The following is a 135,246-nucleotide window of genomic DNA, read 5'->3' on the forward strand; positions in this document are numbered from 1 at the left end:
ATAATGCAGCAGATCAGGGATATAGACATATGACCTATTCAAAAGCAGTGTCGCTGTTTAATTGCCTTTGAAGCCATGGAGGCACTGCTATTACATAATGCTAAGCAGGTCACGTAATTTCTTTTTCTGCCATCTTTCAGCAAAGACAAACAGGGAATCTGTCTGTTTTTTTTCAGCCAAATGGAAGAGATTTGAGGTGGCATGTTGCAGTGATAAGACTCTGAAAAAGGTGAGATTCAGACTTCAGCAGAGCCAGTGTTCTGCCACACACTCCTCAAAAACAACCCACAAGGCGATCATATCCTTAGCTGCTCAAAGATCAAAATTAGAACCCTGTTATTAGCACAAGCCCAAGATAGTGAATATTAGCCCACTTGGTGCTTAACATTAGTGTGTAAGTCCAGGAAGTCCCTTAACTCAATAAAAAAAAAAGTTAATGAAAACAATTAAAGCATAATCCAGTACTGCAAATTTGCTGTGAGCCTAAACATGCCTGATTTCCAGTTGAACTTCTGCTGTAGCTCCCCTTTAAATAATTTGTCACTGCACATACTATTCAAGGCTACATGCAATAACACTTGACATTACAATTTGTCAATCCAGGTATATCAAAATATTCATATACAGCAAGGAAAACCGTTTCTTAGTGACAGAGGAAAAACAAGTTTTTGGGGTTTCTTTACGTTTTTTCATGTTGTCATATGTCGTCTACCTTCTTGTATGCCTCCAGACTTGGATGAGTGCAATGCCCTGTGTCATGTAGAGTCTCAATTTCGCCACGTTTCAACAGCAGCAGACCACCGATTGTCAAGTACATTGTATAAATTACTGTCCATAACCTTTTTTTTTTTTCAAGATATTTGTTTCTTTCTCAATATTGCAGCTACACAAGGTTTGTTTGTTGATCAATGGAAGTGAAAATTGTAAATATATTTAAAATAAAAAGTAATAAACCTAGAGTGTGGTAGTGAACATGCATTTAACCAATAAAATTACTTTGTATTCACAAGGGTTTTTCTAGAAAAAAATTAGCATGAGCATCATGTTTTTACTTTGTGATTCACATTTCAAATAAAAGAATATCAGAGCCCAGAAATCATGAGCTATGATGCCACGAATCTTTATAAATCAATCTGGTCTATTGTCACTATCGTCATAGGCCAATTGATACCAGGGAATGAGAGAGGCAGAAGGTGTAACATGGATGAGTTGAGCTTTCTCCATATACCCACAGTGGGCTCAGTCTGTATGGTTTAAGTTACAGTTCTTATTCCTATTAATTTGTCACATTTAAAGATGAAAATAAACGCACCAATTGAAAATTTCACACAGGAAAGTCTACCGGTTTTCATTGTACAGGAGATGGAGATCATTTCCTTGTCTCCTTGTGATTTCAATGAAGATCAAGATGTCAAGACTTTCGAGCTGAACATTCGTTGCTGCTTTAAAATTCTCAAGTACAATTTTCTGGGCATAGCATATGTGCAGGTTTCAAGTGACTTTACACATAGCGGTCCCTTTCCCACTGAGCAGCTCTTCAGTCTATATGTTGTTCAGTGATAGCTCCCTGCAGGCCTCTCCTCCTTTAAACACTAATTGCCAAAGAAGTGCAGTATCAGTAGCAAAACAAAAATAAAATCAGTCTTTTGAACGAGCCTGAAGAAGTCTCTCACACTTGCAAAGATATCAAAGTGCACAACGAGTGAAAACAATACTGGGCCTGCTGCCAACTCAGGACGGGTGTTTTAACTAATCATTATGAGAGTGCAGTTTTGCTCGTAATCATCCTTTAATCTAAAGGGATTTGCCAGTACAGAGCCAGGAGGTCTTGTTACCATAATCTAGTGAGAAAAGACCCCTGCCAGACTTTCCCTCTTTTTTTTTTATCAGGCCTGTAATTTACTCTGAACTCTTGGTACTTGAGAGCCCTGGTCACTACACTCTAAAAAAATTGAAGACGAAATCAAGGAAACTGGAATAAGAGTTTTTCAGATTGCCATTAGAAAGTGGCTCCAGAATGATGTTTGGAGAGCCTGCTTGGAAAGTGAACTGTCTTCAAATAAATCTATACCATATATGTTTGTTATAAAATTCATTGTTCTTACTGGTTCTTTTTGAAGTAGCCTCACTGAATCATTCATTTTTAGAGTGTAGGTTGCCCACTGACAACAGTGAAAAAGGGAGGGTATGGAAGTAATTATTGAGCCCTTTCTCATTTCAAAGTACCCCATCACACTATCACAATACTTACTGAAAGGCTTTATCATCAAGAGGTCATGGGGTTTAAGATTGTTATTGCACTTATGTTTTACTCAGTCCATTTCTTATTAGGCTTATTCATCAGCAGATGGCTGAGAATATTTGCTCTTTTTCAGCATTGCCCTGCTTCAACTACACCCTGTTACATATTCACACATAGGATTTTGTTACAGAGGTTTTTTTTGGTGTGTTTTTAGGAAGTATTTACTTTTCAAGAGAGAATCTCATTTTTTACTATTTAAAATGGACTGTGTGCGTTATTGTATCCTAAATTAAGATTCAGATGTTTCTTTTCTGGGTTAATTCAGTCAGCTCCAACCTTTAAACTGTAGTTCTGTTTGTTTTTTCCAGTTGGTTCTGACATGATTTGTCTTTCTTCTAATGAATTTTGGGGTTTTCCGTTTGGTCTTGCCAACCAAAATATACCCTTGTGTTGGAAATTCGGCGCTCTTTCATTCTGCAATCATATTGTTAGGTATGACAAGTGAATCAGTAGGCACACAAGAAATCAGGATATCAGACAGCAGACTGAAAAAAAATGGAGTAAAGTTTAGTGTCTGCTGACAAATTTTGCAAGCCCAATGGACTCATTTAGATCCAAACATATTACAGAGCAATATTCACGCCCTTGCAAATGACCCTGGAATATGACCTAGACATAATGCTGTAATATACGAAATTTGTACCTGTTGGAAGTGATCACATTGCTCCTCGGTGCAGCGTATGGGAGGCATCCTGATCAGATGCCTGAAACACTTTAACTCGCTTCTTCAGTGTGAGGGAAAAGAGGTTGTACTGCCTGATATCTTAGCCTCTCATCCTATCCATATGGCTGAGCCCAGACACCCTGTGAAAGAAGCATTGGTATATGCATTGTATGTCACTCTTAGCTTTTGGTTATGAGCACTTTGCTTTCAGGCTCAGCTTCCTCTTCACCACAACAGCCCACGTCAGGAGGATGCCCCGAACAATCAATTACTTGGGGCTACAACCCGCTTCCAACACAAAGTGAGTAGTCTACCATTTTACGGTGTACTATGGCCTCAGACTGAGGTGGTGAACTTCATCTCAACTGATTCACCCATGACTGTAAACCCCTGTACACATCACAGACTGATGAAACTTCGAGCATCTTGGGGTGTCTCTCATCTAGCCCTGTGACTTTGCCACTGCAATTCTCTTAGTTACTCACTTAGTCCAAGGGACACAGAGTGTATAAACCATGTTCAGGAATTCCTCAAAGTGTTTCGTTCCACTACGAAACACCCTCAGTTGAGGTCAGCAGTTCTCCTACCCTGCTAAGAAGCTTCTAGGCAAGGCCAGCCTTTTCTAAGTAGTCTAACAGTTTTCCAGAACCTCTTTGGGACCAACCAAAAAACCTCTCCCACACACTCCCACGACCACATTCTGGCTGACCGATACCTCTGCTGATTCAGGAGTTCCATGGGCTAGCAGAGAACCAAAGCCCTCTTCCCTGGGTTTACCAGGTCTGTCTCCCCACATCCAACTCAGGTGGTGATCAGTTGGCAACTCAGTGTCCAAGATATGCAGCTGCAGATCCTACGAACTACAAAGTAGATTATCGATCTTTTGTCAGGTTCTGATCGGGCCCAATCACCCACTACCTGAGTAATAAAACTGTTAACTATGGAGTTCTCTTGAGGATCACACCCACAAGTCCCAAAACAGCAGCAGCAAAGGAAAATATGCTGTATTCATTTACCTTCATGCCCGCATAATCCATGATTTATAACCAAAAAAGCACTGCTCCATTAATGTTTGAAGATTTGTGCACACGGGTATTTCAAAGACATTATCTCTACAACTGCTTTTTCTCCTCCTTAACTCATGGCCCCTAAAAGCCTCCTTGAGTTGGGCCATGAAAATTGGCATCATATGAATTATTATTTCTCAAATTCCATGGCAAAGGGGATCTGGAATATTAAGAATACATGCAATTGATGTAGTATTGTGAAAGGGGCCAATGATCCTGAAATAAACGTGACATTACACGTCATTACATCAGTCACCTTCCCACATCTGACTTGTTTACCCTGATGGCAAAGGTTTAGTTTGGGTAAATCAGTTTCCTAGTGAAGCAACAGGCTTACCTGTATTTCATAATAATTTGATTAGACACTATATATATCAGCTGTCACAGCTGTTTACAATATCCATCGTACAAATATATGTCTGTTATGTCTGTCCTTCCATAGTTGGCAGATAACATGTTCATTGGCATTTACAGAAATCGGATTTTAAAGAAAATCCATTAATAACAGTTTAATTTCTTATGTCCCGCCTTTCTCGGGACATAACCCCTTTTGCCCACATTCACTTTTAGATATAAATGCTATCCATATACAGAGGCAGATAAGGAATTTAAGACTATTTAATCACTGATTGTTTAAATTATAAATTATGTGACTTATTTTCATTTTTAAACATACTTTATGGCCACACAATCTGGTGTGAAGAAAACACTTTTTTATTTAATAAAAAAACAATTTTATTACTTTCCATGCTTTAAAAGATACATTTGAATAGCTTTTAATGATTGCAACTTTTAATGGTTACCAACTCAGGGTGACCCCAATATATCACTTGTCACTGTCAAGGGGGATTTTATTAGGTCGAGACAATAAGATTTCCTTTCACTTACCTGTATGTAGACGTAAAAGCAGTGCTAACCTTAACAAGCTGTTTTGGAGCCCAAAACAGTTTCAGCAAACTTCAATTTGCTTAAATTTAAGTTTAAATCGCAACTGACATTTTGCATTTTGATTACAGTCTCCACTGATTAATTTGGGTACAAAAGCTGTTTTGGTTTTTGTTTTTTTTTACAGTAATACAAGTGGTAATGTCTACAACTGTTCCTCTAATTTGTAAGTTTAATACAGCAGAGTTAGAAAGTAGCTTTGCAGTAATCAAATGCCTTGCTAATAATGTAGCAGGTGCTTACAGTATATTGTAATGCAGCCAACAGGATGGCTGGTTAAACTTTAAAACTGCGGCGATCACTCTGACTCCCTTTTAGATACAGCTGAGGTCAATCTCATCAAATGCCAAATGTCCTAACAGTTTTAGGGCTTGGTTTACTAGCCATCATGCATACGACTGAATAAGCTGTGATAAAGTCTTCCTCAACCACACACACATATACTTCCCCCTCTAATGATTGTGGGTGACTGAAGGATGTGGCCTTTAGTATCAAGCTCCACTCAGGCTTTAAGTAAAAAAATAGCATTTTAACCTTTCCTCTGGTTTTGTAGGGAAGGAAACAGGCAGTGTTAACCTAAGGGCAAGCACAGAGACTGTCGTCATGGGAGTATGAGCAGGGAATTTGTGTCACCATTCCCTTCCTGTTGGCTGGGCCAGCATCAGACCTTAAACACCACGATAAGAACTCCAAGAAGCCCCAGCATGAATTCATTGCTGCAGCCTAATGCAAAAACCAAGGCATTTTGTAAGCTGGACCATTGCTTACTTGTGGTGCCCAGGCAGCTGGCCATTATGTCCTCTACCCATCGCATCAACAACAAGTGAAAGGAAAGCAAGCTTCGAGGGAAACTCCTGGAGGGTTAACCAGGGGAGAAACTTGGTCTGCTTTACATTATGGACACCTACAGCCAAGGGAAGATGAGACAAATAATGATTTGGGATTCCAAAACAAAGAGGGTGTACCCAAAGCCATAACTCCGCTGGTTCGCTGATGAGCTGGACGTTTGATTATCTCATAGGTTTACACTTGCTGTAGAAGTATACTACATCTGGAGAAAAAAATTTGATCCATGTATTCCTATAGCTCTCAGTAGTGATGATTTCATGAGCTCCTTTAATGATAATATTCTAACTATTAGAGACAAAATTCACTACTTCCTGCCCTCAGTCTACTATTGATCCAGATGTTTTTGTCAACTATAGACCTATATCCAATCTTCCCTTTCTCTCTAAGAACCTTTAGAAAGCTTTCGCCAACCGGTTTTGTGACTTTTTACATAATAGTTTATTTGAGGATTTTCACTTTGGATTTAGAGTGCATCATAGCACAGCGACAGCACTGGTGAAAGCTACAAATCTTCCTCTAATTGCATCGGACAAAGGACTTGTCTCCAAACTTGTCTTGTTAGATTTTTGTGCTGCATTTGACACTGTTGACCATCACATCTTATTACAGAGATTGGAACATTTAATTGGCATTAAAGGAATCAGTCTAATCTGGTTTAAGTTCTATTTATCAGATTGATTTCAGTTTGTGCATGTTAACGATAAATCCTCCATATACTCAAAAGATAGTCACGCAGTTCCACAGTGCTCTGTGATTGGATACATTATAATCATCTTATATGCGATTCCTTCAGGGAATATTATTAGGAAACACTCCATAAACTTCCATTTTTATGCAGGCGATACCCAGTTGCAATTGTCAGAGAAGCCCGATGAAAGCAATCAGTTAGCTAAACTTCAAGCATGCCTTAAGGACATAAAGACCTCGATGACGAGGTACTTTTTTGATGTTAAACTCAGACAAAACTGAATTTATGTACTTGGCCCGTAACACCTCAGAAACACATTATCTAACGATATACTCTCCACCGTTAGGAATCTTGCAGTTCTCTTTGATCACGATATGTCCTTTTACTCCCCCATAAAACAAACTTCAAGGACTTCCTTTTGTCACATATGTAAGATTGTAAAAATCTGGAACATCCTGTCTCAAAAAGACGCAGAAAAACTAATGCATGCTTTTGTTACTTGTAGGCCAAATTATTGCAATTCTTTATTATCAGGCAGTCCCAACAAATCTTTAAATACGCTCCAGCTGATCCAGAGTGCTGCAGCGTGAGTACTGAAAGAAACTGGGAAAAGAGATCCTATTTCTCCCGTGTTAGGTTCTCTGCATTGGCTCCCTGTAAAATCCAGAATAGAATTTAAAATTCCTCCTCCGCACCTACAAAGCCCTTAATGGTCAGGCACCATCATATCTTAAATAGCTCATAGCTACCCTATTACCCCAGCAGAACACTGCACTCCCAGAACACAGGCTTACTTGTGGTTCCTAGATTTTCCAGGAGTGGAACGGGAGGCAGAGTTTTCAGCTGTCAGGCTCCTGTTGAACCATCTTCCAGCTTGAGTCCAGGATGCAGACAACCTCTCCACGTTTAAAAGTAGGATTAAAACCTTCCTTTTTGATAGCGTTTATAGTTAGGGCTGGCTCAGGCTTGGCTTGAACCAACCCCTAGTTATGCTGCTATAGGCCTAGACTGCTGGGGGACTTCCCATGATGCACCGAGCGCCACTCTCCTCCTCTCCCTCTATCCCATTAATGTTCGTTACTAACTTGACTTCTCTCTTCCGTAGTTTTGTGCTTTCTCGTCTTTCTCGTCTCTCCTCCTTTCGCTTTCTGCAGGTATTTCTGTCCCTGGTGCTGCAGTGTCTGGATTTATGACTGCAAACCACCTACTGCCCCCTGATCCTGCTCAACACCCACTGCTTCAACTTGTTATCATTATCATTATTATTGTTATATTTGGTCTTAGTATTATTATTAGCCCAGTTATTTTAATCACTATTTTTATTATTAGTCTTACTTAGCCATTCTTGTTTGCATTGAACAGTGGCAATGACAACACTGGAAAAATATTTTGAGACATATTGTACCCTTAAAGAAAGCTGCCACACATTGTAGCTATTTAAACCCTCAACATGGAAAAAGGCAATACACTGCAACATTGCAAAGCATTTGAGCCATCCAAATATGTAAAATAAAGTTGCTGGATACACTGCTATTCTCTTTTTAAAAATATATAATTCTGTCAACATTACCCAGGTTTTACACATTTAAAGGGGATTAATATATCCAATAAATTTATAAGCTTGCGTTAGGACAAGATATATGTCAAAGAGATGATTGATTCACTGACTAAAGATATAATACATCTTAGTTTGCCTTTTATGTACTCACTGCTTACTGTTCTGCTTGGAATCTACAGTATAGGAATGACTTCCCTTGTCAGACCGCTACCTTTGGCTCATTTGCAGTGGAGCACATTACATCAACAGGCAGGGCAAATATTGATTTTGAGTGACCAAGGTTAATGCCAATTAACTTCCCCAATGTAAAACTGAAATCTGGATTTGAGATTACAAAGGGAGTGTCCATTGACAAGAAAAGGTCTGTGTCAAAGTGTCCAACTCAAGAGGACAAATGTCTAGGGCCGAAGCACATGCCTTCCAAAAGGGAAAATCTGATCAGACCCTCAACTTTGATTGGTTGCATAATAAGCATTAAAACATGCGTGGAGTTTTTATTTATATATTTACTTGCTGTAGCATAATAAAATCGCACCGACATACCTTCATGTACATATTGAACATATTTTGCTTTATTGTAAAAATATATACAATGTATTGCTCTTATCAACTTTTTTAGCCACGTACAGAACTAAAAACACTCAGCTGAGTTCACCTGTCCAAAGAAAGAAACCAATAGTAAGTAATACATGGGCCAGAGTCTCAACACTCAAATTAATATTAATGAATGGTATGGTAACAGGTGCAAAAGAGATGTAGTAAGCTAATATAACAGAGACAAAATTTTAAAAGGCAGAGAAGTAAATAATGCATGTTGATAAGATAAATCAAAAACACATAAGGGTTAAATTTAAGATAATTTTTCAGATGTATTAAAGGTAACAACTATAAAACAGCAACAACAACCAACAACAATCAGTGCAGTTTAGTTTTAACTACATAAACAGCAGACTGATGTGAGATATTCCCTCTGAATACAATCAGAAGAGGGAAAACCAAAAAGCTGTCACAGTCTGAGTTAAGTTTTAAGTGGCTAGTGAATGTTGCCCATTGCGGTCTGCCGCATGTGTTTTAATATGGAGCTCTGAGGTCGAGAACAGCACACCTGGGACACAGCACACACACGCTGCAAGAGGAAGTGTTCCTTTGCCAAAGACAACAATAGAAATTTCCAGCTAATTCACCAGTCTGTCAAGACCCCCCTCCAACCCCCCCTTTTTAAAAACTCTTTCAATTTATACAGTACATGCTTTTATCACAGTTTAAAGTTACTGATATAGGCCTAGTGCTAAACAAGACGTCTATGACTATATTCAGACAGGCAAGTTCGTTTGCATCCTTTGCTATGACATGGATATAAGAAGGCCTCTTGTGTGTAGCTTTGGATCTTAGAACCTGCTAGTAACTGCTGCTTAAAACACATTTGTTGCAATTAACAAATATACGCAATAGCAGTCTGACATTTTGAGGCATAAAACCATTTTATTTTTCTAGTCCAGTATTCGCATCCGCTCTCTTTTTCATGTTTGTTGATCTGCTCTTCTGGTCACAGATTATCAAATAAGCCTCATGGTACTCTGACAAAGAAAAACCCTTTCGGTTGTCACACTGCATTGCATTTGCTTTTTTAAAGTGTTTTTTGACGACATCTTAAAACACATACGACTGTGGTTGAAGTTGGATCACTTGCAATTTTTTGCTATATTTGATGTCCAAAATAAGCAGCGTCACATACAACTTGTAATAGCATGCAGGATGTCATGAAGCATACATTACATCAGTTGTTATATAACTAGTATGAATATTGTTTAAGTGACTAAGTCCATTAAATAAGTCGAGTAATATGTTAAACATACAGTACAAGATTACAATTGTGTAATGCAATGTTTAAAGGCAGAAAAAAACTATGCAGCATCTGCAACTTAGATTGAATAATGACCATTATGATGTGATTTGCAAACCCTCCATTTCATTGCTTTTCCAATATTCAGTGTCAAGCCGCAGAAGTAGAATGGACTCCAAGTGAATACTGGCTATTATGCTGCATTCATAGGAAGGGGAGGAAAAACATTATGTCTCCTTGGCTTATCTCATGGGGTCAAAAATCACCACAGGCAGGTTAGTTAGAGCTGCACTCCCTCGGATTTCATTAAAATATCTCATCTCTTAGACAGTTTCTATCTTGAATTGTCCAGTTCACTATTCCAAAGCCTGTACCCATTTCCACGTGCAGCAACTGGAAGAGTATTATTATTCAGATTTTTATAGATTATATCTGTGCAGGCCGTTGCTTTTAATGAAAAGTGCTTTGTTTTTATGGTTTGGTTTCATTTTAAAGCCTATAGAACTTCTGTTATGTCCTATAATAATGTTTTATACCCAGGATATGCACTTTTTTCGCCCCAAGGTTTCGCCAATTTAAAGGCATTGAGCTTCATTTCTCCTTACAAAATTCTATAATGGAGAAAGTGTTGATAAGGATTTTATTTCCTCTCAAATGTGGTTTGTGTGCATGACATTTTGTAAAACTTTTTCAGTGGTTTGACATGTAAATATGCGAACAAGCCCAAAAATGAAACAATATGTATACTGCACATGGGTGGTGGTTGTTTTGAGACAATTAAACCCTCATCTGGAATGACTGGACCAGTCATACTTACAATGCTGCAGGTGGTGTAGAAGTCAGAGCACTCTGAAAAGTTTATTTTGATAGGATCAAATTGACTCTGAATGCAGACCCCAACCCTACAAGGCCACCAGGGAAAATGTGAAGCAGAGGTTGTCACTGTTACAGATTCTCGTGGTTCTTGTTACTAATTGCAAGCTGAGCTTCGTGGATTTTGGTTTCCTTTGTAGTCTTGTATGTTTTTCATTTTTCCTTGTAAAACTTGATGCAAACATTTATAAGATGTGTTGGAATTTCAGACCAGATAGGTTTAGCAAATTGGAAAAGTAACCTAGCTCTTTGTTGACACATTTCTACACATTGTTCTTGTCTTAATTAAAATGTTCACACAAGACAGAAGAAAATGTACTTTTGGGTTGCCAGTGGGCCAAAGAAAGACTCTTTTTAGTGATGAACCAAAAGTAACTGCAAGCTATTTGACAGATATCAACAGCGCTAGTTAATCTCTTATCTTAGGAGGTAAAAACGTAAGAAAAACAAGGTGGGACAGGGTGAGCAAAAGGGCTATTCTTTTGGGTGGGAGTTATCAAAGAGGTCCAGGGTTGTCCACCTCCTCAGCATTGTTAAGGTTCCTGATGTGTAAGGATTTGGTGGAGTTTTTCCTGTCCTATATCTTTTAAGAAGGGAAACCATGCTGGTTTCCTCTTCCTCAGGCATTACTCAGCAGGCTGTGATCAAGGGCCTCTAAGTGGGATCCCAGAAACAGCCTTAATAATTGCAATGCCCAAAAATATCAGAAGGCCTTGGTATCTTGGCAAGCTCAATTCTAAATTAGGGGTAGAAACTAACATCAACATTGTTTGCTGCTTCTAAGACAATAACTGGGACTGGTATTTATAAAGTCTGAAGCTAACTGGAAATCACATTTAACTTAGAATATATGACCTTAACAGATAAGAGGCAGCAATGATTTTTGTTTCCTCTGAAACAAAACAATCAAATCCTTGAACCAAATGAGTATGATAAAATATTTAGCTATAGGGTTCATACAGACATTTCCCTTCACTCATGCTTCATTTAGGATTTAACAGTAACACATGTCATGTCATGTCCTTTGATTCTGGAATCAAATCCTTACCACTCCCTGTGAGAAAGTACCCACTTATCTTTGAGTCACTGTGCTGAAACACCAATATGTAATTTCCACACAACCTTTTACAATGTGATTCAATCTAAGACAAGTAGTGTGAATCATTATTTGCATCTGCATATTGTTTCTAAAACTGCTAAATACTCAGCAAATAATAATTAGAATTTTAGAATTTAATTTTCAGATTTAGGAATTTAGGATAAGAGTGAGTTGTTGCTGATGCCACAGCTTGGCTAGAGGTAGAAGTGCTCTTTCTATAAGAGCTTAACCAGCTTTCTATATATTTCCAATGTGTACATTTAATCATTTGTATGTCTAACTGGTGCATTTCTTTGTGGAAATGTCTGCTTGTCTGATTGTAAAAAGTAATTTAAAAAAAGAACAGCACACTCATGTGACTCATTGTTACAGATGTCAATATCATTTTAGTGTCGCTTGAAAATTAGTCCAACTCATGTTGCCAAGACCTTAATTAAACTGAGACAAATGATTTTTAGCATAAAATTTGATTTTACAACAATCATAGGTAGTTATTATCTTTAATCCAACACTGTTCTGGTTTATTGACTGACAATTGTTATTGACTGGGTATTCAGAGATTATTTCAATTGTTAATTAAAAACATATTTCATGCTTAAAAGCTTTTTCTAGGCAAAAATAAATTAGCAGAAAATACTCCAGAGACGTACAATGTAGTTTATAAGCTGGAAAGGAAGAAAATGCTATCTCCAATGTCAAGAATTACCTTTCATGCTCAACATACAGTAGTGTATACTTCTAAATAACTCAAAATGTAACACATTTCTTATAAGCTAAAGTATTTAAAACAAAAATTGACCTATACTGTGCTTAACACCATGCAATCATTTTAATGCCAGCAATCATTATGTAAGTTAGATGGCAATTTTTCAAGTGACAATACTAAATAAGATAGAAAGATATCTCTATCTATTCTAAGGCATCAAGTGAAATAAACCCCTTCAAATGTATGAGTATAAACAGGGCAAAAAAGTAACATTAAATTAAGATTAAACTTATGATTTTGCAGTTCTAATTACTAACTGAAAGATCACTAATCAAGGTCAACAAAATGCCCATAAATACTCGTCACTGCTTGCAATTTCTGCACAGAATTTACCAACAGATTGACTAATGAGTTCTCAAAAGACAGTTTGTACAGGAATAATGTTTCTCAACACACTCATACAAATACACCCTCCATGCTGCCTACCAACCATCACCCACCATCACTACCACCTCTGTATGTGTGTGTGTGTGTGTGTCTCTGTGTGTTTGTATTTAGGGGGGTTGCACACAAGCATAATTGGAGTTGAGTACAGTCCTCTGAAGCACATTAGCACAGAGCCCACAGTGTACCAGGTTCCATAGAGGGCAACACAGCTGCACAAAAACAGGTATATGGAAAACCAAGCTGACAGAAAACAGAAATGTCTGAACAAAACAACATGGAAAGGCGTCACGCGGGAGGGGTGTCTCCATCCATGAGCGGGGACCACCACAAAACGGACCCAGAGAATCTAGCGGGAAGAAAGCTGATCTTCAGCCAGTATGCTATGGGATTTCTGTGTTACCCTACACTGACGGACAGTTATCGCATGCTAGTAGGAAAACAAAAGATCTTGACTTAGCAGTTTTGATGAGACATGAGAAATGGTGATTGATGGATCTTTAAGTTTTCTATGCCTGAAGGGTGTGCGGAGTGTCACCATGTATATCAGCTTGGTTTGACCCTTGGTGTAAGGAAAATGAATATGCTTTGATAATGATAATATAATGATAATAGCACTTTGAAAGAAAAAAAGAAACATTCGTCATTTAGACTTCATCTTTCAGACGTGTGGCATTGTAAGCAATTAAGGATGAGTATCAGTATCAATGACCTCCACTATGATTACCAAAGAAGACCACGCTTCCAGGACTGCTTTGTCAGTTTTAAGTCAGCCTTCAGTCTTCAGACTTTCCATGGGTAGCCCAAGAAATGTGTGAACACACATGTCTGCAGACAACTGATGTAGTATGAACAGGACCAAATGAACAGTCACTGTTTGTGTGAAATTTGGACACAAGCTCTTAAGAATGGGGACATCATTCCCCTGCGCAAGAGACAGAAACCCGGCAACAGAAAAAATTGACACAAACATGACAAACTTGGATGAGATCAATGCAGGTATATGGGTCGTTGTTTGACACACGACGACTTACAGAAATAACTCTTGAATCAGGATATTTCTTTGGTTGACAAAAAAAGTGAACTGCTCCTAGCAACTGCCAACGTAGCCTCTGTGATGATTGAAAATTATCTCAGTGGGATGGATATATCACTAGATACTTAGTAGTTGGGGTAAAATAACAATCCCTTCAAAACAGGTAATGACTAACATTAACACAATTTCAGACTCGATAATAGGTCCCCTAACAGCTGGATGACATCATTTGATGTGCTTTTTAAAACCATCTAATTGACCCATCTGAAAATTCAATGGTTAAGGTTGGGTTAGGTTTAGGCACAAAAATGACTTGGTTAGATTTAGGGAAAGATCATGGTTAGGGTTAAAATAAGTACTTAGTTAAGGTTAGCCAAAACCTTGTCTGTACGTGGACTTTGTGGCTCTGCAATAAAATCACTCAAATTCTTTGCTCCAGACAGACAAGAATCTTAATTCCTAATGCCTCTAGAGGCTCTACATCACTTGAACATAAATAAATGTCATTTTTGGGCATTTGCTGAAATGACCTTCAGTCAGCATTTTTTGCGTTCAATCTTGAACACTGGAGGCCTCTACAATAGTATAGGGGTGGCCTAGAACCTTAATCTACATAAATTTCCATTTGGCTACTCTGTTTCCATTTGATATAGTACCATATAGCGATTCAGCCAGGGTCATTAAAGCTTTTTGATTTGTTGTTCTTAAAAATCAGTGTCTTGTAGGTGTTTAAAGACAAACCATGTGGTGCATTGGAAGTTATGTTCATGTTTCTGGCAGCAGTGGATTCTTTCAAATAAACAGAAAATTATAGATAAATAAAAGACCTGCAGTTCTACAGATCAGTAGCCACCTACAGAAGCTACACTGGCATCAACAGTGAATCCAAGGAAAAGACAACGCAGCACAAGCCCCATTATGTGATTGACAAGTGGACTCTGGGAAGTACAGCATAGAAACACCACAGCAATGAACGCTTCACACCAAAGATGCTGCCAGAATGACAAAATAAGGATCTTGTGGATTACCACTTGAACTTTTAACCAGATGAGCACAAACAGACACAAAAACCAAATGAGGTGCATTTCTTTCAGCATGTTATATCATCATCGTTCCCTTAACTATATGGTCATGAAACCAGAGTGCAGCTATACAATTTGTGATTACACACATATGGTAGCGATTAAGCTCATGCCAGTCGGGCTAGCCTCATGTGGCTAGAACTCGTGGTAGTCACACCAGTTTCACTGAAGTCATAGTGCCAAGTATGGTTAGTGTCACAGCAGATGATTTGAACCTGACACAGCCATGTCTTCACAGAACAAATCCTGAAACTGTCTGGTAAACTGTATGGTTACGTGCCGGATGACGGTGAAGTCAGATTAGTCTAATATCATTGTCTGAGTAACAGTTTCCAAAGATGTTGAGAGCAGCTTGATGGGCTTTTTCCTGCTGTCCGTTTTCCTGTCTAAAGGTTGTGGTTCACCAAGGAGGGCGGGACCAGAGAGTTTGATTTCTTTGCGACAGGCACTGAGTCAAGTGAAGTGATGCAGGCCGGCATATTCATCCAAGAGTGCGGTGGCTGGATACGTGCTGATTTGCAGAGGCACACTAACATTTCCTCTCCTAAAATAGCCTCTTTCTTGAATAAGAATTCTTTCTTTCCTGATCAATTTTAGTGTGGGCCAGTAAAGGGATGACCAGCAAACATTTTGATATTGAATAACTGCACCACCATAGAAGACGCATGTAAATACATAAATCAAAGGTAACTACATCTAAGGAAACATCTTCAGTTGACCATTGCTGCTGCCTACAGTTTTTGTGAAGTTGAGACTGAAGTTGAGGGAAAGTTCGACCAAAATTTAAACTCCTATTTTATTTCTCACGACAATGACAGTCAAAACACCACAGAAGTTTGCAGATCCACCACATATGCAAAGCAAGTTAACCCCCACAGATCCAGCTCAGCTATCTCACAAAACTATTGGATTTACTGTAATATCCATAGATTAGTGATTCCCAGCCTGGGTTCAGGATGCCCTAAAGAGTCGCTGGATAAATCTTAAGGGTTGCGATGATTAACAAGGTAGGGTAAGAAATGAGAAAAACACATATTTCTGCTGATAAAACAACAGTTTTGCTTCTTCAGGCCTCTATAATCAATTCAAATGAAACAATTCAAGAACGGAACATTGGCTTTGGTTAAACTGCTTGTAATGCATAGACATATGCAACCTGTGACAAGGGGTCTCAAGTAGACAGCTTTGCTTTCATGGGTCACCTGCCATAAAAGGTTGGGAACTGCAGAAAAAGAATTACATCACATCTGTGACATCACGCAGGGACTTTTGATGACAGGATTTGAGTTTACAGTTTGTCAACATCATGGCTACTTAACTGGAAAGAAAATCCAAAATTGTGCAATAAGCATTGAGCCCGGATGAATGCAAGTTGTTTGGTATAGCAACAATTATTGAAAGACTGATTTCATATCATTTTTACTTTTGTTGCTTTTCATTCAGTATCTTCGCATGTGTTTCTTATTTTGGTCAAATTTGGTAAAATTAATTGTTTGTTGGGTTAGAATTAGTATTTGTTGAGTTAGTGAGGTTGAAATTCATTAATTTCAACTCCACTGTTAACTAATCTCAGTGATTGTTGACTATCATCATCTATCATGATTTGATTATTAAATGTTTGATACTATATGTTGTTTGGTAAAGGAGGTAATGTCTCTTGACATAAAACAACAATAGCTGTGACTAGCATCCCTGTGCATTATAATATTGTTTGATAATAGCCCCGGTTTATGCAGTGACAGCTTAGACATTTTTCAGCCTCCAAAAGCTGTTGCTGTTTCTCCTCACTCAAATGAGTGTGGAAAATTACCAAATTACCTTAAAATGAAGACAAAAGAAGAGTGTACCTTACAAATAGGAAAATGTGTCATGCTCATCAAAGACAACTGGATTTGTAGTGACTCATTTGAAAACAGCAGGAGCTGAGTGCCAAACTGCATAACTAAAGGCCACATCAACAGCTCAGGTATATTACATTAACTGACTCCTGGCAGTTTTGTTAGGCAATTTTCAGTAGAACACACTTCACGTATTCTCCTCTTTAAGAAAAAAAAAAAGGAATGGAAAGGGCAAGGAAAAATTAAGGGTAATTAAACTTAGAAACTCACTATGATAAAAAAACAAACAAAAAAAAAAAAAACTGTTGAGTGGCAGGTTGCCTGGGTATTGCTTGGAGTGGTGGCATGTTTCCTGTATCCAGACCTATCTTTCAGCTCCCTGCAACAAACTTCTAGTGTCAACTAGTAAAACAAAAAGTTTTCTTTGATGATCTGTTTTGTTAATTGCTCTTGTTGACTCATGCTCTGAATCCTCAGCTACAAAAAATAACACCATACCATCAGACTCCCCCTCCATAGCTTATTTGTTTGATTTTGTGGAAAGTGACTGATCGAATTTCTTTCGCATTTAAATTACAAATTAGAACATTTGTTCCAAAATTGGATAAGCACCAGCTGAACTCTTTTACTGACAACTTCTGATCAATTTCACTTACTCTTAACTGAAAATTAAAAAGTTGTATATGCTTTAAAGGATAGCTGCTTAAGTCTTTGGTTGATAACACATTGACTGACAGTACTCTCCATTTTGGAGCTGAACTTTAGAAATTGATTTTTCCCTTCAAAGATCTGTACATATCCTCCTTTTGCTCCTAGGTGACATTTTACACTTGTTTTTTCGGTTTTCTTTTTGGGGTGACATTATTTTCAAAGCCTTTTAGTTTTCGTTGTTTGATTTGTCTCATCTTTTTTTCACTTTTTTTTGCATTTGCAAATAAACTGATCCATTCTGTTCTATACAAATGGCCTGGCATTATGGCTGCTAATCTGCATGTCTTTCAACAGATGTAACAAGTGAAATTTCTGTGGCAAGTTGATGCATCATACAATGCATCTATTCATCTATTATAGGATACCACAAAAGACACTAAGCGTGCAGCAAACTCCTTCAACTGCTATGTACTGATATCAATCCAAACTCTGGCAGAAATAATTTCCTCTTTAACAATGCCTGATTGATGTTTATGCAGAGCAGTCCAGAATTACATTATCTAAACTAATAGTCTTGCTTTTAATGACATCAAGCCTTTTATTCTGTGCCAAATTGCACTAGTCAGACGCCTTTCGGGTGTTTCTTCCCAACTCGAGGCACCACTATTGGGATTTAAGCCCTTTATTTAGTTCGAATCAACATCCCCACCCAGAACAAATGGTCTACCTCAGATGACTCTCAAAACAGATCACACAGGATGAGCGCAGGTCTCCAACCGTGTTTCCTATAACCTTTGATAGCACTCCGAGGAGCCTCTCCTTGTCAAGTGTTTCAGCAGATCAAAGGCAGATCAAAAGTTTTCATGTTTTTCTTTGCTGTATGTTTCCTGTCCAGTCAGTTGACCATATAACTTCAACTCAAAATAACTGAAAATGGTAAATGAAATAACAGTACTTTAGTTGCCACCAGAAAATGGGAAGTTAAGTGAATACATGGACAATTTCTCCCCTAAAGTATTATTCATCATCATTAGTAGTAGTAATAATACAAGTAGCATTATATCTTAGCTTGTTTATGGGAACTCAGTATCAGTCATTTTGATCTGTTTAATTAGAGGTGATGCTGTCATTGAAGGGAAGAAGGCAGGTGGGATTTAGTTATACAAACATTTCTCTGAAGCAAAACTGGAGCCTGAGATAATCTCACTGGTTTAATTTAACCCCAAAACTACAGCAGGCAGACAAAAAGCTCCACAGTCAGCTAGTGTATTAACTATATGAATGAAAGTGACCTCTTTTAATCACACATTATTGAAAAACTTATGGGCTAACTAGGTAACCTACTATAGACTGTATTTTTTTAAATTGCAGCCTCAGGCATTTTGTGTCGTCCATCTTCTCCTGCCTCGTACATTTCTCCCTGGACACCAGTCTGACATTACCTAGCCAGAACATTTGAGGTTCTTCGGCTTGCCCACTGAGGTTTGATTCAGCCAATAGAATTATGTAAAAATTTTTGTATCGTATGGCTACAAATTGTATCTGAAGAAGGGTGATTGTGCAGAAATGTGCAGCCTCAAGGGTCAGCCTGTCAGACGCAGAGAGAGAGAAGAAGGAATGGGGAGGAGGCAGGAGAATCTCCCTCAGGGAGGATACGGCAGGGCAGGAGACAACATGGCAAAGGCGGCAGGAACACTCGAAGCACGTGGCCAACTGCCAAGAGAAGTTTGGCGGACCTCGGCTGACACAGCACTTCACTTCAGCGGCCACACAAGCTCTCTTTGGTTAAGGCTTACAGGGCTTTGCACTGAAAAAAATCTCCTCCTGTGTATGTAAATAGTGCACACACATCAAGATCGGATACATTCAGACATGACAATACTCTTATAAAACCATTTTGTGCACACTTGAGGGCTCTATATTCAGCTTTTAAAGCATGCTGTCATACTGTATAATATAAGCAGAACAGACAGTACTAGACAGACCACACAAAAACACAGTGTACACCCAAACTTGTGATCTTGTCAGGACTTTTATGGACCAAGTTCAACCCCCAACCTCTGACCTTTCTCTGCCGTTTAATACACCTAACCACAACCTGTACCTTCAAAAAAGAAGTGAGAACACAAAAAGTTTCACTCATATTACTGAAACAATGCATACATAGAGTGGTAAGGAAGTACACAAATACTATAGTGCGCATACAAACCATTGAAATAATCACATTAGTGAACCGCACACGCACAATGACATGCAACTTTCCTTGTGCTTCAGAATTTAGTCAAATATAAAAGTCATATATGATTGTGTGCAAACGAAGACAGCTGTGGACGTGGACAGCTACAGACTTGCATGTGCTTCTGTATATATTACATTCGGGGTATGTGCACTTAAACATGTTCCCCACATGCACAATATAAAACTTCATGAGGGTGTTCTCCTGAAAGCAAGAAGAAGGGCTCCTTTGTTTGTTAAATTTGGCTGAACAATGTGAAAAAGTACAGTACACACGTACAGTGCATGAAATGAGCATGCAGTTTACTTTTGTAGTGCATGTCCCTACTACAAGCACACTTGTAGGACAGACAGTCCACTGCACACAGATGTCCACACAGTTGTCAACACGGGCCCTCGTGGACTTGGGTAGATGATAAAATTTATGTCATATGGACCTTCACGGCTACGTGGATGCAAAAACCATGAATTGGCCTTAAGATGGTTCAATATACAACATCCTTTCCCCGCATGTCCTGGGTCTGTTTCTCCTCCTAGTTGGACATGCCAGGAATACTTTGAACAGGTAGGTATCAGGGATGTACCCAGATTTCAATGGTCAAACCACCTCAACTGGTTGCAGCAGTTTTACTTAAAGCTACTTCAAGATTCCAGCCTATCAATGAAACTCGTTGCTGCAGGTTGTGCTGGTACTTGTTTTTACCTGAGGGATCTGGTAAGCTGCACTTGGTAAGGCAGATGATTGGATGATTTGGATACAGCGTGTTTTGTATAAGTGACTTTGTTTGTGTGTTTATAAGTTTCTTAATAAATTATTATATGCCTTTGTGCATATGTGTGTGCTTCATAACTGTATGCAAGACAAGTGTTAATTTTGGCCTACACAGGTTCTCGGAAAGACTCAGTACAGTATGCACACACACACACAACACACACGTACTACAATTAGTACATGTACAGTGTAGCCTCAACTAGAAAAAACTGTTGCCATTGCAGGTAGATTTCTTCAATGAGCATGACAAGACATGGCAGTTTGTTTATATACAGTAAGTTGAGTCTTAATCTCCTGGCGTCTGGAAAACCAAGTTTGAAGCCTGACAGTTTGATGCAGTCAGTGTTTGTGAATTGGGTTAAGTAATAGGGAATATTTGTGATGACAGTAATAATTCCTCTGCTTCAAGTAGTTAGCAACAGGTACATTTACAAGGAATCCAGTGACTAATTGTCGTGTTACTTCTGATAACCACCTAAAAATGCATTTCGTGTTCATGATTATATTATACATAAAAAAAACCCCAACAAAATAAACTACTCTTTATGTTATGCATGGCCTGAATTGACCTTAGCTGTGCACATGGTGATAAACATAGCAGAGATGAGTTCTCAAACTTTCCAAATATATACCTTGAAATTGTTAAACACGCTTGACTGATTCAACCCCTGAGTTTTAGGGAAACTACTGTAAATACTAGAGTTTAAGATAATTTTTCACCGAGGTGACATTGCGGACAAGAGTTTTATATGAGCCATTAACAACACATCCAATGTCTCCAAATAAGTCTCCATTGGCCGTATTTGTTTTTTGTTGGAGTTTTTTCACGTCATAATTGTAACAATAATATTTTCAGGGCGGAAGCGATGGCTTCTCTGCAGATTTTTTGGAGGTTGGGTTATTGTACAACGGCCAAGCTTATCCCTTCTCAGGTTTTGAAAGTTTAGCAGCAGTGACTATAAGGCTTTGAAAAAGACAGACTTTACAATGGAACAACAAAAGAGGTAGAATATATTGTCCACAGCAGTGAGTGAGAAGGTGGCGGATTAGTGTTCTACTACTAGGATAACATCACAGGGCACATAGTCGATGGTGGCCACAGACTAGCTTTATGTTAACGTGAAAAGGTGACATGGTCAGTTTGCCAGTGAGGTAAGGTAAGGTAATATTAGCTCACAGTGAAAAAGGAGCAGTGCTGTCACCAAACTGCTTCATGGCTAATTACATGCCAAAGGAACCTGACCGCTGGTTTGACACAACCATCCGTTGCTGTACTGTTTTAGGAAACAAAAGTCCACTTCCAATGTTCACTGCCAGCTGGTAATGCAGCGACAAATGATGGCAATAATTTAGGAAAAAGCTCCTCCCAGACGTGAGGGAAGCTTCAGGTCTTATAAAATGAATAAGTCTTGCTTTTACAGCCACCCACTCAACGTCCGCCAAAAGATTTCCCTTCCGTTCCACAAGTATATTGCTTATTTGGAGAACCTAATAACGATTATTCAGGGTGGCAGAGTGGCCTTGTGGTTACAGTGACCATCCCATCATGTAAAGGACAAGGGTTCAATTGCAGTAACAGCCGTAAGTCCTGGCAAAAAGCCCCTCTGCAAGATACTGAAACCACTCATTCAGTCACTGAAAGCCACTCTGGATACGACTGCTTGCCACATGTTAACATGCTCTGAATTAAGTGTTTTCATATTAAATCTAAAATGGCAGGCCCTAAATAAACATTGAGACTCATGGAGCAGATAAACATGCAAAAGGAATTTATCACAATGCGCGCAGTCAGCAAATATTAATACCACATCTCATTGATGAGAAAGACACACTTTGTGGAATTGGAGTTGAGCTGTGAACTAAGTGAAGGAACAAGAAAAATAATGTAGGCATGAGTTTGGATGGAATAAGATAATGTCTTTATAATATGTCGCATAGCTCAATGTCATAGTGCAACAAAAATAAAGAAAGCAGACATGGTCTTGACTTGCAATTAATTGAAATGCTCCTAGTATATGACAGAAAGAGAGCTCAGGGTACAACCATTTTACACAATATTGACAATTTTTCTTGACAATGGATGTCATGCCTTATTGCAATCACAATACTCATTTCAGTGTAATGTTATTTTATATGTACTGTAGGTTATGATGTATGTACAGAACTGAAGCACCCTTTACGTAAAGAATCAAATATTTTTTTACCATCTCTTTGTAACTTAGGATTTGCTATGTATAATATTGAATGATGGTGGAAAGGAAGGTATACTCATATTGCTTTTATCTGACTGGGCAATGTCTACAGGACATACATACTGTCTATTACTGGTCAAAATGAAATAACACAAAGCACTAGGAGGAAACCCATACACAAACATTTTGTTTACAAGCTATCAGACAACACCCCTAGTAACTAGTCTTTATTAACAAGCAAGGTTCCTATCAAGTAAAATGATTCAACCATTCCCTTGTGTATGAATCCCTTATCGTGCGTGATGTAAGTATAATGTCCTGAGAGAATCTGGAAGAATGAATGTTTGATTGCAGCATAAGAGTTGGCACTTTGCTGCCGCTGGAATGCCTTTAGGAAGGCATGTAAACTGAGCAATCAGAGCAGAGATACTGACTCAGCTGCTGTAGCAAAATAAACAGAGATCATATCTGCTTTTATTTCCAAGGGAATTTTGCAAGTCAGAATATGTGAGAACCTAAACTAGACTGACAGGTGTTGAGCAACAAAGTAATCATTACGGTGCTGATCTTACACATCAGAAGCCAAGCAAAGGATTGTGGAGTACATTGTGCCAGCTAAATGCCACAATATAATTTCAAAGCCTGGGGGTCCTGCAGAAACGAAAAAAAAAGTAATGATAACAAGAGCGCTTCCAATATTTCATAAGTAGGAGTCTGGAAACATTTCAAAATTGGTTGTTGGCTTTTTTTTAATAATTGATATTTAAAGCAAACAATAATTCAGTGTTCACATGCCCAGGTGAGAGGGTATGTGAGGATAAAACTAACCAAACAACAGCCACAGACAACAGCTGGTAATTAGTTATTGTATGGTGGCTACTGTTTATGTATTTAAGTAGTTTCAAATATTCCCTCATGGCGATACAGATCATCTGTAAAGTGCCTGCGGTTGTTAGACAGGAAAATGAATGCATATGTTTTGGTATTTCGGTTACTTATACTCTGAAGTGCATAAAGGATGTGTGATTCCCCTATCTCCTGAAAAAAAAAAAACAGAAAAACACACCAATTATGGACATTTGTGTTTTTTTTAATGTGCTTGTTGTTTTAGTTACGAATCCTCCAGATTAGTCGGTAATGCAAAAAAGCTGACAAAGCTGCTCAAAAAGGGGGACAAAATGAAATGCGGATTGGAAATGTGAGGTGGGCCCACGCCCTTGAATATAATGCCTCAGACATGGACTTTATGGCCATTACCAGTCCCCAATTTGATTCGACCTATTGATCTGGAACAATCAGGACCAGGCTTGTCTAAGTAGGACTGGTAAAAACCCAGCCAACGGAAAAGTAAGTCTGCATAGCAACATGGAGACGATGAAAAAAACAAGCTTGCTCAGACCCCTTAAAGGTCAGCTGAGACAGACCTGACAATGACCACACACCTGTAGCCACTAGATTTGAAAAGGGCAGTAGAAAATGCAGACAAAACCTCCAACTGCCCACTAAAAACCCACTACGTCATAATTAAGAGGACTATCTTACAGTATAGAAGTCTATATGGCAATGTAATATGTGAATCTCTTTGTAGCTAGCTGGAACATGATGGAAACTTGTTACTCATCCTCACTACCGTGGCAAGTTTAACAGCTTTTCCATGGGAACGCTCCCCGGTATACCCCAGCTGCCGGAAGGGAGCCAAGAGATGCAGGGTTTGAATGTGGGCTAGGGCGAGCCTCCATTAAACTGGTGATCCCAGCATGGTGGTAAACCTCGGTGTGCTTCACTCCTTCCTACTGTAAAAGCCTGGTTAAGGCATCAGGCCTGGCTAGGAAAACAGTCCCCTGCCCCTCCCTGGCCAAATACTGCACCTCTAACCTGATGCTAAAGCTGGAGCAAACGCTTTACTTTAACCCCAGTGCTAATGCGAGAACCATAAAGGATCCTCAAGTAATTGTAATGTCTCAACAGTACTTCATATTTTTGATTCAGCTTTCTCAGTAAGAATAAAAATGGATGTACTTGTACTATACCCTATCTGGGTAGACAAATTATTCTGACAGCAAAGTAAAAAAGTGGTGATTACCTTTCACTTGCTGCCATTAGCTTAGTTACAGTGCTATTGGTTCAACTGCTAGCCCTACTGGTGACTTCAGCAGTTTGAATGTCAATCCGTGTTTCAGTCACACAGTGTTGTCAAAGCCAACCTTAGAAAAAATATTATATATAATCAGACATTTTTTTTAACTAAGGTACATGTTTAAACGTATTTTTGATGTCCATGCTCTATCCAAAATGATGAAATGTTTGCAAGAGGCAAAACTGATGCAAGAAATGCATTTACAGAGTTGAGTTTAACTCAAACATCACTGCATATGTGGGTATGTAATTTCCTTCATCAGAGTTTGTACTGTGAAGAAAATATTTTTTTTAATTAATTTTAAATTCTCCTCACGCTTTGTGTCAGGAATGTAATTTAACATTGTAATGATGCTGCAACTATTGCTTTGAAAAAATAATACATACATTTTTTTTCTATTTCTCAAAAATTAATAATGACATATTTGTGGTAACAGCAACTAAACTTCAGGCTTTTCGCATAACAGCAGTTTACTGACATCTGAAGGCCACCTTTTTTCAACAAGCCGACATAGCCCGCACTGGTTATGTACTGTTCGCATTTTACAACGTCTGCCCCCTTATAACACGCAACATTTGGGAGGACCTATTGTGCTAACTGTTTCTTCCATTTGGAAAGTGGAACCAACCAAGCTAGGATAACTAGATTCCACTCAGTTGGTGGAAGCTGTTCAACTTAAAAGCTGGTATTTAAATAAAGGGTGTCACATGTGATTAAGGTTTACAGTAATGTTATTCCTTTATTTTCAAAGAAAAGAATAATGTAAGCAACATCTAATTATCTAACATTTGGTGAAGTACATAGCTTGCTTGCTCTCTTACCAGGAGCTTTGTCTCAGTGCAGTCAGCGGAGACATCTGTCCAGGATTTCTTAGCTTCATGTGTTGTGCTCTCAAACTGGGAGAATAGTGAGGGGAGAGGGATGAAGAAATTAAACTACCTTTTTTAATCAGTGTATAAGATAACTTGCATCTTGCATATGAAATATGTTTTTATTATTTTACTTGTCTATTTTAGTTGACACATGATTGGACTTCTTACACTGATGAAATAAACAGATATAAGTTTAATGGCTTGACGGAACTGTGGTAGCTAGCTAAACAGCTGACCGCGTTAGCCAAAAAACTCTTAAACAGAATGAAAGTACAAAACACCCCCCCCAAAAAAAAATTCATACTGAGCAACCATGAATTGGTTAAAATTATATATAGAGACATTTATTTACAAGTTGAGACTGTTTTGTGCACAGTGAGCAGTAGAAGAATAAACACCTTGACTCAACAGCAGGACCAAGAGTTGTCCAGTATCCAGCTAAAATGCTGACTAGGTTAGCCAGAAACAGCATAACAGTACAAAACATGTTTTTCTCATACTGAGCAATGCAAAAATTACTGAAAAAACATTTGCTTACAAGTTTAGAGTGTCATGTTTATAGTAATTACCTTGAACAGTATAAGTAATGATAGAACAATGAAGAAACCAACACACAGCTCTCGCCTTCGTGAGTAAATCAGCCTTTTTAACAACAGACATTTTGACTTGTTATAGTAGGAACAGCACAGGTGTTACTAATAACATCAACGAGGGCTCAGTTGTATTCAGGTGCCCTAGTGAGCCATGGCAGTGTGACAACTAGCATGCACACTAGCAGGACCCTGAAACTGAAGCAACTAAATGGAATTCCGCCATCATTAACTTCATTATTGACACCTGTGCTTTCCTAATGTAACAAGTCAAAATGTTTGAAAACAAATTAAAAAAAAAAAAAAGCTTATATTGAGTGAATCAACAAGCAATGATGACTGGTTACTCTTCAGTACCGCTGCTAACAATACTCTGTCGGCCTATGACTTGTTAGCTACAGGACAAGTTTGTTTTCTTTGAATGTTGTTACTCTGCTGAGGTTCAGCCTACCAGCTGCTGTCAATCAAACACAGAATTTACTGCATAGATTTCACTGAGCCATTCATATTCACAGCCCCATCCCAGTTTGCCATAAATGTAATCCTGGATGACCTCACTTGTCAGACAAAATAATGTCTGTGAAAGAATACTGACCACTCTGTATGTAACTGTCTTTGACCCATGAATTATAATACAGATGAAGAGGTCACCTGGAGGTTATGGTGCAGTTCATTCACAGCCAGTATATAGTATTTGACAGGAGTTTATGAAAGCAGTGCTTAACGCTGCTTGACGGCAGCCTGAGTTTTCCTTTAATGTAGCAAATCTGACACCTTTTCACAGCACTTGGGTTACTGTCTCCTATCCTCTCTCATTTTAGGCTCGGCTGTAGAGGCGTACTGAGTAAAAAAAAGATCTTTATTGAATTAGCTCCTGACTGTAAAACTAACTGCCATGAAGCTAGAAATCTTTTCTCAGGTCTTGGGCCAACAGGTTTTCTCCTGATGTGTAAGGATCCCAGACCCTCTTCCAGCCACACAAAGGTAAATGAGGCATTCACTTGGGTAAATCATCAATTAAATCAAATACACAACATTAAACAATATTACATCTGCAAGATCATACAAGATTAAATCCATGCATATTAAATGAAACCTGAGGCAAATGAGTTTATGAGCCAAATCCAGACTCCTAAACACTTTGAATGTGTTGTATTCACCCACACAAACACTCGCTCCCTAAAGTACCCAAAAATTACAGAATATGCAAATCACGCACATAATGTAAATATAAAGAGTCTGTATTTTGCTCTGTGCTAACTTGCACATTATAGATCTGTGTGGCCTTTGCGCAGGTCTACCTAACTTGACGTCAGAAATCACCCACTAAATAGGAGGCACATGGAAGGTAGGAGTGAGGGTTATTTTGAAAACCCTAGCACCAGACTGGCTTGGTTTGTCTTACTTGGGTTAGACCTCACATGGTCACCATGCCGCTGGTTTGAAAGTTGCTCTGGTGTGCAGGTGGCTATCACAGCTCCAAGTGGCAGCTAGACAGCTCGGAAATGCAGGTTTCTGTGAAAGGCAAAGACGTAAAGGCACCTCATTTCCAGTCAGCCAGAACATTCCCTCACTTTTCCAACAGAGTTTTTGCACCAAGAGAATTTGGTAATCTGGCATCTGACAATGTAGGTTATGGTGACATGAAGAAAAATCTTTCAGTGCTACTTTCAGCGAAAAAAAATCCACTGTTCTCACTGACTGATTATACTGGGTGACTTTAACATGACTGTGCAGTGAATGTATTCTCAGAAATTGAGAACATAACGATGAACGTTTTGTGCACACTGAAATTTACAGCATATATAACTAAAAACATTTGATAGTGGTGTTCCTCATTGGAGGTCCGCATCGCTTAAAACTGCTTTAATCATTCTTGGCAACTCATGATATACAGCTGCTTTTCAGGGTAAAGCTGAGATCAGCTTTGCTCATGAGCACCTTATCTGCCGTCCTTGAGGAGGGAAAGTGTTTTTCAATCAATTTCCAGACACTGATTTATTTCTGTCCTCCCAGGTTATAAATCCGCAATCCACATTCAAAGGCCAACACTTGCTACACTCCAGCCTACGGCTTTTTTTTCTAACTCAAATACACGGTATGAATGTATATTAGCTGAGAGGTCCAATTGTAGCTTTCCAGGAGCAGGTACAAAGCTCAGTGTCTACCATCAGGCTACTTCAGTTGGGATTGACACTGTTAGGTTATTAAACCTGCAGGCTCTTGGTTACACAACAGCTCTTGGACCATGTCAAATTTAAGAAAACACATGCTCAGATAAGGGTTTTCAGTGACCGAGTGACATGTTAAATCACTTTATGTTTTCATTTCCAGTTAAAGACATATGGAAAAGGTGTTGCACTTGCAACTACAGCTGAAAGGATAAGTTGATTATCGGGAAGTCGATTAATAAAAAAATAATTGTCAACTAATTGACAATAAATTCATAATTTCAATAAGTTTTCAAGCAAAATGCCAAAGATTCTTCACCTTCTAAAATGTGAGGAAACTTAATAGTTTGGGGTTTCGCACTGATAGTGGGATAAAACAAGGAATTTTTACACCCAATCTTAGACTCTAGGAAAATGTAAATAATCACACAGTTAAAGGAGAAAATAATCCTCAAATTAATCGCCTCAACCAATATAGCCCCTTGTTTTACACAAATTCCTTGTTGTTTTTCAAGTGGAGTAAAGTTGTTGCCTCACGTGAAGCATCTGCAGCTCTGGAGTTTAAGGTAGGCTGATGCTAGGTTACATCACACCCTGCATGCAGTTTGTCCTCAGACGGTATGACAGGAATGATTTATAAGTCTTTCGTCACACAAGAAGTTGTTTTTTAGTCGTAGGTCAAGTAGTTGTATCACACCTCTGTGTCTTGGCTGGTTCCATTTGTTTTCTCCTGTAATGATGCCGTGTTGAGTGGGACTATGTTTCATTGGTGCTCGATTAGTAAATGGACCCACTTGCGTACCACAAAATTTGGGGTCTTCGTGTATTATATTGTCTTTATTTTAGACATCTCTGTCAGCACGCAACAATTGTTAAAAGTAACACCAATTAAATGATGCTCCACATGAACTGTTAGACAGCCTGTAACACGTAGTAGTTTAGGAGTAGGGGTATACTTGGAGTATACTTGTATCTACCTTGCACTATACCCTTAATGAAACGATTGTGTTCAGTGGTGTGCAATTGAGTACAGCAGCAAATAGGATTCTGTTGAGCACAGATAAAATGGCTTTTAATACTTCCAAAACCATAATTGATATATTTTAAATCCTCATGACTCACTGCAAGTTTTAAAAGCAATTACTCATAAATTAGATATTGGGTAAATACTGTTCTCAACTAAAAATATAATTAGGGAAACTGTGTGTTATAGTGTGTTTGTGCAGCAGCATTTGTCTAGCAAAAGGAACACTTCATTTACAGTCAAGCAAATTATTTGGAGCCTTGATCCAATATTATATATCTGCGATGAAATGTCCTGTTTCCATGTGGTTTTGTCACAGCTTGTGCCACCCAAACCGCAAACACGCGTTTTTCCACTTGGTTTGAAAAATACAAGTGACACACCACTGTTAGAGTGGCTTAGAAAAACATTTCTGCCACCAAGTATGTGTGGCAATGCTGTGAACACTGACATAAACGCCCTTAAAACAGTCTGTGTATTATTCACTTTTATGATTTTAATAGTAATGGTGACATTGGCAGTAACATCAACAACAATGGGGGCAATTTTAAAATCCGAATAATTATTATGGTGATTGTAGCTATTTATAAAAATGATGCCATTAGGAGAAACCTGTTGCCACACCGATATCATTGGCTCAGTATTTGGCGATGTTAGCAATTTGTGCATGTGCCGTTACAGACATTTAGACTGCTAAACACAAACCCAGTAAAATATGAGCCAGACAGCATCTCTTGTGGTCCAGAAAACAAAATACATACAAGAATAGCTTCTGACCTAAGAACGACTTTCATATGTTCTTTCCTCATGCCTCCAGATTGAGAGCAAAAAATTATACATGGGAAACAATCTGTGGAGTGTTTTTGGCAAATGACTTAAATATATGAACAGTAGGCTAAGTAGTCAGCAGTGTCATACCATTACACGCATTGCAGCATTTTCTAAATTAAAATCTTCACAGGGAATAGGCATTATTGTTCACTTAACCTTTTTAGATAGCTCCTGGCGTGCTTGGAATTTGGCGGTGGTTTTCACCTGCATTTCCATGGCTGTTTTGTGATATCATGATTAAATCTCATTAAATCTCACGCACAATTGGAACTTTTTGTAGATGATGGAACTTTTTCCGCTCCTCAGTCATCTCAGCGTCTGCTCAAAAATCATCAGTATATTTTGGTTATGGAATTACAATAAAGTAAAAACAAATGTTCATGTTCTGGAATGTGCAATAAAACTCTATTGTTCATATGACTATATTCCACTTGTGGCCTCTTCATCCTTTGTATTTGGCTTCATGCATGACCGGTACTGAACAATATTTTGGAGGGGTTCCACTGTTGCGAGGAAAAGTAATCTGCCAGACTTTTGCACCCGCATTACTGGGTCTATGACATATAACTGACTGTCAGTCTTAAGATCCATCAAAAGACATACTGTATGTGGTATTGTGGTTTTATAACAGGGATTCATCTGTTATTCAAAGTGCAGTAATTCCTAACGTAGGGTCTGAAGATCTCCAGCCATCGTTGTTTGATTGGTGGGGGTCTCTAGCCATCGCATTTGTGCTGTGATAGTGACTTTTATTAGAGCTCCTTCAAATTTATTATCCTGGTTGAGAAGAAAAGTGATTTTGACGTAAAATCAATTGAACTGATATGTTTTTGCAACAGAAAATGTTGACATCATACGGCCAGCAGTTTAAAAAAATGTACCCCACAAAGACCACCGCCTTAACAAAATGTAATATAACCAATAATAAAGACTCAGTAGCTGAGGGGAAGATGGTCTGGATTGCTGTAGAGAGAGGACAATGGCATCAAACAATTCTGTGAGGCCGACTGTCCACCGGAAGAAGGGTGGGTTGGGGTTCTTTCGTAGCATAACATAAATCAAAACACCAGTTACTGAAACTGAAAGTGAAAACAGAAAGAAATTTGTCAATATGTAAAGTATAAAAGCAAAAATAGTGCATGCGTTTTATATGATTTACAAATGTAAAACTAAAGTCACATAATCTATGTTCAAATTCACATTTCAAGTACATAACTAGCTCTTGTTTGCATTGAACAGTCGAAGGTCAAATGTCAGTCCTCGCTGAATGGCTATAGGAACTGCAATTAAATTGGTGGATGCGCATGTGGATTTTTTTTCACCCCTCCCAATAATAAAGTTTTGCAAAAAAAGATTTCTGTGTGTAAGGGTTTGTATCCATCCACTGACAAATACACAAACCAAGATCTGTGACGCACAGCTCAGGTCTTGTGTGAAACACAGTAGTGTTCATTTGAGAATTAAATTTTATTCAAATTTTCACCAGTTTCCGAGGCAAAATTGTGCAAAGAAGTATTTGTATCTGTATGTGGGTCTGAATATACAGAATGATAAAAACAAATGTAGAAATTAATGATCATAATATGCACAAATGAAGATTGTGCTTTACTCACAGCCCCAGTTTTTCACATAAGAGATCCAGCCGAATTTTTTTTTTAAATTCATTAAACCTCATTTACATTCGTAAATCTTATATGTAAATATAATTTGTGCTCTATTTTCACTCCACAGTAGAACAAATGTAACATTTCTTTGGTCATAAAATCCGCCACCTAAAAATGGGCCACAAAACATCAAATCAAGACGGCGAAACCTACTTCTGGTAAAGTTAATTGATGACCCCTGGTATGTGTGCATACATGGGTCTTAAGAAACCGTCTCTCGCCACTGAAGGAAAGCCTGTTGTTGGCACATGTGTAAGCCTCAGAGTACTTGTGTAAAAAGCATTAAAATTCCCCATGCAATAAAACCGTTATTTATAGGACCATAACAGCCTTGTAGTTTGTCTTACACAAACCCCAGAAGAGGAACCAAGACACTCAATCCTCCCATAGACACTCACTGCAAAGGCTACTGCAACACATGGCTCCTCCGCTGGTTTGTATGGCTTCCTGATGCAAACCAGTCAAGTTGCCTCATTTTTTTTTTTTTCAGCCACAAGAAAGCAAAAAAATTCATTGAAAATTAAGCGGATAAGACGTTGTGGCAAAGGCAGAGCGAGCGGGGGAGGGAACAAAAGGACAGAGCAAAATAGTTGCTCTCAGTAACCCGCGTGATGTCATGGGGAAAAGTGTGTAACATTGTTAAACTATACAAAAAAAAGACAAACTTGTGACACAACACTTGCGGCATTAAGGAAAAATGTGTCACTCACTTATTAAAATTCAAAATAAAGGATTTTGCAATCAGAGAAAAATGTTCGGCAAAAACCAGAGGAGCCGTCACAGACACAAGGTCAGCAGAGTTCAGCGGCTTCACGTTGTCGTGGTGAAAGCGAAGTTGACTGCGGATTAGTTGAGTTATGGAGTGGCTCTCCCATGAGACCCAGCATCCTCTACTCCCTCCACTTACAGGTACCTCAGAGTGTGAGTGGGATTTTCCAGTTGCAGCTGGTGAATGGGGCAAACCCTCAATTAGTCCATAGAAAGAGCTCAATGAGGCTTCCTTTCGTCCTAAGTATGGGAAACAAAAGCATCTCTCCGGATGATAGCTGGCATTGCGGCACCACACTGCCACAAAAAGCTGCAAAAGAGTGTTCAGTCTGTCATTTTTGGACAAAATCCTGATGACGGGGCAAGCCCAGGTCTGGAAACTTTCACTTGAACATATCAGAATTTTTCGTGGGCCTTTGCATCTAAATTGAGTGTCAGTAAGTACATTTAATGTGCAGGCGTATAACGTGGTGACTGATATACTGTCTATCTTCACAGCCTCCTGTGTGATTGGTTGAATAGTTCATGAAGAAGATACTAAACTCCCCTATGTGCAAAACAATTTCAAATAAAACTGAATAACTGAATGAGAATCAGATGGAGCCAAAATGTTTCATGCACTGTTTGTGTCACCGTATCTGTGACAACAAACAGGTGAGTCAGTGAAAGTAGCACCAGAGCGGTGATGCAACAGAGCGTGTCACAGAAGCAAGGGTGCACTGTATGACTCAAGTCAGACAACTGTCTGTTGTTGATGATTGTCTTTTAATAACATTGTGCACATTTATTCATAAAGCAGAGCACCAGTTCTGGGTATAGGGATGTTTAATATGAACACAAAAATTTACAAAGACTGTCCCACACCTTCTTCACCGACAGAGCAACTCTGATAGAAAGTGTCAGTGAATGACCACAAATGCTTCTTTGAGAAAGTTTCATCAAAGTACCTCATTCGTTGTTTCGCTATCTTCGACCTGGCCTTGCTGACCATTAAGAAGTGTCGATCGTTCCCACATTTCAAGCTGCCCCTCTCATTTTACTTTGCACCAGCAGCATTCGTGTGATTTCAGCTTGTTCTGTCAGAAAATAATAGCCGTAAAAGTCTTCACGGCAACTGCTGAATCAAAATAAGGATCGCTTAGATCAATACGCAAAAAATAGCCTCTAGTTAAAATCACGGATCATTTTCTGAAAATCTGGGCAGGGAATGAATGAAAATATCCATCGCTGACTGTCAATGTGCCCTTAAGCAAAAGTACATCACCCTTAAAATTCCCCAGTGGAGCAGCTTAAAGGTAAAGGACTGCTTACACTGAGCAGGCAAATGTGTCAAGCTCTGCCTCTGTGCTGTGTTAAAGAGGGCAAAGCGTAGGGTAAAAAAGCATGCATGCTCAGTAAACATTCTCTGAATTAATAAATTCACCTCTCATCTGCTCTTTGACACGAACTCTTTTGTGCTCACAGACCCAGTTAGTGAACAAACAAATATATGCAGATTTGGAAGTTGAATTTTCCTTACACAATCATTTAGAGTAAAACTACAATATTTTCATATCAGCCTGGTTTGCTACATCCTGCTGCTGATCGATAAAACACAATGGCGCTCCCCGAGAGGTTTTTGAGTCTGTTGTTGTAGAGACTGGTTGCTCTCTCCTGGGACAATTATGCCCAGCAATTCTTCTATTTATTCCTGGGCAAACAGGAATGAATAGAGGGGCCGGGTAATGATAATCTCCATGGCTGAGCAGAAGCAGAAGAAAAGAGCGCCAGACACAAAAACTCAAATTTAATCAATTAATTACAAGCAGGACGACACGCTGTTTCGTTCAGAAATTATTTCTTAGAAGTGCAGCGCAGAAACCCCAACAGCAGAAAAACAATGATGTTGAGTATGGGTTAGAGAGAGACAAAATGACATGATTTGGTCCATTCCAATAAAAATAAAAAAAAATACACTTTTGCAGATATATGGTTTTTCCCCGTAAAACAGACGGAAGAATGTGCCACTTTTGTCACAAACCACAGCTGGCAGTTTGAATCCATCGTATTTTCTTTAATAAGACAGACTTTTTAAGCCCTTCTGGATGTAGCTGTTTTCTTCTTTTTCTTTCTTGGACCTACAAGACACCAAAAAAAAAAAAAAAAATACTATTGCATTGATTAAACATTTGTCAGACGTGAACATAACTCCTTACATCACACCACGAATCATGTAATGTTTGTCTCCTTTCCCATTGTGCCATGTAACTAGGAGCAGCTCCCACAGCACAAGGGGATAAAGGACGGGATGCAGGCTTTGCTTTAAGTGTGTGTTTGTGTGTGTCATGAGTGACATGTTGGAGGGATGTTGATATCGGATATTGGCCAGTCATGTTGTTCGTCTTTGTAGGTTCCGTCCGGAGAAACTGAGCAGAAAAAAAAAAAATTTAATACCAAATGCCCGTTCATATTCTTTTCTGCATTGATTCAAGTAAGATTGTAAGAAGATGCACTAAATGGGCTTTTTTTACGGGAATGCTTACCCCTCTTTGGCACATTTCACCATGTGTAGTCGTAACAATAATTGATGGGGTTTTTTGTCATGAGAAATTCAACAAGATCAAAGACATGTATTGTGAAATTTAACAAAATTTTAATTTAACTTATCAGTCATGCCCTGGTGTGGAACCAAAGAAGGAGAGCAGGGTATGTTGTGAGAGCTGACGCGAATATGATGGCCTGGGCAAATGAATGTCAAGGGCAATGTCACTGCTGCTGTCTACCATAGAAAACATCACCTTTGTTAGACAGTAAGAATTCAACAAACACGCAGCACACTGTCTAGATTCAAGTTTTCAAGGCTGCCAGAACCCTAGTAGTAAGATCAACTAAACAGAAAATTAGGGATTTATTGATTTTCTTTCATCACATTGCATATGCCTGATCTGCTCCACAAAACCATATTGGGATTTTCATATACTCGCGATTTTCTGTGAACAATGACGTATTTTCAAAGGACGGTATTGATCTAGTAAACATGCGACTGTGAGGGGTTTTCACTTTTCGGCACAGCAAATACTGCCACTCTGTGTTCCAAAACGGATGGTGCTGCCTGAGATTGCAGCTCTGCTCTGCGGGACCCACATTGCTCCCGCATCAGAGTGTAAACTGTAAAACAAAAATTCGTCTCATAGTGTGTACATCCTTTTCTTAAAGCAAGGGAATCAGTCTCTCAGTGGGGGTGAGATGGTTTCACTTCAAGGGTCTTCAATAAGATGTCGATCTTGTGACACCAGTTAATTAATGTGCCAATTGCAACTTATTTTAACACATTTCTAGTACATTCCTCCTCTAGGTGAAGCTCTGAACGTTGCATTTAAGTGGAATTATCCCCTTTTAATAGATATGTCCATATATTATATTATATTATATTATATTATATTATATTATATTATATTATATTATATTATGTCTCCTAACATTAGATGAGACTATATGATATTGTATTAATGCCTCAGATGAACACATTCCTGTCACCAGTTATTAAGTATCAATGTCAGGGTCAACACTGTATCAGAAGATGGGTCTTTAGGATTGTACCTTCTTGCTTCCACTGTGGTAAAAACCATCTACTAAGTTTAACTTCTTCTTTACTGGACCTCTTTGGCTACAAAGGGTTTTTCTGTAAAGCTTTACTGTTCCCTGAGATGGAAAACGGCGGCATGAGCCCCAAGCTAGAGATCAGTTGTTAAATCTCTTCAGGTTTTCAGCCTTTTGCAATAAAATAATCTTTTTCAGATAGTTATCTTAGCACCAAATTATTTATAGAAATATTTTTATACCGCCAGGCTTCGAAAGGTTCTTTTCAGACCTTTATGGTGCAGTAAAGACAGTAGGAATTGATGCTTCATATATTCTAGACTGACGCTGTAGGAATAGTTTTTTATTAATATAGGGTTGAAGTGTTTGTTTCTGTATAGGGCTATACCTCTATAACCTAATATAACTAGGTTATCAACCAAAGGAGTCTCAATCAACCCTCAGGTGGCAGGTGGCTGCCTGGACAGGGGCACACACACATCCGAGGCGACCACAGTCACAATGCTCATCACTGTTGAGGCTGTGCCTCAGGACGGCTTCAACTCTAGCATGTGTCTGCTGTGGTTACTGCGCGCAATGCGACGGGTCTCACTGCAATAAAAAAACAAAAACAAAACTACAAGGTATCTCCGAGATCCACAAAACCAGAAAATTCCCACATGAACTAATGTCATCCCCGTCAAGACGCTTTGATGTTTCCTTAATGAAGAGGCTCCTTGCTTAATGTGAATTATGTTTGTCGTATTAAGCACCAGATCCAGTTCACTATGAATGTACCAAGTCAGTTTTCCAGTTATCTCTTCGGGGCACAGGTACTTAAGTCCGATACTGGATATGCTGCAACACAAACCTCAACCCTATTTCGAACCCTACATCGAACCGCAAAAAAAAAAAAAAAGAAAAAAAAGAAAATCGTATTCTTTGACTAGTCATTCAGTTTCATGATGAGAGTTCAAATCTCACTTCTCTTTAATGTTGGGGCTATAATGAGATAAAGACATATCCGTTTAATTTCACTTGTTTCAGAGGTATCCAAGGAAGTGTTTAGATTAAGAAAGCCACACTTGATCATGGTGAATTCCTGGAACCTCTCTGAAAACAAGTTACATCATTTACTTCCAGTGGCACGGCTTGGGTTTTAACTAGTTCCATCAAGGAAATATGTTATTCTCCGTCGCTCAGTAGAATATATGACTTGTTAAGATGTTTCGCAGGGCAGGCGGCTGGCATCTCAAGTCGTTTCTCTGCCAAAGTCGCTCTTCGGCTCTTAACGCGCAGCCTTTGAAACCACCTTCGATTTCAGCTGCCGCGTCTCAGCCAGAGGTCTAAAAGTTAAAGAAGTGTGCAGTCTGATAGCCCATAGCTCGTATCTCGTTTCCTCCAAAGCCCCGATGACCGGACCTTGTATCATTTAATGAATCCCTGGCATGACGTGCGCAGAGGCAGGTAGAGAAAACAAGAAGTTGGCGAGGAAGGAGGACCATTACGCAGGTTGTCATGACATCACCATGGGCTGGCTATAAAGCGGTGGGGACTAATACAAAGAGTTAGAAGAGCACTTGAGGAGCTTTGGAGTAAAGGACGGACTGAAGCCTCTTACGTGAAACAGCTGACTGGCTGCGGTTGCCGACCCTCTTTCTGAACCCCAGCGCAGAGGAATCTCTTAAAGAACACACAACTTGTCAAAAAATGAACTTGTCGTACTTGGTAGCTTGTGGACTTATGGTCACCCTGCTTTCAGTGAGGATGGGGGCAAAACCTTTATCCCAGGCGCAGCAGAAGGTAAGAAGAAGTTACTTACACTCTTAATGCCTAAGAACTGAGGCTTCGCACTATTCCTTGATTGGAGCTGAATGCTGCTTCAGGGGTGAACAGCTGTTCTGTTCTCAGGCGCCCAAGACTGTTTGTTTTACGCATCGTATTTCATCACTTCAGTCGTGCCTAGCAATTCAGCGAAGGCAGTTTTTTCCACTCTCTGAATCTAAAACTTCCAAGCAATTTTTTTTTTTTTTTTCCCCTAGCACTTTACTTCTAAGGAGACGGCGTGTTTCATGATGGCTCACCCCGACAGACATCATCACCACCGTATTTTTGCGCCCCAGCATCATTTGTCAGTTTTCGCATTTACGCGCACATCGCAGTAATGTAAAAAACGCACTCCGAAGAAAAAAAAAGAGATTAAGGCCTTTAGGCGGAAGCCATTAAAACCAAAGAGGTTTTTAAAGCAATGAAAGGCAGGACTTTCCATAATGACGCTATTCAGGTACAACTTGGAATAAGTCTTTTCCGATTGTTTGCCAAAATTTTACTACAGCGAGCTGAACGTTTTGTGCGTAATTTGCCCCTAGAATCGACTGCACAACACCGACAGTTCAGAAATAAGTATTTGAGATGAGAATTTTAGTTATTAGCCTGCACGGCTAGAATTTAGGAAGACTGCGAGTTGATGCCTCAGCGTTCGGACCAGTGGAGCGCGCTACAGGCACCTGCCTTACATGACTCTCCACTTAGGGCAACAGCGATGTCTGAAGAGTCAGAGCGTGGATTTCCTCCGAGGTTTGAATCGAATAACTGCAGCATCGTGTCGAAATTTCGTTCTGGGTCAGACAGAACCACTATCAATCTCAGTTGGTCCTATAGTGCCGTGCGTAAATATGGCAAAAAAAAAAAAAAAAAAACATTAATTTTTTTTACCTCTTGGCCAATGCACATGGTGTTTGGAAGTATTTAAATATGAGGTTTTCCTCAATTCAAAATCAAACGCTATGCAAACGGCTGCTCTGCTCAAACAAGCACCAAGCCTGTATTTCAGTTTTATCACAAGCATATCTCTTTGCACAATGTATTTGCCTAAGGGAGATTTATTATTTATTTTCTCAATCTTTGTTCCAGTCTCTTAGAAGTTTGCTGGGCGAGGAGCTGGCGGAGTTTCTGGAGTCGGAGGAGAGGGAGAGGCGGCTAGATGCTGAGCGCTCGCGGATACGGTTACTGCGGGATTTACGCATGGACACCCGTGCCAGAGGGATGTGGGCTCGTCTCCTTAACGACCAACCCGCAACGAGGAAACACAAGTCGGGAAACAAGAAAGGGGGCTCCACGTCGCGGAGCGGCTGCTTCGGACACAAGATGGACAGGATAGGAACCATCAGCGGCATGGGTTGCTAGGGTTGGAGCAGGGCGGCGATGGTGAGTGGTCTTTCATATCACAGTCCCAATTCAGGCCTAGATAGATTCTCTGTAACCTGACATACTGATATATAAAGAGAGCCAGGATGGCAAAAAAGGAAGAGAAAATGGGAAGACAGAAGTAATTGGACGAATGAATGGTGGGAAAATGGGAAGGAGGAGAAAAGAAACAATCAGGGGAGCAATGAGTAGGAGGGATGGTGCAAAAGCATGGTAGGGCAGAAGAAACAATGATTGGATGATATAAGTAAAGAAAGAAGGAAAACTAAGTAGATGAATGCATTAAATTTAGGTTTTCAGTTTGTCAATGGTCATCTAAAGATTCCTTTTAGCCTGAAGATACAGATGGTGAAAGTGAGAGGGGAAAAAAAGCTGAAGCCATTGTCTGTGTTATCACAGGTCTGTAATGGGTCGAGTGTATAGATGCAGAAAAGGGACCAAGGGAAGGAAGGAACGGGGGGGGGGCTAGAAAGGAAGAAAAACAAAGAAAAGATGTTCAAGTTTGTCTTGATGTCATCTCAGCACACTATGTGCTTTGCATCCATTGTTTAGCCAGTTTAGGAAAAAAAAAATCAGGGCCTTAGTGGCATCAGTGTACAGTTTAGCAAGTGGAGAGTGATGACCATGCTTGGCTGTATTCTGTCATGTGAATAATTCACAGTCTGCGTCAAAAGTTGATTTGATGGAAGAAGTCACATTAAGCACAATACATTCAACCAAATGTCATTAACCTCAGCTGTCCGACTGACTCTGCAGTATCAGAAGAGTTGATACTCGAGTTTCTGTTAAGCTGCATAACGGGGGGGGGGAGCAGCAATGTTCCCCTCCTCGGACAGGAATCCCTGAAAAAAAGCTGGGAAAGCCCACTCAGACTGATGCACTCTGATGTGTGGGAAACAGTCCACTCGGTATTTAGGAAGTCCGCTCTTGTATTTATGCACATCATCGTGAATGGTCCCATCTGCCTCATATAGAAAACAAGAAGGATATATCAAGTTTAAGAAAAAAAGAGGACCGGAAGAGATGGAGGAAGGAACACACATTTATACTCACACTTGAAAACACAGCACCCTGTGGTGGCCGGGACCTTTCCGGGAACCCCATTCATTTTACCCAAGTTTTTTTTGACAAAAACAACACAGGGGCTGTGGTAGTGAAGAAAGTAATGAAGGAGCTAGGTGACACACAACTAGTCCTAACATTTGAAGACTTTTCCTGGTTGTGTCAAACTGGGAAATCCTGATGGGGGAGTGTGATTTTTATGACTAACTTTTATGAGTGTGCGTGTTTTCATCAGTTGACACCCAGTTTCCTCCCCATGGGCTGCAGCTTATCAAAAATGTGAAAGCCTGTGTTAGACGCGGGTTTGTCAGAGGTGGAGTGGTTAGGTCCGGAGTCATGAGGAGCATTAGAACTGAGGATGAGACTCACAAGTAAATTTGGAGATTCCTAGAATGATAACAGGCTAATGAGTAGGCATTAGATCAAAACTGCAAAATCACAGAATAAACAAACGCGTTTATTATATTTTTCTGAACGCTCAGTCTGACCTTACTTCTCCTTTTTACTCTCTTTCTCTAGATCTCTGGACGATGGGTTTGGACAACAAACGGTTCAGTTTGTTCTCAACTGAAGGGGGAAAAAAAAAAAGAGAAAAACTCACCAAGTGACAGATTTTCGGTACGAAAGTCACCATGACCAGCATAAACAAAGACTGAAATGACAATGCTACAAAACCCTCATATAAATATATATATATATAATAAATATACAGGTATATATACATATATACATATATGTATACCATACAAAATGGTCAACAGATACAAACACAGATGTATACGACAAGATGGCGGGAAAAGGTGTAAAAACTACAAACTGCAAAGCTGTATATTGTTGCTGCTGCTGTACATTCATGTACTTCATCTTCCCCTGCATAAATGTATTTATGTTTAAAAAAAAAACTATTTATATGTTTATAAAAAAAGAGATATTTATAAATATGAGTTCTATTTATGTAACATTTTGAAAATGGACGCAAACTGCAGGTCAATTCTGTTTGTAACTTTTTTCTTTTGTCTCAAATAGCTGTAAATGTTTTAAAAAATGATAAAAAGAACATTCCATGTGCACTTACCTGTCATTTCTCAGGGTTTTATGTTTCAATGACAGCGGCAAATTCTGGTAACTGAATCTGCACGGTTTTCGGGTGAAGAGATGGTATCCGGATTAGCTTGTCATGCGCTAAGGAAAAAGCTGCCTTGTTTTCAGCTTGACCAGCATTCATTTCTATGCAGTTCAGATTTTGAAAAGATTTCGTCAGGGAGAGTGAATAAAAGTCTCTGCACCAAGAGGGGTACACCTAACAGTAAAACTGCCAACCTGAGGAATGGCATCTACTGTATGGAATAGGCGTGTTCATATGCCATAATCAGAGTTCATTTTTCTGGATAAGGCTAAGTTGGAGAATTCAGATATTTTTTTCTGCCTTTGACCCGGACCTCAGAGAGTTGGAGCTGCACAGTTGTTGCAGAGCAACGGTTTAAGCTTCTTTAATCAACATAAGGTACCATACACACAAGGTTTCAAGCCACTTTGGAAATAAATTACTCAGCCTACTGAGCTATTCACGGACTAACAATACAAAGAAACTGGAGATATAAAGGTTTGCCATTACATTTTATAGTCACACGGTGACATCGAGTGAACTAGACCGAGAGCAACAGTATAATAAAGCTTGACTTCCAAATTACCAATCATCTAGTAGTAAGGAACTCAGTAGGCCAGAGTCTCAAAAGCCGACATGCTCATGAAGTTCTTTTGATCCAGAAGAAGAAGCGGAAGAGACGAGGAGATTCTGTAGGCAGTGAGTTTTCAGGTTTTGTTGCAGTGGCTCTTGGAACTTGGGTCCAAGTCAAGCCGTTTAACTTCCACGGCTTTTAATTTTATGACAATGGTATAATAATGCACACTTTTATTAATATGGAATTTATCTAAATGCCAAGTTTCCAAAGTGAAAGGCATAAAATGAAACACCATCTAGAAACTAATAAAAAAATATTACATTTGTAAAGGTTGGTAATAATAATCAGTTGGTGACTATTTCCAAAACTAATTAATTTTGTCCCTTGTGCTGAGGAACACAAAGGAAAATCTTCATAATATTGCAGCAGTGATTCTTTATCCACAGGGTTTTATATATGAAACTGCAATTTATTATGATTAGCACGTCTCTCTCTTGTTAGGGGTCACTGACAAACAAGACACGAGAAGCCATTTTATGTAATGTGGGAGTCTCAAATTTATCGAACTTAAACACACACACCACATACAAGCACGTGATGTTGTATTAATCGAAAAGAACAAAAATAGAGCTGAAATTGCTCAGTACAGACTGGTTATCTGACTGTGACAATCGAAGCTAAGTGCTACATTTATATTGAAAAACACGAAGGCAACACACACACACACACACACACACACAACACACACACACACACAGCTCATCTAGTCAGTCAAAAAAAACAGAGAAAAGAAAGGAAGCAATGTGGGCAATCATGACAAGACCTGTCAAACATGGATACAAGCATTTCACAAGCTGAAGCCCACCGACAGAGAAGGGCATACACTGAACAGGATAGTTGCTAAAAATATACCCAACAGCACTAACTCAGCACCACTGCTCCACGTTCTGAGCTTTGTTAAACGGATAACTGTTGAATTCATAAAAGGTTTGCACCAAAAGCCAGTGTACACAGTTAAATAACCTTGTCAGGGAGTCTCTTAGGAGCTATAAAGTCTCTAATGTCTCTTAGGAGCTAGGAAGTCTGACGGTTGCTCTGAATGGTTACATAACGGAAGGTATATGGGCAAAATGTTATAGGACTGGTTTCTCCCAATGTTTCCTCGGCCACTGAAGCCACAACAAAACCCTCTTTGGTGAGATTTTTAAGACCCTTCTTTCAATGCTGAAGCATCTTTAGCCATAAATTTTTTAATTTTGCCATCAAAAATCACTTTTAAAACAAACTTCTTCAGTTTTCCAAAACTATGATTCTCTTTCTATCATTGCCTTTTTAAAAATACCCCAGATTATTCTGAACCATGTTTTTAAAGAAATTAGGGCTGCATTGTTTTATAAAATGTACCTTAAACAAATTTGATGTTGTCAGTTTATTATGTCTGAACCCTAATAGCAAGTTCGTGGGCTGAGCGTGCAGATAGTTCAAATTCCTTTATAACTCGCAGAACTAAAGATATTCCTTCTTGAAAAAGAAAATTTCCCTGTATCGCGAAGTCTAGGAGAGAGAATGAAAGTGCTCTAAAGACAATAGGTTGATCTACTCCTCATTGCCTACTTTGAGATGTTTATGTGTTTCTGTTATCTTGGCCACCCCACCTGCCAGCCGGAAATGAAGATACGTTGACTGGCTGCTGTTCTTTTTGGAATTTCTAGAACTACTGCAGTAAATAAACACATAACGGCAGATTTGTTTCAAGTATTTGGCTCTATTAGTAAGGTTGCGGACACTGGCACAAAATATCGACATTTTAAGAAACATTCCCAAGGATTTACCTGTGTATCTATATCTTACCCAGAAATAAATGTGTATTTTCCTGTGATAAAGGAAATCCCTTCTGACCTAAAATCCCTCGATGCCTCTATTTCCCTCTATGTGCTTTCTATTCATTGGATTCGCTCAATTTAATCCATCCCTGAAAACAGCAGTGAATAGCAGGTGCAGACAGGGTGGGTAGAAGGGAATTTGAGGAGGAGAATTGCGTTGTTCGTCTTGGAAATTCAGCATTGTTCATTTGAGAGACAGCAAGAACACAGTAATTAAACGCATGAAGGCGACGGGACTCCGAGAACAGATGCTGTGTCGCATAGCCAGGAGGAATACAACTCACATACCGAAAACGGGGATTAATTTTCATATCAAGTAAAAACACTGAAATGTAAGGGAATTGAAATGCTGGAACACACTGCTGCTGTTGCTGTAACTCTGTAAATATGTGACTTTCCAATACTGCTTGCTGCAACAACCAATCAAATTTCCCCATAAGGATCATAGTTTCTTCTAATCACCCAATCTACGATGAGATTGTTTTACTCAGGTATTTCTCTTAGAAAAATACCATACCCTGTGTGTGTGTGTGTGTGTGTGTCATTATGTAAAGAAAGGTTCAATCCACAGCTTATTGTAAATAGTTACTTATTTAATAATTTGCATTGAAACAGCGGACAAAAGACGAGGAAATTAAGTAGCGATAAGGACTAAAATGTTGTGAAGACATTGTGAGGAATGCATGTTCTCGTATGCATGAGCATAGGAGAGTAGATGCATGTAGTGCTGAGAAGCATCTTCGCCAGAAGGTTGGACAGACCTTTTTCACAGCAGATGTTTTGACTTGTCATTGAACACAGATGTAAGTAATAACATCGATGATGGCTCTGCTCTGTTTGTATGTCCCAGCAAACCACGTCAGCGAGCAAGAAGGCACAACATCAGGGTCCCAAAAAGTGAAAGCATAAACGTTTTATGGTATTCATTTTGCCTGTGCTTATCATCCTATCACAGAGTGAAAAATCATTACAAAGAGACAATGATATTATATTTTTAACATAATTGAGTTAAACTAATTCTACACATGCTTTAATGGTGAATTAGTACACACCTGTTCTCTTTTGGAGGAACTCCCATACCATCAGTTCATGACCAGTAATTTCAACTTGTTTTCATGGCACAAAACTCTATATATATACGAACTTTATTATCATCATTGTCCTACATTATAAATTGGTGGCAGGCTTATCTCGCTGTGGGACTCCAGTAATATATACAATTAAAGAGATGTGTTGGTGGGGATGGAAGGGTTTTCTCTACCCAGTGCTTTGTGAAATAAGTGAGGGATGTAAAATGCAATGCTGCCTCTGTGTGGTGTTGAGGATTAATTACTCAAATAAGCTGCTTATGTCCCCTGGGAATCAACTGGCTGACTGGAGTACTTCATACCTTGTACACATAAACACACACATAGATAGATAGATAAATAGATAGATAGATAGATAGATAGATAGACAGCCAGATAGATAGATAGATAGATAGATAGATAAATAGATAGATAGATAGATAGATAGATAAATAGATGGCCAAATAAAATATGAAATGGTCTGATGATCATGATTCAACCAGTCAGTTGTCTGTCAGTGAGCCCAGACATATGACACAAAACCCATTACCTTATCTTTGTGCACTTTGTTTAATCAATGATGGAAGAATATCTCATAATATTTTGCTGGAGTAAAAGTACTGATACTATAAAGTTAAAGTCCTGCATTTGAATTTTACTAAAGCACAAGTATAGAAGTATTATTAGCAAAATTGACTTAAAAGTAAAAATACTCATTATGAGCAAAGGCCTTTGACAGTATTATGTTCTTATATTATTTCAGAATGTGTTACTGGTGCCTTAATGTAAATGTGTATTTTATTGTTGTAGGTGGAAGTATATTTTATCTAGTTTATACTGTTTAGTAGTTTCGACTAAACATGAACAATGTGATATATTTTATGACGATATGGAACATATGTATTTGCAAAATAACTGGTAACTTTATGGCAAATGAATGTTGAAAAAAACAGCAAATAGTTCAGTGTCTTCCTCATAGAATTATAAGTATACAGCAGCACAAAATGGAAGTACTGGAATAAAATAGCACCTCAAATTCGTTAAGTACTTGATTAAGTGTACTTAGCGACGTTATACCACTGCTGTATCCTGTTTATCGTGGTATTTCCGCTAATATTGCATCTGGTAGCGCAGCGCTCCGCATGGTAGGCAACACGTGCGGTAGATGGTTGCTGGCAGCTGGCCCCGACCACGTGGTTCATATAAACAGCTGCATGGGACATAAAGACGCTACGTACTACAAATGCGAGTGTAACGTCTATGAAAATGTCTTTATTTAAGGTTAAACGTCGATCATTATCACATTAATTTAGACTATTTCTTGTTCAATTCTTTTTTTTTTAAGGAGTAAAACGATATTTCACAGGAGCATCGGCAATAATACAGTACCTTATGTATTCCATGTACGCGTCCATAAGCGTAGTTAACAATTAATCGGTTGTCTATTGGGCAGTAATAAGCCCACGTCGCTCGACTGAGGAGGCGAGGCACGGGCACGATGCAAATACCCAAACTTGTGATTGGTCGGCGCAGTCATGTGGGCGGGTCGGCGTGAGCGCGCAGAGCCGGAGAGTAAGGAGCGCGTCTTAGACTCGTCTGTCTTTCCTGTCCAATGTCCCACCGAGTCGGCCGAGCCACGTGCATGCGTTAGCCGTTTCGTTACTTGTCTCCAAACGTCCAGTTCATCGTGTTTCGCCGAAACACACGACAACACCATGGTGAAGTTAGCAAAGGTAAGACATAAAACGACGTCCGTTTTACCGTGAGAGCGCGTGCGTTCGTGGTAGAAATTAAGCTGTGTTTCTGCGTGAGGCCTTCGCGGAGAAAGTTACTGCGTTTGTGGGAAGAGCGGAGAAACTGACACCGGCGGAAAATGTCGCCTCACGTCCTGCGACTCGTGCTTGCTGTTATTTAATTGCACCGTTTCTGTAAGAGTCTGCTTGGTCGAATCTGTATGGGGAAACTGCACTCTCACTAAACCTTTTCTTCTCGGTCGAGATCAGCCATGTTTGTGCTTTCCTGATGGTTTTCTGGCCTGCTAAGGCTAATCGACCACTCAAGATGGCAATCATGCGCGTTCTCGATTTTTAAGCACGGAATTTGGAGATCCATAGAAAAGAGGGTTAATTAAACGAATTAATTTTAACAATTTGTAGATAACTGCTGGAAGGCCGGGAGGGTTTATATTATACTAAGTAACATTTAGTTGGTTTACTGTTAGCATTAGCACGGTGGTTAGCAGTATAAATGCAGAGCTGAGTCTTATTTCCTTCGAGATGTTAGCTTACTAATTATGGTTGCCCGTGTTTTTAACGGGCGTCAGTGGTTTGAATCAGAACCCATTGACCTTCTTTCTGATGTCGTCGTGTGTTTTATAAGGTCGTCTGCAAACGGTAAAATTAGCCAACATGCTAGCTTCCCCACCTCCCGAGCTCCACGTGGGGTGTGCGCCTGATCTGAGTGACACACGAGGTGAAAAATCAAACTCGGATAACCATCGGGACACCGATCTCACTAAACCTGGCTCATGAGTAACCCGTGTAAATGTTTGGCAGAATGATTACAATTTTAATTTTTGTGGAGGGTTTTGGTGTTCTTCCCTTTTAAAGTACCACATGGTGTGACCCCCCCCCCCCCAAAAGCAAACAATCTGAAGCAGAATGCCTGGAGTACCATATCTCTAGATTTTGTAGCTAAACTTGTGCTTTGACAAGTGCAAGCATAATTTTATGAAATTAACTCTGAATAATTTATCCCTCTTCTTGCAGGCAGCAAATAAGCAAGCAACTCAGAAGAAAAAGGCCCCCCCACCCCCTAAAGAAGTGGAGGAGGAATCTAGTGAAGAAGAAAGCAGTGATGAGGAAGAAGAGGTACAAAATATTTGAGTTTATCATAGTTATTAAGATTTTGTGGGTATTTCTGCACATCTGAAGTAACTTAAAAAGTCAATAATGTGTTGTTTTTTTAATATTAATTTATTACAGACTCCTCCACCTAAAGTGGTGAAGAAAGCCACGCCAGCTAAAGCCACCCCAGTTGTTAAAAATGGCACTGCTGCCAAAAAAGCAGAAAGTGAAGATGATGATGATGACGAGGATGAGGATTCTGGTAAGCAGTGAAATTGGAGACACATACTTTGATTTGGATGCAATAGCGAAAAATGTGGGTTTTTTTTTTTTTTTTTTTTAAATCTTTTTCAAATGTCACATGATCATCAAATGAGTTTCATATCACGTAAGTGAAACTATAGGATTTGTGCTCAGTGCTGCCATATCTGCTGGTGTGATTCTGAGAATCTGAGTCAGCTGAAATGTAGCATTGCATTCATGAGGCTACCTCTGAATATGAAAGCTTTATCCACTCTAAATAATTAAATATACACTCCGTTGGTCCACTTCCTCAGATATTTCAAATAAACTGTCATTATTTCATTGTAAAAATGCAATATTAATTCCTGTAGAAAAATATATAGATTGCACAAGTATAAAGAATGTTGATGTATTAGCATCACTTATATTTAATGTTGACTGCTCGTTACAACATCATGTTAAAGTGCACAAGGAAGAATGACTGAGTTCCACACAGTGGGATGTACATTAAAGTCCTGAATTTGACATTTGGTCTTTATCTAGAAAACAAGTGGGGTCAGTGCATCTCTTGCGGGAAACTCGGCAACTGGGTTTACAGGATTTATACCTGATTGTTGCCCTTAATGTTAGACACTGGTCTGCAGCTGTAGTTTTGTACACAGTTGCTAAACCTGAGATAATCACAATCTAAACCTCCATCTTATTGTATATTTTCTAAACCTTTAATACTATAAAGGCACATTCCCACCCTTTCACACTTAAATCGAGTAGCCTAAGACCGATATTCAATGAAAGTATGCAGAAGGGACACAGTGAGGTCAGACAACATATTTTGCATATTCTCGCTGACCACAAATGTGTATTTATCCTACATCTTCAATTGAATATAAAAGTTTGTAATTGAGTGCTCTATCACTCAATCTACAGAGGAGGAGTCTGAAGAGGAGGCCCCCCCACCAAAGAAGACCCCTGCAAAAGCAACAGCAGCTAAATCCACACCAGCCAAGGCAGCCCCTGCAAAGGCTGAGGAGTCAGATGATGATGAGGATGATGATGATGGTAAGATGTTGTAAAACTGGTTAATATTTACTTTAACAACTTGAAAGATTTTAGTATTAACCTAGTCTTTGTGTTGTATAGTAGAAATAGATTAAATCATTTCAACTCAAATTTTTGCATCCTAAGTTAAAATGACCGCATACCCTCCATTTCTTGGCATACTTGTGGTGGTGAAGTACACATGTGTGTTATGTACGGAGGAAAAGTGAATGCAGTGCTATGTCTTCGGTACCGGTGTGTTGCATCGTCTGCCGGTTCTATCCTCAATCGCTGTGACATTCATGCCTTTAATGGCATTTGGTGGAGTCTAAAGAGGTTTTACTTCTGCTGATTTTTCTCAATGATGAAATACCATGCGGTTTTTGCTAAAACTCATGTTGTTAATGTGCGTATTGTGTCCAGATGAGTCCGAAGAAGAGGCCCCACCACCCAAAAAAGCAGCCAAGCCTGCTGCCAAGCTTGCTGCCAAGCCCCCAGTGAAGGCCCAACCTGCAAAGGAGTCCTCTGATGATGACGACGAAGATTCAGAAGAAGAGGCCCCAGCTCCCAAGAAGGCTACCCCAGCTAAGCCAGCTGCCAAACAAGCTGCAAAGGCCCAGCCTGCTAAAGAGGCATCTGACGATGACGATGATGAAGATGGTTAGACTGAGCCTTTGATTTTTTTTTTTAAATTTGTGATAAGTCAGTGTGGAGTTGCTGGCTTTGAAACCACAGTAATAGCTGTATGATGATCAACAAGGGACTTAATACTGATCATGTATGATGTCACCTTTTTATATGTCTGATGCAGGTCGTCATAGGTTTGAATTAGGTCACAATGACCATCTTGAGAGAATTCTTGACAATGTGTCTGCTTTTCAGACTCTGAAGAGGAGATGGACACCACTCCTGCTCCACCAGCCACAAAGGCAAAGAAAGCAGGCATGGTCAAGGCTAAGGAGGAGTCAGAGGAGGAGGACGACGATGAAGATGATGACGATCAAGAGGGTGAGTTTTGATGATAGAAAAATTGAATATGGGTCACTTGCAAAACTTGCTAAGTCAAGCTAACAGTTAAATATTTTTCAGACGTGCCATACGTCAGTGTCAAGTAGATTTCAAATCATTTGTTTAAAGGCGCATTTTAAATACTCATCCGTGTTCCATTTTTGAATTTAAAAAAATTAGAAAGTCCATATGTGAGAAGCAGAAATTGCATTTAAAATGTGACTGACGTAGGATCTGTTGATGGCAAATGGAAACAGGTTTTTAGAATAAAAAAAAATTAATATATTTATGCTACTTCTACATTGGTGTGTCACTGCCCCCCATCCCACCGCTGAATGACTCCTGAGTGAAGAATATTGAAAAACAATATAAAGGGCAAATGACAAATGCTACATGAATAGATGCATTCAATCAATCAGTGCACATATTTTAGGCACTTTACACTGTGTGTTCTAAAATGAGACCAACATAGATGCATGACACATGAAGCATAGTTATGGTAAAAGCCTTCATTCCCAAAGTGTCAACACAATTTGTTTGTTCCAGACATTCTTTTGCTGGATGGCTATCTTTGAATGAAATTATGCAAAACTCTTGTCTCAGCAGAAGCGCCAGTGACCCCTGGAAAGAGGAAGGCAGAGAGCAAGAAGGACACACCTCCGGCAAAAAAGGCAAAGTCAGAAGGCGAAGGTAAGAATAACTGCACTGGCCCCATCAATCAAATGTCAGTGTTTTATTATGATGATAAACAAGGGACTTAATACTGATGTGTGATGTCACCTTATTATTCTGAATCTGTATGATACCATTGATACAATTGATAGAATTTGACACACACAATAAAACTCAGTGGATCTTTACTCTCCCATTTGCCAGGGTTCTGTCTGTTCGTTGGAAACTTGAACTCCAACAAAGACTTTGAAGAAATCAAATCATCCCTGAGGAAATTCTTCACAAAGAACAGCCTTGAGGTTGCTGATGTCCGGTTAGGAGGATCCAAGTAAGCAATTATTTTAAAAAACTACATAAATACCCTCCATTTCTTGGCATACATGTGGTTGTTAAGTACTCATGTGTGTTATGTACGGAGGAAAAGCGAATATAGCGCTATGTCTTCGGTACCGGTGTGTGGCATCGTCTGCTGGTTCTATCCTCAATCGCTATGACACTCATGCCTTTCAATGATATTTTCTGGAGTCAAGAGGTTTTGCCTCTGCGCATTTTCTCAGAAATGACAGTCCATGCAGTTTTTTGTTGAAACTCATGTTTTTAATGTGTGAGCATAGATACTCGAGCTTCCTTGTACAGACCAAGGGTATGGGTAGGGTATGGACAGAAATGGCATTGGAAAACTATTTAGGGTGTATCAGTCAAACTTTGTCTCTCCCGGTATCAATTCCAATACCTAAACCCAAGATTTTGTCAAATACAGGTACAGATCCAGTGCCATTGTTAGTAAGTGTGGATCTGTTACTTTTTATTGCTGTTCTTTTAAAGTAGGTCAGTATCTGCATTGTCTGCCGTAGGCTCTGAAGTCATCCAGGAAATTTAGATGCAGATACGGTTCATTTACATAAAAAATAAGTTTTAATACTTCAAATACATTCAAAGTAAAAAAAAATTGGCTGGTACATTCTGATATTTTCTGTCAATTCATGTTGAAGACTAAATGAAACCAACCAAAATGGAGAAAAGCTCTGCAGATGATGCCCAAGTCAGTGCTTTTGAAACTCTTCTTTAAGCAGGTTCTTGGGGTTTTTTTTCTCTTTTTAAGCCAAATGTCTAATTGTTCCTCCCTGATGTGCCTCGGCAGGAAATTTGGCTATGTGGACTTTGCATCTGAGGAGGACATGCAAAAGGCACTGGAGCTCAATGGCAAAAAGGTCATGGGTCAGGAGCTGAAGTTGGACAAGGCCCGTAGCAAAGACAGCTCACAGGAGGGCAAGAAAGGTAAATGACTCCATCAAACTTCCTGTGCACATCTGGAATTTAAAAAAATAAAATAAAATAATAATAGAGCTGGTGCTTTTCCAACCCGTCAGCTTTGGCCTTTATAAAAATGTCCCAGAATATTGAAAAGTTAGTCCCAATACCCACGCTGACATTGACATTTGTCCCACAGAGAGGGATGCCCGGACACTGTTTGTAAAAAACCTTCCCTTCTCTGCGACGGCTGATGACCTGAGGGAAGTCTTTGAAGATGCGGTTGATGTCAGGTTACCTCCAGGCCAGAATGGTTCTAACAGGGGGTAAGGACAAGCCAGCATGTGTAACTTTTTACTTTTTGTAGTCCAGATGACACCACTAAGGGGAAGTATGACAAAACACAAGAAAGCTCCATGTGAGTCCTACAAGCTAACCTTATGAGAATCCTAGACTGTGTAGGAAACTGATTTATCTTGAGGCTATAGGTTGTGGGAAATCAGTTGTCCACCAGTGTGTTGTTCTAGACAAGTAATCTTCCCTTCTCCGTTGACAGCATTGCCTACATAGAGTTTAAAACTGAGGCTGAAGCAGAGAAAATGCTGGAAGAGGCCCAGGGAGCTGACGTACAGGGGAGGTCCATCATGATTGATTATGTTGGAGAAAAGAGTCAGAAAGGCGCAAGGGTGGCAGGTAAAGATCTTCAAGACGGTCAAATATTAATCTGGTCCAGGATAAGAGAGGATATAAAATGGTCAGTCATCTTCATAATTGTCTCACTAGTCTCCTTCCTTCTCTGCCTGTAGCGACAGGAGGAGCCAGTAAAACACTGGTGGTGAATAATCTCGCTTTCAGTGCCACAGAGGAAGTCTTACAATCCACATTCGAGAAGGCTGTGTCCATAAGGATTCCACAGAAAGATGGCAGAGCCAAAGGGTAAGTATCTGCGTGGCATATAGCAACTGTATTGAGTGGTAAAGCATTCTAAGTCCAAGGATGACTTTCTATCCTCTTGTGGATATTTAAAGACAATTGGATTTTCATCTGTTAAACTGAACATTAAATCTCAAACTGCTACACCTTCTCATGAGCTCCTCTTAATCTCACCCATGATTCTGTATGGATTCGCACGAGAAGCAGAGCCAATACACAGGTAGTACAAGCTTGGCGAACTCTCATACGGGTGTCGCCGATGTCTGCTGTGAAACAACTAGAAAGGTCTAATTTAGGAGTCATTTGACAATGGCATTAGATCAGTAAGGGATATTGTACTTGCGTGTTTTTGAGCAGGAAAGGAATATCATCTGCTTTGGTAAACAAATTAAGACAAAGTTCTACTGTGGTTAAACTTTTTTCCAAGCAATTTTTTTTTTTCTTTCAGATGACTGTGTTCACCCTTTCCTAATGTTATGCATCTTTCCTTTAGTTTTGCTTTTGTAGAGTTTGAGAGCACAGATGATGCTAAGGAAGCCCTGGAGAACCTCAACAACACAGACATCGAAGGCCGCTCGGTCCGACTGGAGTACAGCCAGAACAGCGGTGGCAGAGATGGGGGAAGAGGAAACTCAGGTAGGTCTTCAAATTGGACCGATGTGAAACTGAACAGTGGTCTGTTTGAATAATATCTCAAATTCACTTGGCCAGATTTGATGAAAACTTGACCTCCTGAAATTCAGTGATGATTCAAAGATAGTCAAGTCCTGATCTGGTCTGTTTATGAGACTTAAGCTTATTGAAGTATTTGTCTGAATACAATTTCTGTTGGATAAGATCAAATTGAGCCATGAAAGTTGTAGATTTTAATGATAGCTTCTCTTCGCCCAGGTCCAACAAAAACCCTCTTTGTCAAGGGTCTCTCTGAGGACACGACAGATCACACCCTTAAAGATGCGTTTGATGGCGCCGTAGCAGCCAGGATAGTCACAGACAGAGACACAGGCTCATCAAAAGGGTAAGTCTGGAGAGTTGGAAATCTTCCCCCTGGCTGCTCATGCTTCTCGTGAGCACCGCTCTGTCCACTAGCGACAGTGTACGTATTCGCATGAGAAGTAGAGCAAACTCAGTTAAACGAGCAGCTATCTTAGTGGCAGTTGCCCATGTCTGATGTGAAACAAAGCAACACAATATGACTGATGTGGAACTTAAAGTATTGTGACAGGCAATCTTATTTTCTTATGTCAAGGGTTTAATCAGTTTTCCAATTTGATCTGATTATTTAAACCAATCAGTTTTTAAATGTTATTTTTAGCTGCAGGACACAGCACTATTATAGTAGGAATGGCTGTTTTTGGTGACTGAAATCAAAAGTTTCCACATTACTTTTGATGAAAGATAAGTAAGCCCTCTTTTGCCCTGCAGCTTTGGCTTCGTGGACTTCGACAATGAGGAGGACTGCAAGGCAGCCAAGGAGGCCATGGAGGACGGTGAGATCGATGGTAGCAAGGTGACCCTGGACTATGCCAAGCCCAAGGGTGAAGGTGGCTTCCGTGGAGGACGAGGCGGTGGCGGATTTGGCGGCCGTGGTGGGGGCAGAGGAGGTCGTGGCGGATTTGGCGGTCGCGGCGGTGGTGGTAGAGGAGGAGGAAGGGGAGGCCCTCGTGGAGGTGGACGTGGAGGCGGACGTGGTGGCTTTGGAGGTAAAGGAGATTGTTGTTGTATTTTAGGATGCAAATGCATTAGAAGTTAGCAAATTTTCACCACAAAGCAGTGGCTAAAGTGGTGAAATAAAAGGTTAGATCTGTAAGCAGGAAGTGTTTTTTAGAACAAAATGATCAAAACACAGCTGTCAATACCAATGCAAAAGTTAAGAGGCTAATAGCAGCTAACTTTACTGCATGTTCATGACATCAGACTTGGATATAATTTTGCACAGAAAAGCAAATCTTGCCCTTCTGGGATAAAGCATAACTGAGTTGCCTTTGTTTTCATTTTAGGTGGAAGAGGTGGCGGTGGATTTGGAGCCAAACCCCAGGGGAAGAAAATCAAGTTTGATGACTAAATCCTTAGTCTGTTTTACTTTTTGAATGGACTCTGGTTTCATCAATCTTCAGAGCTTTTGGACATTCCAGAAAGCGTCACTGATATATATTTAACTGTTAACGGGCATTTTAGCCCTTTATTTAGATCCCTCAACCTTCCCGTTCCTTGTGTGCCAGAATGGTACTTTTGACCTTCTCAGCTCAAGTACTACATGTGAGTACTGAATGTCCCAAATGCAAACCTGCACCCCTTGCCCTCATTAGCTTACTTGCTTTTCCGAAGGAGTAAAATGGAATGGGTCTGGCAAACAAGTTTGCTGTGAAAAATATGCGCGTCTTTGTCAGATACATTGTGTAAATTTAAACAGTTTGTATGATTTCATTTTACCTTTTGTAAAAAAAAGCAAAAAAAAATAATACACTTGTATCCATAAATGTTTTTTTTTGTTTTTATTTTGTTTGTCATTTAGTTTGCTTTAGATGCCAAGTTTTACTGTAATGTGCAAAGCATATTTTGATAGATTTGAGAGTTGGATGTGAAGAATATGGCAAAGATGTTCATGTTTGTTTGGTGGGGCACAGTCAGTGTCTGAGTCACAGCGGATGAATGACCTTATCAATGTAACATAAAATATTTGTAGTGCATTGACTAATTTTTTTTTTCCCATCTGAGAATCTCAAGATTTTCATGTGATTGAATAAAACCTTGTCGGTGGTGATTTTTAAACTTCTGTCCTCATTGCACTCATCAATCTGAAGCATTGAATTTTGAGCAGGGGCCCACAGGTTTGAAATATTCTTGAATATAAAAGTTTCAGTCACTGTTGAACAGTTTACAAGTCTGGTACATTGACTCTCAGTTGCTACTTTAACACTTCTCAGTGCATACAATGCAATAAAGCATCCTTGCAAAAAATTCTTCCTTTGTGAAGCTTGTCAGTTGAGTCAGCTCTAGTCATTATGGAGGCTTTCATGTTGAAAGTTGTGTCTATAATAATGGCCAACCCAGGTGACATAAATGGGAATTGACAGATTATAAAAAAGATGAACACATAAGCAAATGATGGGGTCTACAAGTAGCAGTGACGATTGAAATGTGCCTGATCTATCTTTTGGTGGGATTTATAGAATTTCTGCATCACTTAGATCAACTGAAAATAGCTGATGGGTGGCAAACTGTTTTTCCACTAGGTGGCAGTCTCCATCAGGTAGCCTTTTTGTCGGACACCTCAGACAATGGCCACGATGGGGAACTGCATACTTAGTATTTGCTGCGCAGACGATGCTACATGAGGTAAGATAAGCGTAGTGCCAGGTGCTCTGACTGCTATAGAGTCTTGCATATCATGCTTCCATTACAAAGCAAAACTGCACATCTCCAACGGCTGCTTCGGGCTGTTCACAAAACTCAGTCTTTAAAGGTTTGAAAATGTTCTCATTGAGCTGTGTCACTGGAAATTCTCTTTCACAAACCTTTTGAGCCCTTTATTCACATCCTATACATGCTGAGGGTGAGTAGCTTGTATGTGCTAACAGCAGATGTAAAGAGGATGACATTGTAGACATTGTGGGAATTTGAACCTCCTACTAAATGTAAATTTAGAGCACTATAAACTTAACTCTATATATATATAGAGTTATGTAGGTATATATATATATATATATATTTTGCCATAGTGTTTGACACATGCAGTACTGCCAGTGCTGCAGTGATGCCTCGCAGACCTCGCAGGGCTATGACACTGCAGTAGGTAGACAGGGGAAACGTAGTCGAAAGGAAAATCACATCTCATGTAAATGACGATTAAGGCTTTGCTACTGGGCAACAACCCAATCAGCACCTCAAAAGTCGGATTCAGAATCATCCTGATTGTAAAAGTACACTGAGGCATACAAGCAATCCGACTGCGGTTTCCAGTAGCTCTCAATATTCTTACTCGCAATAAACTTACACTACTAGTTCTTTCCGATTTCTCACTGGTGAGAGGGCTGACCCTGAACTGCTGGGTGGGTGTCTCTTGTCAGTGACACTACCAGACAGGGGACAGCAGTATGCTGTCATCCCGTGGCTCCGCTAGCTGAACAGGGACCTTTGTTCCTGAAGGTGCCTGGGCGGGAGGCACTGATGATGGCACCACTGAATACCTCTATTTAGAGATTTGTTGCCCCCCGCCTTGAACAGTGACAGAGGTCATGCTAGCCTTTCTCCGTGGCGTTATGTCAGCCGTCTCGAATGACCTCTGTGCTTTTTCTTTTCTCTCTCTGAGTTCATCTATTAGTGCTGCATTCAGTTCAGTTGAATTTCATATTGCTGTATCATTTCTCTTCTACTCTCCTGTTTTGTTTTGTTTTTTTTATTTTTCTTATTAAACAAACTCATCCACAGGGACATACAGTAGAGATGTGATATCCACATGCAACCAGTAATAAATAACAGGACTTGTAATTCAGAATTCAGAATTATATAAGCAAGAAGCTCTATGATTTTTTTTTTTTCAGCATAATATAGGAAGCTATAGTATTTAATATGATTGAGGAAGGCGAGGGCGGTAACACTTGACCCTCTAGTTTACCCTCTAGTTTCCTAGAGTCAATAGGCCATTGTGAAAAGTAGAGAGGACAGAGATTGATACGTTATCTCATTTGTTTCGTGGCTGGTCTAAAAAGGGCCTTCTTTAAATGGGAGTATACTGAATTCTCTTCACAATGGATCTTTGTCAAGTACATGGTGTATTATAGCACGGATGTACTACGAAAGTCACATTGCCTTGGCCTGTTTTCCAGTGGGATTTGAGGGAGTCGGTGGCTGCATTATCTTTATCTGCCTAGTGGGCAAACAAATAATAATTCATTTTCCTTTACATTTCCTGGACGTACGTAATAAAGGACATACCGTGGTTGGTTTGATCAGTTCTGGAGAACAACGCCTGTGTAATTCTTATAGAAGAATTACGCATTCAGGGGAAGAAATGTAGTGGAAGAAATTCCACTGAATTTCTTCTCAAAGGGTCAGTTCAGTTAAGTCAAATCATAAAAACAGCATATTACCCCCTGTAATACCACAACATGTCGTTTTTACATTTTTGTTTTTTGTAGGGATTAAACACACTAGTCATAACGAGTTAATTATCCAGCCCTTGGTTCGCGCAGCTTAGCGCAAAGACTGGAAAAAAACAGATAGCCTGTTTCTGTCTCTAGGTAACACAATCCACCTATCCGCACATCTAAGGTTTACAAATTAAATTGCCATATCCTGCTTAATCGGTACAAAAATAAAGTCTAAATACATGTTGTGGTTTTACAAGGGCGTTGTGTGATTATTCCTTGGCTGGGCAAAGTCAAAATACCAAAATATAACATGTTAATTACAGCACTTTAGATGTGCAGATAGGTGGATTTGTTACCTTCAGACAGACCCGGGCTATCTGTTTCCCTGTTTGTGCTAAGCTAACCAGCTGCTGGCAATAGCTTCATGTTTAGCATACAAACATGAGAGTGGCATCGATCTTTTCATCAAACCCTCGGCAAGAAAGTGCATTAGTGCATTTCCCAAAATGTCAAACTATTCCTTTAAACTGCAGCAGTAATATTAAGTTTGTTTTCTAGCATTATTCTGTATATTGGACAGAACCTTATTATTCATTGGTAATGAACGGTCTCAGTTTCTGCTTATTCCCCCATTTGTCATTGACATTTCCTTCACTGATGTTTATGGTGATTTTTTCGTTCCTCCGTCTAGGTTGTTTTTTTTTTTCAAACGATTTCTAGTGATTTTACATGCTTGAGTGCTTTTTTTTTTTAGAAAATATTGAGATATCCTCCAGGCAGCCATTTGTTGTCATTCTGTAGAGGACCAAGGTCGACTTGAAACTTGCTTGAATTTTTTGCAAAAGCCATCCATTAAAATTATACTATTTTTATTGGACGTAAAATCACATTCAGTGATCTGGAACAATACGTTTTTATTTAAAGTATGTTAGCAGTATATTAATCTACAGTATACGTGATTTGTAATGACTGGCACCGCGTGCTGTGTGAGATGTTCTGTTATGCCTGAGCTGACAGAAAGGCTGTAGTCAGCAGCCTGTAGGTTGAGGAATGTTCTTTTTTAATTTTAGCCCAGGCAACAACCCTCCCATCTTTAGCCACGTCAATGATGGTGCTCTAAAGTCCTTTGAAGAAAATCGAGGGCTAGTGTGAAAGCTTGCAGCCCCTTCCATCTGACCCACTGACCATGCCGACATCAAAAGCTTCCTCCAATTAGTGTCAACAAATACGCAACTCCTTTTCTATATGCAGGCTGGAAGGCTGAGTGTGTACTCACATACAGTCAAATATCAACACCGAAGTGGGACATTTACAATAGATGATGCTAAATTTTGGCTGGTGGTTGATAAGTCAATTCTCGCAGCCATAAAGTCAGTGTTTTTTTTTTTCAGTCACTTTGGCTGGGAAAAATTCAGAGGGGGTATGTGTTACGTGAAGGTAGAGCATACATTGTCTCTCCTGACCTTCAATGTAGTCTTTCATGGCACATCTTTTTGCCTGTGGGTTTTAGATTTCTCTCTACCTGCAGGCTTGGTAGTAGTAGTAGTTTTTTTCTGTTAAATAAACGAATGATTCGACTTTAGAATTCGAAAAGATTGCTGAATCGGATATCAGCTTTGCAACGGTTCAGTTACATTGATGTTACCTTTATTAGCCTGTTATGATTTGCTACGATAGGAAGCACACTGGTCCTCTATGTGAAGGATAAGAGACCAATATTTCTACATGATAAATAAGATTAACAGTCTACAGCTACGATAGCATCTCTGTGAGGCTGTACTTAGGCACAACGCTGCTTGGATCAAAATGTTAACATCAACATGCTAACATGCTCACAATGATAATGTGTGTTTGAGTGCTGACATTTGCTAATAAGCACTAAACACAAAGTACAGTAGAGGCTGTTGGGAATATCATCAATTTGGCAGGTATTTGGACAAAAAGCAAAGTATTGGAATAACGATAATTTCATCTTGTACCATCATTTTGATGATTTTATGATATTGATATAAAAATTTGATATCTGTTGATATTAAAATTCACCCTGAGGGCAACTTCATAGCAATCTGTACAATAGTTATTGAGGTATTATAGCCCAAAGTGGTGGATGGACAAATTGCAATTCCTAAAGCCATGCCCTTAGCGTGGCTAGGAAGCAACTAAGGCCATAGTTTTTTTGAGAACGATTCCTTACTGTTGATGTGTTCACTTATTCTGTTTTGTTAAACAGTCTCAAATGATACAAGTACATTCTCTGTCGGATCATATTACATAAACCAGACTGATCAGTGTACAATAATACTGATAATTCAGCTCACTTTCTCGATAGGTTTGACTCCATATCACTGTACATTGTATTTAACAAAGAGGACAGTTGAAAGAGAAAAACCTTCTTAAACTACGCTTCTGTTTTTGGCGAGTGCACCCCTCATGAAACACAATACAGGGAAGTTTCTGTATGGCTTTCTTGTTTCTGTCCTGAAAGAGACTGAAGAACAACAGGAAGGTATTTGTTTTGTTTTGGGACACCCTCTTTGTCTTTTTGGGCCAATTTAAAGCTTTAAACAGTATCTTCACTGTTAGCCGGCAGTATCAGTCTCAACAGTTCTGCTCGGTGAAAAGTCACACAATATTTGACAGGGACACTAACAAAAAAAAAAAACAGCATGAAAGTTGCTATATGAAAACAAATACAAAATAGATTGTGGGTTGAAAAAAAGATGTCCCATACCAAATAACAAAACATTACTGGAGAAAGTTGAGTCATATTTCTTCTGAGATTCCTTCTCAGGTTTGGCTCTTGTATCATAAATGTTCCGTAAACACTATAATGCAGGAGTCTTTTAGATCAAATTGTGAATTACACAGGTGACAGTTCTTTGTTACTTTACCACTTAGAAAACAGAACAAACCCTTGGTTTAAATTGGGTTACCACTGATGAACAAATGAAAACGTTCCTATATTGTTTGGAGCACACCACTATTGCTTTCATGGTTGTTTGAACATGTATGTTTTCTTTACTCTTTAGTTGCGTAAATGATACCCATATGTCGAGACTGTACACTATTGTTGGGTGACCTGATATGGATTTTCACATAGATGTTCGATGCTGATAAGGCCAAACACAAAAACAGCCAATCTAGGACAGATTTCCAAGACAAATGTATTGTCAAGACGTTTATTTACAAATGACATTCTATATACATTTAGATTTTTACATATATTTACATCCCCCAGACATAATCATCACCCAAAACACCCATGACGTTCAGCTTCATAATCATCCAACCTTCCGTTAATAAGCTCATCTGTTGCTTTAAATTAAACATAAGAACCCCACATTGGCCCCCTATATCCGGGTTGGCGATTAAATTAACATTTCATGTGCTCGTACCAGCAATAGTTTTAGTTCACAGTGTCATTGTAAAACCTCTACCAAATTCATGTCAAGTATATCAGCACATTCAAATCCATGGACAGCATACATGTAGCAAGTTTACACATTTGTTAATGGTTTACAGTAGTATAGGAGTAGTAGAAGTCCAGATCAAGTCGGTCACATTCCAAACAAATGAGTGCAAGGACCTCTATGATACAAAAATTGATTAAAATCTTTCTTCAAGAATGTGTACTGTACATGCAGATAATGGTATCATGGTTGCATTTAGTAGAAAATGTGACCAATGATGAAATTAAGAGTTTTCTGACCAACTCACTGAGGTAGAGAGAGTTGTTTCTTTCTCTTACTTGAAGCCATTTAAAGCCTCTGCAGCATGCCATACTGGCATACATAACTCTCAGTACAAACCCAAAGTGCTAGCGTAACAGCAGCATGTGCAATGGCTTTCGAACACTAATACTAACTGCCCTTAAATTTTCACGAACTAACTAAACCCAACATTATTTCCCTCCGACCAATCCGAAAGCACCACATGCTACAGCAATTAAAATATATTCATGGTTTTGTTAACCACTTGTCCTCGCAAGAAACTTTACCTTAAATTTTTTACGTGTATTCACATTGTCGATTTCGTGACAACTCACTGCCACAAGGCTCCTGGCCAATGAAAAACCTTCAACATTTCAAAGCAGAGGGAAGAGGAAGAATGGGTATTGGCCACACGGGAGGGGAATAGGAGGGTGTTTGTTTGCGTCCCATTAAATATTTTCCATCAGGGCCAACAACAGATTATTATGCAAGAGAATACAAAGCCTGTAATTGTAGCGCAAGTAAATGTCCTCCTTAGTGTGCCCATTGATGCATCAGCCTCTCCACATAAAGGAGAGTTTACTGGGAAGTTCGCCTTCAACTGTCATACACTGTACTGTACTTCCTACTGGTATCCACCAAGGTTTAGCTCAGCTTGTGGGTGCTGTCCTTACCTGGTGTTTTCGTGAAGCTATAGGATCTCCACTTTCTGCGCGCAGACCAGGTCACTGTTGACCAGATTCCACATTTGCATTAGGTCCGATGGGAGCAGCTTGTGCACCACAATCATGCTCTTAAAGAAACAAGGTTCTCGGTTCAATTTACTGCTCTTATTTTTCACCAAACCAAACGTCTTAAAAGCATTGTGTTTTATAGGGGTGACCTGAAGCACCTCCAGACACATTCCCAAGAAGACGTCGTCGATGGGGTAGAGCTCCATGGTGTCTGCGACCCAGTAAAGCCTCCTAGCCAGGTTCCCATCCATCAGAAACCCCCCCCCACCTGCATATGGAGGGTATTGTGTCTTATTATACAGAGCTTGGGGTATGTAGTATTTGTTCTCTTTTTTACGAATGGGCTTAGCCTTGAAAATCACATCTCCCACAAATAGGTTCTTTTCATGGTTGCTGCTTTCCAAGAACTCAAAGATGTTATCCGTGCTGACAAACACATCATCGTCCCCCTTAAAGACGTAGCGCACGCTGGGACAGTACGTGTGGAACCACTTCAGGAAGTGAGTCTCTTTAAGTGTAAGGTTGAAAAAGCTATCCAAGAAATCCCACTGGAGGATATCCCCATAGATGTAGTCCTCGTACTCCACAAGCTTCTGATGGTTCGCTCTCTCCGCCTCATTGGAGGGTTTACCAAGAAGGAAGAGGGTCTTTATCCTTTTGCCATTAACTACTTGCTCTTTGCCCCATGTTTTTCGGATTACCTCCCTGCGGTCATGTTGGGTGGCCACTGATTTAATTACCATGAGCAAATATATCTCCCCTGTGCACCTCTCTGGGTGGTTGAGGAGCATGGGGAAGTAACGGCAGTGTCGATAAAGCATGAACTGCTTAAAATTGTCCTCCAGGCTCCTGAACCAGTCCTGGCTAGAGAAGTTGAGGTTGGCGCTACAGTTTGAGTTGGTTATATCCCAGGTTCTGGGAGTGCTGTTCTCAGAGATTCTGGGCTTCTGTGTGGTGGCCCGAGATTTAGGCTGTGAGCGGCGTTGACTAGCTTTCCAGAAGCGTTTTATACCCAGGTACGAGTCAGTTTTCTCTTCCAGTGCAGCTCCGGGCTCCACTCCCTCAGAGGTATCCATGCCAGCCTGCCTCTCGAGTTCAAAGGGAGCCCCCACATTGATGCTCCCTCTCTGGACAACAGTCAGCGCCACCACAGCCAAGAAAAACATGACACTCACCTTCTTGTACACCCTCCAACGATCTCTGTTGTTCATCCTGGGTGAGACAAAGACCATAGATGCCAGTCAGATAGGGCAAAACATATCTAACCCAAGCACTTTTAGATAGACAGAAAGCTAAATATTGAATTGGATTATAAATATCACGGTGTACTGTTTTTAAGGGAGTTCATCTCCACACAATGTATGTTCCTACACGTTACTCAGAGTATCAAACGGTGAGCATAATTTTTTTTTTTCCTTTTTATACCCTCACCACTTAAACTGCGATGGGTCTAGGAGTAAAAATAAGACACCAAATAAAACCCCAAAGTTTGTATTTTCAAGGAAACATTGGCAAGTGTTCTGGTTTTATGAACTTTCATGTTTAAAAAATAAGTATGAAAATATTTTAGTAAAAATGCAAAGGCCTAATAAACGATCCCTCGGAGTTTAGACTGCATTTAAATTACCCACATTGGAATATTTGCTGTTTGATGTATAGCCAGTAAAGCACAGATGACTGACTGTCACCGCAATAGGTTCCCACATGTTTATACGATATCCAGAGGTATATTTGCCGTTTCATGTGTTGTCAGCAAAGCATAATAATTTGCCTAAGAGAGAGTTTTTATTACAGTCTGATTACAGTGTGCTCCCTGTTAGTAGCTTTTGCATACAAAGCCTACAGTGGGTCATGTAGTAATAACGGGAGAATGAATCGGAACTGTAAATGTTTCCCCCTTATGAGTTGCGGTGGTTTTGCCATTATGTTTCTGCCGCTAAAACAAACGACATGCTGCAGAGACACGCTGTTTTCCTCCGTTTTGAACATTTCTTTAACAGGACCACAGCCAGATAAAGTAGCGCGTGTCGCTTTTTATCGAACCACCGTCCCCCCGTGGAAGAAGATGCGGAATGTACTTGGAAAGTGAAGCAACCGCTGATTCTCACATTTCCATCGTGTCATGCCAGGGCGCGTTACATTCACGACCCCGGAGACACTCCCAGGGGGGAGTGGGCCCCTCTACCTTTGAAGGAGAGCCCCCCCCCCCAGGAGCTACCAACAAGGTAAATCCAAGTCACTTCTGGAACCAGGCTAAGACAGCAGGCCCCTTCAATAAAGAGTCATCTTAATAAGATGAGGTCTTTAGATCAGAGACAGTTCCAATTCACATCCTGGAAAAATGGTAGAGCATATACGACACTTGATATAAAAAAACATTACTAATTAATATTACTATTAAAACAGGCCACCTACATAAAAACTACAACACCACCTTGAAAGTGTGAACGAAAATCGTTGTGCCTAATCTTTTTTTTTTGGCCCTTGACGTTCTTGTTGCTCCAACAACGAGTTCCCCAAGAGGGGTCGCGCCGTTTGCCCTCGGTGGCGAGAATCCTTGCAAGCATTTGTCTGAGGTCGAAAATCCCGACGGATGACTTCTAAAACAGATATTACGATTTGGAGTTATCCGCTACCTCCGGATGGACAGTCAACGGCACAGGAGAGGATGACCACTCTCAGACAAGGGTCGTGTAAAAATATTCGTGTAGCCCCACAGAGATGAAATGTTACGAGAAGGTGCCACTTACATTTCGTCTTATGCTTTCGACGATCTGTGATGTTTGCTTTGAGGCAAATGAATAAATGGAGTGCTGACTATCGACTGCCGACAAAGTGGGACGGCTTGACCTCATGTGTCTTCGGCTTACGGGCGAAATGATAAAATAATCCTTTCCATCGAAACAGCCTTTGTTGCGAAACAGTGTGGTGAGAAACGAGGCGGAGGTACGGAGAGCCCTGCCGTGCCTGGCGATGCAGATGTGCGCCGCGGGATCCGCGCTGCCGAGGACTGCGCTCAGTCCCCGGCGGAGATCCGCTTTTAAAAGCTCAGCGGCAGCTACGCCGGCCGCACACACACGCACGCACACACACACACACACACACACACACGCGCGCGCACACACAAGCACACACACACACACGCGGGATGCAGGTGATGAACGAACAGGGAGGCAGGGGCCCGCCCGTCGTCCACACAAGCATAGTACTCCGCCACAGGTTGACCATAACCCTTAAGCCAATGTAAACATTGGCTTTCTTTTGTTTCCTCTACATCGACTGTAGGATGAAGTAACCTACGTGTGTTGCAGTGTTTAACTGTAGGTTCGTCCTGAAAATCACGTGGGAAAAATGACATTATGGCATCTCCATCGCAACGCCAGGAATATGCAGGTAATTATGATGAGGAAATATTTTTTAGTTTGTGATTTTTGACTGAGGAGAAAAGAATTCTAGCGGTAACAAAACGATGGTTAAAAAGCAAAAGCAAAATAAAACTCAATCTTTGTCAAGTTTGTGTGTTTGTAGAATGCACACTCCTCCCCTTAGGTCATTAACCCCCCTCCTAAATTCCCTAAAACAACACTGCACATGACCTCTGGTAGCTTTAGCTTTGCATTTAATATTCAAATTGCTGTGTTGTTGTTGTTGTTGTTTTTCCTGCCCGGTTAAGCTGCTTCCTGTTGTTGTATAAAACAGGTGAAATCAAAATATTTCTTTACAAGTAAAGGTCTTGCGTTCCAGTTTTTTTTTTTTTTTTTTATAGTTAAAGCACCTAATTATTATCAGCAACATGTACTTTAAGTATCAAAAGAAAAAGTATAAGTATTGAAACCATAAAAAACAGTTTTGTTAATATCCACCCTCCACTTATGTTACATCACCAAAAAAGCCGAAGAGATCACCCATCAGATTCACAACACAAAGACAATACAACTACAGTTCTTGTCCCACATTTAGCAGTGTGCTACACAGCAAATTGGTAATAATAGGTAATAATATTTGTTTCAGGCCACACAGTGTCTCACTGTGGCTAACTCTTCATCCCTGATTAATTATCCTGAACTACATTAATGAAATTAATATTTTTCATATTCACAGAGAGTTGTGTTAACACGAGACTGGCCTGTAAAAAAAAAACGAGCCCCTAGGTCGTCTGTGCAAGCAGCTTATTAGGACCCAGAGTTAATTTTTTATTGTTAGGTGACCTCCAGCAGACATAGTATTTATGAAAGGCGCAAAAGAGGAAGTCAGGTGAAGTAGTATGAAGAGTGACAAAATCTTAGGGTGGGAACAAAGGACCTATATGCTCGTTCAGGCTGGAAAACTTGCTGGTTAGCACTAATGTCTGTTGCTCTATGTGAATTAGCTTTTTAGCCTCTTTTAGCTCTTTTTTTTGGTCACATTTAATGTATGGTTAAGTCTGACATGGTCGCCCCCCCCTCCCATCCATTTTTCAATGAAATAACCTCTGAACCTACTGTACTGTACACAGCAGGCAAAACAATGGTTGGGAGCAAAAGTGAGCAAAAAGGACATTGAGTACTTGATAACTGACATTCATCAGGTGGTCAGAAAAATGAATCCAAATGAATTCCAATTTTGCTCCACGTCTTTCAGATGTGTAAGCAGGCAACAGTTTGCTAATAAATTTGCCATAAGAACTTTATAAGGCGGTATATGGGGATGACTATGCTTTTTTCAGCTTCAGTCTGCCACACTCTCTAGCAGACACAGTTAGATGAATATGGCTTTTGGTAAAGGTAAATATTGGAAGCGACCAAACATCCGCAGTCAAAAGGTTTGTTATTAAGTGTTGCGCAAATTAAAAGGATACAACATCAATAATGAAGCTATTTAAACATCTAATACAAAGAAAGAATTGGCGTCTAAATCTGAATGCGTGTGTCAGTTCTCTATAATTGCACATTGGAAACTTCAAGAAGTGGAATCAATAATTTCATAGGTTTATATAAACCTTTGGCTTTTAATAACAGCCTGAATAACTAACTGTACCGTAATGATTTGCTAAACTTAGTAATATTACTCAGTCCATATAGTGGACTTTCTGGTATGCTCCTGAGGACAAAAGAGGTCCTGGTGCAAATGAGCTGTCACAGAGCAAACTCCGCACGTTGTTATCAGCTTGACAGCCTTTCACAGCCATTGTGTGACTGAGGATTTTATATATTTGACATATTAATCACAGTTTTATATTCTGGCTATTGTTGGAAGCATTGGTCAAGGAAGGTCAGCGCTTCTGGTGAACTGCATTCATACAAGATGACTTACAAATCTTTCCAACAGTTAAATCAAAAGAAAGTCAGAGTTATGTTTTCTTTCAAGGGATACAGTCTGAGAAAGCAACAAGAGCTGTATAACCAACAGATTAGTTATGAAAAGAACCTGATCTGCTTTTCTCTCTTAAGGTCTTTCAACTCAAAAACAAACCGGTGATGGCTGAAATGCTGATTGCACAGCTGTCACCACCACAACTGCACTTAACCCTTGCTGTGGCAAACTATGGTCTTCCGCCTCTTTATGGTCCGCCTGTTTACGGTCTGGTGTCTCTCTGCACTTCAAAACAGGAATTTTTCAGTCCGAACACAGCTGTGATCCAAAATCTCTCCTTCCTTTCCTTCTCTCTCCATTTCCTGAAACCAACCAGCCATCCTTCTCTGGACCATGTGCATCCTGTTGCCTGCTGGCAGTGTTTTTTCCCGTTGTGATTCTTTCTTTCATTTTTTATTTTTTTTTGCGCTCTGCAAGTGCTGTAGAGGAGTGAAGTGGTGGTTGACACCACAGTCCCTCATCTTTACCCTGGCTGGAAAGACAACATTTATCACTGATGCGTAAAAAAGGCAACAGCCACTAAGGAAAACGGAGCTCCGTGAACACAGTGACTCATTGTAATGCGTTTTGTGTCAGGATATGACCTTTGTTACTGCGATTTTTTCGATTTCAATGTTTAACTTGAAATAAAACGAATCTTGTACAAGTGGAGCCTTCTGAAAAATATACTTTACGAAATAACAGGGTTTTCAACTGACAACAGCAAAAATAAAGCTGCACCGATCAATATTTTTATATTAACAATGGATCCCATGACTACTTGTATGTGAGAGGGGTCACTCAAAGTGATGCACCCACTGAAAAGTACCACTTGACTATGCAGTTCTCCTCAGCACTATGGAGCATTTTAGCATCTTTCAGCTCCTTGTTTTGGTTTTAGGGCCAACTCCAAATGAAGGCTAATGTTGCCCCGTGTCTGCCTGATGTGAAAAAAATAAAAACTGTAACATGTTCACCCTAACAACTTTATGATAAGGAAGAATGGGCTTTGGTCAAAGCTGCTTCTCTTGAATATTTGACGTTCACTGTACAGAATGACGAATGTTCAGAGTTTGACACTAGAGCGCTGTTTTCAAATTGATCTGCTGAAAGTGGAAACATGCCTTTTTGCTCACCTAGAGTCTGAGGTTAAGGCATGCACCGTCGAGCATGATTTTGTGACGTCACAACTAATTTGCAGGTCAATCCTGCTTCAACTGGCATCACACACAAGTGTGATGTGAAGACTTGAAACCGCATTGCAAGGACATTTATAATGGTCTTTCAGCCAAGTGGGAGACATCTTGTATCGGGTGAATAAACTTTTGAAATGAAAATATTTGCATATTCATAGTTTCTGGATTCTTCAAAGGGGGAGGAGGCGTGTATGTCTCTTTAAGAATTTCTAACAAGGTAACTGCATTTTTTTAATGGAAAAGCCATATCAGACACGCTTCATTATTGAAAGCAAGGTATTTTTTTTATATATTTTAAAACATGCATAGAGGGATCTTTTCAGTAATATTGTAAAATCTATGACCTTAAATCACCTCTGCTGACCAGTAGGAATTGGTGTACAATGAATGTCCTTACTCACACTTACACAAGTACCTTGGGCATATCTAAATTCTCTTGAATTACAAACATCTACAGAATTGATTCCCTGTTTTATTCAACCTCTCACTCTTTTGACAAATGATCCACTGTGTGCTGGGAAATCGTAACGGAGTTTTGAAATGACGCAGTTTGTCCCACCCTTGGCAAACTTGGCACTACCTCTGTCACTCCATCAGTGACAATGTTACACTCAGTGGCTCCTTTTCACCTTTTGTGTTAGTTTATGCAACAGAAAGGAAGTCAAGGTAAGCTGGGCGCTGGAGGATTGCAGGGTGGTAAGAAAAACAGTCTTCTAATAAGAGATGGAAAACCTTGCTGCTACTTTTGGCTCAGAGGAAGCCTGTGCTAATCCCTTGTTGCGTTTAACACACCTGAGGGACTTGGGAGAGGATTACCCTCAGTCTGTCCAACTCTTGTCAACTGTCCAACTGGAATGAATGAGCTTCAGAAAATTCATCTGTTACTCCTCCTTTTGATAAGTGAGGGGCCCAGGCCGCTGGCTCCTCAGTCACCATGAAAGAATTTACTGCTGTTGGCATTTTTTTTTTTCTTTTCACCTTCTTTAGCACTCAGCCGTCAACTGAGGATGTTGCTCTCTGACAAGGCTGATAGAACAAAGGAGATGCGATTGGGCCGTGTTATGAATGTCCCTGTCAGCTTTGGTTATAGGTAAACGCCTGCTTCCTTTCTAAACACCCAGAGGCCCCTATTGGTTTACTTACGCACATTAGTAAGATCACCAGCACCAAGCTACACAGTAAAATCTGAAATACTCCTTCTTACTCAAAAACCTTGTTTCTTCATGCTTTGCTGATTTTGCTGACTAAGGTTTCCACTAAGACTTATTCAGTGCTGATACACCTTCCTGTTTGGTTTCAAATACATTACTGATTTAGGCCTATTTAAGTGTCCCACAGGCAAAGTCACAAGAATTATGTTAATGATTTATATGATGTTATTTTGGGAAACACGGTGTGTTCCCTGAGCGATTAGCATACGGCAGCGTCAAAACAATTTGAGAAATTGACAAAACTATCTTAGGGTCCACTCACTCACTTTTTCAAAAGCTATCCCATGGTCTTCATCATTAGAGGTTGTTTTGTCAGCTGCTGTTTCCAAGGTCAAGCGTGAACCATCAAGTGTAGCCTTACCCCTAGTGTAGTGTCTTTTTGCCTTGTTGTGAGTTGCTAAGCCATAATGGGCTAATTACTGTTCCCTGAGGCTGGAACACCCACTGGTACTTGTCGGTTGTTGTGGGTGTTTTTCCCCCGACCACCAAAAGGGGCAACAGTGAGCCTGTCGCACACTTCAAAACAAGCGACACAAGGGTTAGATTTATGCTTGAGGAGTTTTTAAACAGCATTTGATGGTTTTACACAAGAAAAGCCTTCAAGGATGAAGACTAACTGGGTGTTTTGTCAAATGTACGTCTGGTTAACTTCCCCACCTCTGTTAAAGAGCAGCACACAGTTGCTTCCCTGTTCTTTTCTATGAGACGTGGGCTATATCTATATCTATTTCTATATCTATATCTATATCTATATCACAACTTTTAGGCCGACATAGAAGTCCTAAATGTGCTAATAATAATGGAAAGTTTGAACATTTTCAGTTTCCTGACATCTAAGCAAACTCCAGCAGCTGATAAGGTCAAAAGCTCCATGACAAGCAAATGAGTGGCTCATTTGCTTAGGATTGATTTGCCATCTGCTGTTTAATTTAAAAAGTCAACTGTCACTCTCAGTTCCAGAAATGTTGCTATTGTCCACAGTAATTCAGCCTCGCTGCGCGTAGATAAGCCCAGAGGAAGGCGACTATCGTGGCCTGCTGTTAACCTGATTCAGCTGTCATCTGTGGTAGTGATTAGTCTTTTATCCACCTCCTGCTGAAGAATCAACAGCCGTAGACTGGCATTTGCCATGTCCCACAGGACATTCTAACCCACAGTTTGGATTTGCACCAGTGTACATAGTGAAAAAAAGTGTAGTTGCATTCACAGTAAAGGTTAATGGGGGGTTTGTGAGGACATTCCTGAGAAGGTCAAAAATGTAAAAGGTGAATTTCAAATAAGCTTTAGACTTTACTCTGTTTAATGAGTCACCTCTCTGACCTTCAACATTACAGTGTTTTTGAAAATATCAAAAGCTCTGACAAGAATGTCTTCTGTCAGTATATAATGCTGTTTTTTAACGAGTGTCTTGACTTTTGCTTAGTTTGGCGCACTTACCAAAACCACCAAACAGGGCCTGGAAGGAATGGCAGAATGCTTCAAGTGTTTACGGCAAAAGTGCAGCTGCGTGGGTCATTTCGATCAATCTGTTCAGAGGGTCTGGTCAGGAGGAAACAGGAGGTTCAGGAGACAGAGACACTGTCTCTTCTTGGTTGGCGTCCCCTTTTATCAGTAGCCCACATGGCTGTCTACTGATAAACACATCTGAAAAGGGTGCCAGTGATCCTGATGACACTTAGGGCTCCTCAGAGGATGCCTCTTTTGCACCAGATTTATTGTTGAGATATGAGCGTGTAGTGCAAATCCACTTTTAGTCACACTTTGGAATGTAAAAAGGTTACATTTGGGATTTTTTTAAATGCGGTCTGGTGACGCATGATGCTCATTCTCTTGAGCTCGATTGAAAAGACGGGTTCTGCAGAGTTGCTTCCTCAGATTTCGGCTGTAAAATCTGTGAGATAAACAGCCATGATCACCCATGGATGTGATGGCCGATACTACTAAAGACCCAAGTTTTAAAAAGCAGTATTTTCTTTAAAGAACCGAAAAGAAATGAAAATGTCTTCGTTGTGTTGATGGACAATCAGGGCTGGATCAACTTGTTAGACGACCCCCATCAAACCCCTGTTCCTCCTAGTCACTTTCCATTTTGTACAGTTTTTTAGAATACTACCCAGTCCGGGATTTTGACAGGGACCCTCTTCAAGACAGGGCCTGAAAATGAGGTAATAAGGCAGACCCACCTAAGGGTCCCTATCATGTCAATTTTAAATTAAATTAGACCAAAAGAAAAAAAAGTAATCCTGAAGCTTTCAGGGCTCTTGGAGGTCTTAAGAGTAGACAATACAAACTGAAATGGCAAATGTGATAAACCCCGGAGGTGAAAACAGTTATGGAATGAGTCTGAATACCTTCAGTGTGGTACGAGCCACATTAACCGCTTGCTATTTTTCCATATCTGTAAGCCCCACCCCCTGGTCTTTATCCACACTTTCTGTTTTGATAGAAAGCAGCGGCTTCCTCTGTCGCCATCACAGCTGGACAGTACCCGCGTGGCTCGAGCTTGGGGTTACATGTCCACCTGGATGCAAGTGCGTCAGTGTTTCATGTGTAGCCTGTTTCCTCACATTGTGCTGCTGCTGACTGTCAGCGTCCACAATATTAATTGCTGAATATGTCATCTCTTGAGGGGCCACGTGAGGGTTAGTAGGACCTGCCTAGCTGAAACTAACAGTATCATTCCTGTAGCCTTTATGTATCCGGGGGAAGTTGACTGACCATCTGTGTGTTTTTAAATAATGTCCCTGCTGGTGGACATAGGCCCATTTTGCAAGCAAACATTTTGACGGCCACGGGAAAGGTTTACTGGAGGTTCAGCTGATGTCACAAATAGGGGACAGGGACTCAACACCCGGGGAGTAACAGTCAATATGTTTAGCCGAAACATTAGTTTTATTTGAAAACCATTCCAGGTTGTCAGATTGGCTTCAGCGGGGGCTTCTCTTAAGTTTGGGTTGAGCATCACTCTACCAGCGTGGAGCTCTGTGAGAACACAAAATGCAGTCAAAATGAAAAGAGGAGCATTACCACAGGAATTCTACATGCAAGACTGAACCTTTTCCCCATTTGTTTCCACTTAGGCGTTTATTAGTCTTCCTGGGGACTGTTAATACACACAAATACACACAGGACATGATCTACACCTTAACAGCTATGAAAGGAAAATAATAAGCACACGAAGAATATCAAATAAAACACAAATAAAAGAAAAAAATGACTAAAACTACATCATAAAATAACCCCAAAAGAGATGGAAGGTAGGTACAGTACAGTTAAACATACTGTAGCTGTTTTTACGTGCTGAACATTCTACATTTTTTGATAACACACCTTTTTGAATCCTCCTTGAAGACTTCATCAGTAATCGGTACAGTAGACCCTAAAAGTAAAGAGGCAAAGTTGCTGCCAGCAATGTCACATCACCTTACTGCCCAATTATTATTCTTCCCAACTGTATGAATCACATTATTCCACTCCATCCTGCTGTGCTGTCCCATTTACCTCTTCATCATGCTGACTGCTTCCAACAAAAACAAACTAAACAATATCAGACATACCACTTCCAAAATCATCAGCCTCCCCAAACCCGACCTCTCAGACCTCAACAACACAGCCATCACACACAGAGCACTTCACCATGGCAAAAGACACACTTCACATTACTACAGCCGGTTCACAAATACAGGACTGTTAAAGAGAGGAGGGCTTTGTTTCTTCTGCCACGGCAGCCCGATTAAAATCTATATATCTATCCTTGTTGTAACCTAGTGCCATGGGCCACTTTCTGTCAAAGCAGCCAATAAACTAAGTAAAACAGGGCAGGAGTAAACAGACCCAAAGTATCTGGCAGTAATGAGCTACAACAGGTCTTAAGACTACTTCTTAAACGCTCTAATGAAGACTTCAGCATGTCCCAAACGCTCTTGCAAGGTTGCAGCTGTCAAGTGAGTTGGCCAGGGTGATGTAGCTTTTAGTGTACAACACGAAATATGGGAGCAGAAATCCCCCTGCTGTGTAACATCCTGGTGAGTTGAACACAAAGAGTTTTTCCTCCGGGCAGCGGAGCACAAAGGCGAGCACACGACATTTTGTGGGCACAATATGCTAACTACTCGCTGGCAGTAATCATGTAAAGGGAGGTGATTTATGATTACAGACCGAGCTGCAGAGGGTAGCGGCAAGCCAATCGGGATGTAGCATGCTTCAACAAAAGTAATCACATTAGGAAATTCAATAATTGTATAGCATGTAATAGGGAATTGATATATATTACACAGCAGAAAACACGTGACATGTCACACATTTATTTAAAACCACTTACAACGATTCAAAACCAATTAATATCAAAATGCATTACAACAAAAATGTAGTAAACATAAAAACACATCACAACATCTGGAGAACAGTTCAAATGTACAATGCCAATTTGCTGGATTTAAGACATTCACACAATTTCAAGTTTTTTTTCAGATGTTCAGGTGGTAGTGTACTGCATATCAATAACAATATGCTGTTTTTAATATAATTTAAAAACTTGCACTAGCCTGACAAGTCATGTCAGGACCTGTGTCATCCTTGTAAACATTTCTGGAGCATAAGTTAAACAAGAGCAGCTACTCTGATATGAGCTAATGTTTTATATTTGTAAAGTAAAGATGGTACAATTATTTATGCATGTGGATGGATATTTTCCACCACGGTCAAAAATCAATATGTACAGTATGCCGTGAAATTCAGAAGATTATAGACTTGTAGAATGAAGATGACAACTTTACAAATGAGGTTTTGTGTCACTGTTCTGTTTTTTTTTTTAAATAGCTGTACAATCAATCCAAACACAAAAAAACTCATTGCCGTGCCTCAAACTACATTAATCAAACTTGGTGATAATCACAGAAAGATTATCGAACATTCTGTCTCCATACCTGATCATATCAGGTTTCCTAAACTCTTAATCCCCATTTACATGTCATTAAAAACAGCTAAAACCATATTGTGCTTAAGTCTGAACACCTCAGCTTGTATCCAGACATAAGTGAGAATATTGAGGAGTTATCAACAAAAAGAGGCATCTCTGGGATGTTGCACGTATTTCAGTGTGCCAACTATCACCTTGATGAGAGAGTGGAGAAACTGAGGGGTTATCTAAGCCTACGAGGCACAGAGGATTGCACGGCTGGGGGTTGTGATTATTGTCTGACCTCATATTACGTTACAGAAGGAAGTCTGTGCTAAAGCCGAAGGGGGGGGGAAGAAAATGCAGAGCCACAATCATTCACATTGTTCCGGCCCCTCCTCTCGCTGCCGATCCTCGACCATCTCTGTTGCCCTGACCCTGATCACAACCTGAGGGGGATGATGTTACAGGAAGCCTGATGCTCCCGGGGAGATAGCGCTACTCCACGGTGACAGCTCCCTCTTCACCTCCTCTTTGACTGGCTGCCTGGAGGAGGAGAGAGAGGAGGGAGTAAAGGAGGGAGAGATGTGGGCTGAGTTGGTTGAGTGAAGAGAAGGTAAAGGGCAGTTAGATTTCAAGATATCAATAAAAAGATCATATCCTCCTGATATCTTTTAAGACATCTAAAAATACTCTGCTCGGAAGAATTATTTGTGGCTGATATGGTTTTTCCACAAAAAACTTCAATGATCTTGTTAAAAGCTCTTAAAAGAATATCTTTTCCAGAATCTATGAGTACGCAAGGTTTTTTGACTTCAAAGGTTTACTTGCTGAACACTCTCCTACTTATTGTATGTGCACTGGAGGCTAGATTTGAGTTCTGTTATTTATAATTCAGGACCTGAATGACAGTGCTAGGAGCTACCGCTGCAGCCCCCCTGCACCTTCTTAACCTCCACATAACAGTGATCTGTCATCTCGTGAAGTCGGTGTTGTCGACATGCTTTGGGTAGAATCATGCAGTTTTTTCCGTCCCCTCAACATGGCGGGGCGGCAGTGGGCTGAGTGGGTGGCCCGATCAGCTACACAAACGCCTCCTCTATCTCTCCTCGGCGGAAAGGAGTGTGTCTGTCAGTCACAGTGGATGCGTTTACCAAATGTAAAGGGGATCTTGCCTCAGCGTGTAGATGGTGTTCCCTCCCTGGAGCCAGACTCCACCAAGTAACAAATATTAGGCATAATATCGCTTGACAGTCAGCAGAAGCTGTATTCAAGTGAAAAGAAACTGAAAAGATGGTTATGGGCTCAAATTCGGATCAATAAGATTTTGAGCTTGTAAAGTGATATTCACTTGTGAATAAAGTCTGAACAAATGTTATCAGCGCTTTTGTGACCATCTGTGTACAGAGACAAAGCAGAAAACTGCGTGTGACAGTGGAGTGCCAGGTACGAATTTTTACTCTGTCTTTACACCTGGATCTGATTGGACAATGACAATCCAATTACAATCCAATTACAAGGCAGAGGGCAGATGATTTTGTCAGCCGAAAGGTGTAGTAGATTTTCAAGATGGACGATGTCGCGGGCTCTTCCGTGACCCAGGTGGGTTTGCACACATACACAGCACATGTTTAACATTATTTTCTTTAGTGTCATTTTTTTTTTTTTTTTTTTTTTTTCCACAACACAAATCTTTTCTACACAATTTTCATGCAGATTTATTTAACAGGTTTTAATGGTTGATTTACAGCTTCTACCTTTATTATTTGTGGACATCACTTTAGAAGCTCAAAATCTTATTGAACATAATTTGAGCCTAAAGATGGTGGCTCAAGAAAAAGCAAATACAAGCAAGAGCTGGCAGGGAGCATAAAAATAAAAGCTATGGATGCTCACATTGAAATTAGACTAGACTTATTTTGTTAGACTTATTTTCATGCCATGTACGTCTGCTTATTGCCCTTCAAGCAGAGCTGTGATGAGTAACTTCCTTATGAATCAATAGATGCCTGACACTTGCCAGACCTCAAAAGAACAAGACACACAGGAGGAGGATCTGGTGGCCTTGAGTGACCATTAGGCGCTATTATAGGCTTTATGGTAAGGGCACCCGATGTAAGAGCCGGAGGTAATCACTCATCAAATGCAATTAAGATGCATGAAAGCATTGGGAGATGTTATCACCTGACTAAGAACCAGAGCATCTGATCAGGCCATCTTCCCTGAAGTGACTCAACTGCTATGTTTCAGATGCACTCTCTGCATTTCAGATGTGAAGTTGACAGCAAATAAATATGGAACCATGGTCCGGCTGGGCTCACTGGTGCCTCTGTTCAACAAAAAGTAACAATTTTATTTTCAGATTTGAGTGAAGGCTGTGTCGTTCTGTTTGCAGAAATTGCCACGTGTTTTGAACGGACTTTAGCAGACTAATTAATTCCCTACTTTTATTTGTTCTAACAGTAACCAGGGACCAGATGAATATGATCATCAAAAATATAAAGCTTCATCTTTTCCTGGTCTTCTTGTAGCCAACAGGATTCATATATCCGACACAGTCTGGTGGTCGAAACAATCAACTCAGACACCTGGCCAGCTACATAAAACTGTACACTCCTGCATCGGAGGGGCATCTGACCAGCCTTATGCTTGTGAGAGCTACCGTATGTCCCAGGTCCATCTTTGTGACTCCTGGTACTCCTGGCACAGTATTTTTGTGGGATTTTGAAGGAGAAAGTCAAGAAGATGACGGGGATAGAAAACACAGTGTTCACGTGCAGCTGAAAAGTCAGCTTTAAGTGCTTAAAAAAAAAAAAAAAGTACAGTAAAATCAGGATAACTATAGCTATTGCACCTGTGAGTGAATTAATAAACAGTGTGAATGAATATGTTTCTAGAGGATCTATGAGGTGCTTTTATTTTTGTCATCTGATAAGCGAGCGGCAAAACAAAAGCTTTGACACAAAGGAATGGCAGATTTTGTTACAGACTTCCAGTTAAAATTGCTGAGATCCCCATGAGCTTAAGGGAAACTGAAGCATGATTTGTCTGAAAATTCCACTGCTAAGTCTACTTTTGTTTTCAGAAAAACTATAAAGTGGACAGCTCTGGTAAAACAAGTTTGTAAGGAAGCAGGAAAACGACAATCCTTAATAAATGTAAAACAGGTGAGGGACAGATTTTATCCATAATACGCACACCTACTGATGGTGGACGAGTTCAATTTGCATGCTGGAAAATGGGATAGGGACTGATAAATAGTTACAGAAAAGTTTCTCACATCTACTCAGACTGCTTAGTTCATCTTGAATTACAACTGAGTGTTTCTAAGCCAGCTTGATTTTCTGAAAAACACTGGACCTCCAGATCGTGGCTGGATATTTTCCAATGTGACTGGCAGAGTAGACAAAGCAACCAGCTGGAGCCAAAATTCGCTAACGCAGGCTGGCAGCCGGCGTCCATTTCCCACCCTTAACATATGCTTACTTCCACTTTGGCGCCCCCCTCCTTCTGCGGAGCTGGCAGAGCCTGGCCTGCTGCTCCGCTGTGGCTCCGACTGGGAAAACTGGGGCGCCAGAGCCAGGCCTCGACCCTGGTGAGCACTGTTCTGGGTGGCTGCTGTGTCAGGTGTACGGGGAATTTTGGGCTGGCTTGCAAATACAGGGATGTAATCACCACTGCTGAGAGGGAAAAGAAGAGGAAGAAGGGGAAGAAATAAATGATTTTTTAAATTTAATTTTTATTACAGCTATTCTAATTTCTCACTTGCTTACAGTTAGAAGGATCATTCAGATAGAGGTCATCCTTATCTGATGAGCTACTCCCTAGCTGTGAGACACTACTCTCATGAACAGATCTCATTTCACAGAAGCTTCCGTAGTACAGAAATCAGCTTCCCATCCTAGACACTTGCTAGCATCCATTTAACTTGTTTCAGTCAATCGCCTCTATTTCTGATGATAGTGTGCCAGACTATCTTGTCGATGCTTCCGAGATACCCAGTAAGGACAGCTATCAGCAGGGTGCGGATTTATTATGTATTGCAACTCTATAATAATCTGATTGTATATAATGTTTTTTTTTTTTTTTTTACTGATTTTTAGTTTAGAGACAATGCAGGTTATTTAAGCTACGAAAGAAACTCAATATCATAAGTGAGATGTTTAAAATGAGACGTAGCTTGTCTTCACTTTTAAGAATCAAGCTACAGATTCCTGAATGGTGAAAACAGATCTTATAGGCATGTTTCAAGAGTCCAATGTTTCTTGCTGAGTGATTCACTAATTATGGTATTTAGTAAGGTGAACCTGAATGCTGTTTGTACTTTGCCATATCATTATTTAAACACATCTTGTGCTTCAGTTTCTTTCCTTCGAACACTGAAATTCAGATAGGGCCAGAGTTTAGATTTGACTCGGGATGGTGCAGCTTGAATCTCCATGAGTGTCATTATCTTCCCTGCGTGTTTTTAATTTCTGTTCAACCTACACAGGTCAGTATCAGTCATACTTAAATAATGCATAAAGCTAATAAGATAATTAAAAACGCTGAGTTAAAACTTTTCACTGGCTCTATTCAAGTGGATGGTATTTTCCATATTTATGTAGTACTAGTATGTATTTACACTTCATAGTTCCATCCATTTATCCAAATTACACAGTAATTTGCAGGTAATTTACATCAGATGATAAAATATCACTGGAACAATTTTTTGTCATGTCTCTGTGACTCTGAGAAACAGGATGAAAGTGAAGAAGTCATATTGGCTCCAACATCGCTGATAACATCTGGTATGACTGAATGTTACAGACTGTAGCTATATAAATATAAATGTGGAGGCTCGACGAGGTTCTACGAACTTGAATGTTAACCCCTTCGGAGCAGCAAAATTAAACTGGTATAACTATTAAATAAATTTACCTTCAGCCCGTATACTCCAACCCATTAAGTCAACAACTTGTTGAGCAACAGGGTGACAAGACTATAGGCTCTAACTGTGATGTGTGGCCAAACCCCTTGGTGTTACCTTGTGTAACTGAACGAGTTTGAAGCAGAGCTTTGCTAAAAAGAACAAAGTGTGCAAATTAACCTAAAAACAAAGGCAAAAATATACATCTGCTCATTTGATATTTGCCAAATTGCTGTGTTGCTAAGATTCTATTCACCTAAATATCAAAGGCTGTCCTGAAATCATCTTCTCACTATAAAAATCTTGTCTCCCAAACTAGGCTGAAATGAGGCTACCGAAGTCAGACTCAGCCAGGCTGCATTGTGTATTACTTTCCTGGGGGACGGGGGGGTGATAACTGAAGACGTTTCCTGGGACTCATTACTGTTGGTGGGATTCAGGAGTCAAGTTCCTTTGGGATTTAAAGGCAAGGAGAAGCAGGGGAGGTTTGATTGAATGGGTGTCTTTGTGGGCACAGCTCGTTTAAACGCATGTCACAGTCTCACACAGAAGCTTGGCAGTGCTGAGTTACCTATCAGTGTCAAACAACACTCTTGCCAAGTCTCTCCACAGACACACACAAATTCACTGACAGGAACCTCCGTTGAGTTATGTCGTTTACGTCTATTTGCATCTTTCCCTGATTTCCTGGTTCAGTTCCTGACTAATGGCACCTAAAAGCTGAAGACTAATTATATTAATGCAGTTTTGTTGTGTCATTGTTGTATTCAAACACTTTCTTATGCTTCTTTTGAAGTCAAACATGTATCTTAGTTGTATACTGTATATCCACCTCTTCTGGTATTTTCTTGTCCCATTACTCACCCTCACTGAATTCAGTGGGTCTAAGAGAATGACAGCTAGCCTGTAGCAGAGAGAGGAAGTTTCTGACTTCCATGTCTTCACCAGGGTGATGGGAAATCACTGTTGATGGTGTGAAACTAATCTAAGTCATTATAATCAAACATAGTTTTTTGCTGAACTTATCAAGACACTCTCTGTTTCCGCCATTAACACACACAGAGCCTCATTACATATTTGTGTGCTGTTAATTTTTGTGTGTCAGTTTACCTGGCAGAGTGTCCATTGTGTTCCTCCCGGGAAAGTGCTTTTGTAGCTTGCCCTTCGTACGGCGCGTCCAACTCTGACTCCTGGGACAACCGCCCACACTCTGAGTCTAAGTATTTGTGTTTTTGTGTGTGATAGAGAGGAAGGAAATATTAGAGATTCATCACACCAATTTTGGATCCATACCAAACTGGCCCGCTTTCAAATTTAAACTAAACTCAAAACTGTAATATAACAATACAGGAGTACTGTTACACACTAACTGTCCGTAACGAACACATGAGCAGCAACCTGATGCCACGCTGACATTTGGAAAGTCAAAATATGTCATTAGCCATTTGGTGCCCATTTTGCTGAGTCTTTATCCCTTCTGCTTTCTGAGGAAGTTGCTGGAGTTTCCTTGCCTGGAAGTGCCTTATGTCCCTTTTGGACAATGGGCATCACATCAAATAAATCAAATATAAACCAAATAAAGAGCAGCAGGTGGAAGGGAAATTAAATTGTTCCACAAATATGCAGCTGATTTCCAGCACGCACAAAGAGTATTAAGTATGAGAAAGCTGACTGCAAACATCTGACGAACAGCACCAGCATTTAGACATGGTCATATCTGCATTATTTTACTCTTCTGAAATTCTACTTCAATCAAATGTTGAAAAGGGATTTTTTTTGTAACTATTAATACGTGTAATTTGGAAGATGTACACAATGCACATAAACACACAGTTCTACCCACCGATGCTGTGACGCAGGGAGTCAGCAGTGCTGGGGTGACTGCCGGAGCGCGTCGGAGGTCTGGAGTTGTATCGGGAAGGAGGCAGGCTTCCTTCCTCACTTTTCTGTCTGCTCAGAGGGTATTCCCTGTCCCTGCTAACCTCACCTCCCTGAGTGCCAGCTCGATAATCCCTGCACATGACACATCTAAAATGACTTGACTTTGTTATGACGAAGATACAAAATAATATAAGATACAAGGTAAAAGAAAAACAATCAATTAAAATGAGTATATAAATACAGTAAATTAAAGATACAAGATACAGATACAAAAGTCAAATCAGCTAAAAAAGGTACAAACAGAAGTTGAATGATTTGTGAGATTAGATTGAGTTTGATACGGTCCAGAGCACCAGTTTGACATAGAAGTGATAAAGGCCTTGTAGATAAACAAATCAATTTGCCTGTCACATCTTTCAGACAAAGAAGACCACCCAACCCTTTCATATAGGATGCAATGATGAGTACTATAAACATACGTACTGCACACTCAAACATGTTTTTTGAGTTGTAAACTAAATGACATGACTGGACTGTGATGGAAAACATCAGTGCTGGTGTTGATATTGACATTTCTTTCCAAAATTATTAAAATTGGCACTTCATTTCATGAAAATGGCTCAACACGCCATCTACTGTTTTAAATTATCCTGAACCTTGCAAGGCCAAGGCTCACACAGAGTCAACCGTTTGAGACTTTTACGCCTTGAAATAAATATATAAAAAGAATGTTAACACCCTCTAATGAGAGGTGGGCGGCCCATCTCCCCCCGCACCGGTCCTTGAGTGGGAGTCTGTGAAACTGCACCTATTTTCAAATATATACTAATCGAGACTCATTCACAGGAGTTGACACATCACCATAATCCATAAAAGAGAGACAAAAGGCTTCAACAACTTTTCTTACAAAGCATACGAAAGTTAGTTCTGTTTCTATACAAAAAAAACAAGATTTTGTTGTAATCTCTTGACAAGACTGTCTATATGATATTTGAATGTGAATTTGTCTCTATCCAAATACTAAGGTATTTATATTCTGTAACTCAATATTGGATCCTTGTACAGTAGAACCATGAAAGTCTTTTTGACCATTACCTCTAGCTCTAGAGAGCAACATAAACTTGGTTGTATGTGCATTCAGCACAAGTTTGAGATTATTAAGTACAGCTTGGAGAACATCAAAAGGAATGCTGCAGGTTTTCCACAGGTAGCTGAGCAGAGTCTGCAATACAACACAATTTAGTATCATCCGTGTACAAATGTGCATGGGAGTTAGTTAAAATTAAATAATGTTAATAATATAAAATGTAAAACCAAGTGGACCTAGAACTGAACCTTGTGGAACACCCTTAATTATCTGTAAAAACTCAGAGCACATAGTTCCCATGTTCACTGACTGCTGCCGATCAGAAAAGTAATTCGGGAACCATGCACAAGCACATGAACTAAAACCAACCTCACTTAAATTATGTAGAAGCAAAGAATGATCAACTCTTTTCAAATGCCTTGGAGAGGTCCACAAAGATGGCAGCACAATGTTTTTTCTCATCCAAGACACTGACTTTGTCATTCACTATAAAAGTGATGGCAGAAACAGTGCTGTGCATAGGCCTGGACCCAGACTCATGTGGGCTCTGAACAGAGTTTGTGGTGAGAAATTCCTTGAGTTGAAAATTTACAAGTGACTCTAGAATTTTAACTAAACAGAACAATTTGGATATTGGTCTATAGTTATTGGATCACTCCTTTCCCCTCCCTTATGCAAGGGGACAACATGAGTAGTTTTCCAAGCTCTGGGAACAACACCAGTAGAAATAAAAAGGTTAAAAATGTGAGTTATTTGCTCAATAATTAGTGGAGCAAAGAGACAAAGAAAAAAAGGATTCAACATAAACATAAAAAATATAGCACAGGTTTTGTAAGAACTTGCATGACAAGGTTCATATTAGTTTACTTTTTTATATCACACCTTAAAACCTTTATCTTAATGGCTTTATTGACCTTCATCACAACATTAACTTTATATATAAAACTGCTATATAAATAAAGATTAGCATTACCCCTGGTTCTCGTTAGTAAATTATAAAACCAGTGTATCAGTTACTTTCTTTGAGTCAATGCTGTCTTATCTCCAGGGGCAGGTCATGTGTAGGAGACTGATCCCTCATTGCTGTAATATCCATTACTCTAAAATAACACTCTCTCTTTTATCCCTGCTGTCTAGCTTACAGTTTGTAATAACAATGACTTGCCTTTCAGTACAAAGCGATACCAGTTCCAGTCACCTCCTGCTGACTCATTCTTTTACCTGAACAATTCCGTCGGGCTTTGTGATGATTAATCGCAAAATGTATTTGAACCGATTCTTGCTTTGACCTACTGCACTACTTTCGATGACTGTAGGAACTTCATTATCCGTGTGGTTGAACAAAGGGGGCAGCACAATCATTGTAAAATTGACCTTTAGGTTGGACTATGAGCTATCTATGCTGTTGTAAATTGATCAGCCGTGAGAGAAAAGAGGCCAGCTGTTTGGTGTCTTTATCTAAATATAGTATTCTGTGGTTCATACTATAGAATGTAAAATTCCCTTGAACAAGAAAGTAAGCCTTGTCCTTCACTAAAACACTCACAGATGCTAAGCATAAGCATGACGGCTAAAGAATGAAGACTAATTTTGACTGTGACATTCCCAGTGTGTGTGTGTGTTTAACTTACACTGCATTGACATTACGATGAGAACTCGGTGTGACTGGCCGTTGTAGGGGCTCATCAACACTTGGTTGCGGCAGAGGGGTAGACTTCCTCTTCACTTTTGCCATGTTGGTCATAATCTACACAACCACAAACACAAGATTCGTAGTATGGTACCCACACAGCCTTGACACAGGGATATTGAGAATGTCAAACGAGCCATATGTCATGGGTTGAACACAGGTCCTGGGTGGAGTAGATAAGACTCCACAAATGGTGACTTTACTGGGATACAAGAAACATTTTCTGATTCACATTTGGAAGCCTCGCTTTCGATTCAAACTCATTACATGGAACATATCAAGCAGAGACAGCCATCTGTATTTGTGGATACTGACATTCTTGGAATAATTATTGGCACTGCAAAATGTGAATTCTTTTTGTCTTTGTTATATTCTTCCCATTAAATAATTAAAAGGGTCATGTTTGCATGTCCTACTTATGCTCCAATGGGACAGAAATACATGCTGTTTCATATGTTGAGCATTTAGGAGCACAATGACATGAAATCTTGCAATTCCCTAGGGGCTCAAATAGAGTGTCTAATGTTCCTGTAGTGTGCACACATACAACACAGTACAAACATTTTCATTTTCCCCTTGTCTCAGGTATTGTTTCCTTTAGCTGCTGCATCTTGAACCAGCAGGAACTGTATAGCAGACACAAAAACCAAACTCTAACAATAGGACTGCAGACTGCCAGCCTTTAAGTGAATAGCAGTCTTATTGTGAGTAAATGATGGTGTTCCCTTAATGCTGTAGAAGCTTCAACTTGTGCATTGTGAGTATATACTCTCTTACTCCCAGGTACTCAGTGGTGAGCAGACTCTCCCCAGACAGTTCCCTGGGCTGCAGTTGGAGAACTTCCTCTTTGTCAAGGTCTGTCTCCATTAAATCTTCCTGTCACAGGATAATGATAATAAATCAGTTACAAATGATGTCATTTGTGGTGGACATACGGTGTGTTTAAGAAAAATCTTAAACATAACAGTACCAAAACACTACCTGATTGTGCAGTGTCAGTAATTCACAATGTTTTTTGTCTGTCTGGATTTGGTGACAGTATGCAGTGAAGGCGTGTTGATCGACTATGCTTACTTTTGGGTGCGTAATTTACTCAGCTATATTTAAAATTAACTAGTTCGCAATATCATTGTTGTGAGTCTATGAAACAGTTCAGACACCAATACAATGCTTGGCACCAATCACAAAGACAAGCAATTCTTATGTGACCACAGGTGGAGTAAGGACACACACACACACACACACACACACACACACACACACACAAACAGACACACAAACAGACACACACACACACACACACACACACACACACACACAGACTCTAGCCATTCCCACTCTAACTTACTACCTTATCTTGTTAACCCACTTTCCCACCAAATCCGATCTGCCAGGCTCATCACCCCCTACACACATATACACAAACACACAGGTGAGAGACACCCAATATCTGTGTCATGTTGAGATTGCCATCTACAGATTTGGGAAAGGTGTCAAATATGAAATATTCTTTTCTGTCACTCTTTTGTTCTTTTGATTTGTTTTTGTTAATATATATTCCTATGGTTCTGCTGAATTTATGTGGAAATGGGCATATACTATGATAGTGACAAGAATCAATTTATCACTGTCTAATCGGTTGAGAGGAGGACTTACATCATTGTCGTCCTCTTCCTCTTCATCGTCTGATTCTTGTCCCTCTTCCTCAGCTGGGTGGAAAACAGCCACAGCCCAAGGATTAAACAAGTCAGTTAAATTTCCACAAAACAACAGCAGCAGGTGTCACATACTGCTTCACTGTGGAATATAATTCCCAAGGCTCATATAGCGTAAATTATAAAAAATAAAAAGTTGTAGTTATTCAATTTCCTGCTATGTAAAGCACCTAACATTAGCTTTGACTAGCAGCACATTACTACTGTTATTAACACCAGCTACCCCAAACCCTAAATTAGTACAATTTTATTAAGCTGTAAAAGTATTTAAAATGTGGATAGGTATACAGTCAGTATATACGGTATGCAAACATATTAATTAAATATCTATTGTAACAGTAAATTTGACTTCACGCACCTGAGTTCAGCTGTTTAATGATGAACTCGATCTGTCTGTTGAGGTCTGGGTTCCCCTCTTTGCTGTAGCAGCGAAGAATCTCCTCCACACTCTACACATGTCAGGGAAATGCATGTCACACAGCAGAAAGACAAATGCAAGGGTTGTTTTCCTAGTTAGCTTCCAAATCAAAATCAGTGACTCGATATTCAAAAGCAATCTACACTAACATTTAGCTGCAGGCAAAAGTGCTCATTTCAGGACATGCAAGTAATGTATTGTAACTGTGCTGTATGGTCCTCAATAACATAATGATCAACGATGTCTGAAGCATGCCTCATCCACACTCTCCTGCAGCTCCAAATGTCATAGCATGAAGAATAATTACATTTCATTTTTGAGTCAGTCTGAAGCACTGACATATATATACAACCCACTGACTCATCAGTATCTGGGTACAGTTACTGTGTCTTATGCCTGTGAGCACCTGTTGGTTACCCTTCAAACACCGTCTGTGTGATGACGTGAAGGGAAACAAATGCCGAGCGATACACAAACTGCGTCTGTTTCCTCAAAGCAGGTGAAGACATTTCTGCTGTCTCACCATCTCTTTCGCCTCCTGTCTCACAGAGGGAACACACAGGATACTGTACAGGGCTCCATTCACATATGGTCGAATCTGTGGAAAGCAAAGTGACACAGACACAAAAACATAAACTCTATTTTTAAGGTCTCAGGCCACATGGTAACAGCTTGTATGAACACACAGAAACTAGAAATCATGGATACATAGGGGAAAGAATGTTTATACAATAGATCTGAATACCAGAATCTATTTTTATGACCTGGATGCTAACATAGACCTACGGTAACTGTAGTAGTCAAAAAGATAAAAGCAATAGTGATGCTGCAACAGCATGACAACAGAAGTTGTTGATAACGTCAGAGAAAAATGAATGAAGACAGTGTTGTTTAGGTTTTATAGATTTTCTTAGTCAGAGCTCACTTCATTCATAACCTTAGTTTTATGGCAAGCCTGGATGCCAGAAGGTGCATTCAACAATTCAAACAGTAATTAAGTTAGAAAAGTGAGAATTCATGTATTTATGTGAATGCTTTAAGTTGCCCACATTTGTGTTTACATTTTAGTCTCCATTTAGTGCTGCTGAATGCTCCCAGCTGCACATCTGTTGTTTTCGAAATGTGTGCATATGCCCTATACTGCCTGTGTCTATATGTGTGTTATCCATGTTTTACACTCTCTCTGAGTGTGTGACTATTATGTACATTGTGGATGTAACATCTGTGTGCAAGTGTTGACGGATGTTTGTATCACCTCGTGGTTCTCATGTCCAAGGAGGTCAGTCAGAACCTTTAGTACATGCTTGGCGTTCTCTGCACACTTCCTTTTTCCTGTACAAAGACAGCCGTCCAACACACACACACAGACACACAAACATACACAAATGCTTCAATATAACAACCCAAAAGTCTTATCTACTTATTCTACAATGCAACTTTTTTGTTTGTTTAAAATAGGATAACCTTTCATTCAGATTAATGATTAATTGATCGAACCCAATATTTATTTTATTTTCTTTTGCATTTCATCTTTCTGTGTGTAAAATAGTAATACCACTGATAAATGAAATGCAGTGCAGTATCTTACTGTGGCATTTCTATAAAAAGCAGGCCCCAGGCAGCTGAGACAAAAATGAAGTAAGTACTGAGAAAGAAAGTACACTCTAGATATGCTATAAAAAAAGAAATAAGTAACAAGCTGTAAAGGCTAAAATTTTGTATTGAATTCAACAAGCACAATAATTGCCTTTGCTCTGCCCATAACAAAATCATCCAAAAGAAACAAAGTTAGACTGAGAGTCTATGCGGCTTTAAAAGAGATAAAATTGATTTACAGTGACATCACAGACTTTTAATATGCGCAGATTTCTTTAAAATTTTTCTTGAGTGCACTTCATGAAAGTTGTGATATAGAATTGAAGGGGCCATCCAAATGCTGGACTATAGGAGTAGTATGTTGGATAAAAGTTGTGCGACCTGTTCGAATGAATACTTTTACAATTTGGGACATACACTTATTCATTTTCTGGTGGAGAGCTAGACTAGAGAACCGATGCCACTATCGTGTGTTGAATATAACAGGCAACCGCCAGTAGCCGGTTAGATTATCTTAGCCTAAAGACAGGAAATGGAGGGAAATAGGAGCCTGGCTCTGTCAAATGGTGATAAAACGTCTACCAGCATCTTTAAAGCTCACTAATTAACATGTTATACCCTGGACTATTTCTTGGCTAGGACCGGTAATTTCCTGGAGTCTGATGGTTGACTGGCAACTACTCATTGCCAAACAAACAGTCTCAAATTGTCAAACTATCCCTTTAATTTTAATGCAATTGTATTGAAACCCACATTGGCCTGTACCTCGCCCTGTGTGCATTCCCCAAAATTATTAATTGTCAAATGTGGATGAAGATACATTGTTTATAATTCTGATCAATTGTGATCTTTTTCAATACTCACCGTTTTTTTTTTTTCTATTGATCAACTATAAACAAGTCACATCAAATGTACTTTGAAATAAACTATATTTGAAATATACATGAATACGTGCACGGGGGTTAAGGGATCTCAGAAGGGTTTGGGGTATGCTATTATTCAAGCTTTGTTTCTACCTGTGCCCCGCCTTTACCTTTCATTCGCAGACACAGGTTCATAAGCAGAGCTGCAGAATACTCCAGAGTGTAGTCAGTCAGGGAGTCGGAGTCTTGCAGCTCATCCACCAGCCAGCCTATTAGATCGTCTGCTATCATGGCCGTCTGCTGGCTCCTCCTACCAAGACATGATGATATATGATCAATTAAAATCAAATTAAACACAAATATTTGTGCTACTCATCAGGATATAAATTTTGGTTGATGCCTTAGAAAAAAAATAACTTAAAAAAGGTGTAAATTTCCTTATGTCTCATCACATTTTAAGAGACGATGTAGTTATGAATTAGGCTGTTTGAATTACACATTAAAGATTTTCAAATGCATATTTCCATTTGATTTCAATAATCTGTTCCTTCTTCTAGGTAACACCTTTAGGTTCCTAATATCATGTTAATGTAGGTTTATCATGATTCTCGGTCATCTACAAGTCCAAATAATGAGAAATTTGTTCTCTGATTGACTGTTACATGTAGTCTCCAAACATGCACACTCAATTGAAAATGTATTTTAACCTACCCTGAGTAAGACTTAAAAACACTAAATTCCATTCATGTCAACTTGTCATTAAGACTGTCTCCTGACCGATTGTTCACTACAAAAATTAATATGTAATCTGGTTTATAAACATGCCACTTAGTTTACCTCAGGCTAAGGGTGATGACTGGTTGCCCTCTAAGGAAACTGGAAAGGCAAGAGTTTTATAAATACACTGGTCGTTTTAAAATGTACCTGAGGCTGAGTTTCTGCAGGGCCACTAGCACATTCTCTCTGGTCACAGAGTCTTTTCCCTCCTTCTTGAGTGCCTCTGTCAGAAGTTTCAGAAGAGTGGGTATTTGGGAGAGGTAAACTCGACCTGTAACCACCACAACATGGAATTATAATCAAAAGGCAAGGTAAGGACTTACTGACATTTTTAAAGCCGCACTGGACAACATCATGCTCTATAAAAATACACCCGTTTTCTCCTTCTTCAACAATGAAAAGACATCAATTTCGTAATTCATTTTAGGTACCACTGTGAACACTAGTGAGGACTATACAACAGAATTATATCCTCAGGAAAAGCGAAGCTGACTGGACTCACCAATGATGGGTAAACCTGATGCAAATGTTAGCAATGTCACATTGCATGTTTTCTGAGTATTCAAGTTCCTTTTCGAATTTCATCAAGCCGTTTCCCTCTTCCACATCAGGCTCATTCTGACAAGACGCTCCAGTGATGCAATAACTTCAACTTTTACTTGTTGTTGAGAATGAATGTTAACTAATTACCTTCTCACAAAATATTCTTAACACAGCCACTTAATACATAATAGTAACTCATCTGTCTCAGCACAAATGATGTCTGTCTTTACAACGCTGTCTCTTTACAAGATGTCCTCCATAGTTACTGGCATGCTGCTGCGGAGGATCATTAGTCGTTTTTATGATATGATAAAGACCATTTAGGTCTTCCAGGAATCTACGGTACATGTCTTCAAATGCATCAAGTTAGACAATGACTCATTTTACAAAGAAATAACGATGATTAACCAAATGTAATAGCAGTTGAGCACTTACCCTCTGCAAGGGAAGCAAATGCATTGATGAGACGAGCCATGTATTGGCGGACAATCTCGTTCTTCGACCTCATTAAATGAAGCACAGTTTTCTAGGAAAACACAAAATGTAGAGTAGATTGAAAATTATATCTAGTGCTTATAGGCAAAATTAGTTGTATCTTATTGGTACTCTGGACAAAATTACCATTACTCATGAACAGGCCTAACAAGTGCTGCTGATAAATTCCAAACAACAGCTGTTGGTAAATAATTATACCGTAGCTAATGTTGCCAAAATAGCCAATTCTTTTTATATAGCAAATATAGAGAATGTCATACCACGGCATTGCACTGCATTGGTATTTTATGAACATCCAGCAATACCCTCATTGTGCCTTTGCTGGGCTGTTTGTTCCTTTATCCAGAAATGAAAGTGCATTGATGAAACTTTGAATGAAGCATGTTAGCTTTATCATTCATTTCTAGTTCTAGTGGTATGGCATCACCTCACCTGACTCAGTTTCTACTTTGATATATGCAGTATGTACTTTTCCCTTTGTTATAGTTCAGAGATTTTGATTGGAGCTATATTTAAACATTGTTATGATATGTACTCTACACTGCATCAGTCACATACCAGGTGATAAGCTTGAAATTAGGCACCATTTAAGTTGCACAGTCCAAACACAATCAATTATTGAAAAAAATGAATGCAACATGATAGTAATGTAAATGTGAAATGAAGCCGGTGTGTTTGTAATGAGGAACAAATGCACAGAACTGTCTTTTACACATAAGTGAGGGCAGAAAGTGAACGAACGCAGCCTTTACACTGTGTAGGCACCGTTCACATTAAGAGCTATTTTGGTTGTTTTTGCTTTTACACCTCAGACCTTATGTTTATTCTCTCATTTTCACACGATCAACCTTTCATATTGTTTTTTTCCTACAGGTGGTTGGTTTAAGTTTGGTTTTTCAGGTGCTAGTAGCAGCCACTACTGGCTCAGTTCTATGGCTTTTGCTGCTTAACTGACATCTTTACATTCACCAATTTGGCAGATCTGCAACCAAGCAGGTATTGACATCTTTTATCTACACCCCGCATACCCTTGTTAGAGCATTATCTGTAGGTACCCGATTTATTATAGCTGTTTAATTATTGTTAATTTGTGGTTTAGTAGAATTTAGTTCTAGGATCAGCTTACTGCTAAGCAAGCCAGCCACTATACTGCCTGACTGGATCTAATGTGTTGCTAATACAACAATTGAAGTAACTGTGTATTAGCTAACTGCTGTGTGGTTGTTTTTGCATTTCACTCTTGTTATTTTTACCCTTTTGGACTTTATGTGTATGTTGACTAGATTAATTACTGCATTGTTCTTCCTATGCTGACTTAATGTTGACCTTTCACTGGTCATACTTTGTTTCTTTGTAGCAAGAAGCACAATGTAATTAAATTGACTACTAGTCTGTATTTTTGTACAGTCCAGTTTTCTTGTTACTGTACTAACTAATTTTTACACCACCTTTGGTCTAACTGTTGTTTATGGAATCTCATGTCTTTTGATTTCGTATTCAATATGATTTTAGGGTTCAATACTGTTCTCAACATTTCACAGTTGCTTCCAGTAAAAACCCCAAAGGCCCTCTGCTGTCCTCAACTTTTATTGAAAGTGTGTTTAGCGTGCTGCAAAGCTGTGCTCCGGCACACGTAGTGAGGGTAGAAGGGGCAGCATGATGTTCATTTGTCAGTAGGAATTTTTGAACAAAAGTCAGGTAACTGAATGAAAGGCTAAGGATGTCCTAAATTAAAGTTGGAAAGGGAACAAAGATGAGTCCTTAAGAATCCCCCCACACAGTTTTATGGAGCTGGCCTGATCAAACCGATTGGGGCATGATGGTGATGTAAGACCCATCGCACTGGAGGGAACTCACTACTCAAGAGTCATTTAGGCTTTTGGCCATTGTCAAACACAGAACATTTATGGTTGTGATTTGATTACAAGAAACTGACACCCTACCACCGTTATTGTGGCTCTCTACAGTAAATGGCCCTAGTGTCATTCAGGGGGGGCTTGGAGCACCATGGCAAGTACATAGACAAAGAACCCATCTGTGAGGTGAGGATCGTTTACTCTTCTGTAAAAAGGATTATCTTTAACATGGCGCCCCACGGCTAAAGGCTAGGTGAAGGGAATGTGAAAAGAAACTAGAAGAAGATAAAAAAAAACAATAAAGTGTGTAAGAATGACATGTGGTCCTAAGACTCCTGAAAGCCTTTTGAGAGGGCGAAATTTGGAATATAATGTTTCCCTCTCTGGCCTTTGTTAAGTAAAAAGGAGAAATTGCTTGAGAATGCTACTCAATCTGAAGCTGGAAACTTTTCATAATAAGTCTCCAGTCAAATTAAATGGAATGAAATAACATACTTAAATAGATAATATTTTGGGAAATCAGGTGTTAATCTGGATTAATTGCCAAGACAATGATTAGGAAAGTCACAGTAAGGTAAGAGTTACTCTAACTATGTATGACTTAACTATAGCACACATATCATATCAATTTGTCCTATCGATCTTGAGTTCATCAAGATTTTAGAATGTGCTGATGAAAAAGGCATTGTTAGTACCAAAAAGATTTTAAAATAGTGTGAAACTACTGTCAAAGCAGTTTCATGTCTGATTATGATAATGATCACACAACAGTCACATGTGGGTGTATTTACAGTGAAAAGTTTGAATCCTTTTCTTTTTAAAATAATACATATCAAAGTTTAAAGGGATAACATATAATTTGTACAGCATCCTAAAAGGATATGGGTGATATCTGAGGTGCTATGTCCAGTTTGTCTCCAGTCTATGCGCTTCACCCATGTTGAAGCATCAAGTTGATAGTGAGAAACAAACCTGTGTGCACCAAGCAAAGGTGCCAATTCACAGGCTCAGACCCGCATGAAATTAGAGCCTTGGGATTAATTACACGGTGTGGCCAATAGGGAGGAAGTTATTTTTTCATTTTGGCTCTGATGGTTGCATGAAATATAGTCTGAGCTTGGAGATGTGGGGGAAAAATCTAAATAAAAATAAAATCTTTCATGATAATGGAAAATCGTAGCCACATTCAGTTTATATCAGAAGTCATTTTAGGATATACCTGCTTTAGAAATTGATTTGTAGTCATAGTACACACACACACACACACACACACACACACACACACACACACACACACACACACACACACACACACACACACACACACACACACACACACACACACACAAAAAAAACCCACTACAATTAACCATATGAAAAGATCACACAATGTGATTACAATAAAATGTTTCGGTCCCACCTGTTTAGTGCTGTAGCGTTCTAGCAGATCATTGCTGATATAGGCCTGAAGCACGGTGTCTCTCTGTTCACCAGGGAGTGAGCGAGTCAGTCTCTAAAAACCGTGTCAAACACACCCAACAATGAAGAGTCAAAATACTAGACAGGCAAAAAATGGTACTCTCTTCTCCTTCATACTTACAAAATGCTGTACTCATGAGGCACCCTAAAGAGAAAACTTAATTTTTTTTATTCTTATCCCTACAATGTTCTAATATAACTGCTATGTTGAAGACACAGATATATTGGGCTGCCATGTAATGCATTGCTTTGTTAGCCTGGCTTAAAAATATTATAAAAGTGTAATACCTACACCTACTGTATATCAAACTAGCCTTTCTGTAACATGATGGCTAGTATTATTACCAAAAAGTACAGTCTTAATGTCTATTATACTGTATAGTTCTGAAGAACAGGAATGATACCAAAAGGATTCACTGAGGATTTTGAGTTGCCCGCTTTTCAACAACTGTGATGACATTTCCCTTTCGAGCTAATTTCAAAAGACCAATGCCCTTACAACTGAATAACGTCTGGTATTTTCAGAAACAAATTGAGACAAATAGAAAAGCAAAATAAAACAAGCTTTCAAGAATAAAAGTATGAAAAGGTATGGACTACAGCCTTAAGAGAGTGAGAAAAAGCAAGGAGCAGGGGTTGTAGACATTAGTGACAAAAGACTGTGAATGTGTATATGAATACTCACCCAGCGCAGTGCCTGAAGCAGCAGGGACCGGAGTCTATCTGAGCCTTCAACCAGATCTTTCTTTAGCTTCTCATAGTCGAGTGAGGGCAGCATTGGCACCTCCTTAGATCTCCTGGAGATTAATAAAAAAAAAAAAAAAAAAAAAACGCCATGTCAGCCAGGTTTTATGAAGGCACTCAAGGAACCCATCAAACCCTAACAAGCAGAAAACCTTGTGAAATTTAACACTTACTGTGGTGCGATGGATGCTCGTAGCATCGAAGAGGCCTACAAGTGAGAGCAAAATCGAGAAAAGAAAACAAAGAGGAGCAATATATATTTTAGAATTTTTTCTTATTTCAGACTACATTTATCACATTTTACTTTAAAGTGTGGAAAACATAACCCATGCGACTTTTCAAACTAGTCCTGTAATCTTTTATCATTATCTCTGTCTGGTTGTCCTACTTATCCAGTAGTGTTCTCTATTTAAATAAATCAAGTTAGCTACTGTCTAAATAAGTCATTAGTGTTTTTGTTTTTGGACATGCATACATCATGCTTGTGGCACATGCTGAATCCCCGGACATACAGTATAGTACTGTTTGGCAACATGCAGTCAGTGACAAGTAGGACATAATTCAACAATTACAAACTACCACAAAGGGCGGGTTAGTGAGAAACAGCCATCACTTCATTTTTCACACCTTGCTTCACTTATACTATAGCTCTGTATGTAGTCATTTGAGAAAAAAGGAAATGGAGGCTTCTGAACATTGGAGTAAATTATTATGCTTTGGGGGGTTAATTACTACTGTTTTTCAGTATTGAAAGGGGATTTTGAGGCCCTGAAATTTAATCTGAAGCCTGGGTGGTTATGCCTATAGCAGGAGCAGTATAAGGTCAGGGGAGCGATCCATGTCGCCTGAGGGATCAGGTGGTCTGGCCACATTTTTGCTGTGCTGTGCAGTAGGTAATACAGAAGTGCAGGAGAACATTGACACCTGGAGTCTTTCCCAAATTCCTTTCTCCCTAAACATCTCAGCTGCCCTGAAGAACGCCAAGGGGAGAGGAGACATGTTTCCCTGAGACATTTGACACTGGAAGGCCTGATTAAGAATGGCATCCAACTAAGGTTTATCAAACATATATATATTATGGATAACAATTATTCTCAGTCTTTATTGCTGCTTTTGTCAGGAGGATGTAAAAAACTGCACCATTTTCCCTTTTTAGTAAAGCGATTTTAAGGTCACATTTATTCTCAGATTTCAGATGGCCATCTACACAAAGCAAAGGCCTGACCTGAATTCTCTGACAATGCACAGTTTACATAAGAGGTGCCTTTACTCGGTTCACCTCTTTAGCCTGTCCTCTCACAACTCCTTTATGACCGTGGGGACAAATGAAGGCGGTCTATTGTTGATGTTATTGTCTAAGTTGACGGCTTTGCTCCCTGGGCTCATCAAAATCTGTGACAGCCAATTCAATATTATGAAGGCATAAAGAGTCTGATAATTATGGTTAATTATGGTGTCATGTTGTGATAAGTGGAACAGTTGCTTGCCTATGTGAGGACAAGTATGGTCCTGACTCAACGCTTGGCAATCTGAATGGGAAATTAAAACTAACTACTAAATGCCGGTAGCAAATCCTGTGGCTGTTCATTTTTGTGCTAATTTATAGCTTTTTCCTTATACAACAGTTAAAGGCTTGAGCTGACATTCCATGGAAGTTATCTAAATTAGCATTACTATATTATACTATATGTTTAACCTGAGTACTATTAATAGTTTTAAGAACCATCATATCAAGTGTTTTGGTTTTGTATTTTTAAATTACTGTAATTGAATCCACCCTGTTTGACAACCTGAGTGTGAGAGAAGTGCTTTTACATCACAGCACCTTGTGTTGGCCATTCTTGTCCTTTCACGATGTCTGTCTAAATTCTTTCAAAAACTGTACTGTTAAACAAATAGTAAGGGGAGAAAACTGAAACGGACAGTGTTTACCTTAAAAAAAGAAGACTGACAGACAAAAAGGAGAGTTGAGAGGAGGAACAATGACTGTTTTTCCTGGGAACAAGAAAATTTAATGATGAAGCACGCCCTGAAAGAGACGCTCTTGTTTGGCTTAACAAGTGACCAGACAAAAGCAGTCATTCTGACCACAGATGACATCAAGCATCCCTTTAAACTAGCACAATCTAGTAGGAACCAGAGGAAAATGGCACGGGATATAGAAATGTAGTAAAGGAAGGGGAGGCAGACATAAAGACAAAGAGAGGAGGAGGTGGGGGAGATACGGCGAGGCACAAGCAAGATGAGAGGTGGGGACCTGAGGAATGACAAGAAGTAAAGATGAAAACATATGAAACTTACATAGCCATCATCATAAGGACTCATAGAGTAATATCCCTTTGTGGAAAAAAGCATCACACGTGCAAAAACACAAACACACAGAAAGAAGTTGTTCAGTTCAAAACAGAAAGAAACCAGATTTCACAAGCCAGAGTTCAACACCACAATGAAGGCCACTGACAGTAAGCGTGACTGTTGAGGATTCAGAGTGGATAATTTTGTTTTGTTTTTATGTATCTGTGTCACAGAGTCACACTGTAACAGCTGTCAAAAAATGGCAACAAGGACATGATATTCTTAACCAGCTATTTGTGGTTTAATTAGAATATTTCTACTCCACCAGCTGCTTTGGGATGCAAAAACTCATAAGGATAATTTTTATAGTAACCATTACCATTAAATGTAAATTTCAAAAGCGGCTGATGAACTTCAGTTTCCTGGGAACCACTGTGACTGGTGTTTCGATTGTTTTCATGCATTTCCTGCAGAGTTGTGTAATGAGTATTTACCTTTCCAACAAACCTTCTAAATGAGTGTGTATTAAACCAGGATCCTGTCGTCTTTTTCCAGGATATAAACTTTGGGATTACTACATGGGTTAAAGTTGGCCGCACAATGTGCAGTTGACAAAGGGACACAAAGGTACACTTTAAGGCTGATATACACTCACACTTTTTAAATCACCTCTGAAAATTCCTTTTCAAATACAATGTCAACTTGACCAGTATCTGTGACGTGAGGCCCTGAGAGCAGTTTTCTCTGCTCGTATTTAGGTGTAAGACTGTGTCTCCTATCAGCAGTCCCCCCACTTGACATTTTCCATGCTTTTGCTAAAAGCATCATGCCTTGACGCCCTGTCTTTAGTTATTCTTCTACCAGTTAGGTGTGAGGGAGAAGGAGGGAGAAGAGAGGTGGCTGTGTGCTCGCACTCACAGTGCCAGGTCTGGTGAAGTCAGCGCTCTGCACTACGCTCTGCCTCATCTGGCTGCTGAACAGACGAACACACACACTCTGCAGGTACTCAGGGGAGATCTGCAAACATACAGCATGCCCCTTGAGCTTTGTGGGTAGAGGGAAGAAGAGCAGGCTTGCCATTTTTGTGCCCCCGTTTAACAGCGGGGTCATGTAAATTCATATTGTGTATATAAAGGGTTGTCACCTATAGTAGAGCCATGTATGTATGTATGCATACTGCATATGTGAAGAAGAGCCTAATTAAAGCCTCTGTGTCTCTGTTTAGTGTTTGTGTGTACCATTCATTAGCTCATTAGTGTTAGTGCGTGGGTCTTTCTGTGTGTGTCTACCTTGTGCCCGTCTCTATGTAGTTTGTGCCTGTGGCTTGTGTGTTAGAATGTGTGTGTTTGTTTGACCCACAGTCAAGCTGACCTACCATTTTTCCGCTGACGGTGGCCTCCAAAGAGTCGACCAGCTCAGCAGTGATTCCAATCAGGTTGTGGTAGTCAGCTTGCATCTTGTTGAACTTGCGGACGTAGCTGGCAATGCGCCGGTCTGATTCAACCAGCTGGAGCTGTAACTGCTGCATGGCCTCTGCACAGTAGGCACAAACAGATAAAGGTTGCAGAAAACAAGCACAAAAAAAAAAATCAGCTACATTGACATCATGAGTGACATTCTCTGTGTAAAATAAGGTAAAGGTGTTTGTCGTAACATATGAAATGTTTCATTTGAAAATTCAAATTTAAAAAAAAGTAAATGGATGGAGAAAAAAAAAAAAAAAAAAAAAAAAAAAAAAAAAATCACATTATGTCTACAAGTCAATGTTACTCAATGCTCTTTAAGGGGGCACTGAGTAATTATAAACCTTTATCAACATCTGTCTGCAACCACCTGCAACACTGACAGAACTTATCTGCAGGGCAAATCTTTGGCAAAGCCTCCCATCATTGCATCTGTCCTTATGAATTATTGTAGGGCTGTCACTTGCTCACAAGAGATTTATAATTTCATTACAGAAAAATTTGTTAACAAACTAAACATATGAATGATACCAACTATCTAGGTGATGTATGTAATGAAATCTCCATAATAAAATGACTTTATCGTTTGTGTTTTTGGATAGAGAAAGAGTTTTTTTTTTTTTAGTTTTTTTTTTTTTTACCTTTATCTAGAATATTGGCCCACCGCTGTTAAGTGAGATTTCAAAGAGCGGCAAGGTTTTTGTTGCCAATATGGACTTGAGAGGGAAATGAAAGCCAAAGTTACAGCACCAACTGAAGAGATCACTGTGTAACTAGCAATGACAAACACAAGATGTTGTATAGGCAGTCCGCAGTTGGTATCTGTATTTTCACAATAGATGTAATATGATTGAGGGACAGATATAATAATTACAATACACTGCAAAAAGCTGATTATTTGAGAGGTATATTTACCTTTAGTACTCCTTCCACCCTCCTTCTGCGTGATGTCGGTTAAAGAATTCACACTCAAACATTTCTACTATATATTTTTTCCTTATCCATGTCATCAAGAGCTACATACATACAAATTTAAGAGTATGTAAAGAAGTTATGTCTTGCTTAAGTTTAACATGACATAAAACAAACACAGTATGTGATACATCCTGAATTAAGTGGGCAAATTCATCACAGAGGCTATTTGTTTAGAATCAAACTAAACAGTATTATTGTCTAAAGAGATATAAGTGTTGATATGGAATCAATACTTGTTTGTTTTAGAGGGAGGGATAGATCTATTTCAAAAAGAAATTCCCATGGAGCAACACCCTGTGCAAACACAGCTGCCATTCAGTGCGTTTACATGCAGTGAAGCAGGCGGGTTTTAGCCGACTTTCTCAAGAAAGTCGATTCTTAACTGTCATTTAATCATTCGTGCGTGCCGACTCGACCAACAGTTTATTTTCATGTTTGAGTATGTTGTGCCAGCTGCCAAAAGTGCTGCCTATTGGTGTTTGCACACTGAAAAATAATGCATGTTAAATAACCTCACTCCTTTATGTTTTACATATGTAAAAACAAGTCAGATTTTCTTTGGTCAGCCCTTGAGATGATAGTTGCTATGTTAAACTGTATGCTTTGATCGTTGGCCAGTAGGAATAGGATTTAGTTTTATGAATGTGCATGGAGGAATGTCGATCCACTGGGTTTCCAGTAAAAGCAACAGTTCTTGTTATCCTTCACTTGCTCTTCTACTGAAGGGGTTAGGGGGAGTAAGTGTCAGATTAGGTGCTGCCATGCTCACACATCGCCATTTATAAATGCAAATCAGACAGGATTTGGTCGCAGGATATGAAACGCCCAGATCTTGGCAACAGTCTGACTTTTAATGAATTCTTTAGTCACCTAGAGAAAGACTTTTTATTTGAGATTTAAATGGTCAGCTCAGCCAGGAGATGGAATGGAAATCACCCTGTACTTGGCCCGGTTTAAAACCCTGAGTTATTCCCCTCTAGATTTTGTTGTGTTTTTTTTCCCTCGCAAGCTAATTTATTATTTAAATCCACTTTCTAGAGACCTTTGTGTCCTTTGACAAGTCGAAACAACTTGTACTTAATTTGGTGTAGTTTTGTAAGCCAACTTTGATGGCTGTCAGGTGCTTTATGACCACAGTTCTAGAGAGTTAAGAACTGGCAATTTAGTAGGATACCACTGCCAAGGATCCAATTCAGTGGCAGTGTCAGAAGTTGAATTGAGCATGTCATGGATTAAAGAATTTGTTTCACTAGAACTATTTAGCTGTGGTGACAGTTTGTGATTTGGAATACAGAGAAGTTTTGACACTGTTAAATTTGCTTAACTGCTGTTCATATCACGCCACTGAAAGCAGGTAAGAAACTGAGACAAAAATAGTAAGTCATCACTTATCAAAACAAAAATATAAAGTCACCCATCTGTACTCTGATGTTTTTCTCAGCAATGACATGGGAGTGTGCCATGATAAAGGATACGTATAAATTCAGCAGTCTTGGACTGTTGGACTGCTTCAGCGTCACTGACAGAAACTGCTCCAGGTTATCCTTCAAATGTGGTATCCAAGAATCCTAAATATACATGATATGAGTTGGAGGGAAATACAGTCATGTTCATTCTGACTGTGGGCACTGAGTACTAATGTTGCATTTGTAACAACTAGTTGGCAATGACCAATTAGATAATGTCCCATAATCAGCTGAGCACCTGGAAAAGATCTTTGAAGGAGGGGTGGACAGTGGGGTTGGGAACGAAAGGCAAGGCATAGTAAGGCAGAAACTCTGTGGTCTGGCTCAGTGCTGCTCCTCGAGTCTCCAGGTACTGTTTGAAGTAGGAAATCCTCTCCTCAAACTCAGCTCTGTCCTGCAGACAGATCCAGGTACTCCAGTGAACTGATTTATTTCAGGTTGCTTAACAATATGTCAGAATATGTCAACAAAAACTAAAGAAGCTGCTACTACTAAAAAAAAAAAAAAAAAAAAAAAGATTACATCTATATAAATATTTAAACTCAAACTGATATGGCCTACACAATGAAAGGCATATTACATTGGTACAGATGACAACTTGTATAGTTCAACAACATCATTGAGAGCCCACTGAGAAAAAGCCTGTAGCACAGCTTAGTGGACATTTTGGAAGATAGCACATATAAATATTTAGCTGAAGGGTACAGTTACATTGTCTTTGCTCATAATCAAGTAAAAAAGTAATGCTCTTGTTAATAGATCATTTGAAAAAAAAAAAAAAAAGCAAAACAAAATAAAAGTTGGATCTACATACGTGTCTACCAGGGTGCCTCCTCAGTGGGTAAATGCTGAAATGGATGTGAAGGTAGAACTCCAGGCTCTGGGCCTCGGCATCTGTGTCTTTTACCTCAGAAGGAATATTCTCTGTCCACAGGTCAAAGAAAACCTTGTGATCTCCATCATCAAAAGAGCTAAGGAGGTCTTTCTAAAAAAGTCAGAGTTACAGAAGAATGGGTTGGGAGAAACAACAACTCTGGACAGATGTCATCCACCATGAAGAACAATTTTCTAGTTTTTAATGATCATCTTATTTACATATTTCAAAACAATAAATGAAGTCTTTTAAAAAGACCCATCAATGATTACAGATAGGATCAATAAGCCATATAACTACAAAAATTCTAAGTTTAGAAAAATATGTTTTAGAATAAGTAACTTTGTTGGTCTTGACTCTCTGTCCTCTCAACAGCTTGTGGGAAAATGTCCTTTCCGTTTTTCACCACTCTTCCTGTTCATCCCTAGTTGCCAACTCCACAAGTAATCAACCAACCTACAGGAACAACAAGTTATAAGAAATTTATCATTTACCTGAATGACACGAGTCTTTGAGTCTCTGCGAGTACTTCCTTGAGGCTTTGAGACGAGCTTGCCTTTAGTTTTGCACTCCTTTTCGAAACTGTGCACAGTCTCTTCAAATTCCTCAAACTTAAGGTACTACAAAAGTCACACACAAAAAACAAAACAAACAAACGCATTAACTCCACCTTAACCAGTTCAGAACTGAGCTGCGTTTGAAGTCATCCAAATCAAACAAGCTGCACAACTCTTATCTCTCTATGAGAGGGTGTCGTTGGAGAAAAGTTTGCATCTTGTGTAATTTTAGTGGACTTCTATTGATGCTGTCTCTGGTGTTTATATTGCTCCTTGTGTATACACACAATTTGAATTTGTTACCTCTTTAATCATCCCGAGGAGATCGGCTTCAGTTGCCAAGACGTCACCCATCTTGGCTGCCTCCTTAGAACTCATGTGAGTGCCCCAAACTTTAAACGCACCTACTCACAGCAAACACTTCGGCTCTTATTAAATAACATTTGTACTTCCAGTGAGCATTCTGCAGATCCTGCAAGGACAGAACAGCATATAGCACCAATAATAGTCATATGAAGAAGTGTAGCACTCAAAGAAGTTCATTACAAAGAGTTTTTTTTAAATAAGGCGCAACTGATTTTTAAGGAGCAACATAGTCTGTGTTTCAGAGTCTCAAGTAAAGCTGCAATACAAAGGTTTAATGTGGTAGTAATTTTCTTAACCAAATAAAAAACACATACTACAGCTACAGTGTAAATTCAGTAGTCAGATTTGTTCTGCTTTTGACTTTTAACATTACCTTCAACAGTCAACTTTAACGACAACATCGGCGTTGGCAAAAATTTAATAAGCTAGTAGCTACTTGCTGACAAGCTAATCGGTTACGTTATCTGACGTTAAGCGTGGACAGCAACATCATCCTCACCTTAATCGCACACCATTTCCTTGTTGATAAAGGATTATGTCGCCTTCAATGTGTTCATCTGCAACTGGAACCAATACAATCCATTTTTCGTCAAGGCTTTTGGGCTTCACTTACACTTCATATTAGTCAGCTAGCCATTAGCTAGCAACCGTACACAGACAGGACGCTAAAACACCTAGCAACCAAATGGTCCAGGAATGCTTGCTGGAAAGTAGAGGTGAGTGTCGTAAATAATGACAACACTTTAAAAGCTGTTGTGGAAGCGTCCCGTTTGGTACTACTTATTTCTTAGAGAAACGAACAGGAGACAGTTGTGATAATTATCTAAAAATGGCTAGTACTGCGCTAAACTGCTGGGTAAAATGTCCCTCTTTCCCCCCTTCTTTACAAACAAAGTATAAAGCACAATAATGTGAGCATTCAGTAACGACAGTTAGATAGCTATAACGTATGTTAACGATAACCTTTTTCACTATATTGCGTTTATTTTTCTGACATAGATAATTACAATTCTTAGATTTATTTTAAATGAAAACATTGTTAGTATAACTAGCAAGGAGTTTGTATTTTCAACCGGAAGCAGTTTTCGTGTCAAAGGTCGCCCACATTGTTCCTGCGCGGTACTCTGTTTCACATAGCAATGAATGAAGTTTTACTCAAATAAGATTTCTATCGCACAACCAGAGAGGGTAACCGAGTGACCGCAACGTTAGTGTGTGCACAATATAATATAATATAATATAATATAATATAACAGCTTCATCTTATTTGAGGTAAGCTTGGGGAATTGTGTTGGCAACATGCTTAAGCTAACAGCTAGCCCGAACAGGAGACGCTGCTGAAGTTGTAGTTAACGTTATGACCATGGGTGTAAAAAGGAGAACAAGACCTTATAACTTTGGCTAAATCTCCAGGTATGCGGGACAGCAACCTTGTTAGGTTAATGTCGAGTAAGTGTATTTTAGTAGCCAATATTCTTTTTTGAGTTTTACGTATTTAATTGGAAATAATGTTCCACATGGACCCCATTGAATTCGATTCATCTTCGTGAGTAGGAGTTATAGCCAGTGTTTTGAAGAAAATTCATCTCATTCAGTTCAACTGCACTATCTTGTCGATATTTAACTAGAATCAGAACAAAGGTTGTGTCAAAAGTGTTTAGTGTCAGTAAAGCAGCTGGCAATGTGTGTTGGTTTGGTATATTGTTTGACTCTTCAGACACAGATTTGAACATTGACAGAATGGTCTAAAATATTGAAAGATAAGTCAAGCAAACGTTTTATCTCTAATGATAATTTTCTTCATCTCAGCATCTTTTTGATGTAACAAGACGTAACTTGTTTGAGGTCATTTGTACAGGTTGTCTCAGACAGGGCAGGTTCTAAACAAGCATCACAGTGCTTCAAATCATAGACATGCAGACCATGCATTTAAAACATGAAAACGGTAACATCTTCGGTTATTTCTCTTGGTGTCTCTGCTGAGAAATGTGTGTTTGCCAGCATGATGCACCTCAATCAGTTTTTTTCTGAAACCTGGAGACACCTTGTTGGTAGAATCATACTGTCACCATCACAAGAAAAAACATGAGCACTCGTCTATGAAGTCAAACGCTTGTTGTCATGTTGTTGTCATTTAAACTTGTTCTTTCTTTCTTTCTTTTATTCCAAAAACTGACTAAATTAAATATTTTTCCTTTTTCCTTAAGTTCAGAGACCAGAAAATAAATGGCTGGAATTCTGTTTGAGGACATCTTTGATGTAAAAGACATTGATCCAGATGGCAAGAAATTTGACAGAGGTGTGTAAAATGCTTTTATTAAACAAGTTTGAATGAGGTGGGAAAATTATGTTTCTACATACCAGCCAATGGCCAAATGCTTGTATATTGCAATAGTCTCTGGTCTCTACTAATGTATTGGACATTTCTGTAGATAGATCAGGTAGGTAGATCAGCCATCATGCACCTTACTCTTTAGAAAAATCTAAAAATCATAAATAAAGTCTAGCTTCTATCAAGGTAAAGACCCAGATGTTTTTATTGTTAGAGCAAATTGAAAAACAGGTAAAAGGGGAGTGAATACTGGACTCACTTTTACCAGATCTTCAAGACCACTCCAAATGAATACTGATATTGCTTACTCATTCACTAATGCAGCTTCAGTTATCTTCATTTTAATTGTTTTTTTTGTTTTTTTTGTTGATCTTGCTTCTTTCTAGAGTTGTAAGTTCATTTATTACACCTTCCTTTTATTTACATTAAGTTATTATCGTATATCCAGTCTGGTTGTCAATTAGTTACCTTCAATTTAAAACGTCTATTTAAGTAATCCAAACTTTTCCATGTCTGAATATTTGTCACAGTGTCTCGTCTACATTGTGAAAGTGAATCTTTCAAGATGGACCTCGTCTTGGATGTGAACATTCAGATCTATCCTGTTGATCTTGGTAAGAAAGCAACCTTTGAGTAACCTCTTTGTCCTTTGTTTATTTAAAGTTAAAGATTGGAAGTCATAAAATGGTTGATTTTGTTGATAACGTGATGATAATTTAACTATAACATGTAAACAGTATGACCAGAACAAGTGGCCAAATCAGTTATTATTCATTTTTCATTCATATAAATTTGTATTCTTTAGAAGTAAAGCCACCATTCTTCTTTTAGGCAAGGTGGTTGCATAAGTGTTTCGGGTATACTCACTGGCTCCCACAACATTTGACTTCTGTTTGCAAACTCCGGCACACATTTAAGTGAGCTGTGTAATATTCCTCTCTACTTCCAACCAAAGGAAACCAACTGAAGTGTAGATATGAGTGAACCTTTAAATAAGGGCACCAAGACCCATGCATCAAAAACTAATCACTAACCAAAGGTGTCCCAAGTAGACAGTGATATTATAAACCCAGTGTGGCATTATGTGTCCATTTCATTAAGGTGACAAGTTCAGACTGGTTATTGCCAGTACATTATATGAAGATGGAACACCGGATGACGGAGAGTATAATCCTCAGGATGACCGGCCGTCTAGGTACGACATTTGCTCTTCATATATTGAGGCATGTAATATTACCAGCATATGCTGTGTAGTGAGCATTTTAATCAAACCATCTAATAACAATTGTCTGCACATTCCTAGTGTAACTCTCCCCTGAGGTATACAGTATTTTTAAGCTAGTTTAGATTTGAGCTCTCATTTCACTTTTTTTTTTTTTAAATTTCCAGAGCCGACCAGTTTGATTATGTGATGTACGGGAAGGTTTACAAGATTGAAGGCGATGAGACTTCAACAGAAGCGGCCACACGCCTGTGAGTGATGTTATATAGGAGATAATATAGTGACTTAGCCATAAATACTGTTAGTACAGTTACAGTAACAATTAGCAGTGACTGGTAATGAATCGAGTATTGATATGATTAGTTACTTTCCATTATTATTTAATGAAAACGTAACTTCTGCAAGTCATGTAAGTCAATAGTTGATTTCCTTTAGCTTTCTTTAGCACCTTCTACATTGTGATGCGCTTATAACTACACTTAACCACAGTACCTTACTATTATTACATTAACTAGACAAACATAAATTTAAAAAGCAAAAATCATTGCAAATTGTTTTTGCAGCCTCCATTTTCATATACATATAAGTATATCATATAAAATCCAATGAAGTCATATTTTATCATGTTGCCTGAAGAAAACACTATAGCTGGTTTGTAAGTGAGTTATCATTATTACCTCAGTATTTACTATAATCGAAAGTCATTACAGTGAAGTGTTCGTGCATAAGACCTCTTGTGATGATGACATTTGCAGCAGCTGGGGATCATATTTGAAAAACATTGTAATCTGTCATTTATTAGCTTTAATCGTTGGACATGCTCCTTTCAGCTCTGCCTATGTGTCTTATGGTGGCCTTCTCATGAGGCTGCAGGGAGACGCCAACAACCTTCACGGCTTTGAGGTGGACTCCAGGGTTTACCTCCTCATGAAGAAACTGGCCTTCTAAAACCCAACTCTGCTCACCCACTTACCTGGGTTCTTCCTCTGCCACAGTCAACCTTAAAGTCATACTGAGCTGCAAACTGAAAACATTCATGTTCCCAAGTGTGGAGCACCTGTTCATCTCCAAGAGCAGCTCACAGACAGAGCACATGGAGGCTGTAGAAAACATATTTTGTTTTTTATTCTCACAGTTATGAAATGTTTTATCCAAGGAGATGGACTACAAACTAAAGACTGTGACATTTAAAGTACTGCTGCAACCCCCATCTGCTGGCAAACTGTAAATAAAGATTTCTTTTATACAAAATGAGTCTTTGACGGTCAGTCACCTTGGATCATTCTTAAATTATTTTTTGTATTGACATATTTATTCTTTTAAATTTTCTTCCAACCATATACCCCAGCAGCTGCTTAGGTGCTCTTTTTCTAACATGTTAAACGAGGTTTCCTTTTAATTTTTATCAGCGAGAACGGAGAGTTCATTTGTTACACTGTTTTCTCAATATCTGGACTGCAGGCAAGTGTGTGAGAATAAAGAGGAATAAAGAGGGTGGGAGAAGGGTTCATAAAGAAGTTGGTGTGGACTGGGTCATGTAGCTCACAGGGCAGTGGTCTTTTGAAAAGACAATAGATATACATTATTTGTCAAATTCAGATTTATTCTGAACATAAATTAGAGAAATGTTTAGACATTTATCCCTACAATGAAGTACTTTTTTGCAACTTTGAAGACCAGAAATGCTTAATGAAGATAGAAGACAGTTCTCTTTTACAGTGCTACACATAAAAATTCATACTTTTTAGTTGTTGATTCTAAGTTAGTTCTTAGTGTTCATTTAGGTGTTCAGTTTGCAATCCAGTCCAGAAGGATTTAGATTGACTACACACAGCTTTTAAATGTTATACAGACAGCATCTCTTTCCAGAAGTCCAGGTAGTCCAGGTAAGGGACTACGGGCACTAAGTACAGTTCAAATGAAGAGTGTTCACAGTGAGGACAGTCGGTCCAGAGTAACAGGAACATTATAAGCAAGGTTGTGCTTGAACTGTATGTCTTCATTGAGAGGACTGGTCTCCATCAGCTCGTGTCAAAAGTTAAAGAGCTTGCAGTTAAGAGCAGCTTTGAAATCAATATTCTAAGATGTTTATATGTGTGTAGCTCTGAGAGTATCTGCTATCTTATTTGGCTTTAAGCTCTATTCTTTTTTACATTTTAATCATTTTTTTTTAATGCTTTTCATTCATGAACATTTCCCAGACAGAAGCCTCTGAGTAGTGAAAGGATTTGAACTTGCGATGTTGACTCGATGCTCTGGCATTATGTTAGGAAATTCAGTTATTTTGCTCCCAGCTCACAGATGGGACTTTATTATCCAGGGTGCCACTGGCCACTGTTCTATATTTGCTTGGTTGGCAGCAAAACTAAGATATGGCCACTCAGGAGACAGAGAATTGAATTAAGGGTGAAGAGGCAGCTTTTGTGTGCAACACAGGCTTCTAAATGTCAGTGGTAATGGATGTCACAGGATGGGGAGGAACACATGACTCCTGATGTGCCTGGGAAGCCTTAAACACATTAAATGTAGTGATGCTGTAGAATAAACTTCGTAGCCGTAGGAATAAGAACAACAGCAATCTTGTATAATCTTTAAGGAAGAAATTCTATGAGTACTCTACCAAGTTTTTATAGGAATATATACAGTACATTGGAAACGCCGCTGGAAATATTGGATTCGAATGGTATACTGTAAGGTTTTGAAAGCCAGTAGCAATACTTTAGTGCTGCAGCTGCAGATTCTGTAGCAGACTAACGACCAGTAACTTAAGATGTAACACATTTTATGTCCAAACGGTTAAACGTATGCAGCGTTTTGAATCTGATTGCTCTTGTCAGGGTGGAAAAGCCTCTGAAACAGCATATTCACCGTCACGGGACCCAGACTTGCCAGTGTTGCTAGCTCAGATACATCATGAGCAGCAGATACAGTGGGCTTTTTGCTCACATGTCCACCTGGTAAATGGTCAAGCATGCACTTCAAAGCAATTTCATTTCATCAGTGGTTAAAGTGCTCCTCTGTGCCCAAATCAAATTCAGACTGAGGACAAAGAATGACACAGTCTGCACATCAGTGGGGCCACACTGGAGCAAGTTTGTTTATTCTCCTACGGCATATGTTATTAGAGGATTTTCAGGCATTTAGACCTTAGATAAGTTGAAGCTTTTCAGTGTAACACAGTTTATTGAGATTGCTGTAGGTTAATTTTTTTTCTATGAATGTTTACATGTCTTTGACTAGGCTATGTTCTTTAATTTTGTGTTCATTTTTTTTCTTTGTTTACCTACTACCACTTGGGATTACTTTACAATACTGACCATTTTCTGAGGCTTATGATATTTTTCTTTATTTCAGAACATGCCTCTCTCTCTTTTTAAGTCTTTCAATGATTTGCGTTCATTTTGCTATGAAAATCAAATTAGATTTGCTCAAAACGATTAAGTCCCCCTGTTTATGATTATTATGATTATGATTCAACCATATACCTCAGCAGCTGCTTACGTGCTCTTTTTCAAACATGTTAAACAAAGTTTCATTTTCATTTTTATCAGCAAGAAAGGAGAGTTCATTTGTTACACTGTTTTCTCAATATCTGGACTGCAGGCAAGTGTGTGAGAATAAAGAGGAATAAAGAGGGTGGGAGAAGGGTTCATAAAGAAGTTGGTGTGGACTGGGTCATGTAGCTCACAGGGCAGTGGTCTTTTGAAATGATAATAGATATCCATTATTCGTCAAATTTAGATTTATTCTGAACATAAATTAGAGAAATGTTTAGACATTTATCCCTACAATGAAGTACTTTTTTGCAACTTTGAAGACCAGAAATGCTTAATGAAGATAGAAGACAGTTCTCTTTTACAGTGCTACACATAAAAAATTCATACTTTTTAGTTGTTGATTCTAAGTTAGTTCTTAGTGTTCATTTAGGTGTTCAGTTTACAATCCAGTCCAGAAGGATTTAGATTGACTGCACACAGCTTTTAAATGTTATACAGACAGCATCTCTTTCCAGAAGTCCAGGTAGTCCAGGTAAGGGACTACGGGCACTAAGTACAGTTCAAATGAAGAGTGTTCACAGTGAGGACAGTCGGTCCAGAGTAACAGGAACATCATAAGCAAGGTGCTGCTTGAACTGTATGTCTTCACTGGTCTCCATCAGCTCGTGTCAAAAGTTAAAGAGCTTGCAGTTAAGAGCAGCTTTGAAATCAATATTCTAAGATGTTTATATGTGTGTAGCTCTGAGAGTATCTGCTATCTTATTTGGCTTTAAGCTCTATTCTTTTTTACATTTTAATCATTTTTTAAAATGTATTATTAGATTTATTCTGAACATAAATTAGAGAAATGTTTAGACATTTATCCCTACAATGAAGTATGATTATGATTATGATTGAATGACAACGCCTCTGAGCGCACAAATGAACCTGCCAAGTGCGCATCAAATCCGTTGAGCCTTGGGGGGAGGGGGGTTCAGCGCTTGGGACGGGGCCAAAGTGTGTGTGTGTGTGTGTGTGTGTTTTTAGCTCTCCGGAAGTGATGTAGGTCGGTTTAAACTGCGCAGGAGCATCCCGGACGCCTTTGCTTGGGCAGGGTTTGCCGGTCAGGGCTGGTGCCTCCAGCGCGTTGCCTCCTCCGAGAGTCCGCGGCGCCTCACGGACCAAAAACTTTCTAACTGTCACTAGGATAAGTAGAACAATGTGCCTTCCCGTTTTGAGCATTTTGCCCAACTGGGTGCCGACAGGCATGGCGACATGTCCTGGCTCCCGGCTCTAATTGGAAGCACCGCACTCAGGATTATGGTAAGGTGTGATGTTTTGTAGAGAGACTAGAATGAAAATGTGTCTCGGAGAAGAATGACCGTGGTCAGCCGACGCATATAAAGGTCACAGCCGCCAAATACGATGGATAATCGACGGAAAAAGAAGCTGACCTTCTTCACCATTGGGCTGATTTTTCTGCTTAGCGGTGTGGAATATGGTAAGATCTGTTCTTCTGGGTCGTTAGGATGGCTTTCCCATAAACATCCAAATGATCTTGATTCGCGGGATAACAACGTAGACCCATTTCGTAACACACGTCAAGCTGTTGTTGTAGACAAAGGCAGTCAGATTTTTTTTTTTTTTTTTTGGAATAGTAACGCAGGGCGGTGGTTGATGCCAGGCAGAGTGAACTTTCCTGTTCACCGTCACACCTCGGGACAATGGGACACAGTACTGTAACTTCTTTGTGTGAGGAGCTGACTAGTGTCGGACTAGCCCTTTGTCGTCTGGTATTTTCTACCTCCTGAAGAGGTGTTCCGAACAGACTTGAGAGTATGTGAGAAAGAATAGAATATCAATGAAGTAAGGACAGTGCAGCCTCACCCCTACATAAGGAATTTACCTGTTCCACTGTATTGTCAGTTTCTCTTATCTGCCTACATCATGGTCTAGCCGTTTCAAAGCTTTCCCCAAACTAGCAACAGTACTTCCTAATTTATTTCATATAAGTATCAGACTCAGCCTCCATAGACACCCTGTATAATTTGTGTGTAACTGTAGGAGAGAAACTCTTTCTCAGGTTGGTAAAACCCCAGAAGACCCGAAAACAATCATATCGATATGACCCTGGTCTTTTCAACTGAGTCACGCTCCAGAATGGTTGATATTTAACTAAAAGTTTGCTGGGGTCAGCACACGATTTAGGCCTTTACACAAAGCCTTGCCCACTTGGGCAATGATTACAATTAGGTTCGCAAAACGTTTAAAGAAAAAAAAAAAAAAACGAAATAAAATAATCCTCCAATAAATGCTGCCTATACCTACAATTTTTAGTGTTTGTTGAGACTACAACTTTATTCATTCTGTGTTTGACTCGATTGCACTGAACATTTTGAGGCTTTATTTTGGAAGGTGTTTTCCTATGCACATACGGATGAGCACACATACTGGAAACGCCTTACATTTTACTGCCATCCCACAGAACGGCACCACTAACCACACTCCTTAAAACTTTTCCAAAGAGTTATGTCAGCACCTCTCATAAACTTTCAAAAAGATTCGGAAAGATAGCATTTGTTACAGCACTGTTGCATTAGATTGCATTACAATATACAGGGGGTATGTCTATAAATTGCTGCTCGCTTAGTGTAGATGTAATTTCCTAAAACATGTGACAAAGAAGCAAGAGTCCATGCACATGACAAGTAGTCGTATCAGTCCCGCATACAGATGTCTCTGTCAGGGTGATGCAACCGTGGCATTCCCCCAGATGACAAGAGAATCTGGCAACAATTTTCTCTGTGTGTCTTCTGACCCAGAAATTGAATTTGGATTTGTATGGGGTCAGCACTATCCTTTCTATGTGTCTGTCTATGTGATGATAAGGCTGGAAGCACTGTCAGGGAGAAAGAGCTACCGCTGCAGCAAAAGTTAAACTTCGAACTGTGTTCAGGCAGCTCTTTTTTGGCAGTACCAGCACTGACGTGGAAAACATTTCAGACCTATATCAGCTGATGCCTTGTTCCACCCTCATCTTCATTCAAACACAAGCGCTAATGCAACTCCAACTTACATAGAAAACCTTGATGGCCGGTAAAAGTGAATATAGTCAGTTTTATCACGAATTTATGGTAATCAAGGAAAGTATGTACAATTATAGTCATAGTATAGTATTGTTTTGTGATATTGCGCCACCTGAACTCAGCCTGTCACCAAAGTGCTCAAGGGAGTCACAGGGGCTGCAATAAGGTGAGATGCCATGGTAATGCATCCTAGGTGATTATGCTTACGTACAGGCAGTCCAACGGAGCTACAGTGTGGTTGATGTATTTCCAAAGGGTCTGCTTGGCTCCATAAAGAACAGATGACTCAGATTTATAGCTTTATTAAGACTATTTCAAAGAATTTAATAAGCATATAGCTAATACATGTGACTGTTTATCTGTTCACCAGCAGATAAGATGAGAGTTACTATGCCTACAGACTATAATGTTAAACGTATTTGATTAAAGAAGAGTATATTTTTTTTGTCTTGAATCTTGTCTGACATAGACATTTAGCTGTTTTCCAACCAGATACTGAAGAATTACACTATTCTAGAAGAAAGTGTACTTCAAGAATAAACTAAAAAACTAATTCCCCCTCACTTCTGTCTCCCCAGCTGTAATATTGCCCACGATATGGAGGTACTTGCAGACTCTAGATGCAGCACCTTATTTCCTGGGTTTGGCCCTGTCAGCATTCAGCTTGAGTGGCCTCCTCTCAGGACCACTGTTTGGCCACTGGTCCGACAGAACGCGAACCACCAAGAAGATCATCTTGTTTGCCAACGTTTTTGAGATTGTTGGTGAGTCAGTTTCCCTCCTTCACTCGTGTTTTTCTTTATTTGCACCACCAGCTGGGGGTATCACTCAGTTCAGCCTGGTGGTGTTGCCTTCAGAGTTCCAAACTCCATTTGAAGTATCTAATTGAATGTTATGCATATGACCATTCCCCTCAATTTTTCTACTCCCTTTTACTCTCCAGGTAATTTCATGTATTTCATGGGCTACTCCAAGTGGCTCTTACTGTCAAGCAGATTGGTAGCAGGTGAGTCTGTACAAAGTAACACTGGGACTGGGACCATTTTTTAGGTTTGATGCCTGTAGAATTCATCTGTCATACCAAACATCATAGCTTGTTTAGTTGGCTTCTGCTCAGTATCTTGTAATTGTAACTGTTTTTTGTAAACCAGAAATGATAAATACTTAACTACCAGACATCTTCAAGAGCTGCAAAATGCTGGGGTATGGAATTAAAGGATACCACAGCTGTGGCTTGGGAGGTAGCGCAGGTCAACCACTAACCGGAAGGTCGGTGGTTCGATCCCTGCCTCCTCCGGCCCGCACGTTGAGGTGCCGTTTAGAATCCGTATGTGTAGGTGTGTGTGAATGCATTTGGGTGCGAGTGGGTGAATGTGGCTTGTAGTGTAAAGCGCTTCGAGCGGTCGATTAGACTAGAATAGCGCTGTATAAGTGCAGACCATTTACTATTTAATTAAATTATAGTCAGCTCAACTTTGACCGATGTTAATAAATCAGTTTAACTCTGGTCTTGTGTATTTTAAGACAATGATAAGGTATGATAGTAGACATGATGTAATGATGATGTACATCCTTTCTAACCAGGAAACAGAACCGCAGGTTTCAGTCTCAAGAGTTTCAGCGCTGTTATTGTCTAATGAAATATGTCTTTTTCTTCAGGCATTGGCACAGGTGCTGGCTCATCTATCTTTGGCTTCCTGACCAGAAGCACTGCTCCAGAGGACCGTGCCACAGTATTTGCTGCTGTTATGGCATGTCGACAAGCTGGCCTTCTGATTGGTCCGTGCTACTCTGAGTTTAATTGTTATGAATTGTAACGGTTTGTATTTGTATTGTTTACACAGTGAATATAGCAACGTTCCTGGGGCTTTCCAGATTTGAGTGGGCAGAGATTACTGGGCATCTAGCCTTCTAATACATTTCACATAATAAATGCTCGTGGCACAAATGTTTAATGAAAGAACATGGGCGATTACACATGATGAATCAAACAAATAGCCTGCTTAATTCTAGTTGCTCTTGAGATTTATTTGTTCTTTATCCAGATTATGTAGAATGATTCACCCAGGTTTGACGTGTACTTAAAAAGCATGTTTTAACTTTGTGATTAATGCAGGTCCAGCATTTAACATCTTCCTGAGGCTGTGTGATTTCCACCTGGGTCCTTTTGTAGTCAATAAATACACTGCGCCTGGGGTAAGGACCAAAATACGGTGGTTTGACCTTTGTGACGCATTCTTTGCCCCACCAAAGAGAAGCTGTAACACACTTCTTCCACCCCCATGCAGTTGTTCATGTGCCTGCTGTGGATTCTCCTTCAGCTGGCGGTGGTCTTCATGTACTGGGACCTACCGCCTCTGGAGAGAAGGAAGGCACAGGAGAGTTCAGTAAGCAAGAGCGGGGAAGAGGAGAACGAGCGCGGGATTATGGAAGAGGAGGAAGAGGACAATGACGAGGGAAAGCCGCTAATGAGGTCCCATGAGCTGGTGGGGTCCTACGGCTCAGTGGTGACGCTCAACCCCTCGAGAAACAACATCTCTGCTGCCTCCAATGCCACACTGAATAATATCTCGCCTCATCCCTCTCCACGGCCATCAGGGACCTATGAGTCCTCCAGCCCCTTTAAGAATTTCAGCATATCCCGAGGTAGGTGACTGTTGACAGTATCTGTGCGAGATTGTGATTCAGGTTGGGTGTCCTACCTGTTTACAGAACTCTGATTAGATAAGTATAGAAGTTTTCCTCCTAAAGCATCAAAACAGTCCTTTTACAAGCTCTAGCTCCTTACCTAAGAACCAGCTATAATTTACCCTTTTCTGGGAATTTAACCATTTTCAAATGTATGCTGTACAACTTTAGGTTTCTGGGGGTGTTATTCTACCAGGCCAGACAGATAATGGTTTCTACTCATTTCCGTACCGTATAAAAGTCTAGTGGTAGACTTTGAAAACTTGCTTCAGTTGAGTAATCAAAAATTTGTTTAAAAAAAAGTATATCCAGCTTTCTAAACCAAAGTAGCATAGTATTCAGTTTAAAAAAAAAAAAAAAGGATGGAAATTCCAGTACCATACTTAACTTATATCTGTCTTGGCGCCCTGCTCTCTTTCTCTCTGCCCTGACCCTGCATTTGTTTTCCGACTCTTCCGTCGGTCTTCTCCTTGTCCCTGCAGAGTTCTTGAGAGAAGAGGTGGTTGTGCTGCTGGCTGCTCAGTTCATCACCCTCTTCAATCAGACAGCCCTGGAGGTGCAGTAAAGACACTCAGACAGACGCACACATAAATATCACCTATTTCCACATCCCATTTTGTTAAAGATAGTGGCTCCTAGAAACTCTTGTAACCAAGAGTAAAATATTTTTAATGCAAATGTGAGACTTTGAGACAAATATTACTTGTGTCAACTGCGCTAGAACATGTTCGCCATTCCCTCCTCAGACCATGGTGACTCCACTGACTCAGAAGTACTTTGGCTACGGCGAGCTTGAGAACAGCGTGATGTACTGCCTCTGCGGCGTGGAGGTGATCGCTGGCTTCCTCTTTGTGCGCTGGCTGAGCCGGCGTGTTGCTGAGCGGATGGTCCTGGCCATCGGTTTGACCATCTGCAACATCTCTGGTGTCTGGTGCCTCATCTTCCTGGCTAACCCACTAGGTCAGACAGCACACCCAGATTTTTACCAGCAGTAAATAAGGCTGCCACATCAATCCCCTTCCCCTCTGATCTCCCTCTATGTCTCAGTTTAATTGTAGAAGGTGCATTATTTACTTATGTTTGCTTATGTGACTTCTGAGCACTTTCCATAAAGCACATATACAGAGTTATATGACTTACCCTGTAGGTATTCAACACCCTCAAATCTGGGTACACATACTCAACATTGACAGTAGATCAAAGGTATTTGACAAGCAAGCTAATAGATATAGGAGTCCTTGTGATCAAAAACATCCCAGTAGAACATTAATGTATCATACTGTTTTGGTGTTTTATCTTCCATTGCACTCTGTGTTTTCTGTAGGTGGTTTTCAATGGCAGCTGACTGAGTTCATCATTGGGGTGTTTCTGCAGGTTTTGGGTTTGCCATTTGTAGCCGTGGCCCAGGTTTCCCTCTTCTCCAAAGTCACTGCTGAGAGAACACAAGGTGAGAATCAGCACTGTCTAGTGGATACACGTAAGCATTGCTTTTTGCTTTTTGATATTTGTTTTTTGGGGGTTTTTATTTATTTATTTATTTTTAATAACTCATTCAGGGTGTTTCATGAGACATTAGCATGTTTGAATCTGATGTCGCCGAAATGCACTGCACATTTTCAACATGTGTCTGTAAAAACTCCTGCACCTTGTGTTTATTCTGTGTTTGTGTCTGTACTGTATATACAGTGTTGGGTTGAGCTCTTTTGTCTTTGTGTCTTGTCTTGGTATTGCAGGTTTCAGTCAGGGAGTGCGTCGCTCAGTGGGAGGTCTAGCTACCATCCTGGGCCCTCTGTGGGCTGGTGGCCTCACCGACAACATGTATGTCATGATGGGGGTGATGATGGCACTTCTGGCAATGCTAACGGTAAGTGAAAGGAAATGGGACTGAGAGAGAAATAACAAAGAGACAGAAAATGTGTCCATGTCCCAGTAAGCATGTCTGTGGTTAAGTTGAATAGATCGACCCGGGTTTGTGATGGAATTATGGCTGTTACTGTTTTGGGCAGTTTACAGTTTATATATCCGTGTGAAGGCTAAAATTCCTATTTCCCCACACAGTTTTGGCAATTGTGACATTATTGCTGTGCACAAATTCAACTAAATCGAAATGAATGGAACCTTATCAACCACTAAGGCTGAGTATCGACCATACTTTTTGAGTTCCGACCAACATGTACCTGTAGCATTGAGCACCAGAAAATATCAAGTCTCAAGAGCTGGCGTCAAATGCACGTTCAGATTCTTAGGCTTGTTTTTTAAATTTATCAATCCTACATTTGCTGATCTTAATCAGTAAATGTTTCTAGCTTCAGAGCATGATTTGCACTGAGAAATTTACCGTATTTTTATTACATGAAAAAAGGGCTAAAACTGTTGATATTCCTCAAACTAAGTCCCAGGAGAAAAAAAAAAAAGCGCAGAAACTCAGGTATTGTAATGGCACAATTATTGTAAATTTTCAAACTATACTCGGCCACATCAACCACTTAAAAGAAACAAATTTAAAATATCTGAAAATGAATGTGACTTATTTTTGTTGTACTTTTTATTTTACATATTTTCTTTGTACTACAGAGTTACTCATATGGTACATTTCGTGGATCACTGGATCTCTCACAACTCTGAGTATCTCCACAAATGTAGAATCAACATACACGGGAACATTACTGTCCCTAAATTCCTCTCTCTAGTAGAGGACTGATTTTCATTTATTAGGTATGAGTGATTGACTAATGAACAGTAACTGGCTGAGAAGATGATGAATAATCACCGCACCCTCTTTTCACCCAACCCTTTTGGCACGGGCTAATATGAATACAAATAGCAAAGTACTCTTTGATGTGCCCTCAGTGCCCGTGTGCACACGACGCAGCACCTGCAATGTTTAAAATCGGACCCCATCATTTGTGTAAATGTGCATCTCGTTCCTTTGCCGAGCAAAAATTACAGTGAGAATCTTAACTGGAACAAATAAGAAACAAACAAAGCACAGAAAAGGGTTTCAAGTTAGGAGCTGGAGATGGGAGTTGACATCTTATAGCCAGCAGCTCCTCTCGGATTAGGAAACAAAGAAGCATAACAAAATGAATATAAAGCTTGTAATTAAGCGTGGGCAAACCACAGCCCAACAACCAAATGTTTCCCCTATCATTGAGAAATAAGAAAACAAAACCTGGGTGTGTTTCTGTGAGAGAAGGACTCAGTGTTTGCACTTACAATCAGGTGAAAGGAAGTCCACCTTGCAGTTCTTTCTTCCAGATTGGGTCCACCGGGAACCTCCCTCATTACTTTCATTGTAAAGGTCTTGTTGTTGTACATGGCTGACAGCTCCGAAGCAGGATTTCAGCGCACACAACAGCAAACATTTCCAGTTCAAAAATATTTCAACTTTGATAAGGACTACCACGTTCCGGATCCTTTTAGGGATTGCCTTAGCAACTGAGTATAGAAAGGTGCTTTGTCCTATTTTTCTACCTTTTTTTAAATTAAACACACTGTAGCTTTGTCTTACAATATATTAAACAGGAAAAGAGGCTGCGACCGTCGCGGCTGACTGATGATGGCAGATCAATGATCGTGCCAAAATCATGATTTGGATTTTTTTTTTTAAACATTTATTTTTATGTATTTTTCCTTGGTTTCGTGGTAGCTCTTCTTCTTTTTGTTGTCCTCGTTGAAGCCTTGAAATCCAAGAGGAAAAGAGACCTTTGATTCGATTAGCAGAAACTTTGGGGAAGAAAACAGAATGTAGACAACAGAAGAAAATTATAGAGGAGAATCACACATTCCTTCTTCGTACCTCTCAGAGGCTTCTTATTGAACAGCCTATCACGTTTGGTATTAATACTGATCTAATATTTTTAATGCAGATGATGCTGGCTTTCTCATATGACCGTCTGGTCGAGCCTGCTGCTGAGGAGCGAGCAGACAGCCCAGACAGCTGTGGTTAATCCAACATAAAAAGTGGATATGGAAGGTAGCTATTTGCAAATATAATGCATGCAGTGCTGACAGACTTGTACCGCATTTATAGAAGACAGTTGTTTTTTTTGTTTTGTTTTTTGTTTTCATGAATGTAAAATATGAGTTACCTAGTTTCTTAGCTTTTGGAATGTGGTCCAGAAAGTAAATACGAGTATTTTATGCCGTCTTCCTGCATCTCATCCTGTATTTTCTTCTTTCTCTGCACATACGCAACAGCAAACACCTCACCAGCTCCGGACTGCTTCCCTAAAGCTTGGACTTTTGTGTGCAGAGGCAGATGAAAGTACTGTTTTGGTGTATACGCATATTTCCCATGGAAATATAGAATCCAGATGGCACCACATATGCAAGCTTCAGCTGAGAATTGTTTCCATCCATTTGTGTTCTGCAGTACCAACTAGGTGCATCGCACATTCTGCTTAACTGTTAAATGACTGTTTAATTCATTAACATGCCAAATGGTTTTGGATTTAGTTGACCTCTGACCTTGTGCTGCAGGAGAATCAATCGACTGTTTCGCCTTCATACGTATTACCTCATCTGCAAAAACAGTCATCCAAAATATTTATCAGCTCCCTGAGCAGAACTGGCTTGGTAAAATTACCAAAAGCAATGTTTTTACCTGTAAAAAGTTTAATTGGCAGGCAGAAAACCGGGGTTTATTTGCCTCTAAAGGGGAAACATTCAAAGGTTTGAATTTTACTCTGCGGACGCATCAGAAGGTTTTCAAACTTGATGAAATATCATTCCAGTCCGCTTATTTATTCACATGCAATTCATCTTCGTCCATTATACTGAAGGTCTCTCCTTGAAAACACCTAAATATTTACAAAAACTCTGTTTGATTTTCTTTTGCAAGTTGTGCACCGATCAACCACAACATTAAAACCAGTTGCGGATTCTAATGTTGCGGCTGATGGATGTATTTATTCATTTAAATTTTTCAGAGTGGCCTCCGTCATTGAAGCAACGTGTTGGGTCAATCTCTTTAAGACCTCCTACCACTAACATACAAGAAATGAATTACTGTGGGTTTTAACTTTTTTTTTTTTTTTTTTTAACACATGGTGATGAAACTGTTTCAAAGGTATTTACAACCTGACAGTAATAAATTTTTCAGGGAAACATTCAATACTTGTAGTCTTTGTTTTGAAATGAACACATTAGGAGATATTACACTTTGGCTCAATATCATCTAGCAGTAAATTAACTCTACAAATATTTGAATCTGCTTTAAAAAAAAAAAAAACCCTACAGATATCTATCAAAACTTAATTGAAGGTGGCTATTAAAATTTCAAATCTGCCTGGTGTAAAAGCCGTTAAATTATACGATACGTTTCGTGCTGTGAAAAGAGCTGAGCAAAACAAGTTTGTGACATTTTGATGGTGATGTGGTACATATTTTCAAACACTGGTGGGTGCTCTTAGTCTGCGTTTGAAAGTTTGAGTTCCCCATTACTGATGAGTCTGATGTGTTGGTGTTTGAGCCACGTCAGCCAGAAAATCCCAGGGTACTATTGCAAAAAAACACATTTAGGAAAAAAACCTCTTTATTGGCATCTTTGTTGCACAAAAATAGTATCATAGTTGTTTTAGGGGATAGTAAAGAAATCACACACATCCATCAGTCTAAGAACAGTTTTTTCCAAAGTTACTTTAGATGTTTGTTTCTTTACGTCTTGACAATTGTTCAGATTTTATATTCACGGACACAAAAATATGTTATGAACTGAGAGTATTTATTTCTTTATTTATTATGAATTTATTTATTAGATGTTTTGTGGGCACCTAACATGTACATTCACTTTTTTTGTTTATTCCTTGTCTCTATACAAAAAGATAAACTTTCACCATACTTCACCGGCCTGTGTTTGGTTATTTTCTAGGGAAAGTGAGAGTGTGTACGCACGGTAATTATGAGAACAGAGCAAAAATACTGTAATGATACTTGTATATAATTTTACTATAATCCAGATGTGTTGAATTTTGATATATTTCTCTAATTGCATGTTTTTTTGGTAGGTTACATGTTCTTCACCTTGGAGACAGACACACTGAAACAAACACAACAATCTGACCTTTGACTGGATGTTTATCAGAAATGGTTTTAAACTTAACCAATGTAGCTCATACTGTAAACGTTTATTTGACACCCCCCCTTTATACTTTATAATAATTTAAAATTTTTTTATTATTTACTTATAAAATTTAGTATGTTAGGTATTTTTTTGATAGTTATAAAATAAGAGTTCTAAATAGTTAAAATACATCTTAAACATTTAACATAAAGGCCTATGACAGGAATTTAAAAACATTATTTATTTTGCCAGTGAAGTTCGTCCAATTTATTTCCAAAATTAGTAGTTATTATAATTCATTATTTTGGTATTTTTAAGTATTTAGTTATTTAATTTTCAAGGAACCATGAACAAAATATTCAGCGTAAATATTATATAATGATTTGTGTCAGCTCAGAGCTTGCATACATCTGCACTCATAATTTACCATTAATTTTATTTATTTTTTCTATTTTTGCAGAAAATTCTAAATCTCTATAATGTGGAAAATATTAGGGATAATTGATTTTATATTCAAATATAATTAAAGGAAATTTAAATTTTAAATTTAGTATGAAATAAAAAGAACAAAAGTTTGGATAAGAGGGTCATGTCTTACAAAGTAATCAAACTCTGATTTTAAAAATCTGTTTCTGAAAATGTATTTCCTTTGAGCATGTATATACAACACAACATTTAATGTACAGTTGAGTAGAATAGATTTCACCAGTGCATATATTTTTAAAACATAATTTTTCACAAATTTAATATATATATTTAATATATAATATTAATATATATAATATATATATTTGATATATGTATATGTGTATATATATATATATATATATATATATATATATAAAAAACATTTATAAATATAATGTAAATAAAATTTCGATAAAGAAAATAGTCTAAAACTTAAATGAGCACTTCAGAAATTTTTGTGAAAAACTTAATATTGGCTTTATAAAAAAAAAAAAATTTAAAGCATGCGTGAAAAACAATTCCCCTATCAAAATATTGCCAGCATGTAACAGATGCAAATTTTCCTCATTAAACGAATAATTAAACATCAGTCAAAACCCTGTAAAATAACATATTTTAAAGGGGTTTTTGCAATCATTTCAAAACAGAAATCTGCAATTTAGTTCAAAAAAAATATACATGAATTTTCACCAACTTTTGACTGGTAATAAAATAACTGAATTTAGAATTATTCGTATGTAAGGAAAGAAAAAAAAGCCAACAAGAAATTCAGTTAAATAAACTGACAAATCTTTATTTGCTGACACACTGAAGACTAAAACTTAGTGACATAGGAAGCAGCACATTTCTGAAGCTACAGGTCACAGCAAGTGGACGTGACCCCACTGGGGGTCGCTGTGACCTCACTGACGGAACCAGAAATGAGAGAGTAACTGAGGCGTTTCTTGCTCGCGACGACGCATCGTCTCTCTCTGGCGACGTAGTGGCGAGGGGGCGGGGCCTCCGCCGTGAACTTTAGTTGAACCCGTTTCGATGTTGGGCGGGGCAGGCTCAGAAATGTTACGACACAGGGCCAGTAACAGAGATATTTTGGTTTATTTATTTATTTATTTTTTTATTAACTAGACAGCCCCCGCCACCCGCCCCCGCCCCCACCACCACCCCCACCCGATCCATCACACACACAAACCCGAAACACACTTGGCCTGCAGCGGCAGTCTGACCGAGCAGTGACCCTGCATATCAGGGTCAGAAGTGTAGAACACGTCATGTGTCATATTAACAGTAGTTGTCAGGCTAAGTTTGGTAACCTCGCCGGCTCCTCCTCCTTCGCCACCAATGACAGGGATTGGTTACGAGGCATATACAGCCATATTCCACGATGATAGTGGACGTGAACTTTTGGTGAACTGTGTTTTTCCTCGAGTAGAGGGGGCAACGAGGGCAGGTTGAGTTCAGTGGGACTTTTTTTTTTTGTTTTTGTTTTTTTTCCTTTTTTCTTCAATCTCATTCCCCAGACTTGATCACTGTTTGACCCTTACAAACAGGGCTGGGATAGAGTAAGGATGAAATTTCGGATGATGCAATGCCACACTGGGGCTTGTGGGACATTGCAGCTTAGCCTAACATACATATTTTACATTTGGGAGTGTGGACAGAGCGACACTGCAGCATCAGCTACCACTTTCCCCACATATCTCCGTTTTTCTCGCCCTTTCACGTGCACTTTACAAGACCCGGACCATGTTCATGGGACAACTTAGCAGTTCAAGAGTAATACCTTCAACTTAATCATTATAAGACTTTCATGAAGGGAGTTGAGATGGGTAATAAATGGATAGAAGTGCTCTTAAACCTGAACTTCTGAGCTTTTGAGCTGTCAACCGTATGAAATATTTAGATGTGCACTGGTGTCACGGATTCTTAATGTTTCTGCAAAAACGGCTCCAGCCACAGTCAAATCAAAATGATGGCACTGACAGAAACCTGTGAAAGTCAGTGAGTGTCCCTGCATGGATCGCACTCGAATCCCGTGTTAATAATACATGTGTCACTCCGAAGAGGTGCAACCTCTCGAAAGCAAGGTGGATATGGGAAAAATTGGAGAAGCAGAGTGCTTGAGTTGTTGTATAATGGGGGTGGGGGGGTGGGGTGTCTTGTATTTTACCCTCTGCCAAAGCAAAGGGTAAAATACAAGACATTCTCATGCCAAAGTTAGACTTTAGCCTACTTTCTTTAATTTAAGAGTTCATCTGAAGAGTCTAGTTTTTCTTGGGTTTCTGCAAGAAATAAGAACTCCTAAAGAAAATTGAGCACCATTTCTGTCACCCAGGTCTGTTTGACATGCAGATGATTTTTTTTTTTCTTGGTCTTCATCGGTACTATCAGGAAAGCAGGGTTGTGTAATGCTTTTTCTGACTGAATGAATAATTAAGTCTGCGTTGCCTATAGCCGGGGCACCCTGGGCTGTGTTGTGCAAGCTAGCCAGCTTCTATTTCACAGAGAGCTGTGTTTTGCCAAATGGGTCACGCTTCAGCCATCTTCAGCGCTGGAAATTTTCTCCTAACAATGTTCCTCCCCCTCTCTTTAATCTTAAAACATCATACACTTACTCCGGATTTGTAATTCTGATGGTCTTTTTGACCTCTGACATTGCACTAGTCCGTTTTCAAGCCTTGACCTGTGTGGTCGATAAGATGAGAGCGGCACCTGAGGGATTAAGGATACTTATGTCACTTTTTACACCTTTTCAAACCGTTTAATTAGTTGTCAAACTCTATGAATAGAATACTAATTTCTGAGTGTCAGTACAGCATTTTTTTTTTTTTAACCTTTTTCTCCGATTCACCTCTTTGAGTCCTCAAGTCCTCCCATTAAAATTTAATTACTCAGGTATGCTTTGTAGACAGGTCTGCTCTGGAGGGATAGAAATAAGGTTATTTGTTGAGGTAAATGTCAGTGAATGAAGCGAAAAAGTAGTTTTTCCACAAAAAGCACTGAGGCCCGAAAATGACAAAACGAGGTGACACAGTATACCCAACAGTGAGAACAGAAGAAATATATCATTGCTTTATACTACGACTAGTGGTCTTTCGTTGCCATTCAAGTTTACAAAGCTAGCTTACTGTATTTCTGTTTTCAAGTTTAACTTGATCACTTTTTCTGCGGCCCTGCCTCAAGGAAATATCTATATATCTTAAACTTCCATCTAGCCACTTTTCATCACAAACTTTCCTCAGTCCGGTGTCGCTGTTTTAATTATGTTCTGACCAGAACTACCCCACAACTTCACCGGCGTAGCTAACCACAATATACATCCGCCCTCATCTGTCCCCTCTGTTCCCCCGAACAGAGATTACTAGCCCATCTGCATCACCAGAGCCGGGCCACGCTAAGCCGATGGGAGCCCTGCTCAGCAAGGCACCGCCGCAATTGTTAACCCTGATTAACTTGATGTGGCGTTCAGTAGAGGGAACAGTGTGAAAATCAAGCCAGTGCCGTGACCCAGTGCCCTGCCGCTGAACCGAGGGGGAATTGGGCAAACTTGGGGAAGGGCGGGTGAGAACGGGAGCCCGGCAAAAGATAGAGGAGTGAAAAGAGAATAAAAAGAGAGACAGAATGATGGCAGGGAGATTACGGTGGCTTGAGGCTTCTACCAAAGATTGCACAGGAGGAGCTGATACATGCACATAAATATCTTTCTCTGTCGTAGTGCGGTGAAAACAGGAGGTCAGTTACAGTGCAGAACCTCTGAGTAAAACATAAATTGGTATGACTTTCAGTGCCCCTGTGATGGGCTGCTTCAGAGCTGCTCGGTACAACAGAGGACTTTAAAGATTCAGTTATAAATACTACAGTGAGATTATCATTACAGGGAAGGCAGTGCAGATGTTTCATGCGCAGAATGAACTGGAGCATAGTTTAACATATGAAAATGCATACACTGTTCACTTACTCCATGAATTAAGATTTCATTCATGTTTTGACTCCAAGGCACAACAGACCTACACTTTCTGCTTTTGCTTGGAATATAAACATGATAAGAAATTCAGATGATGTCTGTCCTTTTGAATAATAGTGCGACCATACCTCATTTATTCTGGCATATTTGTATATGTAGCATTAAATAATTAAATACACTAAAATCCCTTGTCAGATAGCATTTGAACTTTTTATATTAGCGTTGACCCGATATAACACATCTTATTGAACCACAGCTGTGCCGTGGATAATGCGCTTTTGTACGCTTTTCAGTTTGATGGGCTTTGGAGTAGTCCTCACAGATGAACCTGATTTTATTTCTGTTTGATAAAGTGCATTTTAAAATTTCGTTTTGTATCTAGAAACGCAGTGGCTGGGTTTCAAAGGTCAAGTGTAACCATAAGTCAGCGGCAATGCCAGCTTTGATATTTTGCTCATGACACATTGCCGGACCAAGTTGGCTAGAAACCATCAGGCATGTTGTCTAAAAAATGGCCAGTGTGGCTTTACAAAATAACAAATAATCTACAGAATCTGTTGCACCTGAATGAAGAAATATTCCAGTGACTTTTTCGCGCACACGGTTGAAAGGCAGTACAGTTTGTTTGTTTTTTTATTCCTATATCAAATGTAGGTTTAAGGAAGACATGTATGGATTACATATCATTTCAATTTAAAGTTTATGGGAGACATCAGCTGCCTTTGGCAGTCTAGTTAAACAAATGAATAAACGAGGCATGTATTGTGCCGAACATAGCTGTGTGGTCGAGTATGCCACATCCAGTGTTGACTGAATGACCTAGTGACATTTTCTCTCTGATTAAGCTACTCGTCATCTGTGCCGCTATGTTCGTCAGATGTGTGAAAGATTGTGACAACCGACCGCAGCGTCTCCTCCTCCTTCTCTATCTCTTATTACATCTCATACATTTGAAAACTTGAGTTAATTGAGGGGGGCAAATTATTAATGGAAAATTACTGGGGGCAACATGTCTACCAGTGTCCCAATGAAATTACACCTATATGAATTTAAGCACTGTATTGGCTAATGAACAAAGCATTACTTTCTCAGTCCATTCCTATTTAATTTTACAGGCCCAATTCTGATAATTAGTTTAGGATTTTCAATTAAACATGATACTTTGATGAAATTTTCACCCTCAGGATTAGGAGTGTAGAATTTTAATTTGAGACTGTGTTAGATTTAATCCTGTTGCTTTTGCATCGAATTTAGAAACGTTTTAAAATGTACAGAAATTTTTTCATCCAAATGCGCTAAAAATATTTATATAAAATCTAAAAAATGTGCCAAAAGGATAAATGAAAATGTGCTTTAAATATACTACTTATTTAGTTTTATTGTGTAAAACGAGAGATGGAAAGAATACCGATGTGGTAACATAGCATAACATAGTCTACATGGTGGGGCGGGGATGTTGTTATGGATTAGGACGCTTTAAGAAAATAATACCTTTGTGCAATTGCAATGAGACCCCAAACGTATGCAGAGATAATAACACGTTGAACCCTGTAACAACCCCAACAGGCCCCACCCTCTCTGAGCTCCTAGCCCTTTCTCCTTTGACCTAATAATTAAGCTGCTTTTGGCATTATAAGTTGAGAAGCAGCTTTGCCGACCTGCAGTGACAAATCTCCCTCAACTGAACCACTGATTTGTGGAGGACCGCCCCCGTCTTCCTTGCAATGCATGGGTGCTTCCGAGCGCCATCATTTTAACTGCAAAATCTTTTATCATCCCACTGAGAAAGTAGTCCTACATTTGGAATGTGTGAGAATGAGTACAAAAATACCATAAACAGCCAAGTGCTGAGCATGTTTCACAAGCTGACCATCTTTGATTTAATGTCATATATGTGTGAAATTTTAATGAGAACGCTTCGGCTACATGTGAGAGTGACGGTTGCACTGCTTAAAGAGCCTGTGTCTACCGAAAGTCATTAAAATAAAGTAAATTCAGAGAAAAGTAGAGAAGATGGAAACATTTGGAGGACCTAGCGTACGTGCTGCAACAAAGTGCACACAAGTTTGAACTTCACATCATCCAGCGTGCGAATAGCCATGTGTGCTTGAAAGACAACTGGCAGTTTTATCCATTTTACTCAAGATCAAACTTGCAATACAATTAACATTTCTGCAGACTATGCTATAGTGTTACAGATTTTCTTTAGCTAAGTAGTTTGCCATTTGGGCAGCCACTGGTTTCCAGTCCTTTCCACGTGGCATAAAATATCCCTCGCACACTTTTGAAACTTTGCTTAAATTGCGTAATCCATCACAGTTAACATAAAATCTGCACTGATTCCAATAAAGTTCCTTTCTTGTTACGTGGTGATGCTGTTTTAAGTGTAGACTGATCGGAGACATCTGGATAACTGATAATCCAATTTTGCCAAAAACGGAGGGTCTGCGGCATGGTTTCCAAAAGGGTTTTCACAAATACATGCAAACCGTTTTGCAAACCCCTTATAAAAATAACTACAAATTATTTTTACAAGTAAAATAATTTGTAGTTAAGGGATTAAAACATTTACAGATTGATAAATTGACTGCTTTACCAAATAGCTGACATATAAAATGTTCTCATATGAAAACCCTGTTTAGGGGCAGTATTTTGTATTTGTGTCAAGTAGATTTGGGCAGATTTATTCAAACTCTATCGTGTTAATCTCAGTTCATCTTGTAAAAAGTTTAGTAACAGAAAAGCTCAACTCCAACTTCTCGAGCTAAAGTTGCAGAGCCACAGATCTGATTCCTTCTGACCTGCAGGTGTGATCATACCCTGGGCTCAACAACAAACAGTCAAGGAAGACCTTGTAGTCCAAATAGACCTAGTCTTGTGAGAACATAGCTAACTTTGTTGGTGCAGTTTTTGGACAGGAGGGTTGTTCGGGGTGAGGCAGGGAGGATGGTAAGAAAAACAGACAGGACGGTGTGGGAGGAGGGAGGAGACTGTGTGAGGCAGGAGCCAGCAAGGAGGCCGGAGGAGCCGTGCACAGAGGAGGGTCCCGGGAGATTCTAGCATTACAAAGCAGTGACCCAGGATTAAGTGCGGTGGACAGTAGCAGTTTGATTTGATCGGGCAGTGCTGTGTTGTTAAATCACTCATTAAATCCAATTAGGGGGAGGTAGAGGGAGACAGAACAGAGGTTGTGTAGGGGCGGTAGAGCTTTAGTCTTACTGCTGCTGACGAAGATTGCGTGCCAATCCAAGCAGGTGACAAACTCCAAACTCCTGACCTGGCCGTGGGACTCCCCACTTCCTCACCCCCCCTCCTCCCCTTGTCCTCTCTCAGTTGCACACTCACAGCTTCCACCTGCGACCTCTCTGCTACAGTGAGGTGCGAGGGTGCTGGACATCCTGTGACACAGCCCGACGTGTCAAAGGGCCAATCCCCTCTGACGGGCTTTACCTACGAAATAGACTGTCAGGCCAATTAATGTCTCATCAAATTAAAGAAAACCACAGCCCGAGTGTTGCTCTCATGTGGTGCCGAGATGGTGCGGTCGCAACAGAGCGGTGCCAAGACAAATGCCACACAATTACGCAGCATGACACCACCCTGCTGTGGCCCCTCAATAACCTCTCTCTAAACTGTCACAAAAAAATGAACTATGTACAAATGCCCCTAACCCTCGTGGATTTAATAATCCATCCACTGTTTCCCCTACTCTCCATTTTCACTTTCTCCCCAACTTAATCGTTTTCTCCAGTTTTCATGGTTTATAATGTTTTTGTCTCAGAAATTGAGTGCAATGGTTTGAGGCACAAACAAACAAGGACAGATTACGGCAGACTTTGACAAGTTAGTCATTCTCCTCATAGAGTCTGCTTTGGTTTGTTGATCTGTGAGTTTGTTCCTGTTTACTTCCCAGAATGTCACAACACTGTTGCTCCGATGCACATTGTTTTTCCAACTCTTGTTCCACTGTTTGCCCCTTTATCTGTGATTCATGCATCATGTCTATAATGTTGCCTGTCCTCTCTAATCCAAATCCTCTGTCCTTTTGTCAAAAGTCTTTTACCCTCTTTCTAAGACCTCAACTTAGAGACTTGCTTTCTGAGTGGACCTAATCCTCATATAACTGAATTAACAACGGTTTCAATATTAAAAAAATATATAAATTGCCTTGGATAACTAATAATTTAGTGTACATGGGACATGATTTTACAGCTGTACACTGGTAAGTAAAAACCTGTCATGTCCAGGAAAAGTTTGCCGTCTGAGTACAGAGGCACCTGCATAGGTTTATTAGTAAATAACATTGGACTGGACAGTTTATTTATGCAGTTTACTATGTGTTGGATGTCTGGCAAAATCTCACTTTAACCAGGGCTGGTTAAAACAGTCGGAATTAATAAAATACAGTCAGAATTCAGAAATACTTAAAGTCCAGCAGATATTTTGAAGAGGCCTTAATGTTCATTAAAACTTTCTAGTAATCTAGACATGTCTTTAATTGTAAGTAATTCAGCTGTTCTACTATAAATTATTTGTATAGACTTTTTAATAATGTAGAAACTATTCTATATCCCTCAGTTTAAATACACGATGGTCTTAAAGCTGATTTCTCTACTATATTTTATACTGAATTCTGGTTGGAAAATGTGTTTAATGGCTGTTTATTCATTAATAGTTCTTGACCAAAAAAAAAAAGCACACTTCAGGACAAATGTGCCCAAAAACCCATTTGTATCTGACTTGCTTTATGGAACTTTAAATTATAAAATGTGAACTGTGCTTCAGGTCCCCAAATTTATCGAAAAAAAAAAAAAGAAAATACTGTGTCCTTATTAGTAGCTACAGTTTATGCTTTCGGGGTGGCCCAATGAAATAAAATGTACTGTGCTAATGAATGTTAATATTTTCTGCCAATTTCCTTATCAAATGATTTAAAGTTATTACAGTTTATTACTGTATATTTAGAAGTAAATTGTAAATTCTAATTGTCTTGGTATTGATATGTTATAATGTTTAGATAACTGAATAAATATGTTTTAAATTTCATTTCATTATATTTATTTATTTTTATATATTTTTTGTATGACTTCCAAATTAACTTTAACCAACTTATAAGTTACAATGCATCATGGCTAAGAGCTTATTAGCCTGCTGTGTGGCTGTTACAACTGTTAGTCAGAACGTTCAACATGACTTCTAAGCCATGGACTGCAGAGTCTCTCCCTGGCTGTCTAAGTTTTTTCAGTCAGACATTTGAGGAGGGGGTGAAATTGTCATGGACACCTGATTGAGTTAATTGAGGGTCACAAATGAATTAAATGAAATTATTCTGCGTGACATGTCTCCCTGTCTCCTCGTATGCCTGTAAAATCCATTCGCTGATGTCAATTAATCAAAGCCTTTTATTCCAGAAAATCCATCTATACTGACCTACAACTTTTCCAAATACATTTTCACAAATGCAAAGGGCCAGGAGTGGAGCCTTGAGGAACACTTCTTAACTGTGCAGCATTGTATTAGCTGAGGATCCATTTTAATTAAAAGTGCATTTATAATATTCCTGATAGACCCAGGCTCCCGGAGAAAATCCACCTCCGTCTGAGAGCAGACATGTAACACTTTCTTCTTGAGCTCTTTTGTAAATATTTAATGGCAAATTTTGTCTGATTTTCGTATCAAATAACAGGAGTGGAACCGCGCTAAAACAGAAAACTGAGGCGGGAGTGAGTTGAACACAAGCGAAGGAAGCAAATTATATTTTGCAAAGAAAGATTGAGGCAGAAAGTACTGAAAGATTTCTCTATGAAGCAAACATGCAGTTATTACTGTAAACTTATAAACACTGTGTCTTCGGATGAATCCAAGTTGCAGCTAAAACATAAGTTAATATAAATTCAGATTCTTGTCAATTGTCATGATTATTGACTTTTATAATGCAACAATCTTTAAAATATTTACTTTATAACTTGATCATGTTTACTTTATGAATTAATATTTTTTTGTCACTCAAAGTAGCATCAAATGTGGTATGACAATTATGACACAATATAGGTCTCATATAATAAGTCTTAAATGTACATTACATAAACGTGGAATGCAGACCTTGTTGAGTCTGGTTTTCATGCAATACATTTGCCTTTATTTGCTTTCCTATTTCATGTACTGTGGTTAATTCTGCTGTATATTACCTGCATTCCAATCTTGGCATTCCTTTAATAATGTCTCAGTTTTATGTGTGTATCTCCAAGTATGTTTATCACAGACTGTAAAACATTCACTCTTGGTTTTGCCTCATTTATCTTCTTGTCCTTACATTGTATGTAGACATTTACTGGTATCCTTCTGGGTCTGTATGCAGATTAAAGGGGCTCTTATAGCTTTACAATCCTCGGCTGAAATGACTTTTTATGCCCTCAGGAGCTGCTTTGGTTATCTGTCCCCCTGGTCAGACTGAGTTACTCCTGGCAGAAATTCTCTTAGGTTCTCTCTTTCCTCTTATACGAGCCAAAGCAAAATTATTTAAAACTCAGTCCCTCTTTATCTCGATGAATTTAAACTGACACTGAAAAATTCTACAGCAAACCCAATATTTTTATCGATTTTTTTTTTTAAATGAAAGATGGGGGCACCTGTATTGAGTAATTTCATTTGTTCCAAGTTTTATACATTGGACTATATTTGTTTTTCATACACTTTATCTTTGCCATGTTTACCTACGGTAAATTTACTGTACTTAAAAGTTATTATTCATTTATGACTTTTCTGCTTGCCATTATGCTGTTCTCATTGTGATCTGTAATTTCTTGCCAATTTAAAGTGAAATGAAAGGAAATAAAACGATAATAGTATATATATATATATATATATATATATATATATATATATATATATATATATATATATATATATATATATATATGTATTAATATGTATATGTATATATATATATATATATATATATATGTATTATATATGTATATGTATTAATATATATATATGTATTAATATATATGTATTAATATATATATGTATTTATATATATATGTATATGTATTAATATATATGTATATATATGTATTAATATATATATATATATATATATATATATATATATATTAATAACATATATTTATTAATAACATATATTCATATATATATATATATATATATATTTATTTATTAATAAATAAATATGTGTGTATGTATATATATATATGTGTATGTATGTGTATATATGTATTCATTCATTCATTTATTCATTTATTTATTAATAAGGATTATGTAGGAGAGGGTGATTCTGCTTCCCTTTACTGTTATCGTTTTATTTCCATTCATTCATTATATATATATATATATATATATATATATATATATTTATTTATTTATTTATTAACGATTATGTAGGAGAGGTTGATTCTGCTTCCCTTTACTATAATCGTTTTATTTCCATTCATTCATTTTATATATATATATATATATATATATATATATATATTTATTTATTTATTTACTAATAAGGATTATGTAGGAGAGGGTGATTCTGCATCCCTTTACTATTATAGTTTTGTAACACATTAAAATCAACAGTTTATTAAATATAGTTGATATTTTGGTAATACCAGTATTTGAAAAAAAGGTGCGTCTGTAAAATTATTTAAACATTTAGTTTCACAACTGGTTACATTTGTGAGGACAGTTAATGCAGTCTTGATATTTACTGCACAATTGCAGGTACAGTCAAGACATTTTATATTTAATTGTACACATTTTAGTATTGTAGCATTAACAATACCTAAATGATTAACGTCATGCATATATTAATAAGTTTAAAAATAAATTAAATAGATTCCAGTTAAATACAAAATATTTTCATTATTTGTGATGAAAAAGTGTTTTGTAGTCATATTTGGTTATTTTGTGCTTTTCAAAAGACATGCAGTTAATATTTGCTATTACACAATGAGAAGTAATAAAACTGGAATAAACTATTTTTAGTTGAAGTTTCCTTACCACACTGTATTTTTTTTTTTTTACTGTTAAAGTATAATGTAAGTTTAATGCGTGCATTTATGTGGTACACATACCAATGTTGGTGTCATTCAAGCCCAACCTTATATAATTCAATATCCCTGTGGTGGTGAATATATTAGAACTATTACCACAGTCTTACCTATCTTGCTTTAAAATATACTACACATATACTATTTCTTCTAATGTTGTGACATTATTCCAAAAGTACACAACTCTGATAGTGGATCATGCAGTTAACACAGAAACTAAGTGTCATGAAAACAATTCAGACTCTGATGCAGTGCTTTGTCTGAGACATTATGCAGCACCCGACCATTTAACTGCAAAGTTTTGAAAACTAAGTCTT

At 39.2% G+C, this 135,246-nt stretch overlaps 6 protein-coding genes and 2 non-coding genes across 16 annotated transcripts; 6 read left to right on the forward strand and 2 right to left on the reverse strand.

Annotated features, from left to right (window-relative positions):
• Window positions 1-38,054: 38,054 nt before the first annotated feature.
• nppc (natriuretic peptide C) lies at window positions 38,055-41,671 on the forward strand. The gene is made up of 3 exons (XM_040129206.1): window positions 38,055-38,262; window positions 39,373-39,666; window positions 41,248-41,671. Exons 1-2 carry the CDS (start codon window positions 38,170-38,172, stop codon window positions 39,643-39,645), a joined length of 366 nt encoding a protein of 121 aa, XP_039985140.1. The 5' UTR covers window positions 38,055-38,169; the 3' UTR covers window positions 39,646-39,666; window positions 41,248-41,671.
• A 5,228-nt stretch (window positions 41,672-46,899) lies between these two features.
• On the forward strand, window positions 46,900-56,123 carry ncl (nucleolin). 3 transcript variants are annotated; one of them, XM_040129252.1, is made up of 16 exons: window positions 46,900-47,093; window positions 48,129-48,230; window positions 48,345-48,468; window positions 49,377-49,508; window positions 49,911-50,147; window positions 50,370-50,495; window positions 51,099-51,185; window positions 51,372-51,495; window positions 52,309-52,445; window positions 52,618-52,744; window positions 52,975-53,111; window positions 53,225-53,354; window positions 53,845-53,987; window positions 54,243-54,369; window positions 54,777-55,054; window positions 55,352-56,123. In XM_040129252.1, exons 1-16 carry the CDS (start codon window positions 47,076-47,078, stop codon window positions 55,414-55,416), a joined length of 2,094 nt encoding a protein of 697 aa, XP_039985186.1. In that variant the 5' UTR covers window positions 46,900-47,075; the 3' UTR covers window positions 55,417-56,123. The 3 variants fall into 3 exon arrangements, with proteins under 3 accessions (XP_039985186.1, XP_039985188.1, XP_039985187.1); XM_040129254.1 differs by having other exon boundaries at window positions 49,914-50,147; XM_040129253.1 differs by having other exon boundaries at window positions 46,901-47,093; window positions 51,102-51,185.
• Window positions 49,652-49,789, forward strand: LOC120791402. Its single transcript, XR_005707632.1, has one exon. It is a non-coding gene; the product is annotated as a small nucleolar RNA SNORA57 (small nucleolar RNA).
• On the forward strand, window positions 51,529-51,666 carry LOC120791401. The gene has a single exon (XR_005707631.1). It is a non-coding gene; the product is annotated as a small nucleolar RNA SNORA57 (small nucleolar RNA).
• A 5,560-nt stretch (window positions 56,124-61,683) lies between the features above and the next one.
• b3gnt7 (UDP-GlcNAc:betaGal beta-1,3-N-acetylglucosaminyltransferase 7) lies at window positions 61,684-65,865 on the reverse strand. Its single transcript, XM_040128927.1, has 2 exons — window positions 65,639-65,865; window positions 61,684-64,100 (listed from the first exon to the last, which is right to left on the reverse strand). Coding segments are annotated over exons 1-2 (1,257 nt in total). The 5' UTR covers window positions 65,641-65,865; the 3' UTR covers window positions 61,684-62,845.
• A 9,049-nt stretch (window positions 65,866-74,914) lies between these two features.
• Window positions 74,915-104,181, reverse strand: LOC120790738 (lisH domain-containing protein ARMC9). Of its 4 annotated transcripts, none has more exons than XM_040128561.1 (26): window positions 104,072-104,181; window positions 103,510-103,678; window positions 103,144-103,269; window positions 102,590-102,760; window positions 102,014-102,169; window positions 101,785-101,877; window positions 100,250-100,274; window positions 99,247-99,404; window positions 98,790-98,888; window positions 97,878-97,913; window positions 95,750-95,784; window positions 95,518-95,629; window positions 94,774-94,866; window positions 91,438-91,528; window positions 90,607-90,730; window positions 89,853-89,992; window positions 88,479-88,555; window positions 87,747-87,821; window positions 87,164-87,254; window positions 86,747-86,799; window positions 85,868-85,966; window positions 85,032-85,147; window positions 82,276-82,445; window positions 81,543-81,648; window positions 79,010-79,200; window positions 74,915-76,069 (listed from the first exon to the last, which is right to left on the reverse strand). In XM_040128561.1, exons 2-26 carry the CDS (start codon window positions 103,582-103,584, stop codon window positions 76,047-76,049), a joined length of 2,535 nt encoding a protein of 844 aa, XP_039984495.1. In that variant the 5' UTR covers window positions 103,585-103,678; window positions 104,072-104,181; the 3' UTR covers window positions 74,915-76,046. The 4 variants fall into 4 exon arrangements, with proteins under 4 accessions (XP_039984495.1, XP_039984494.1, XP_039984496.1 ...); XM_040128560.1 differs by having other exon boundaries at window positions 79,010-79,203; XM_040128562.1 differs by lacking the exon at window positions 97,878-97,913 and having other exon boundaries at window positions 79,010-79,203.
• polr2h (RNA polymerase II, I and III subunit H) lies at window positions 104,176-108,377 on the forward strand. 4 transcript variants are annotated; one of them, XM_040128566.1, is made up of 6 exons: window positions 104,176-104,288; window positions 105,780-105,871; window positions 106,435-106,518; window positions 107,006-107,099; window positions 107,294-107,377; window positions 107,957-108,377. In XM_040128566.1, exons 2-6 carry the CDS (start codon window positions 105,799-105,801, stop codon window positions 108,072-108,074), a joined length of 453 nt encoding a protein of 150 aa, XP_039984500.1. In that variant the 5' UTR covers window positions 104,176-104,288; window positions 105,780-105,798; the 3' UTR covers window positions 108,075-108,377. The 4 variants fall into 4 exon arrangements, with proteins under 4 accessions (XP_039984500.1, XP_039984498.1, XP_039984502.1 ...); XM_040128564.1 differs by lacking the exon at window positions 104,176-104,288 and adding an exon at window positions 104,639-104,844; XM_040128568.1 differs by lacking the exon at window positions 104,176-104,288 and adding an exon at window positions 104,878-104,985.
• Window positions 108,378-111,678: 3,301 nt separating this feature from the next.
• On the forward strand, window positions 111,679-121,646 carry mfsd8l1 (major facilitator superfamily domain containing 8-like 1). Its single transcript, XM_040129732.1, has 12 exons — window positions 111,679-112,103; window positions 114,267-114,452; window positions 114,632-114,694; window positions 115,348-115,467; window positions 115,805-115,884; window positions 115,977-116,334; window positions 116,859-116,932; window positions 117,123-117,336; window positions 117,701-117,823; window positions 118,110-118,240; window positions 120,246-120,352; window positions 120,577-121,646. The coding sequence occupies exons 1-11, from the start codon at window positions 112,028-112,030 to the stop codon at window positions 120,324-120,326; spliced, it is 1,506 nt and encodes a 501-aa protein (XP_039985666.1). The 5' UTR covers window positions 111,679-112,027; the 3' UTR covers window positions 120,327-120,352; window positions 120,577-121,646.
• The last annotated feature ends 13,600 nt before the right edge of the window (window positions 121,647-135,246 follow it).

The sequence above is a fragment of the Xiphias gladius genome, chromosome 6, assembly GCF_016859285.1.
Source record: "Xiphias gladius isolate SHS-SW01 ecotype Sanya breed wild chromosome 6, ASM1685928v1, whole genome shotgun sequence".
Lineage (NCBI taxonomy): Eukaryota > Metazoa > Chordata > Actinopteri > Istiophoriformes > Xiphiidae > Xiphias > Xiphias gladius.

Bases quoted from the DNA above. Each gene is read 5' to 3' on its own strand.
- nppc (XM_040129206.1), top strand. From the start codon at position 38,170: ATGAACTTGTCGTACTTGGTAGCTTGTGGACTTATGGTCACCCTGCTT. The intron at 38,263-39,372 runs GTAAGAAGAAGT...TCTTTGTTCCAG, and splicing joins TATCCCAGGCGCAGCAGAAG to TCTCTTAGAAGTTTGCTGGG.
- ncl (XM_040129252.1), top strand. The intron at 48,231-48,344 runs GTACAAAATATT...AATTTATTACAG, and splicing joins GCAGTGATGAGGAAGAAGAG to ACTCCTCCACCTAAAGTGGT. The intron at 54,370-54,776 runs GTAAGTCTGGAG...TTTGCCCTGCAG, and splicing joins GACACAGGCTCATCAAAAGG to CTTTGGCTTCGTGGACTTCG.
- LOC120790738 (XM_040128560.1), bottom strand. From the start codon at position 103,584: ATGAGTTCTAAGGAGGCAGCCAAGATGGGTGACGTCTTGGCAACTGAA. The intron at 103,270-103,509 runs GTAACAAATTCA...TGACTTTTGTAG, and splicing joins TCCTCGGGATGATTAAAGAG to TACCTTAAGTTTGAGGAATT. The intron at 95,630-95,749 runs GTAAGTGTTAAA...ATTAATCTCCAG, and splicing joins CGAGCATCCATCGCACCACA to GAGATCTAAGGAGGTGCCAA.
- polr2h (XM_040128566.1), top strand. From the start codon at position 105,799: ATGGCTGGAATTCTGTTTGAGGACATCTTTGATGTAAAAGACATTGAT. The intron at 106,519-107,005 runs GTAAGAAAGCAA...CATTTCATTAAG, and splicing joins GATCTATCCTGTTGATCTTG to GTGACAAGTTCAGACTGGTT. The intron at 107,378-107,956 runs GTGAGTGATGTT...TGCTCCTTTCAG, and splicing joins ACAGAAGCGGCCACACGCCT to CTCTGCCTATGTGTCTTATG.
- mfsd8l1 (XM_040129732.1), top strand. From the start codon at position 112,028: ATGGATAATCGACGGAAAAAGAAGCTGACCTTCTTCACCATTGGGCTG. The intron at 117,824-118,109 runs GTGAGAATCAGC...TTGGTATTGCAG, and splicing joins CACTGCTGAGAGAACACAAG to GTTTCAGTCAGGGAGTGCGT. The intron at 118,241-120,245 runs GTAAGTGAAAGG...TTTTTAATGCAG, and splicing joins CACTTCTGGCAATGCTAACG to ATGATGCTGGCTTTCTCATA.